The 142471-nt window shown below is 33.4% G+C and overlaps 18 protein-coding genes and 2 pseudogenes across 22 annotated transcripts; 15 read left to right on the plus strand and 5 right to left on the minus strand.

Moving 5' to 3' along the window:
• The first annotated feature begins 4772 nt into the window (after positions 1–4772).
• On the plus strand, positions 4773–5171 carry LOC106436278 (B3 domain-containing protein At4g05630). Its single transcript, XM_013877234.2, has one exon. It carries the CDS (start codon positions 4773–4775, stop codon positions 5169–5171), a length of 399 nt encoding a protein of 132 aa, XP_013732688.1.
• Positions 5172–7006: 1835 nt separating this feature from the next.
• On the plus strand, positions 7007–9421 carry LOC106436274 (protein WVD2-like 2). The gene is made up of 7 exons (XM_013877231.3): positions 7007–7446; positions 7767–8069; positions 8149–8240; positions 8318–8402; positions 8480–8551; positions 8648–8758; positions 8842–9421. The coding sequence occupies exons 2-7, from the start codon at positions 7791–7793 to the stop codon at positions 9130–9132; spliced, it is 930 nt and encodes a 309-aa protein (XP_013732685.1). The 5' UTR covers positions 7007–7446; positions 7767–7790; the 3' UTR covers positions 9133–9421.
• Positions 9422–10331: 910 nt separating this feature from the next.
• On the plus strand, positions 10332–11908 carry LOC106436282 (death-associated inhibitor of apoptosis 1). The gene has a single exon (XM_013877238.3). The coding sequence runs from the start codon at positions 11156–11158 to the stop codon at positions 11762–11764; it is 609 nt and encodes a 202-aa protein (XP_013732692.1). The 5' UTR covers positions 10332–11155; the 3' UTR covers positions 11765–11908.
• A 6511-nt stretch (positions 11909–18419) lies between these two features.
• On the minus strand, positions 18420–19934 carry LOC111205225 (putative F-box protein At4g11580). The gene is made up of 2 exons (XM_022700743.2): positions 19532–19934; positions 18420–19451 (listed from the first exon to the last, which is right to left on the minus strand). The coding sequence occupies exons 1-2, from the start codon at positions 19915–19917 to the stop codon at positions 18926–18928; spliced, it is 912 nt and encodes a 303-aa protein (XP_022556464.1). The 5' UTR covers positions 19918–19934; the 3' UTR covers positions 18420–18925.
• Positions 19935–32896: 12962 nt separating this feature from the next.
• LOC111205459 (plastid lipid-associated protein 1, chloroplastic) lies at positions 32897–34997 on the plus strand. The gene is made up of 3 exons (XM_022701302.2): positions 32897–33604; positions 34236–34431; positions 34523–34997. The coding sequence occupies exons 1-3, from the start codon at positions 33132–33134 to the stop codon at positions 34835–34837; spliced, it is 984 nt and encodes a 327-aa protein (XP_022557023.1). The 5' UTR covers positions 32897–33131; the 3' UTR covers positions 34838–34997.
• A 158-nt stretch (positions 34998–35155) lies between these two features.
• On the minus strand, positions 35156–37573 carry LOC111205790 (probable transcription repressor OFP9). Its single transcript, XM_048750999.1, has one exon. It carries the CDS (start codon positions 35822–35824, stop codon positions 35249–35251), a length of 576 nt encoding a protein of 191 aa, XP_048606956.1. The 5' UTR covers positions 35825–37573; the 3' UTR covers positions 35156–35248.
• A 9119-nt stretch (positions 37574–46692) lies between these two features.
• LOC111205791 lies at positions 46693–49176 on the minus strand. Its single transcript, XM_022702011.1, has 4 exons — positions 48892–49176; positions 48188–48813; positions 47855–48104; positions 46693–47310 (listed from the first exon to the last, which is right to left on the minus strand). Exons 1-4 carry the CDS (start codon positions 49174–49176, stop codon positions 46693–46695), a joined length of 1779 nt encoding a protein of 592 aa, XP_022557732.1.
• A 4889-nt stretch (positions 49177–54065) lies between these two features.
• Positions 54066–54971, plus strand: LOC106355751. The gene is made up of 2 exons (XM_048749448.1): positions 54066–54802; positions 54917–54971. The coding sequence occupies exons 1-2, from the start codon at positions 54066–54068 to the stop codon at positions 54969–54971; spliced, it is 792 nt and encodes a 263-aa protein (XP_048605405.1).
• A 2819-nt stretch (positions 54972–57790) lies between these two features.
• On the plus strand, positions 57791–58490 carry LOC125582964 (secreted RxLR effector protein 161-like). Its single transcript, XM_048749449.1, has 2 exons — positions 57791–58380; positions 58469–58490. The coding sequence occupies exons 1-2, from the start codon at positions 57791–57793 to the stop codon at positions 58488–58490; spliced, it is 612 nt and encodes a 203-aa protein (XP_048605406.1).
• Positions 58491–61013: 2523 nt separating this feature from the next.
• On the plus strand, positions 61014–62971 carry LOC106438767 (plant UBX domain-containing protein 4). The gene is made up of 4 exons (XM_013880039.3): positions 61014–61270; positions 61403–61682; positions 61757–61852; positions 62349–62971. Exons 1-4 carry the CDS (start codon positions 61119–61121, stop codon positions 62760–62762), a joined length of 942 nt encoding a protein of 313 aa, XP_013735493.3. The 5' UTR covers positions 61014–61118; the 3' UTR covers positions 62763–62971.
• A 1614-nt stretch (positions 62972–64585) lies between these two features.
• On the plus strand, positions 64586–67992 carry LOC111205792 (malonyl-CoA decarboxylase, mitochondrial-like). The gene is made up of 15 exons (XM_048751001.1): positions 64586–64792; positions 64884–64972; positions 65204–65286; positions 65384–65474; positions 65543–65859; positions 65925–66069; positions 66144–66234; positions 66331–66389; positions 66471–66548; positions 66834–66917; positions 67007–67188; positions 67259–67387; positions 67460–67532; positions 67627–67712; positions 67794–67992. The coding sequence occupies exons 2-15, from the start codon at positions 64886–64888 to the stop codon at positions 67876–67878; spliced, it is 1590 nt and encodes a 529-aa protein (XP_048606958.1). The 5' UTR covers positions 64586–64792; positions 64884–64885; the 3' UTR covers positions 67879–67992.
• A 9788-nt stretch (positions 67993–77780) lies between these two features.
• On the plus strand, positions 77781–82299 carry LOC125583667 (protein OSCA1). Of its 2 annotated transcripts, none has more exons than XM_048751002.1 (12): positions 77781–78068; positions 78540–78871; positions 79310–79468; positions 79550–79685; positions 79757–79858; positions 79947–80069; positions 80154–80234; positions 80309–80649; positions 80718–80963; positions 81170–81494; positions 81575–81808; positions 81881–82299. In XM_048751002.1, the coding sequence occupies exons 2-12, from the start codon at positions 78573–78575 to the stop codon at positions 82139–82141; spliced, it is 2307 nt and encodes a 768-aa protein (XP_048606959.1). In that variant the 5' UTR covers positions 77781–78068; positions 78540–78572; the 3' UTR covers positions 82142–82299. The 2 variants fall into 2 exon arrangements, with proteins under 2 accessions (XP_048606959.1, XP_048606960.1); XM_048751003.1 differs by lacking the exon at positions 77781–78068 and adding an exon at positions 78133–78216.
• A 183-nt stretch (positions 82300–82482) lies between these two features.
• LOC106442039 lies at positions 82483–83311 on the minus strand. Its single transcript, XM_048751004.1, has 2 exons — positions 82764–83311; positions 82483–82690 (listed from the first exon to the last, which is right to left on the minus strand). The coding sequence occupies exons 1-2, from the start codon at positions 83028–83030 to the stop codon at positions 82487–82489; spliced, it is 471 nt and encodes a 156-aa protein (XP_048606961.1). The 5' UTR covers positions 83031–83311; the 3' UTR covers positions 82483–82486.
• An 11595-nt stretch (positions 83312–94906) lies between these two features.
• LOC111204472 (leucine--tRNA ligase, chloroplastic/mitochondrial-like) lies at positions 94907–99771 on the plus strand. Its single transcript, XM_048751005.1, has 18 exons — positions 94907–95335; positions 95465–95609; positions 95698–95754; positions 96131–96250; positions 96339–96443; positions 96555–96778; positions 96859–96925; positions 96994–97148; positions 97230–97485; positions 97567–97761; positions 97830–97909; positions 98050–98112; positions 98187–98268; positions 98356–98535; positions 98626–98798; positions 98875–99130; positions 99207–99338; positions 99407–99771. Exons 1-18 carry the CDS (start codon positions 94995–94997, stop codon positions 99647–99649), a joined length of 2874 nt encoding a protein of 957 aa, XP_048606962.1. The 5' UTR covers positions 94907–94994; the 3' UTR covers positions 99650–99771.
• On the minus strand, positions 99735–102249 carry LOC106438762 (annotated as a pseudogene).
• Positions 102250–103692: 1443 nt separating this feature from the next.
• On the plus strand, positions 103693–106734 carry LOC111197714 (WRKY transcription factor 42-like). Of its 2 annotated transcripts, none has more exons than XM_022699318.2 (6): positions 103693–104265; positions 104401–104499; positions 104693–104854; positions 104965–105327; positions 105405–105518; positions 105901–106734. In XM_022699318.2, the coding sequence occupies exons 1-6, from the start codon at positions 104044–104046 to the stop codon at positions 106513–106515; spliced, it is 1575 nt and encodes a 524-aa protein (XP_022555039.1). In that variant the 5' UTR covers positions 103693–104043; the 3' UTR covers positions 106516–106734. The 2 variants fall into 2 exon arrangements, with proteins under 2 accessions (XP_022555039.1, XP_022555040.1); XM_022699319.2 differs by having other exon boundaries at positions 103703–104265; positions 104693–104839.
• Positions 106735–110948: 4214 nt separating this feature from the next.
• Positions 110949–114304, plus strand: LOC111204471 (aspartic proteinase A3-like). 2 transcript variants are annotated; one of them, XM_022699315.1, is made up of 13 exons: positions 110949–111095; positions 111661–112025; positions 112113–112173; positions 112294–112388; positions 112481–112593; positions 112689–112897; positions 112969–113033; positions 113105–113218; positions 113310–113362; positions 113452–113599; positions 113684–113803; positions 113897–113985; positions 114080–114304. In XM_022699315.1, the coding sequence occupies exons 2-13, from the start codon at positions 111666–111668 to the stop codon at positions 114162–114164; spliced, it is 1512 nt and encodes a 503-aa protein (XP_022555036.1). In that variant the 5' UTR covers positions 110949–111095; positions 111661–111665; the 3' UTR covers positions 114165–114304. The 2 variants fall into 2 exon arrangements, with proteins under 2 accessions (XP_022555036.1, XP_048606963.1); XM_048751006.1 differs by lacking the exon at positions 110949–111095 and adding an exon at positions 111210–111379.
• Positions 114305–114529: 225 nt separating this feature from the next.
• LOC106443814 (probable F-box protein At4g22030) lies at positions 114530–116976 on the plus strand. The gene has a single exon (XM_013885372.3). The coding sequence runs from the start codon at positions 115461–115463 to the stop codon at positions 116664–116666; it is 1206 nt and encodes a 401-aa protein (XP_013740826.2). The 5' UTR covers positions 114530–115460; the 3' UTR covers positions 116667–116976.
• Positions 116977–117857: 881 nt separating this feature from the next.
• LOC106438755 lies at positions 117858–120965 on the plus strand (annotated as a pseudogene).
• Positions 120966–126485: 5520 nt separating this feature from the next.
• On the plus strand, positions 126486–132710 carry LOC106438754 (cysteine-rich receptor-like protein kinase 40). 2 transcript variants are annotated; one of them, XM_048751010.1, is made up of 7 exons: positions 126486–127364; positions 127447–127569; positions 127648–127769; positions 127860–128067; positions 131748–131985; positions 132064–132202; positions 132278–132710. In XM_048751010.1, the coding sequence occupies exons 1-7, from the start codon at positions 126539–126541 to the stop codon at positions 132557–132559; spliced, it is 1938 nt and encodes a 645-aa protein (XP_048606967.1). In that variant the 5' UTR covers positions 126486–126538; the 3' UTR covers positions 132560–132710. The 2 variants fall into 2 exon arrangements, with proteins under 2 accessions (XP_048606967.1, XP_048606966.1); XM_048751009.1 differs by having other exon boundaries at positions 126487–127364; positions 127636–127769.
• Positions 132711–142471: the final 9761 nt, after the last annotated feature.

Here is a 142471-nt window from a genome sequence, read left to right on the forward strand (position 1 = left end):
TTTCATCACACAGCGAGAAGATATTGTCTCCTTATGATAGTCCTTGACGAGCTCTGAAGCTAACAGGACGTTTTCCATCAAAAGCCTTCCACTAATAAACGCAGACTGGTTTTCTGTGATCAACCGAGGAAGAAGAAGCTTGAGCCTATTAGCAAGAATTTTTGAAACCACCTTATATAGAACATTGCAACATGCAATAGGTCTATAATCCTTCATTTCTAAAGAGTCTGTTTTCTTTGGTACTAGAGCCAGGATAGTAGAATTAACCCCTTTAGGCAAAAACCCATATTTAAAAACAGATTGGACAGCAACCAGGAAGTCATGGGGTACCACAGTCCAAGCGAACTTGAAGAATTCACAGGGATACCCATCCGGACCAGGAGACTTGTTAGAAGGCATGTCAAATAAGACTTTACGAATCTCTTCCTTAGTAACTTTTGCTTCCAAGAGACGACAATCCTCCAATGAACAACGGAACTCCATTAGTTCCTTTAACTCTTCAGTAGTAGTACCAATATAAGAATCAGGTTTATGGTTAAGAAATTCAGAGAAGAATCTCACTGCTTCTTCTTTTACCTCCAACTGCTTAGTAACAATTCTTCCATCCTTGCATCTTATCTCACGAATGGCATTCTGAGCTTGTCTAGACCGAATAGCATTGTGGAAAGTTTTATTATTCTGATCCCCCTTATCTAGCCAATGCAGCTTCGCTCGCTGTTTTAGGAAATCCTCTTCTAAGCTAGCAACATGTATCCATCTTCCATAAGCCTCCACTTCCTCTCTTATAGTGACATCATTTGGATTAGACAATGTTTGCTGCTGCTTGTCACATAGAACTTCATGAGCCTCTTTCGTTTTCATTGTGAGGTTGCCAAGCTTTTCCTTACCAATATCTCTAATTAGCGGCTTCAGATTTTTGAGCTTCTTTGAAAATCGGAACATCGCTGAGGTAGAGTGGAATAAAACCGGAGTTGATTCCCAATAATCCTTGATCTTAGGTAAGAAACTTGGCAAGCTTCCTATCACATTCACGTACTTGAACGGTCTTCTAATTTTCTCATTGGGGGGAAGAAGTTGTACCTTACATCTCATATGATCAGAACACCCTCCAGACTCGAACACTGAGTAGGCATTAGGAAACTTCTGAAGAGCAGCGTCATTCACAAGAACTCTATCCAGTTTTTTACAGATCACCCCATCTTCTCTCTTATTACACCATGTGAACAACGGCCCTTGATACCCCAAATCTGACAAATTACAATGAAGAACCATCCTCTGGAAGTCTCTCATTCCACTAGGAAGTCTTCCCAAATCCGAAAATCCCGAACTCTCCTCAACCTCCAAAATCTCATTAAAATTCCCCATGATAATCCATGGTTTATTTCTAAATAAAACTGAGTCATTATGGTGACAAAGGTCTTCCCACAGCACCTTTCTCCCCTCAGTAAGATTATTTACATAAACACAAGTGCAAAAAAACTCCTCTTGATCTTTCAAACCAACTGAACAAGTGATCAATTGATCTGATTTATAGACCGGCATTATACGTACCTCATCCTTCCATACAAACCAGATCCTCCCTCCTTGACTATTCTCATAATTCATCATATAAGACCAACCCCTGAATACAGAATTTAAGATACCCTCCGCTTTCTTCTCCTTCACTCTTGTCTCCAAAATACTCTCAAACATCAATTCATTATTTCCAACCCACTCTCTCACTAGGGAATGCTTCAATGGTTTGTTAAATCCGCGCACATTCCAAAAGAAACTCGACATGATTAGTTGATTCGGCGAGAAGACCTTATACTCTTAACTGTGTTAACAGCCTGAGTCCTAGCCTTCTGACTCACAAAGCTTTATACAAAGAAGAGTATACACAAACGTATACATACCAATACATGACCATTCTTTTGTTGGCTTTTGTATTGAATCTGAACGAGAACATGTCTACAATTAAACACAGATAAATAAAAGCATCACCAATCTTAAGAGAATGAGTAATAGAGTACCTCTTTTGGGCCATAAACAGCTGCAATTACTTTTGAATTACCCATCTAGAAAACAGCAGAATTAGACAAGAACAACAATAAAAGTTTGAGTTTTTAATTCATGCAAGTGCCAAATTAGAACTGAGATGAAAGATAGGAATAAGATCTGTGTTTACCAAAATTGTTTGTGAGATTGAGACTGATCTCAATCAAAGCTTCTAGTAACAAAATGAATACTCTTCTCATCTTCTTCCATCGATGGTTATGGCGGAAGGGGAACAGTGGTAACAGCCTTCAATCGCTTCAACAACCAAAGTTTCTGGATTCGATGAGGATCATATCGCTTATGGAAGCTTCGGTTTTGATTGATAATCGCTTCTTCGAGCTGTTACGTTTAACTAGGTATTGAATCTCGTAAAAGAGTCGATATTTTAGAGGTTTTGAATTGGGATTCTCTGCAATTTCTATCGTCGCCGTTGCATGAGACAAAGAGACGGCGGATCTCGACGGTGACTCCGAGAGAAGATAGATCTCAAAAAGAGAGAGAGGCAAGAATCGATGATTGAGGAGAAGATAAAGTAAGAGTAGTATTGTCTTTTGCTCATTAAGTGATATTTGTGAAAATGTCCTATGATTGATTGTAAAATTAAATTGTTAAATCAAATAAAGTGTATAAGTAAAATTTCCCCTGAAATAAATATGATATATTTTGGTTGATTATTCACCATTAATAATGTTTTTAAATTCTGTCTCTTTTTATAAAAGATACATGTTCAATATATAGCATGCAAAGTGGAGGAAGGCTGGAGAAATTTTTACAATTTTAATGTTCAATAAATTTTTATTATATATTAATCTAGTATATCTAATAAAATCAATTTAATTTTAACACATGTCAGATTTAAGATAGTAAAATATTCACATATATGTTAAAAATCATGAAATATCAAAAAAAAATTAGTCTTATCATGCCTAAAATATAACAAGTCCACTTACTAGCGAATGAATCTAAGGATATCAATGCAAAATTAAAATCAAATCTTTTTAATAGTTATAAAGTACTCATTTACCAAAATAGGGTCTGAAATAATCTATATCATAACTGTGGACGTATCTTGTTACTTTATGCTAGATAATTCCCATAGATAGAGCTAACAAATCTTAAATTAATACATGTTTAAGTAAAGAACTAATAGATAAAACTAGCATAATCTTGCTATAACTTATTGAAATGCCAAAAGTAGCGTATTGCTTGCCTTTCGCATTGAGCAATGTGTGTATGAAGAAAAAAAGGTAAATAAAAATATATCTATTGATAATATAAAAGTTTAAAACAAAAAAACCAGTTCCAAATATAAGAATCCAAAATAATAGGCCACCAACTTAAAACAATTCAAAAAAAAAAACAAGAAGAAAAAACATGAGTAATCTTGTTCAAGAACATAAGTAATTTTTTAAAATTTGAATTTAGGGTTTGTAAAGGTATTACTTATATATAATATCAATATAGGGTTTCTAAAGGATTTCTATATTATCCCAAAGATTAGTCACAAGCTTAATTCATTGTAATAACCTAATTTTAATAAACCAGTTCGGTTTGATTTAATATCAATAAAACGTCACTTTAGTCGTCTCATGGCTTACAAAGAAAACACCCAAAAGGAGCATTTTGTCTATATTACATTTTCTTGCGGTGTTGACTTTTTAAAACCAAGCTTTCTCTAATTTTGTAAGAAAGGGAACTTCTCAGCGCAAGAAGAGTTGCAGAGGAATCGAAGCAACAATGTAATTTATGCAAAAACCAGTTAGAACATATTAAGTTAGTTTCAGGTGAATGAATTCTCTAAGAATGTGTGTTTGTCTTTTTAGCAACTTTTGTTTTCTAGAGAGAGAGCTCAAGTTTGTATATAATAAGTGCCATTGCCCATTAAGATTTTGTACAGTGGAAAATAAACTTCTCAAGGCAATTGACTTATGCTAATACACTCATCCATCTTTCCATTGTTATATAATCATTCCCTCATTTCGGACAATTGCTCTGATATATTATATTAAATAAACTTTCTACCTAAAAACAATTCGGTGATAACTTGATTGACAAATTTCTTTTAGATATTTAAAGAATATTATGTGGATTGCACTAGTTATTTGAATGCTGACCCCACAAATTGAATTATAAAATCTGAATCTGGATTTTGTTTTCTGTTACTAAATAATATTAATAAAATAAATATGAGATACTTTGGTAGATGATCTACCATTAATAATGTTTTTAAATTATGTGTCTTTTTTATAAAAGATACATGTTTAATATATAGAATGCATAGTGGAAGAAGGCTGGAGAAATTTAACAAATTTAATGATAGTATATGTAGATATATTAATAGTTTTGATATTCATTAGATAATTTCTACATTATTATTATATATTAATAATCTAGTATATGTAGTAAAATTAATTAACTTTTAACACTTTTCAGATTTAAGATAGTAAAATATTTACATATATGTTAAAAAAATTATGAAATATTAAACAAATTAGTCTTATCATGTCTAAAATATAACAAGTCCACTTACTAGCGCACAAATCTAAGGATATCAATGCAAAAATCAAAAATCATATATTTCTAAAAGTTATAAAATCTTCATTACAATCTCCTACACAACACAACTTATTGCTATTATATATATATCTTAAACTCAAGAACATATTATTATTATTTACAACACAACTCTTGTATATCATTTAGTCCAATATCCATATATCTTTGTGTGCTACCTCATGGGAAGAAAAAATGATGTGTCGTATAGTCAAGCCGAGGGATGGCACATCACGATAACGTTGACCGAATCAGACACATGTTCCAGCGATACAATAACGATACCAAAAGAACAGGTAGAAGCGAAGTTATTCCCTTGGTGGTCTGTCAAACGTTCCGAAGGATTGTTAGAACCTAACTCGTTTGAGATGGTGCATCTCTATGAGTATGAATCTCAAGTAACAACAGCTGTGGCCATGAAAAGAGACGAAAATGGAAACTTCAAACTACATGGGTGGTCGTGCGTTCAGGGGAAGAGAAAGTTCAGGACAGGAGATGTTGTTGTGTTTTGGTGGGATAAAAATTTTGGTAGACTTAATTTTGAACTACTCATGCTTGCTAATGAATCTCTTTTAACCTGATTGCTGTATTATGAATTAAATTATAAAGTGTATTCTGATTTTCTGATGAGTGAATAAGTTGTTATAGTATCATTTAAACGCCGTTTCTAGAGATCGCGCATGTTGTTCACTTAGATGAGAGATCTATTTGGCATTATTAAAAGAACCTGATTTGGCATTTAAATTTATAAAGTCTCAAGAGAAACACTAGTACAATATTTGTAAATATCTATGAATAGCCATTATATTTTATGGCTATACAGAGGTTTTTCCACTAACAGTGCCTCTGCAAGAAATTCGTTGTTAAAATTTCTCCTTAGTCACAGGATTTTTTGTATAGCTACAAACTTTTGTTGGCTATAGAGAAATTTTCTAACAGTGAATTGTGTAAAACCATTTCCATTATGTAAACAAACAATACTAGTGAAACAGAAGTAATCCGTTTACCAAAATAGGGCCTGAAATAATCCATATCAAAACTGTGGACGTATCTTGTTACTTTATGTCAGATAATTCCCATTTCAGAAATAGTTATTTGGCTTCTAATCATGCAAATTTAATTTAAAAAACAAAATTAATCTGGATTTTGTTTTCTATTACTAAATAATATTAATAAAATAAATATGAGATATTTTGGTAGATTATTTACCATTAATAATTTTGTAAAATTATGTGTCTTTTCAAAAAGACACATGTTTAATATATAGAATGCAAAGTGGAAGAAGGCCGGAGAAATTTGACAATTTTAATGACACAGTATATATATGTAGATATATAAAAAGTTTTGATATTCTTTGCCTTTCCCTTTGACCAATGTATGTATGAAAGAAAAAACGGTAAATAAAAATATAGCCATTAATAATATGAAAGTTTAAAACCAAAACACCAGTTCTAAATATTAGAATCCAAAATACTAGACCACCAACTTAGAACCATTCAATAAATAAAGAAGAAGAGAAAACATAAGTAATCTTGTTAACGAACATAATTAATCTTGTTGCTGAGGAATCAAAACAATAATGCAATTTATGCAAAAAGCCAGTAAGAACATATCAAGTTAGTTTTGGATGAATGAATTCTCTAATCATGTATGTTTTCCTTTTTAGCAACTTTTGTTGGAGAGAGGGAGAGAGAGAGAGAGAGAGAGAGAGAGAGAGAGAGAGAGAGAGAGAGAGAGAGAGAGAGAGAGAGAGAGAGAGAGAGAGAGAGAGAGAGAGAGAGAGAGAGAGAGAGAGCTCATGTTTGTATATAATAAGCGACATTGTTTGTTAAGATTTTGGACAGTGGAAAATAAACTTCTTAAGGCAATTGACTTATAGCTAATACACTGGGATGCAAAACTGGGACATTTGGCCTGGGTGGCCTTGCGGGTTCACTCGGAATCTATGGATCCTCCTATGCTTTAACTTCATAGCCTGAGTGAATTTTATATCTAATTCCTAATATCAATAGCGGTCTCGCGACTTGAATGCTTGTCCATGCATATGAAGGAGTATATGTAGAACTTTCTCGCAAAGGCGAATCATGTTTATAATATACTTACCACACAAAACATGAGATAACAGAGATTCAGAAAATTGTACTAATATATGTAATTGTTTTGTCAATAACGAAAGATTAAATTCATGGATGATAAGAAAATCAGTGCAGCTCCTCATCTTTTAGTAAGCATAGTTTTTTTTCACTAACCCAATGAATGTCCTTCTCTAGAGAATTTGAGTTCCACCAAATTTATGCAATGACATTTTTATTTTGGTTACATACCGTAAATTCCCAAATAAAAATATCTAGTATTTGCGAGAAAAAAAATAAATAAATAGATGCTTTAACATGGGAGCAGAAGGTAGAGCGACCTAGCCGGTGTGGTAGGGAATCCAACGGTCTTCCCACACATTAACTCCATATCCAGCGTAAACTTTTTGTTTAATTTTCAGCAACACTAGTTTCCATACCGCTGACATACTTGTCCACACATTGTTTACATCTTATTTGCAAAGGTTTATATAGTATTTTTCTTTCAAAAAACTTGAACCACTGATGAATCAGGGTATTAGATATTTTTATTTTGGTTATGTAGCGCAAATTCTCAAAAAAAAAAAAAAATATCAAGTATTTGAGAGAAAAGTAGAAAAGTAAATAAATGTATGTTTTGACCCCGAAAAAAAAAACAATTGAATTAATTAACTTTTGAAAGAAGAGAAATTCTCTAAGGAGGTAGACGAGAAAGGGGGGATTTTGCGAAGAGTAAGAGAGAATGCATTTGACAAAGCGTCTGCAGAAATCGGACCTATAAACCGTAAGATATTTCTTTTATATTATAATCTCTTACATCGAGAAAAATTGTAGTTCCGATCTGCCTGTGCTCGTTGTTGTTGTTCGCGCATAATCCTTCAGATGTTAATTGCAACATTGATTACGTTTCGCCTCAATTTTTTCTTCAAATTTAGCATTAAAAGGTGGAGACTTGATGTTTGTGGAACATTCAATTTATATGCATTTCGTTTTAGAGTTTTGATGTTTATGAATAATTTCTTGGGTAATTTATCTTTGAAGTTTATAGCTTTCTTTGTTAGTTTAAAGGCTGAGAACTTTATTTATATATATATATATATATAGTGGTAATGGGGAGAGGACAAACACATGGATAAGAACCCAAGCAGTAGTATCACTGTCACAGGAAGTTCAACTGGATCAGCAGAATGCACTACTGATCACAACTTGGTTGCCCATGACGGATCTTCTGACCATAAGAAAAAGCTAAACACACCTTCGCCTAAAACCCTTGGTATGAATTACACTGTTCCAAAGCCATTCTCTCTGTCACCTGCTTCCAGAAGAACACCTGTTGGATATAATAATAATAACCCCCCGGGAAATGCTGTTAGCCGCAACTCTTCTTCAAGATCTAGAGGTTCACAGGTAACATAATCTTTGTCATATCTTTTATGGTGATTGTAGAATTAGTGACTGAACTAGCTCTGTTGTTTTCGTTTCACAGACAAATTTGCCTCTAACAGCTAGGAAGACTGTGAGAGATCAGAAGAAGCACCATGATGAAGAAGAAGAAGATAGCTTTTCTGTTGCTTCCTCGTATCCTTTTTTATTGTATTTGTTGTTTTTAATATCTAACTCTTTTTTTGCGTGGTCCTTAGCCAATATATGTGTAGAACAGCTACATCTGTAAGAAGTAAGGTAACGATTGGAGTTGCTCCAACATTTAGGAGCACATCGCGGGTAGAGAGACGTAAAGAGGTATTTGGTAACAACTAAGCTATGTTCATTTCCTCTTCCGTGTTGATCTTCTAGTTATCAACATATTATGGTTTCAGTTTTACAAGAAACTAGAGGACAAGCAGGAAGCACTTGAGGAAGAGAAGAGAGAAAACGAGAAAAGGCTCAAGGTAACAACAACGTTTTAGATTGAATTACTTAGTAATGTTTTATCTTCTATTCTTGAGCATTCTGAAATGCATTTTCAATGTTTTATTGTTATTCAGGAAGAGCAAGAAGTAGTCACTAAGCAACTCCGGAAGAACATGGTTTACAAAGCTAATCCTGTACCAAATTTTTACTACGAAACTCCTCCACCGAAACTTCCATTGAAAAAGGTATGTAAACAAAACCATTTTTCACTTGGTCTTTGCTTCCTTTCTCTCTATGTTCAAAACATTATGTGGTTGTTTGATCACAGTTTCCTCTGACTCGGCCCAAGTCACCAAACCTTAACCGTAGAAAGAGCTGCAGCGAGACAGTTAACTCTTCACATCAGGAGGTGAAAGGGAAGCCTTTTGCTCGACGTAGACACAGTGTAGACGGTTGCAAGAAAGAATCCAAAGCGAGTAAAAATATCCCAAGCACTCCAAATGTGAAAAAGTTCACAAAGGAAACTCCAACAAAGTCTGAAGAAGTTTATGGAAGAAGCAAGAGTGGCCATGAGGGAGAGGTAGGTGAGAAATGCATTGATGTTGTGAGTGAAGCTTAGTTATAGTTTCTTTTGACTAACAAGAAAAAAGGGTAAGAAGCAATTATAAGGGGGAAGAACAAGTTTTTAGAGTGAAGAACAATCTCAAAGTTTCACCTTTCTTTTTGCTCAATGTTCTGCAGGTCAATTGCTCTATATTTGATTTCTTAAGCAGCTACTCTCACTTTCATTTGATCTTTTCTTTAATCTGTTTTGACAAATGATGTGAAATGTATAATTAAGGTTGTTGTATTAAAAGCTACTGGAAACAGAGACTTTAAAACAGAGTACAGAACTTTTCAAACTCTTATCATGTGGCTAGCCATACTTGAAGAGCAGCTCTGTAACTGCGAGTCCGCTTTGAACCCAATAAGAGACACTAATTTCGAATCCGTCTATCGATAGTTTTTATCATCACAGAGGCTAGAGTTGGTGAAGCTCCATGCCTCTCTCCAAACTGAGTAGAGGACTACTTGAAAGCTATATCGCAGGAGATAGAGCTGTATCATCGGTTGAATAGAATCCTTTGTGTGTTTTCTTCCACACAAAAAAATCTCAAACTGAGGAAGAGTTTTCTTCCATGTGTTTTAACTTGTTAATCTCAAAATGGTATGAAATGGATACTAAGACGAGAGATGATTCTCTCTGTTTTTTTTAGGAATCCTTTGTTAATATTCCAGATAAGGTTATCCGAGAAGCATTACAAGTACTTCTAGGTAACATCTTTTTGTCTCTCTAGAACATTATGTCATTGAGCCTTATGCGGCTTCGAAATCTAGAGTCTCAGACCAGAGATTCATGGAGATCTTTGACATCTACAATCTATGGCATTCGCCACTCTCCTCTCATGTGTTTAAGAGCTGTTGTTGAATGTCATGAAAAAAAGTTATTAGTCTCTTAACTAGATGAAAATGGGAGATTTTGATCACTAAAAAAAAATATATGAAAATGGGAGATTTTGATCACTAAAAAAAAACATTTATTCTATAGTAAATAAAAAGAAATAATTCATCAGTTTCATAATAAGTGTTATTTTATGTTTATTTTTTTTGTTTCAAAATAAATGTCATTCTACAGTTTTAATGTAACTTTGTATATTAAATTCATTTTTACCCTTTTGAATAGCTAAAAAGTTTTTATTTAAGCTATTTATATTTAATTAATCATACATAAATAAGGATATATTAGCCTATTAGACAATTTTCTCGTTTTTATTTGTGCAAAATCATGATGAAATAGGCTATTTTTCCTAACAAATGAAGTCCAAAATGAGACACTCTAATTTAATAAATTAGACAAGTCAGAAAAGTGTGTTGGGCTTTGAATAGAACAACTTCCGAATATGTTTTGAGTCTTTTGACATGTTATCACATGTTTTTATATTTTTGGTTGTATGTTATGGTCCATTTCTTGAACTTCTTATCGGATGTTGTATTCCAAATCTGAAACACTTCTTGACTATTAAAATAGTTTTGATAGTGTTATACAAAATATTTTCAATCGTTCATAGATATTGTCGTTTGATTCATATAGTTCATGTGACTTTTAATTAGTACATTATTTTTGTGAGAGATAATGATTATATAGTGGATATTTGTTTGTATACCTCACAGTTATTTTTTCAATTTAAAATATAAATATGAGAATGGTAGTATATTTATTACCAAACAAATAAAACAACAAAGAAATGCAAATATTTAATGTTTTCAATAAGCAAAAAAAGAAATCATCATTTAAAAAAAAGTATAACACATTACAAATCAAAAAATTGTAGAGTTTATATATCCTCTTATTTAATATCCAATTGATATAATATATGTATTTTGAGAAAATAATAAATAAATGTAATATTCTTTTGAACATAATAAATATAATATTATTTTCTGGGTGTAAAATAAATAAGTATAATACTATCCAATCGTAATACGGAAGAAACTGAATAGCCTTTTAAACCCTGAGATACACAAATTCTAAACAGTCTCTATCTCCCTCTCTTTCTCTCTCGCTACTGGATCTTTCATTCAAGCGGCTAACTGAGTCAATAATGAGTGAACTCGGTCTTGGAACCCATCATGCCACGCCTGCATCACCAGAGACGACGACATTTCTCGATTTGCTCCGACAGATAGACGGCCACGATCACACCAGGAGAAAGAAACGGACTCTTAAGGAACGGCTAGGATTTAAAAGAATTGGCTGCTGTGGGCCCGCTTGGGGACTCCGGTTAACTAATAACAGTCGCGCTAGAGAAAGAGACGAACCATTCGAAACCGGACTCGTTTCCGAGTTGGATCATGTAACGGGTCGAATGAATCTTGCAACGGCGTTAGCGGCGGAAAGGCATTACCAAAGAGAACCAACGGCAGCATCATCTGGGAGTTCGACGCCGTTACCAGTGTCGTTAATGAGATTGCTCGAGGAAACGGCGGAGAGAGTTGTCGTCGAAGGGACGGAAACGGAGAGAGTAACGGCGTCGTCGACGGTTAAAGGTAGTGATTCAGTGTGTTGCGTGTGCATGGGAAGGAAGAAAGGCGCGGCGTTTATTCCATGTGGACACACTTTTTGCAGAGTCTGCTCTCGAGAGGTGTGGCTGAATCGAGGATCGTGTCCCCTCTGTAACCGTCCGATCATCGAGATCCTCGACATTTATTGAAAAAATTTAATCGTGCACGTGACTTCAGTGATTGTGGTGCGTCTAGAGATTCACGAGGGTGTTAATTGCGTTTTCTATGTTTCCGTTATTGGAAATTGGAATAAATATTATTGAAGTTCAAAAGTAAAACATAAGTTGCAGCCATGTCCTGATCCTCTTGAAGTTCTTTTCTTTTGGTTAAATGTTGAGAACCTTTACGAAAATATATATCAAAACATTAGATGTTCTCCAGGTTTGTATGAGCAACACCAACTCAGTCATGTGAGGAAATTAATTGAATAAAAAACTGAATGTTGTTACCTCATCAAATAAGTATTCATGGGCATCTTATGCATCTTACAAGAAGTATGACGTAACAACACCAACTCAGTCATGTGAGGAAATTAATTGAATAAAAAACTGAATGTTGTTACCTCATCAAATAAGTAGGGAAGCATCTTACGAGAAGTGGATTTCTTAGAATGGAGTTGCTTAATTATATTCCCTTTTGTGTTGCTCATTTTCTTTTGAGCTGATTAAACTCATCAGTAACCTGTAGATCAATCAAGTTGGCCTCGCACTCGAGGAAACGTATACATTTGCTCATCATTTTATATCGAGTTATTATTTGTCCATTTACAACTTTCTCTCGATTTACGGTTTTCCGCGAACCCAAAGCTGGGATGTGACACGGAAAATAACACTATACTGAATATGTAAAACTGATTATCGGTGTTAAATGTATGTAAAAAAAACTAAAATTATGAAAACATTTTTTTTACAAAATGATTTGTGTGTGTAGTGACTTTCATAGTGAGGAATGTTTTCTGAAACTGAATGTATATATATGTTATGAAATTTACAAGAATTTAGTTGGAAGAAGTCTCAAGGAATATATATGTAAAAACAAAGTAGTGTAAATTACGATTACTATCTCTAAAAGCAAGCAATCAAGAACACTCTCCTATATATGTATTTATTAAAGGTCTGTATGTGCTTTCAATATTGTAAACTACAATTACTCTCTAAATATATTTGAATCCTCTAACAGATTCAACATTTCAATTCTTATAGCGATTATCTTCTGCTCTGGTGGAAGGATTTGCAATTGGATTTGATAGAAGTTGAAGAGTGCCTGAGAACGAAAGGAGGAAGAGAGTGGGGCTCAGAGGAAGAAAAACACTTATTGTGATAGAGTGATGATGAAAGGGGCAGAAGCTAATTAGGAAGTATAATAACAACCCGCAAGTTAACTTTCAACCTTAAAAAGTTTACATGATAATAAGATTTATAACCAAAATTTTCAATCTTATAACTGAAATACTAACAGCAATATTAAAAAAAAAAACTAGACTCTAAATTAGAGAATATTTATTGAAACCCCACATGTATATGCAGCGGTTCACCTAGTAATCATAAAGGTTGGAATACATACACTTATGTAACCTAAATTTTAAATAATAGAATCATCTAAAGATATATAAAAATCTAGAATTTTTTTTTCATTATACATATGATATCTTTGGATCTTTTCTACTCAATTAAAGAGTTTGAGCATCAAGTGGCTTTTTTTATCTCACAACCATCAAATTATAATAACCAGGAAGAAAAACTACAAAAATCACATTGAAGAAGGAGAAAACATTCTAGAGTGTCCATCTCTGAATTTTTATTCGACCATTTTACATCTCCATCTCAATGCAGCAACAACAACAAAAGAAAAGTTATAAAACAACAATAGATTTCTAAGGACAAAAAAATAAGAAAATTGCGGACAAATATGTTCTCATACGAAACTATTAGCATTTTGTCGAAAAGAGTTTTTCAAAACTGAAACTGATAAAATTTATAGTCATTTGAATATGTCACAAGAAAAATTAAATGATTTGACTATCTTACCTATTAAAATAAAATTTTAAGCAATCATAATTTTTAAAGTCTTGTCAATGAGTGTTTATAGGAAAAAAATTAAGAAAAAATGTTAAAAGTATTAGTTTTTGTTTCTAGGTTTTTTTGCTGTAACAATGATATTTCTGAGGTATTTTTTTTCTAAATAAGGGCATAAATTTTGTTTATCGCTTATGTATAAAAATTTTGCTCACACGGCTAAGAGCTACATATGTAAATGTAATATTTACTAAGAAATTAAAAAAAAAATGTTTACTAAGAAATCGCAAGATAATTTGATAAAGAACTTTGAAAAACATTTTTGGTACAAATGTTAGAATTTATACCATTTTGGAAGATATATGGTTGTTGTTGAACATCATATAGCATATATAGAAATAAGGCGAATAAAAAAAAAATTACACGTTAAGAGCAAGATTAACCCTAAACCCCATTGAAAGTATCTTAACTAATATTTAATAGTAATTGTGGGCTAACAGACTTAGTTAAGAGACGACCCAATAAAATGTTGTACAATGCTAGTCTCTTAATTTAGGGTTCTTAAAAATAAAAAATTAATATATATTAAAAAATTATTTCTTAAATAAAACATATTAAACATGAATATAACATTTTAAACATTGATTTGAAAATAAAAACATGAAACAAAGGTGAAACAAACATGAAATATGAAACGAGAATAATTTGAAAGAACCATCGTAGTTTAGTTGTTGTCTTCATCACGTCCAAATTTACGCCATATATGTTCGACCAAATCATTTTTCATCTGTTGATGCATTTGTCTATCACGAATTCTAGTGCGAACACCCATCATATTGGCGATGTTTGTAGGGATATCTGTATAATATGTGAAATCGACATGTGAACTTCCGTTGTCTTCTGCTTCTTGGAACTCTGAAAGGTCAAATTGAGTGTATCTATCTCGTTCGTCTTCTACTATCATATTATGGAGTATGATACAAGCTCTCATAATATTCTCAATTTTGACTTTATCCCAAAAAAATGTTGGATTTCTAACAATGGCAAAGCGAGCTTGCAGGACTCCAAAAGCACACTCATCTTTTCGGACAGGTTCTTGTTGTTGAGCAAATAAAACTGCTTTTGGACCTTGTGGTAATGTAATTGATTGGATAAAAGTTGCCCATTTCGGAGAGAAGAGTAAAGAGCAAAACCCTAATTTATAGCCGTCAGTCTATGTGTGTGTTCAAGTTTGGATCTCCTCCTTAGTTACTCTTGTCCTCCTTTTATAGATAAACATTTTCATATGTTCGCCCTAAGTTTGTTTGACCTAATGGGCTGAGCCGTGCTTTATGGGCCAAGCACCTAGGCCGAGCATTCGAACTGGTAAGCCGAGCTCGCAAGCCGAGCTGATGGTGCCGAGTAAAGTCAAGCCGACTATGTGAGGCGAATCCTTTATTTGATGGCTTTTGTGAAGGGATGTAATCTTTTAGAAAATTCTGTTTAAGTTGGATTTTATATATCCTTTTGATTTTGTTTCTTTATTTGCCAAATATTTAGATTATTTTATATCTTACTAGGATTTTTCTTCTTGGCAAATACAGAAATAACAGAAGTAACAGATTTTAACCTTTTTTTTTTTGGATTTTAGCTTTTTTGGTTAAAAGTTGAAATACACAAAAAATGATATATGAAAAGATATTTTTTATCTGGTTCTTGTTCATTTGTGACGGGTGGAAATTTATTTGGAAAATATTAATTTTTTTTATTTGTTTTATGGTGATTTTTTTTATCGAAAGCAGACACAATGAAATTAGAGAATATTTCATGCTAAATCTTATGAAATCAATGAATCAAATACAAAATAATATAGTATAGCCAAACTTAAGAAGTAAAAATATTGTTGTGCAATAATTTTGGTATAATTTTAAATAATAAATATAAATATATTAGTACATATATAAGAACTTGATAGAGGGTTTGAATCTTTCATATCTTACAAATTTGGAGTATTAGACTATTGCAAATGTTGCCTTTCCCCCTATTTTCTTACTTTTTTTTTGCTTTGCTCTCCATAAGTTCAAAACAAATTGATTTGATTTCGAGTTAATAATACTGAAAATCCATATTACATGTCTCTAAATTTTCCCCATTATTCTAAAAACAGCAGAACACATTAGTAGTTTGAAATATGATATTTAGGTTAAATAGCTGGACACAACTAATCTCAAAGCACTCAAGAACTTAGACACAAATTATTGCCAAACGTAAATTTCATATTAATATTAGACGAGTCTGTAAATTTTTAAAAAAATTAGAACTTAGTTAAGTCAGCCTTGAAAAAGAGAGGGCATTTCGGTTTAATTACGGGTTCTGTCTGGATTCGGTTTGGTTTGGGTTATTTGGGTATAAGAAAACTTGAACCAAAATCAACCCAAAATTAATTTGGTTTGGTATATTTTTGGTTTTGTTTGAATTTAATTCGGTTTGTGTTCAGTTTGGTTTTAGTTCAATTTTAGTTCGGTTTAATTTGGTTTAATTTGTATTTTTCAGTTCAATTTATCAAAAGGGTTAATACATTTCTTATCATTTTTTTTTTCCATTTTTGTTTTCTCTCTTCTTTTTCATCTTTTAGAAAAAATCAGTTTAAATTGGATTTCACATATTATTTTGATTTCATTTCTTTATTTTCCAAATATTTAGATTATTTTATACCTTACTTGAATTTTTCTTCTTGCCAAATATAGAAGTAACAGATTTTCACTCTTTTTGGTTTTTAGTTTTTTTTTGTTAAAAGTTGAAATACACATAATGATGGAAAATATATTTTTCCTCTCGTTCTTGTTCATTTGTGACAGGTGGAATTTTGATTGAAATATTGATTTTTTTCTTAATTGTTTTATGATGAATTTTTTTTATCAAAAGCAGGCACAATGAAATTAGACTATTCATGCTAAATATTATGGAATCAAGATATTAAATTCAAAAATAATAATATATCCAAACTTAAGAAGTAAAATTATTTTTGTACAATAATTTGGAATAATTTAAAATAATAAATATAAATATATTAATGAATATACTGTATAAGAACTTGCTAGAGGGTTTGAATCTTTCATATCTTACAAATTTGGACTATGGGACTATTGCAAATGTTGTCTTTTCCTTTCCTAGTTCTGTTTTTGCTGTCCGCAACTTCAAAACAAATTGATTTCGACTTAGTAAAACTGAAAATTGCATATTAAATGTCTCTAGGTTTTTCCCCATTATTCTAAAAACAGAAGAATACATTAGTGGTTTGAAATATGATATTTAGGTTAAGTAGCTCGAAACAACTTATCCGAAAGACACTCAAGAACTTAGACAGAACTTATTATTGGGCCCCTTATTATTTTGTTTTGCCAAATGTGAATTTCATATTATTATTAGACGAGTTTAAAATTTTTTTAAAATATTTTGAACTTAGTCAAGTCGCCCTTGACAAAGATAAATTAAAGAAGGCTGAGTTAACAAGTTTGGTCACTCATAACGAAGCCACAGCTGCATAATATTTAAATTCTATTTTGATGAAAAAAGGTGATGAATATCTTAAGTTTAATTACATCAAATGAATAGGCATGCATTCCAGTTGATACTGTTCTCTTCAGATTTACCAACCCAATGAACGTTTCAAAGAATGAAACTCTGCACATAGAGGTAAGAAGTGGTCAATGCTTCCAAGAAAGAAACAAAGCAATGCAGCCTTCTAATCAAATACATGAGTGAATTTCAGTCGAAAGACAGAGAACTAGAGGTGGTCCCAGCTGTATGTTTATAGTTATGAGTTTTTTTCAATAGTTTTAGTTGGAAGAAGTCTCAAGGAATATATATGGAAAAAAAAAAGTAGTGTAAATTACGATTACTATCTCTAAAAGCAAGCAATCAAGAACACTCTCCTATGTATTTATTAAAGGTCTGTATGTGCTTTCGATATTGTAAACTACAATTACTCTCTAAATATATTTGAATTCTCTAACAGATTCAACATTTCAATTCTTATAGCGATTATCTTCTGCGCTCTGGTGGAAAGATTTGCAATTGGATTTGATAGAAGTTGAAGAGTGTCTGAGAACGAAAGGAGGAAGACTCAGAGGAAGAAAAACACTTATTGTGTGATAGAGTGATGATGAAAGGGGCAGAAGCTAATTAGGAAGTATAATAACAAACCGCAAGTTAACTTTCAATCTTAAAAAGTTTACATGATAATAAGATTTATAACCAAAATTTCAATCTTATAACTGAAATATTAACAGCAATATTCAAAAAAAAACTAGACTCTAAATTAGAGAATATTTATTGAAACCCCGCATGTATATGCAGGGGTTCACCTAGTAATCATAAAGGTTGGAATACATATATACACTTATGTAGCCTAAATTTTAAATAATAGAATCATCTAAAGATATATTAAAGAGTTTGACCATCAAGTAGCTTTTTTATCTCACAACCATCAAATTATAATAACCAGGAAGAAAAACTACAAAAATCACATTGAAGAAGGAAAAACATTCTAGATTGTCCATCTCCGAATTTTTATTCGACCATCTTATATCTCCATCTCAATGCAGCAACAACAACAAAAGAAAAGTTATAAAACAACAATAGATTTTTAAGGACAAAAAATAAGAAAATTGCGGACAAATATGTTCTCATACGAAACTATTAGCATTTTGTCGAAAAGAGTTTTTTAAAACTGAAACTGATAAAAAATTTATAGTCATTTGAATATGTCACAAGAAAAAATAAATGATTTGGCTATCTTACCTATTAAAATAAAATTTTAAGCAATAATAATTTTTAAAGTCTTGTCAATGAGTGTTTATAGGAAAAAATGAAGAAAAAATGTTAAAAGTATTATTTTTTGTTTCTAGTGTTTTTTTGTAACAATGATATTTCTGAGATATTTTGTTTCTATATAAGGGCATAAATTTTGTTTATCGCTTATGTATAAAATTTTTGTTCGCACGGCTAAGAGCTACATATGTAAATGTAATGTTTACTAAGAAATTAAAAAAAAAATGTTTACTAAGAAATCACAAGATAATTTGATAAAGAACTTTGAAAAACATTTTTGGTACAAATGTTAGAATTTATACCATTTTGGAAGATATTTGGTTGTTGTTGAACATCATATAGCATATATAGAAATAAGGCAAATAAAAACAAAAACATTACACGTTAAGTGAAGAGAACCTAAATAGACTTCAAGAAACGGATAATGTCGGATAGAATAGAAGCCGAGGAGGAGTCCCATCGATTTATATATTTTTTTGAAGTTCAGAACTCAAGTTCCTTTATCTCATCATTTCGCCAACTCTCAGAACCATACGTCCCGAGCCCTTCCAACCATCGCTTGTTTCTGCAAGTACAATTGTTTGAACAAAGTATAAATTTGACACTCTTCTGAGTGGCGGCTTGTACAATATTGTCCATAGTTACCGTCTCGTCATCAAACTCTTTACAATGTGAAACATTAAGGATCGCAAGGTTTTGGAGGCCTGTAATTAGCAACAAAACTCCTGGTCTGCTGACATAAGCGCATTGCAAACTCAGCCTCTTGATGTTCTTGAAGTAACGCACGATTTCCTCAGCAGTCTCTTTTCCTAAACCACCCAAATATTTTAAGTTTGTGAGATTACTACAGTTCTCTCCCACTACTTGAAACTCTAAATTCTCTGTGAGAGGGTCATCATGAGCGATAATCAATGTCTTCAGATTCTTCCATTTACTGAACGCAAACCCAAATGAATTCTTGGATAGGTAGCACCAGCGCGGTAAAACAAGTTTCTCTATGTTTGGCATGCTATCATGAAACAAAAGAAAATGAGACACACTACAAACACAAATCAGTTTTTTCAATTCAGTTTTAAGGATGAAATTTACCTGGCAGCAGCGAACATGAGAATTTCGTCATCTAAAGAGGAACAACAGCCAAAGACCAAATTCACCGGGACACTGCGGCTAAACTTGGTGATATTCCTAAGACTTCTGCTTGTTTCACTAATGTCAGAATTCTTGAAGTTTTCCGTAAAAGCAATCCTATATCTTAGTTCATTAAGTCTTAGGTCTTTATCTGTTTGTCGGAACTTATCAAGGTCAACAGTGTTCCATAGACTTTTATTGTGGGCGGCAAGGAACCAGGAGATGCAGACGCCTGACGCTCCCATGGTAAGGTCCTCTACGTTTAGCTTGCGGAAGATAACGGAAAGTATGCCCCTGTCCAGAGTTTTCCATTTTGAAACTTGTCTTGAGCTGTCTGCCTTGTCCATCACGGCTCAACTACATGCATACAAATGAGAACACGGTTAAGACATTCTAGATAGACAGAATCTTGAATCCAAATTAAGATCTTGAACAAAAAAAAGGACGAAGAAAAACATGAGAACAATAATAGTTTTGCATTCGAATGAAAACTATGTTATTGGATCTATTTAACCATTTTTTCTAATAATCTTGACAACAAAAACACAATTTATTACATATTTATATCTCTCTGCAGTCTGCAGAGGAAAACTCGCCTTTTGTCGTCAGAGCTAGCCGAAAAAGTAAAAGTCGGAGAGAAGAGTAAAGAGCAAAACCCTAATTATAGCCGTCAGTCTATGTGTGTGTTCAAGTTTGGATCTCCTCCTTAGTTGCTCTTGTCCTCCTTTTATAGATAAACATTTTCATATGTTCGCCCTAAGTTTGTTTCACCTAATGGGCTGAGCGGTGCTTTATGGGCCAAGCACCTGGGCCGAGCATTTGGACTGTTAAGCCGAGCTCGCAAGCCGAGCTGATGGTGCCGAGTAAAGTCAAGCCGACTATGTGAGGCGAATCCTTTATTTGGTGGCTTTTCTGAATGGATGTAATCTTTTAGAAAATTCTGTTTAAGTTGGATTTCATATATCCTTTTGATTTCGTTTCTTTATTTGCCAAATATTTAGATTATTTTATACCTTACTAGGATTTTTCTTCTTGGCAAATACAGAAGTAACAGATTTTAACTTTTTTTTTTTGGATTTTAGTTTGTTTGGTTAAAAGTTGAAATACACAAAAATGATATATGATAAGATATTTTTTCTCTGGTTCTTGTTCATTTGTGACGGTGGAAATATATTTGGAATATATTAATTTTTTCTTATTTGTTTTATGGTGATTTTCTTTATTGAAAGAAGGCACAATCAAATTAGAGAATATTTCATGCTAAATTTTATGAAATCAATGAATCAAATACAAAATAATATAGTATAGCCAAACTTAACAAGTAAAAATTTTGTTGTACAATAATTTTGGTATAATTTAAACTAATAAATATAAATATATTTGTAAATATATAAGAACTTGATAGAGGGTTTGAATCTTTCATATCTTACAAATTTGGAGTATTAGACTATTGCAAATGTTGTCTTTCCCCCTATTTTCCTAGTTTTTTTTTGCTTTGCTCTCCATAAGTTCAAAACAAATTGATTTGATTTCGAGTTAATAATACTGAAAATCCATATTACATGTCTCTAAATTTTCCCCATTATTCTAAAAACAGCAGAATACATTAGTAGTTTGAAATATGATATTTAGGTTAAATAGCTGGACACAACTAATCTCAAAGCACTCAAGAACTTAGACACAAATTATTGCCAAATGTAAATTTCATATTAACATTAGACGAGTCTGCAAATTTTTAAAAAAATTTGAACTTAGTCAAGTCAGCCTTGAAAAAGAGAGGGCATTTCGGTTTAATTACGGGTTCTGTCTGGATTCGGTTTGGTTTGGGTTATTTATGTCTAAGAAAACTTGAACCAATGTCAACCCAAAATTAATTTGGTTTGGTTTATTTTTGGTTTTGTTTGAATTTAATTCGGTTTGGTTTGTGTTCAGTTCGGTTTAATTTGGTTTAATTTGTATTTTTCAGTTCAATTTATCAAAAGGGTTAATACATTTCTTATCATTTTTCTTTCCATTTTTGTTTTCTCTCTTCTTTTTCATCTTTTAGAAAATTCTGTTTAAATTGGATTTCACATATTCTATCGATTTCATTTCTTTATATTCTAAATATTTAGATTATTTTATACCTTACTTGAATTTTTCTTCTTGCCAAATACAAAAGTAACAGATTTTCACTCTTTTTGGTTTTTAGTTTTTTTGGTTAAAAGTTGAAATACACATAATGATGGAAAATATATTTTTCCCCTCGTTCTTGTTCATTTGTGACAGGTGGAAATTTCGATCAAAATATTGATTTTTTTTCTTATTTGTTTTATGATGAATTTTTTTTATCGAAAGCAGGCACAATGAAATTAGACTATTCATGCTAAATATTATGGAATCAAGATATTAAATTCAAAAATAATAATATATCCAAACTTAAGAAGTAAAATTATTGTTGTACAATAATTTGGAATAATTTAAACTAATAAATATAAATATATTAATTAATATACTGTATAAGAACTTGCTAGAGGGTTTGAATCTTTCATATCTTACAAATTTGGACTATTGGACTATTGCAAATGTTGTCTTTTCCTTTCCTAGTTCTTTTTTTACTGTCAGCAACTTCAAAACAAATTGATTTCGACTTAGTAAAACTGAAAATTCCATATTACATGTCTCTATTATTTTGTTTTGCCAAAAGTGAATTTCATATTATTATTAGACGAGTTTTAAAAAATTTTAAAATATTTTGAACTTTGTCAAGTCACCCTTGACAAAGATAAATTAAAGAAGGCTGAGTTAACATGTTGTAAAAAGTGAGTTTGGTCACTCATAACGAAGCCACAGCTGCATAATAGTTAAATTCTATTTTGATGGAAAAAGGTGATGAATATCTTAAGTTTAATTACATCAAATGAATAGGCATGCATTCCAGTTGATACTGTTCTCTTCAGATTTACCAACCCTATGAACGTTTCAAAGAATGAAACTCTGCACATAGAGGTAAGAAGTGGTGCAATGCTTCCAAGAAAAAAAACAAAGCAATGCAGCCTTCTAATCAAATACATGAGTGAATTTCAGTCGAAAGACAGAGAACTAGAGGTGGTCCCAGCTGTATGTTTATAGTTATGAGTTTTTTTCAATAGTTTTAGTTGGAAGAAGTCTCAAGGAATATATAAGTAAAAAAAAAGTAGTGTAAATTACGATTACTATCTCTAAAAGCAAGCAATCAAGAACACTCTCCTATGTATTTATTAAAGGTCTGTATGTGCTTTCAATATTGTAAACTACAATTACTCTCTAAATATATTTGAATCCTCTAACAGATTTAACATTTCAATTCTTATAGCGATTATCTGCTGCTCTGGTGGAAGGATTTGCAATTGGATTTGATAGAAGTTGAAGAGTGTCTGAGAAGGAAAGGAGGAAGAGAGTGGGGCTATAATAGAGCGGAAGTAACGTTAGTAACCGATAATGCGAAGGTAACGTTGAATTCTGAGAATGCCCGTTAACTAAGCCTTCTTAAAGTCTGTTGAATTCTCAAAGAATGCCCAGAAGCTAAAGATCAAGAGTTGTTTAAAACAAAGCTCTAAGTTTTTATAAATCAATAATCAAAAAGTGTATCTCTCACAAACCTAAGAGATCACATTATATAGTTATTAGAATTCCTAAAACGGACATAATAAAGGAAACCAAATCATTCTTGGAAAAAGAATGTAAAGTTTAACTAAAAAGGCAATAAGAAAATAAGAAAACCAAAACCTAAGGGGAATACGATGTACGCTACATCAGGTCCCCTCCCGTACGAGCGATTCGTCCATGAATCCAGAAAGGATGTGATCATCAGGTTCGTATTTGAAAAGGTGCTTAACGTTGAAGACGTCGGCGGTATGGACGTGGGGAGGTAAAGCTAGGCGATAGGCGTTCGCATTAATCCTTTCGACAACCTCCACTGGACCAATTTTCCGAGCTTTCAACTTGTTGTACTGACCAACAGGAAATCGTTCTTTAGTTAACACAGCCCACACTTGGTCACCCACTTGAAAATTCACTTCGCGGCGATGCTTATCTGCGGCTCTTTTATACTTAATAGTAGTGCCCTGAAGATTATCCTGGGCGCGAGCATGCACCACCGCAAGCTCGTCAATGAGCTCCACCGCCCGGCTGGTTGAGGCAATGTCGACAAAGCCAAAGGCCCGCGAGGGACGATCCCATAGACGACTTTAAAATGACTGAAGCCCAGTGACCTGTTGTGTGCATGGTTGTGGGCAAACTCCGCTTGACAAAGTAAATAATCCCAAGACCTGAGGTTATCACCCACCAGACACCACAACATGTTACCCAAAGAGCGATTGACAACTTCAGTTTGACCATCAGTCTGAGGATGGTACGTAGAGCTCATATCCAAACTTGTTTTAAAAAGCTTCCAAAGCGACCTCCAAAAATGACTAATGAACCGCGAATCGCGATCAGAAACTATGGACTGCGGCAGACCATGCAACCTATAGACTTCGCAAAAGAACAATAGAGCAACTTGAACCGCATCCGTCGTCTTTCGACACGGAATGAAGTGAACCATCTTGGAGAAACGATCAACGACGACAAAGATTGAATCGTTCCCACGTTGAGTCCGCGGCAAACCAAGAACAAAGTCCATGCTGATGTCGCTCTACGGCTGCATCGGTATTGGCAGAGGTAAGTACAAACCAGCGTTGGAGGCATGTCCCTTTCCGCGCTGACAAGTCGTACAACGTGACACAAATCTTTCCACGTCGCGTCTCAATGTCGGCCAAAAATAGGAATCGGTAACAAGCTTCAGAGTTCAATCTCGACCAACATGTCCCTCGTTATGCAATTCCTGGATAATTTGTAACCGTAAACTGCACGTCGGGACGCAGACGCGATTGTCTTTGAAGATGAACCCATCCACAAAAGAGAAATCTGATCGAACCCCATGAGTCAGATCCATCCAGACCAATGAGAAGTACGGGTCCGTTGGGTACAAATCCGCAAAGCACTCGAACCCTAAAACAGAAACGCGTAACGTGGAGACCAAGGCGTGACGTCGGCTTAAGGCATCAGCAACTTTATTAAGTTTACCAGATTGGTGCTTGATAACAAACGTAAATTGCTGCAAATAAGCAGTCCATGAAGCATGGCGAGAAGAAATTTTATCCTGCGACCCTAAATACTTTAAGGCCACATGATCCGTGAATAAGATAAACTCTTTATGCGCCAGATAGTGTCGCCAATGCTTGATGGCTTGAACAATTTCATAGAATTCGACGTCGTACGTGCTGTAGCGTCCGCGAGCTCCCGCCAGCTTTTCGCTATAAAACGCCACAGGTCGTCCATGCTGACTGAGTACTGCTCCGATGCCTAATTTTGACGCATCGCAGTGTAGTTCAAAAGGAGAATCAAAAACGGGCAGCACTAAAATAGGAGCTGTAGTAAGCTTAACTTTAATGGTGGAGAATGCCATCGACGCCTCCGCGGTCCAAGTAAATGACTCGCCCTTCATACAATCTGTGATTGGGGCCATTATAGCACTGAAATTGTGTATAAAACGCCGATAAAAAGACGCGAGGCCATGGAAGCTTCGGACTTCGGAAATCGTGGTCGGTGTAGGCCATGATGCGACGGCTTCTACCTTCTGCGGATCCACCCTTAAGTCCGTAGATGACACGACATAACCCAAAAACAAGACTTCAGATGCTCCAAACTCACACTTGTGTTTAGCAATGTATAACTGTTCTTTGCGCAAAGCCAGTAGTACATCACGCAAGTGACCCAGATGTGCGTCAAGTGTGGTGCTGAAGATAAGGATATCATCAAAATAGACGACAACAAATCGTCCAATAAAGGGGCGGAGGGCCTGATTCATGACACGCATAAACGTGCTGGGTGCGTTAGAAAGCCCAAATGGCATGACTAACCACTCAAACAGACCTTCTCGAGTTTTGAATGCTGTTTTCCACTCATCTCCCGGTCGAATTCGAATCTGATAGTAACCGCTTTTCAGGTCCAGTTTGGTGAAGATAGTCGCCTTGCTGATTTGATCTAAAAGATCATCTAGTCTCGGTATTGGGAACCTATACCGGGTTGTTATTTTGTTGATAGCCAGACTGTCAACACACATGCGCCAAGACCGATCCTTCTTTGGTATTAATAAAGCTGGGACTGCGCACAGACTCAGACTTTCCCGGACGTAACCTTTGAGAAGGAGTTCTTCCACTTGGCGCCGAAGTTCTTCGTGTTCCTCAGGACTCATACGATAATGTGCGCGGTTAGGTAGAACCGTGTTGGGCACAAGATCAATATGATGCTGGATGTCTCGTAACGGTGGTAAGCCAGCCGGTAGGTCTTCCGGAAACAAATCATCAAACTCCTTTAGAATAGGTGAGAAAGCAGGTGGCCACGGTTGTTGCTGAGTTGGTGACGGTGGGACTGCAACTAACTCAAATATCGAGCGGGAATCACGTAGTTCAAGTTCAAATTGTGATCGAGAGATGATCAACAATTTTTTCTGTGGTGGCGGCTGTTGGCTGTTGCTTGAGCTTGCAGGATCTGTGTCTGGTGTTGGTAGAAGCGTAATCTTGTGACCCTCAAACATAAAAGAGTTTGTATTTGTTTTGCCATTGTGTATTACCTCTCTGTTGTATTGCCATGGCCGCCCGAGTATGATATGTGAGACATCCATAGGGGCGATATCACAATATAAATTGTCCTTATAGAAGGAACCGATAGAGAGAGTTAGCAACGTTCGCTGAGAAACGTAGACTTCTGCACCTGTTTGCATCCAAAGCAATCGGTAAGGATGGGGGTGAGCTTCTGCTGTGAGCGTGAGCTTTCGAACAGCTTCTTCAGATACTACGTTTGTTGAACATCCCGAATCGATCACAAAGCGACAAACCTTTCCCTTGACCGTACATGTCGAGGAAAATAGGGATGTTTGTTGCCATGCTTCATTGGTTTTGGGGGCGAAACAGTTGCGGCGTAACATTAGAAAAGTTCCGGTATCGCCATGAACTTGTTCTTCATCGACCTCCTCGCACTGAAATTCGTCATCGTCATAAATTGGCTCGCCGACAAAATCCTGGTCGGTAGCTATCAGTCCAAGGCGACTCTTATTAGGACAGGCCGTCTGTATATGGCCCCGCTCACCACAGGTGAAGCAACGGAGTGCGTTAGGACGCGAAGGCCTAGCTTCGGCTGCTGCTGTGACAGTGTTTGTCGGGTGTGTGGTTTGGTTCTGGCCTGTTGAGTTTGTCGTAGCTGTGGTGGACTTGGAGTCATGCGTGAACGATTGTTCCCCGGCCACTGGTTAGCTCCTAAGCGTGTCTGTTGTTTGACTAGCAAAGCTCTTTGACGTGCCTCCGCGACGGAACTTGGATCAAACTGTTGTAGCATATTCTGAAGTTGAGAATGGAGACCTGCGATAAATCGAGCCACAAGCTGGTCCTCAGAGTCATGAATATCCACACGCGTCAGCATCTGGTAGAATTCATTAGCATAATCTTCAACGGAGCGCGATCCTTGTCGAATGTTGTGAAACTTCTGGAATAGGAGACGCTCAAAGTTGTATGGAATGAAAGTTTTTCGCATATGCTTTTTCAATTTGTCCCACGACTGAATCTTCTCTTTCCCACACCGATTACGTGTTAATTTAACCTGATTCCACCAAGAGGCGGCGTGGCTGCGGAATCGCGTTGTTACATAGGAAACTTGTTTGTTTGCTGGAGCCTCCTTGAACTCTAGGAATTCGTCAGCCGCAACGAACCAATCAAGTAATTCTTCCGGTTGTGAGCCACCATGATACTCGGGAATGTCTAGTTTGATACCCGTTAACCATCGTGGATTTTCGTCGTTGTGGTATTGATGTTGTCGATGCTGGGGTTGATGACGATGTTGGTTGTTGTCGCCGAAGGGATGGCTTGGTCGTCGTCGTCATCGCGTTCGTCAAAGATGGGGTTGTTATTATGGCATTGGCGTGGAGCTATGAGGGCGTTGTCCGCTGCGTTTGCAGCGAGGGCGGCCTGAACTCCAGCTTGAACTCCGGTCTGAATAGCTTCAGCCACTGTCCGTCTCATATTGTCTTGGAAATTCTCCTGAAAGTCTTCCAGGAACTGCTGCATTTGTGTCCATTCGTTTGGATGAGGAGCCATTGAAACCAAAGATCGATAATCACGAGTAGAATCGTAATTAAAAAGGTCTCTGATATCAACTAATAGAGCGGAAGTAACGTTAGTAACCGATAATACGAAGGTAACGTTGAATTCTGAGAATGCCCGTTAACTAAGCCTTCTTAAAGTCTGTTGAATTCTCAAAGAATGCCCAGAAGCTAAGGATCAAGAGTTGTTTAAAGCAAAGCTCTAAGTTTTTATAAATAAATAATCAAAAAGTGTATCTCTCACAAACCTAAGAGATCACATTATATAGTTATTAAAATTCCTAAAACCGACAGAATAAAGGAAACCAAATCATTCTTGGAAAAGGAATGTAAAGCTTAACTAAAAAGGCAATAAGGAAATAAGAAAACCAAAACCTAAGGGGAATACGATGTACGGTACATCAGGCTCAGAGGAAGAAAAACACTTATTGTGATAGAGTGATGATGAAAGGGGCAGAAGCTAATTAGGAAGTATAATAACAAACGCAAGTTAACTTTCAATCTTAAAAAGTTTACATGATAATAAGATTTATAACCAAAATTTTCAATCTTATAACTGAAATACTAACAGCAATATTCAAAAAAAAAAAACTAGACTCTAAATTAGAGAATATTTATTGAAACCCCGCATGTATATGCAGGGGTTCACCTAGTAATCATAAAGGTTGGAATACATACACTTATGTAGAGATGGCAAAGTGGAGGCTTGCCCGCAGGACTGGCCCGAAAAAGTCCATTGCGGGGCGGGATTGGGCACAAATTTTACGGCCCGTTTGTTAGCGGGGCCTCGCGGGCATGACCGCGACGGTATTGGGCCAAAGCGGGTTGGGCCAAAGCGGGACGCGGGATAATTGGGTGGCCCGCTTGACTTTTCTCGTTTCTTTTCTTTGGTGACACCAACAATGGCGGTTTCTCGTCTCTGCTTCTTCTTCTCCGATCGGTGACCAGAACTCATTCACTTCGGTCGTGTCTCTTCTGGTTCTCTTTCGATCAAGGAGTTGTCTCCTGTTCAATCTTTCACTCGTCTCTTCATCTCTTATATTCACAGAAACTTCTTCACCACTTCTCTTCTTCTTCAACATTGCGACCACAGCACAGGTATATACTCCGATCCTCTCTGTTGAACTTGCTGTAAGTTTTCACACTGTTGTACCTCTAATCATTCGATTACTGAATCATACCAATCATTAAAGATTGGTAACTACATTTTCTAGCAACTAATGCTTGTAACTTGAATGCTGATGAGACCAACTTGATAATGTACACAAACGTCTTATGCTATTAACTAATGCTTGTAACAAAGGAGAATAATGCTTGTAACAAATGTGACCAATGCTTGTAACATGATGGATTTGAAAGTTAGTGTCTTATTCAGCTGATAAATAATCTTTCTTTATAAATTAGTTTGCTCATCTCGGTAACCTTACTCTATTTTCACTTTTTGTTTTAGGGTTAAGGTTCTTGTGCGTTGTACTTCTTCCATTTTGTATCCAGCCAAAGTTCGTTGTTTCTTTTTGCTGTAAGAGCATCTTCAGCTCCTCTTTATTTTTCACTTAAAAATAGATTTAGAATAAAAAGAATTTTAATCCAGTTTTATTTTTCATTTTATAATAGAATTACTCATTTTTGTGTTCGTCATTCTAATTTTCACTTTAAATAGAGTAGTACTAGGTAATAATCCGCGTCTTGCACGGGATGTGATTATTAGTTTTGTTATTTTTAATAAAAACACATTAAATCTGTTTAATCTGGATATCGGTTCGGTTTTTAATCTCCTAAAATATAACTATTATTTTAAATTAATATATATTTTGGTTTTTTCGGTTAGAATGTTTGATTTTTTAGTTTTTCGGTAAAAACCAAAAATTAATATTATTTGCTTATTTTCATGTTATGAATTTAGATAGTCGCCATGTCGAACCAATGTTTCATATCATAGTTTGTAAACGGATAATAGTTCAAGAAAAAAAAAATTATTAAGATAAATCATTTCACTACAATTTGGTCGGTAGTGAAAGAAGCATTAAGAAAAAAAAATTCTAACTTCCAAAAACAAAAAAATACTTCAGTCGTGGTAAATAATTAGTTACAAGGTGCTCACATCAAGGTGCACATGTATGTGTATGTTAAAGTATATAAAAATAGTTAACAAATATATAAAGATATTGTTAATTAATATTAAATGACATTTTTGTTCAAAATAATACATGAAAGATAAAAGTTAAATTAATTAAAAATTAAAAAGACTTTGACATTAGTGAATTTATTTCTTATAAAGAAAATAAATTGTATCCGTAAATAGACGTGGGAACAGACCGAATATCCGGGTATTTGGAGGCATTCATGTCGATTCAATCTTTAGCCACCTGGATAGTCAGTGACTCTGATATATGAAATAATTTAGAATTTTAAAGAATATCCGATTTGATCAGTAAATAAAATAAAAGTTTTAAAAATAATTGAAAAATTTAATGAAAACATTTTATTACAAAAATAAAATATTATTTAACTTTTTAAATTTTAATACCTAATATAATAAATTTAATTCATAAAAATATTGTAAAACTTATATAAACTATAATATATATAACATATACATATATATATATATATATATGCATATAACTGATCGAATTAGATATATGTTCCTAAAATTGGTATTTGTGATTTGCTTTTTTTTATATTGTATTTTAGTATTTGATTTGCTTCGTAGAGTTACGGATATCTATATTTTTTTGTTTCAATCAAAACAGATAACGAATCAAATCAAAATTTATAAATATTTTGCCCAACTTTATCCGTAGACAATAAAAATAATATATATAAATATATATACATAGTTTAGCTATTGATTCGTTATTTGTTTTGATTTGAACCAAAAAATCCAAAGTATATAGTGTGAACACATCCCCTATATATTAATTGAGGAACATTTGAAAAGATGTAACCTCAATTTTGTAATAATTAAAAAATATTCATTGCTTATGTGTCAATCAATTAGGTAGTTAATTAATCATATGTGTCAGCCTCACATTGAAATTGAAAAACATGTTGATCCAATTCGATTTTTATATCTCACTAGAAACATTTAATACCAACTATATGATATCATATGATATTAAAAAAGCAAGGTGGCTATTTCTTATATATTATTTCCTTAAATAAAACCTACGGAATTACCTAATGAAATTATGATATATATATAGTAATTAATGATTTTAAATAATGAAGAATTGCTAATAATATGTATGCTTTCTATCATTTTTATTTAATTCCTTACTATTAAAATAAATTACACAATTACATTAATCATATATTAAAAATTTAGATTTTTTTGTATATGTTGTATTTTAAATTTTTCAAAACGAGTATAAATTACTAAAACTGTTAAAAGTCTCACATAAACTTCTGTGATCAATGTTTAAATTTTTTTCTATAATAAGATACAATGATAATAAAATCATATAAATAAATAATTTTATTTTAATAGGTGTTTATGTTAATATATATATATATATACTTCATATCGTTTAAATTTAATTATATATCATATACGATAGATAAGATTGATTGTTTTGATTTATTTATTCTAAAATGATTGAGAATAAACAAGAGCGATCATTTGATTTATATGTGCAAGCCAATTTATTACATAATAATAAATGATTTCTTAGTTATTTAATATATAATTATTGTTTTATTATTTCATAATATGCAGAAAAATCTAAAATAAGTATTTATTCTGCACAAGGCGCATATCTTAACCTAAGTACGTATCTCTTTAATAATTTTGAATCTTAAACATTTTTTAAATATCAGGCCAAAAGAACAAAAAGAAATGAGAATAAACTGAAAAATCAATATTTATATCGAGCAATAAAAAAATAACACAAAATGAGAAAAATATCGAAGATAGATAGGATTGGCACGTGAACGTAAACTCCTCATAACGATAATTAACTTTTAAATTGTTAAATCATGATATAAAACCGAGCTGACATAGTTTCATTGTAACCAAATAGTAGGCATGAGATTCTTCGACCTAAAAGTTAGGTTTTTATGCGATAAATAACTTTTTGACCTAAAATATTTTTAAAAATGAAATCAGTTCATTAGTAAACAAATTATGTAATTAACAAAAAAAGGTTTAAAAATTTTTTTAAGAGTCAAATATATTAATTCGATCAATAATATATTTTTTTTTCTATACGATATTTCTTAAATAATTTTCATATAAATTTACCCCGCACAAGAGGCAAGTCTTATCCTAGTTTATGATTATAGTGTGAACGCGTTAGCATACCTATTATCAATTTGTGAGGCTGTTACGTGTCTATTATAGTGTGAATGCATTTATTATAATGTTTCTCCTTTAATATATAAGGGATTGGAGTTGAACCAACTCTATTATAAAAAAAAATCATTGGAGATGATCTAGTACAAACCAAGCTGACATAGAGAACATAATTACCATGATATGTTCTCCTTTATTGGGCTTGATATAAAGCTTATGGCTAATCTGTTACTTAATAATTTTAAGTTCAAAAATGAAGTAAAACTGATCCCACACATAAGTAGAAAGAATTTAGAGCGAATTTCACTTGTGCAATATTTTTTTCAGGTTTTAAACTTTTGAGAAGTTTTGTGATGCCACTAAACTTCATGTTTTAGTACTTGCATGTAAAAAGTATGGGTTATGCCCTGATTTGTTTAGCAATGGTTATTATTCATAGTTTTACCAAAAAAAATCAAACTTTGTTGTTTTATTTGCTGGGTTTTTGTGTGTATGCATGTTTTTTTTTGTTAAAGAAAACTTAAGAATGACATGGTTATATATTGTATGTGGAATTTAAGCTTTATGAGTAAAATATAAAGAAAAATTTAATAATTTATAATTTTCGAAAAAATATAAAATAAATAACAACTAAATTTTAAAAATCCAACTTCAATAATAATAAAAAAAAAAACTAAAACAAAATATTCGTCCAACAAATACTGTCTGGAAGCTTCTAAATCCAACATGCTATTTGCATGGTGTTTCCCAAACCAAACAAATTATCTCCCACACAAATAATGAGACAAAAATCCAAAATACTCTAAAATTATTTCTTTTCTACAAAAAGTTATTTCCACAAATTTATAGATTTTCAGCAATCTCGGCAAAATATCAAAATCCGTAACAGAAAACAATCCTTGCCTCACACGAGAGACCATGTCGAGTCCCTGACGGTTACCTTAACCACACAATACATCCATCCTTGGTTGTTCAATTTTTATGAAAAGGGGTATATAAGTCATTTAACGTCTACGCTCGAACGCATTATAAGAAAACGGCTTAGAAAAAAATAAAAAAAATAAATTTCTGTGAGGTTTGAGTTTGTTTCTCAGAATAGTTTAGAAACAAAAATGGCGACGAGGGTACCTTTGTTCAGCCAATTCACCTGCAAAACCCTAGTCACCAGCTCAACGACTTCTACATTCCAATCAAAATCTCCGATTCTGTTACCCATCAATCCAATCAATCGGCGAATCGCTGTTCATCGGCACGATTTCAAGATCCGAGCCAGTGACGTCAATGACGAGTGGGGTCCGGACTCCATGGGCCGAGGCAGTGACGTTGACGACGAGTGGGGCCCCGAGATAGGATTGAACTCATCGGTGGCGGAGAAAGTGGCAGAAGAAGCCATCGAGTCCGCGGAGGAGACGGAGCGGCTTAAGAGAGTGCTAGCGGGTTCTCTGTACGGAACAGATCGAGGTCTAAGCGCATCGAGCGAGACGAGAGCGGAGATCAGTGAGCTGATAACGCAGCTCGAGTCCAAGAACCCTAACCCTGCTCCTAACGAGGCTCTGTTTCTCCTCAACGGCAAATGGATTCTCGTGTAAGTTTATATTCTATTATCTCACTTTTCCTTATACGAACCAGGGAGATGATTAAAAATTAGTTATATAGTTCGGGATAAAATTGTTAGGTGAAATTCTCATAAGATTATCACCCCACTAATGGCTATAATAAACTTATGATTGTCCAATCTCATAGGTGTTACAATGAATGAAATATCCATCTGTTCCACAGATATATACTTTTTATTATTTTCATACATACTAAAAAAACACATTAAACTACCATAATATAATATATCGTTTTCTCTGTAATTTTCAATTTTCAATAACTTTTAACCAATAGTCATTCAATAAAGTTAATTAATTTTCTTGAAGTTTACAATTTTTTCATAGAAAACATAAATAATACATATTTCTGAAACAAATTTTTTTTCTTAAAAGTTTATAGTTAAAGAACGGAGGGAGTAATATTCATCTTCGTCCACAGTCCGTGATTTATTTATTAAACTGGATTAGTGTGAGGGCCTGTACTGAGATTTATGCGGGTTTAAATAATTATGGATTAAAAATTGGATGAGTATTTTTTTTTTTGTTTATTTGTAGCTGTTAAAGTCGTAGCTGTGCGTTATCTCATCGTTATGAATGAAGAACTTAATCTTCTTATTGCAGCTATACATCGTTTGTTGGCCTGTTCCCATTGCTCTCACGCAGAATCTCACCGTTGGTTAAAGTGGATGAGATCTCACAAACCATTGATTCCGACAGCTTCACCGTACACAACTCTGTCCGGTTCGCTGGTCCACTTGCAACAACATCGCTTAGCACCAACGCTAAATTCGAAGTCCGAAGTCCTAAACGCGTCCAGGTTAATCATCATTCATCGATAACAACCTAAAACAACAGATGTCCAATTTTCGTTTTGCGTAACCTAACTGATGGCTTTTGTTTGCTTGTAGGTCAAGTTTGAGCAAGGCGTTATCGGAACTCCACAACTAACGGATTCGATTGAAATCCCGGAGTTCGTCGAGGTTCTCGGTCAGAAAATCGATCTCAACCCCATCAGAGGGCTACTCACATCGGTCCAAGACACGGCTTCTTCAGTGGCTAGAACCATTTCAAGCCAGCCACCGTTGAAATTCTCTTTGCCTGGAGACAGTGCACAGTCGTGGCTGCTCACCACTTATCTCGACAAAGACCTTCGGATCTCTAGAGGCGATGGTGGAAGCGTCTTTGTGCTCATCAGAGAAGGAAGCTCTCTCTTAAACCCTTAAGTCATCGTTACTACTCACATCACATCCGTATAGTAACTTATATAGAACCATAAGTCTGTGCTTAATAGTGTTGTAACTGTTATATACTTTACTCGTTGGAGAGTTGTAAATGGATGTAACTCATGGAATATATATATATACATATCGATACGTAATTAAACCGCCTGGTTAAGAGTTTTGCTATACCAACACTAAGCACTTATTCAAATGTGGTAAAGTTGTCAGATGTATATATATGCTCAGTTCAGAACTTCGGATCACGGTTCTCAACATTCTGGTTTGGTCCGGTTCGAGTTTACAAAGGTGTACCATTCAGTCTATTTATTACTTAGAAAACCGGTTCGTTACAAAACCGATGTATCTTCTTACACAAACAACTGAAAGAAACAAGTGATCTTTGTACTCTTTTAGTTACGAACACAAGAACAAATCAGCACAAACCTCGTAGAAGATCTCGAGAATGGCAGACCGATATTCGCGAGGATTCATTGATAGATAGTACTCCAAGAGGCTTCTAAGTTCATCTGCTTCTCTGATCTTGTTTGCAACAATCATTTCGACCATGGATTCTCTGAAATCCGCTCTTGGATCATAAGAACATTTCTCCATTGCCATCATCACTATGAACTTAGTGTTACTGATGCTACTCTTGCTTCTTCTTCTCCTCCTCCTCATCATTTGTTCTCTTAACTTCTCTTGGTGTGTGGCTTCTTGTGTCTCTCTGATCATCTGCTCTAGCTTCTCCTGAACCATGTAGTGTGTTAGGCTAGAGAGCGAACAGTGCTGATCTGAGAAATTAGAATGCCTGTCCAATTCCACCGAAGAAGAAGAAGAAGACGAAATGCTGAGTCTCGCTTTGTTGCTGCAACACAAAGCTCTGCAGATTCTTGATTCTCTTGTTTGGTTTTGTGTTTGTTTGTTCTGTCTTTTCTTATTTTTTTCTGTTTCTGTTTCTGTTTCTGTTTCCGCTCTGTTTGTGATTTTCATGTTGAATGTTAAGTCACATTATAGACATAATTTTGAATGAGATGTCTGTTAACGTTGATAAAAAAGAGTTCTAGTTTATGTGTAATTGGAATTGTGGGTCATGTTCATCATGATTATGTCTACATTCTAATTCTATTTAAAATACTCTAAAAAGAGATTATTTTAATTGTGAGTTAAAAATTAACCAATAGGCCAAATTTTAAGCAAAAAAAAAAACAATTAACCAATAGGCTGACAATACATATTCGAATATTTTGATGTGAACTGAAAAAAAATATGCAAGGCAAATTAGATGCGTTACAAAATTGTTGTCTTCAGTGAAATTTGATTCATATTTAAGATCAATAGAAAATTTATTAGTGAAATCATTTAACGGATATATATATACAAGATTTATCTAAAAGAAAAACATATTATATCTTTTTGAAAATACATATCTCAAATCAAATGTTGGGAATAATAAAGAAGATTAGGTATGATTAAAGATATTTGAAAAGAAAAAAAACTAAGAAAAAGATATCTAAATGCATGTATTTGTGTGTGGTTTGGAATATAGGGGTGATTAATTTGATTATGGTATGATGTAGATGACTACTTTATTTTTGTAGTTGTTGGAAGACGGGATATCTATACTTTATACTTTTGAAAGTGTTTTTTTTTTTGGTAATGTGGAAAAAAGTGATCTCTAATACTCATAGGATGTGTTGATAAACACTTAACTTCAGTTTCGGTTCACATGACTACTGGTGAACTCTTTACCTTCAGCTTTTGTTTCTCACATTTTCCCAAAGGGGTCGTATTAAGATTTTTAAATTTTAATAGTTCATAGATAATTGTTATGGGCCATACATGATTTCAGGCTGTATTGTGGTAAAAACTGGTTAAACTTGTTATATAAAAAATATACAGTAAGACATAAGAGAACGTATGGCTGTTGTTGCGTTGGAGACAAGACATGCTTTATCTTGCTGGCTTGTACATATATACCTCATATTTTTCTTCGAGGCTTTAGACCGTTTTATAATACCGCATCTTTATTGGTAGATAAACACTTGGTTTTTCAACATTTTATATAAATATTGTCAATAATTTATTTCGCAGAAAGAATAGCATTGTTGAACCAGAACTGGACATGATCCCTGGATAATCTGGTATATCTGGAAGGTGAATGGCAAACTCTTTAGAAAGAATGACAGGGATCCTTTGAAACTAGTCTGATATGTAGAAAATGAATGTCAAGCCTAGTTTAATGCAAATGAGATGGTCACTCCAGCTCCACAAGAACATAGTAGCGAAGAACTCCAAGTCATAAGCCTAGATAATATATGCATGGTGGGTGGTTCATGGACTTCCACAGCACAATTCAATGGTTGTGGTTGGGTTTGAAATGTTAGTTTTAGAAAGATTCAGCTCATGAGAACGAGAAACTTAAGGAGACGAGAGACTATTTTACATTCGGAAATAGAAGTACTACGATGGGTAATGAAGAGCATACTACATCATTTGTCATGTAAGAGTTTTGAGACAGATTGCAAGGATCTGATCGCGATGATAAAGGAGCCTCAAGCTTGGCCAAGTTTTGCAACAGAACTGGAAGCCATAAAAACGCTGCAGATATGCTTTCCAGATTTCAAAATATCTCATATTCCAAAGGCACAAAATGGAATTTCAGATTCTTTATCTAAGATTGCTAGATTTTTTCATAGGAAGTTTTGTTATATTGCTTGTTTTATTCTGGTCTGGTTACCTAGACCACCTCAAATTGGAGTAATAGAATAGCCGTTCATTGTAAAAAAAAAAAAAACCCAGGATCTAATGACCTGCTGACCATAGACCACTTAGGCAATGAAATATGATAAGAAGTTAACTTGAAAACAAGATATATGAGATTTGTTGTAAGAAAAATATTAATATTTAATATTTATTGTATATATCTAAGTTGCAACCAGATCCAAAATTCTCTGCTTAATATTTTACAGTTATAGCTTACATTTCAGGGCTAATCACTTCTTGAAACATATATATAAGTTGACTACCGTAAGATTTACCAATAAATATTATGATTTACCCATAGGTGTCAAAATGGATTTTTGAAACACACATATATATATATATATATTAATGTATTTAATTATTTACCATAGTTGTCAATATGGTTTTTTCTGTAGTACAAACAAATGGTTTAATTATTTTCTCAAAAAAAAAAAGGTTTATTCTACAGAGTTCATTCACCGTACTGGTTAACAAAAAACATTAACAGATAACAGCAAGAGAAACAGTTCTACAAAATCAATAGAATATGTAGAAATGAATCAACTTACAAGACTTCATTTTTGGCTGACATAGAAACAATTTATACTGGTTGCGCAAACAAAATATTATTTATCTCTTAACGGCTAGGACAAACTCGAATGTAGACTATGCTTCTAGTTTACGAGACTTTTTTTGTAACAAGGCTAGATTTATGGGACTTTTCTTTAATCATGATTTATTGTTATTCTTGATTTTTGATGACTTATTGTATACAAACAAATTGGATATGGTTTCCCCTATATATACATATATATATACATTTATGTAGTTATTAACTTTAAAATCTTTTAAGAACAAGTTACCCAACAAAAGAGTATGCAATAATTGGAGATTAACCCCAAAAGATGGTACACCGCTGGAGAGAATCACTTTGTGAGATTTACATTTCTTTGTAGGTTCTAAAATTGAGTCTTTTAAGGATTTTGTCATGTGACAATATCCATATGTGTTTTTATTTTGGTGGTGAATTCTTAATTAGCCTGATAGACTCAAAAGTGAACTTTAAGAACAAAAAAAAAAAAAACTTTAAGAACGAGAAAAAAATTTGACTAGTTGATCTAAATACAGTCAGTAAGTACTTTAACAACTTGTTAATGTGACAGTTAAACCACATGTTGCCATTATGGTCCATACTTTTTAGGGTTTATTATGTTACATCTTCCTTACCATATTTATGATTAGATCTATTCTTTTGATTAATTAAAAAAAACTTTACCCACGTTTCCGTCTCAAAGCTCTCAGAACGGAAGCAAACTGATCTGAAGCAAAACAAAACAAAGAGTCAGATTTAGATAATGTGGTTTCAAGGATGCGTGGTTAGACGGCTGACCAAATTGTAAACAATGCACAGTTCAGTTAAACCTATTTTCGTAGTTACAGAGAAAACATATTTACAATCAATGTTGGAGTTTGGAGTCCGGTTTCATCCAGCTCCAGACCCGATTTGAGATCCTGACCTGAAAGCGATGTAGCCCAGATTTGATCACCAAGGCCCATGAGGAAACAAAGACCCACAAAGGTCAAAACCCACCAGGGCTAAAGAACTAAAACATGCCGAACTTAGAAGGGTCAACTGAAAACGTAAAGAACTCGAGACTATTAAAAGCCATCATTAAAGCACACGGTCCACGCAGGAGATCACATCACCGATATGTCCACCTAGAAGACCTATAAAGGGAAAAGGAGGAGCCAAAGACAAGGGATCCGAACTCTCGATAGCTAAACAATACTCTAATCACATACAATCTCCATAGTTAGTAAGCATCCCTTGTATGCCATCCCTTGTATGCATCTTCAATATCATCAATAAAACATCCATTTTCTTTAGTTAATTGTAGCTTAATCTTTCTACTTCAAGCTTATTTATTGGTCAAGTTTCAATTTCTGTAAATCCTATCTCTGACCATTTGGCGCTACAAAAAGGGGAAGATTCATCAAAATTATTCATATTCATCATGCCGACTTCTTGCTAATATATTAGAAGCAAACAAAATGGTGATGAATTGCGATAGGTCCAAACCTTCAACCAGCTCCTTCTTACAATCCGCCACAGGGAATAGGCTTCACCTAAAATCATCCTAAGCGCTGCTAATGTGGCTATTAAGCTAAAAACCGATGTGAAACACAAATCACTATGGCTGCTACCAACAAAAACAACGACAAAAACAAAGACAACAAAAACAAAGACCAAATTATTTAATTTGGATATAGAAAAATATAATGTTGATTTTCATTATCCAAAATTATTATAGTGTGTAAAATTTGGATGTATTAAATGATGAGGCGAAAGAAAAAAAAATGTTGTGGAGTTTTAAAAGATGAAAAGTATGGTGTTGATTAGTCTAAAAGCATCTCTAATGTAAAATCTCATTATTTTCTTCAAAATGAAGTAACTCCATAATGGAGTTGAGTTTTACTCCAACCCAACTCTATGTTAGAATAATAAATAAACTAATGAACAGACAAAAAATGCATTACTCTATCTATGGGGTAAACCTACTTTGAAATTAAAATGGAGTGAAGTTGGAGTAAATTTCTATTTTAGAGGAAGAACTGAATAGAGTTGGAGATCCTCTAACAAAAACAAATATTTTCAATGTACCTTTGGTAATTATATATGTCATGTCAATAATGGATTTGAAGGTACACTTAAATATTAATTAATCAAAAATACAATTAAATACAGTTTTTATCTCGAGTAAAAAGAATAATTATCAAACTTTTGTCGTTAGTAGAAATTTCTGAAATGTTTAGTCATCAACTTTAGTTTTTGTTTTGTTTATTTTTTCACGAAACTGGCAGGACTGGGATGGGGTTTCACCAATCACACATGCACAGTCCATCTACAGGGAAACACTTCAGAGAGCTTTGTATGATTGTATCATCAGGACAGCGCTTACAAAAGCTCTGGACAAGAACTGGAATCAAATCCAGCTGAAATCAGACACTAATGTTCTTATCGGAGCAATCTCCAGAAGAAACATGATCAAGGAAGCCTTTGAATCATTTCAGGGTATCAATGGTATTGCTAACTGTTTCACCTCTATCACCTTTAATTATATCTCGCCGCCCAGTAATGTACAAGCAGACCTTTGGTTTAAGGGGGCTCTTAACGCCCCTCTCAGATTGTAGTTCCTTTCAACTAGTAATGAATGAATCGGTTGTCCCAAAAAATCTTATTCTTGTAATAGCATTTTCTTTTTAGGCCGTTTTTAAACATTTTTAAACACAAATTTCTTAGGCCGTTAATAATTATTGTTACTAACTCGATTCATCAATCGCATTGATTGTATCTCAATGGAAAAATATAAGAGTGACGAAGCTAAATTCTTCCATGTCAGTTGTTCAATATAACCAGTTCATATCATATATTTAGAATATTTTCTAGTGATTGTACGAATATAATAAAGATAGAGATCTAAGGATATAAGCTACATTATTTGTTACAGAATTGTACGAATATAATAAAGATAGAGATCTAAGGAATTAGTTTTTGAATACATGACTGATAAATTTAAATATTATTCTAAATCAATCTTTACCACCAAACTACCATTATTTGATTATGTTGTAACCTTAACTATCTTTTATTTCTATGCTAAATCATGGTAGAAAATACTTGTGTTGTTCTTATGTTATATGTTTATCAATAACTAGTTTTACATGGTTTTGAACAAATTATGGAATGACTTTAATAAATATAGTATTTCTCATCTAGCAGTGATAGAATTTTCTGAAACTATTTTTTTATCAAGTAACTCCATATAGTGATCAGTTTGGTCGGCAAAACATTTATTCTAAAGAAGCGTTATTATCATTAGACCAGACACAAGTGTGTTTGGATTGCCTTTGATATCAAATAGAGCAATGCTTATATTTGAATATAGAATTAGTCTTGATAGCAAATTTATATGCGTAGAATAATTTTGACTTTTGTTCGTTAATGCCAAAAGTTAAATGGTGATGTGAATTATTATCTTAGACAAAAATAATGTTTGGTGTTAAAAATAATAGATCAGATGATGATATGGTAATGAGAGAAGATTTGAAAGTGAGCAACATAAAATGCTTTTGAGATCAAGATAATTCTAAAATGATGACACATAATTTTATTATTCAGAATTCATATAATGTACCACACAAGAAAAACTGAAGTATTATGTGTATTAATAACATGTCTATGTATGGATTTCTTGAAACATCCCTTTAGTTGCCATCCTACAAATTCATTGACACCAAAAGAAACCATGTCAACATACACACATGCATATGCATTACAAATGCACATACAAATGAAACATGAATATTATACATACCGTGGAAGTACGTTTGATTTGTGGCATTTGATACCAATACAATCGTGAATGCATTTATCGACTTCTCTATAGAATATTTCGCACGAGCTTATGCATCTGCGTACACAAGCGTCATATGGTTCACCCACTGCCGTTAGTGGCTTCATCGTCAATGCCATCACAATCATCACAAAGAACATACTAATACACTTCTTCTCCATCTCTCTTATTACGTGGTTTGTATGTGGATGTTTAATTTTTTTTTAACTATTTTACTTATGAGTTATCCATCACTATTTATAGATTTTCACCATTAAAATTTTTGGAAACATATATTTCTTTCTTATGAAAGATCAACAGAAATCAATTTGATTATAATTTTTATCTCGGTCAATAGAGTATATGATGAAAATTAATTACTATTTATTGCTATTTATTAAATTATTTGACTACCATAAATCTACTACGACCATGTGTAATGGTTTACATAATTCAACACCCTACTTTTTTTTTCTTTTTTAATCATCCACATTATATTTTTTCTCTTCCATCTAATTACTCAACACAAACTTCATTTTAAACATCTACAATAGTTTTGTTTAATCAAATTCAACACCCTACCCCACCATTAGTAAGTCATATTTTTGTTTTTAGATTTTAATAACTACATATTAATAATATTTTATTTTAATTGACTAAAATAACATAATTTAATTATATTATTTTATATTTTATGTATTTTAAAATAAATTTTAAAAATTAATACTAAAATTAATACTACTAAATAAAAATTTAAAACACTAAAATAGTGGATTATAAACCAATAAAACAAACATAAAAATAAAATATTATGTATTCAAATAAAACAGACTAGTCTTTATTTATAAAATATAAAAATTATAAATTTTGATATTTTTTTATTTTTATAAAAATAGTATGCTATTACGTAATTTAGTTTTAATAATTAAGTGAAATTAATATCATAAAAATTGAGATAACAAATAAAAATTAAACACATGGCAATGTGGACCATTTTTCTTTTATTTCAACAAGTTGAACCAATTCAACTTGTAAGAATCCACCTCATCTTCTTTCCAAATTCAACAACCTCATTTCATCATATTTAACCCCCATTGTAGTATTGTACATGGTCTAATAGAATCTTTTAATTATTTTAACAAACAAAAAGGGAGATTACGTACGTTAACTATTTATTTTACATTCCTGTAAATCAACTAGGTGTATTCTTGTTTTTAGGTATATAATGTGATAGAAAAAAAAATCCGGTATTTTTTATTGTCAACGGAAACAATTTCCAATCAAAAGTCAATATTTTAACAAACTTCTTCAAACTAATATTGATTATAAGCTAAAGTATATATTATAGAATTGTAAGAATAGAATAAAGCTAAAGATCTAGAGTTGAAACTGGGTATTATGAACCTGTTTAAACAATGGATGAATTGTTAAGTTTGGTTTTATGATTGGAAAAGTCTGGCAGAAGCTCAATTAATCTTTCAAATGTATAATATTGACTTGGAATCCAATTCTATTATGATGGAACCTAAGACACGGTTTCATTTTTGTCTAACCAAATGAAAAGAATGATTTTTTGACAAAATTTCAATACATGACTGATAGATTTACATCTTATTCCAATCAATCAAACTACCACTATTTGATTAGGTTGTAACCTTAACTATCTTTTATTTTCTATTCTAAATCAGATTAGAAAATACTTGTGTTGTTCTTGTGTTAGTATGTATATCAGTCACTAATTTTACATAGTTTTGAATAAATTATGGAATGACTTTAATAAAGATAGCATTTCTCATCCAACAGCTATGGAATTTTTCGAAACTAATTTTTATCAAGCAACTCCATATATCGATCAGTTTGGTTGGCAGAACGTTGATTCCAAAGAAACATTATCATCATTAGACCAGACACAAGTGTGTTTGGATAGCCTAAGACCTCAGATGGAGCAATGCTTATATTTGAATAGACTCAGTCTTGACAGCAAATTTATATGCGTTAGAATTATTTTGACTTTTGTTTGTTAATGCCAAAAGATAAATGGTGGTGTGAATTATTATCTTAAACGAAAATAATTTTTGGTGTTAAGAATAATAGATAAGACGATGATATGTTAATGAGAGAAGATTTGAAAGTGAGCAACATAAAATGCTTTTGAGAACAAGAGAATTTTGAAATGACGACGTAGTTTTATTATTCATAAATTCATATAATGTACCACACACGAAAAACTGAAGTATTTTGTGTATTAATAACATGTCTATGTATGGATTTCTTGAAACATCCCTTTAGCCGCCATCCTGCAAATTCATTGCCACCAAAAGAAACCATGTCAACATACACACATGCATATACATTACAAACACAAATACAAATGAGACATGAATATTATACATACCGAGGGAGTACGTTTGATTTGTGGCATTTGATACCAATACAATCGTGAATGCATTTATCGACTTCCCTATAGAATATTTCGCATGAGCTTATGCATCTGCGTACACAAGCGTCATATGGTTCACCCACTGCCGTTAGTGGCATCATCGTCAATGTCATCAAAATCATCACCAAGAACATACTCATACACTTCTTCTCCATCTCTCTTATTATGTTGTTGGTATGTGTATGTTTAATTCTTTTTGAAGTATTTTACTTATGAGTTATCCATCACTATTTATAGATTTTTACCATTAATTGGAAACATATATTTCTTTCTTATGAAAGATCAACATAAATCAATTTGATTATAATTTTGATCTCAGTCAATAGAGTATATGGTGAATAATTAATTACTATTTATTGCTATATATTTAAATTATTTGACTCCCATAAATCTAAAACGACCATGTACAATGGTTTACATAATTCAACACCATACTTTTTTTCTTTTTTAATCTTCCGCATCATCTTTTCTCTTTACCATCAAATTATTCAACACAAACGTCATTTTAAACGTCTACAATAGTTTTGTTTAATAAAATTCAACATCCGATCCCACTATTAATAATTTATATTTTTGTTTTTTTAATTTAATAACTACATATTAAAAATATTTTATTCTAATTAACTAAACTAACGTAATTTAATTAATTAATTTTATATTTTATGTATTTAAAATTAAATTTTAAACATTAATATTATTAAATAAAAATTTAAACACTAAAATAGTTGATTATAAGGCAATAAACAAACGTAACAAAAAATGATTTTCTATATTCAAATGAAACTAGACTAGTCTTTATTTATAGATTATAAAAAATATATATAATTTTGCTATTTTTTTATTTTTTTTAAATAATTTGCTATTAAGTAATTAAGGTTGAATCATTATGTAAAAAAAATATCATAAATCAACAAACTACAATAGCGATTATGTACGTTGACTATTTATTTTACATTCATGTAAATCAACTTGGTGTATTCTGGTTTTTATGTATATAATGTGATAGAAAAAAATTTCCAATATTTTTTATTGTCAATGGAAACCATTTCTAATCAAAAATAAATATTTTAATAACCCCCTTCAAATTATTATTGATTATAAGCTACAATGTATATTACAGAATTGTGTGAAATGAATAAAGCTGAACATCTAGAATTGAAACGGGGCGTTGTGGACCTGTCTAATATGATAGATGGAAACACTTGACATCACTAGAAGATCCAATTAAAATTGAATCGTTAAGTTTGGTTATAGGAACATGAAATTTTGGCAGAAGCTCGATTAATCTTTCAAATGTATAATATTGAGGTGGAATCCAATTCTATTATGATGGAACCTAAGACATGATATAAAGAATGAGTTTTTAAAATTTCAATACATGACTGATTGATTTACATCTTATTCTAAATCAGTCTTTACTATCAAACTACAACTATTTGATTAGGTTGTAACCTTAGCTATCTTTTATGTCTATGCTAAATCAGGTTAGAAAATACTTGTGTTGTTCTTATGTTTTATGTTTACCAATCACTAGTTTTACATGGTTTTGAACAAATTATGGAATCACTTTAATAAATATAGCATTTCTCATCCAGCAGGTATGAAATTTTCTGAAAGTATTTTTTTCAAGTAACTCCATATATTGATCAGTTTGGTCGGAAAAACATTTCTTCTAAAAAAGCGTGATATCACTCAACCCTAATGAGTGATTTTACTCTCTCAAATAAGAGGTTAAGTTGTAGTACTTAGGGATTGAATCCACAGAGACTCTAAGATTACACTATAGATTTATTGTTTTCGAAGTAAAGCTAGACAATGATGGTGACACTACAGGAAATGTGGGTAGTAATAGCGGACGGAAAACACTATGAGTCATGTATAATAGCGTTTCCTTGTCCGCTCTGACAGCGCCCGTTATAATAGGTCCGACCCTTTTAATAGCGGTTTTTCTTTGTGCTATAATTAAGCGTACAACAATAGTGTGTTTATGTACGCAATTGTTAATATTTATAATAATGTTGTACAAATGTTATTAATACCTAATAATTTGCTTTTTCCAATAGCAAAGATAGCAAATGTTTCGTGTTATTAATTAGTTTTTAAATTATTCGAAAATTTATTAATAATAATTATGAATTGATTTTTTTTGTAATAATTAAATCAAAAATTTGTAATAAAAAGAATTTAAATTATTAAAAATCCAAAAAACTAAATAATTATTTAAAAACCCATAACACAACATTATCACATTCATACAAACCATCACACAAACATACAACCTATCAATCTACCACTAATAAACCTTCACAATCATCCCTAACATAAACACTATCACCATCCGAAGCTTCATCAACCATATCATCAACTTCTTGGACAGGCAAAGGTGCACCACCTAAATCCTCTTTTGTTTCCAACTCATGATAACCTCTAGGTGGTGCTCTCATAACAACATACCAATTTGAATTATCATCCTCCCTAGAGTAGAAAACCTGTTTCGCTTGAGAAGGTAGAATGAATGGATCTTTCAAATAGGCTGCTTGGTTCATATGAAGGTTAACAAGAGTGAAGCCATCTTCTTCCTTCGCACCATTCCCTGTGTTTGCCCAGTTGCATCTAAACAGTGGCACTTTGAACATGTGATAGTCGATGAGTAAAATCTCCTTTATCACTCCATAGTATGTAAGCATATCAGCGACTTGTTTCATATCTCGAGCACTTGATCTACACATGCTAAAGGCTTCATAAGTTACTCCACTGTTTTGTGTCTTCAGCTTGACCGCATCAGTATGAAATCGTTGCCCATTAATGATGAATCCTTTATGTGCTAAAGCAACATTTCTTGGTCCAAATGCCAACCACCTTATCTCCTTGGAATGACTATTTGTTGAGTCTGAATGAATCTGCCGCAGGAAATTAGAACATGATCATCAAGCCAGAGGTACTAAAATGATAATCAAAACATGATAATATGTACCACGAAACCAATCATCAATCTACAAGCTAACCAATCATCAAAATACTAAAATCCAGATAGGTTCATCAAGCTACAAGCTAATCAGTCATCAAGACACAAGCTAGCCAGTCATCGAAATACTAAAAACTGGACATGTTCTTCAAGCTACAAGCTAACCAGTCATCAAGATACAAGCTAACTAGTCGTCAAAATACAAGCTAACCAGTATTTACAATAATAATCAAAAAAAGAAGATGGAGTTGGAAACCTTATTTTTAAGTCATTCTGCAAAGTTCTCAGTATGGTTTTTCCATAACAAAGTTTCATTTCTAGCAAATCGAGCATCCTTAGCTTGTAACTCTTCCAAATGCATCCTGATTTTAAATTAAATGACAATATATGAAAATGAAATTATAAGTAAAACTAGTAGATGAAACATAGAGAATAACTTACTCAAGAAAAGGATCCAAAGATGCCATTTTCATTAGCACATAGCGATGTGCAATGTCTCTATCTTTATCTGAAAGGGTAACCTCTATACCCTTCTGCAGAGGTCGGCCTTCAACCACCATTCTGTCAGCCTCAACATCTTCATCACGATTAACTGCTTCTTGAACTGGTACTGAATCTTTAAAGAACTCTAAACAAAATGCAATGCATTCTCCAGCTAAATACGCCTCAGCCATACATGCTTTTGGCCTTGCATAATTCTTAACAAAAGCCTTTAGTGTTTTCATGTACCTATAACTCAGTCAGGAAATATGAATTAGTCAAACATCATTGCGGGAAATACATATATTGAAGCAAATGAGTTCATCAAAAACCTTTCGAAGGGATACATCCAGCGGAAGTGTACTGGTCCTCCCAAGCGTGCCTCTTTTGATAGATGTATTGGAAGGTGGAACATGATATCAAAAAGGGCTGGAGGGAAGAAGCGCTCCAGTTGACACATTGTTTCCACAAACTCTGTCTCCATGGATATAAGTTTCTCCGGGTCAATGATGCGCTGACACAAACTGTTGAAGTAACTGCATAATCTATTTATGGCTATTCTAGGACCCCTATGTAACAACCCTCTTAATGCAGCTGGTAACAAGTTATGTACTAGGACATGATGATCATGCGACTTTAAACTACCAATATTTGGAGGGTTAACTGAAATACTATTTGCAATATTACCACAATAACCATCAGGACCTCTAAACTTAGCTAACCTTTGGCAGAAAATGGTCTTATCTTTCTTCGATAACCAGTAGGCAGCTGGAGGTAAGTATGTTTTCTTTCCACTCACCTCTGTGTGCAAGTGATTTCTGATTCCAATATCTTCTAAGTCTTTTCTTGCTTTCAACCCATCTTTTGATTTTGCACTTTGCATCAAGAGAGACAATATAGAATCCGACATATTCTTTTCTACGTGCATAACATAAATATTATGACGAACAGGCAACTTCTAACACATTAAACAAGAAACTGTTAGGCATATTCATATACAACAATCACATAATATAGGTCAATTACTATACTTTACCTTCCAGTAAGGTAGTTCAAAGAATATTGATTTCTTCTTCCACCGCCATAGTTCATTTGATTCTTCACACTCTTCTTCTTGAACCCTCTCATCATCGTCCAACTCTGGTCTTTTTTTTTCCTTCTCTAGAGGTCTACCAAAATTATTCCTAAAAGCTTGTAGTGTCTCATATATCTCAGCGCCAGTTTGTATCCTATTCGCATTCCCTTCCTCCACAGTGTTGTCAAACCAAGCTTTTTTATATCTGTAACGATGGCCAGGTGGTAGTCTCTTTCTGTTTCCCATGTAGACAAACTTGCGGCTAAACTTAAGCCACCTTGCATGTGTATCCTTTCCACATACATTGCAGGCTTGTTTCCCCTTTACTTTACATCCAGACAGTGTTCCGGAGGCTGGATAGTCACTGATACTCCAAAGCAGCAAGGCTCTGAGTTTAAAATTCTCCTTCGCAAATGGTCTTTCCTTTGTTAGCCCCTCACATGCCTAAGCGTATGGATTTGTCAGGATCTAAAAACCTGGAAGAAATCCCAGTTCTCTCATTGGCCAATCTTGAGAAATTGTTGCTCACAGGTTGCTCGAGTTTGGTGGGAATAACTTCCTCTATTAGGAATCTCCATAAACTATTGGTGTTGGACATGAGTAAGTGCACAAACCTTGAGGCTCTTCCATCAGAAATCAACCTTAAATCTCTTGATAGACTCGATCTCGGTGGATGCTCACAGCTAAAAAAAGTTTCTTGATATCTCAAGTAACATTTCAAGACTTGATCTAAGCCAAACAATGATTGAAGAATTCCCTTATATCTTGCATCTAGAGAAGGTCAAAACTCTTAGGATGAAAGAAATCAAGATTCGGAAACTATGGGAAGGAGCATAGGTACTGGTTCTCCACTGGCTTCATAACAACATGTATATCTTTAAACCAACACGTTGGGCTTGTTTTGTTTGTTTTGCAGCCGCTTACATTCCTTACAACATTCCTTACAATGGTAGACTTGTCGGGATCTGAGAAGCTTCAAGAAGTCCCAGATCTTTAGCTGGCAGTTAATATGGAGTGGATGATATTAGGGACAAAGGTTCCACACTGGAAGTTGGAAGTGATCCTAAGCAATATATAATATAGATGAACCAATCCACTATCACCAATTGGAAACTTGGAGCCCATCTAGCTTAACATGGTATCAGAACCCGATCCACGCAGTCCACATTGATCCACATCGTTATAGCCCAAAGCTGGCCCATCAATCTTTGTCCGAACATTCCGAGATTGACGTTCAAAGAGTCATCATCTCGAAAGGGCTTATTAAGAACAAAGATCCCACATCGGAAGTTGGAAGAGATGAATCTTGGGGGTTGCTCAAGTTTGGTGGAGCTTCCTTCTTCCTCTATTCAGAATCTCAAGAAGTTGGCTTCTTTAAGCATGGAAGATTGTACAAACCTGGAGGCTCTTCCAGCCGACTTAAACCTTACATCTCTTGACTGCCTCAATTTCGACGAATGCTCAAGGCTGAAGATATTTCCTATGATCTCAAACACAATTTATCTTCTTATTCTAAACCGAACAGCTATCAAAGAAGTTCCTTGGTGGATCAATACCTTTTATAAGCTCAGATGCCTACGTATGAAGGAATGCAAGAATTTAAAATGCATACCCCTTTTTTATGGCATGCAACAACTTAAAAGATTGACTTTTCAGGTTGCCGGATATCCAGGACATCTGCATCAGAGAGTATGAAAAAAAGTTTTTCCTAAATAAAATATAAAAAGAATTAGAAAATGAAGAAAAAGAAAAAGAGATGTGGGATTTGTTGGATAAGCTTCGAAAGCATAAACTTGTAGCCCAAGATATCTCTAACTAATTAGTTAGGGTAAGATAGACGTAATGTAATCATATCCTAACAGTATTAAAAGTTATCTATTACTAATAGCAAAATGTGTTCACTATATATATACTATTGTTGAGTTGAGACAATGAGATATAGAATTCGAGAGTTTAGTTTTTGAATAATTTTTTAAACATTAATAAGAGATTCATATTAATCCTAAAGAACACGCGAAACATTTATCTTTTATTTGGTATTAAAGCTTAAGATAAACTAGATTTTGACCCGCACTTTGAAAGCGCGAGAGTATATTTGTTGACAAATGTATTGATATAGCTGTTTGTTAACTAATTTGTTTCGCCATAAACATTTTCGGTTTTCGTTTTGACTCTAATTTGTTTTTATTGGTTTTCGATTTCAGTTTGGTTGTGGTTTTTGGTTTAGAAATATATGAACAATTTTGGTTATATATGAAGTTGAGTTTTGGTTAAAGTGATTGAATATTTTGATATTTTGTGTGGTATGGATATATAAAATTTTCGAATTTTTTGCTTCTGGTTACATTTCTGTTTTAAATCATTTCAAATAATTGAGGTAAAATAAAAAATCCTCATATTGTGAATCACCAATATAATACAATGGGAGAAATATTTAGAAAATTATTTTATTTACAAATCTATTTATTTAAGGTATAAATAATATAGCAAAGAATAACAAATAAGTTGGGGGATCCTCTCTTTATTATCGAATATCTCTATCTTTTATGATTAGTATTCGGAAAATTCAGTTACCATGTCAAAGAGAATATATTTTCTGCGTGTTCATTAAGTTAATTTAGTTACATCGGAAAATCTTGTTTCTATTCATTATCTTTTGAATTTATTGTATGTAGCAATTACGAAAAACGGATGTTATAGAGAACATTCTTGGAATTTATTTGATTTGAATCCAAAACTTTATGAGTTTCTATTTATTATATTTTATATTTATATTTATATACCAAATTTTGTAAATATAAATATTTAAATATTATTGGTTGTTTAAAAGGTCATTAACATTGAAAATAATTATTTCGAAATATACTAACCCTATACTATGATAGTATAATTAATATTATTGAAATATAATATTTAATATATTTCGGCAATTTCATATAAGAAAAATTTAAATACGACATAGGCATTATAATGAACTCCAATATATTTGGTATAGGTTTTTGGACAACGGGTTTTTGATGGTGTTAATAGGGTTTGAATAAAGTTAGGGTTTGAATAGAGTTTTAAGTTATAGGTTAGAACACAAACGAATATGGATGGGTTAGTAAATATACGCGAAATAGGCTTAAAAAACGATGAATATATTGTTTAAATTATTGAGCTGTTTTGTTTAATTGGACAGAAACAAACTACTTTTCTAATTGTTGGGTTTTCAATTTCCGAAAACCATTTAAAACAATTGAAAAAAGTAATATAAATTTTTGTAATTAATCGAAAAAGTCATGCGATAATGATAAGAAGAATTCGGCTTTAATATAGATTGATCAACTCGACGACTCGTTCACGAAGCTGTGCAAACAAGTAAGATAACCAAGCCATGGGAAACCTTACACAAAACCACTTGTCCAAGGAATTAGACGAAGACGATATAAATTCAATGTCCGATTCTAACTTCTACAAACTATACAGTATGGGCCATGAGGTCTAAATGAGAAATATGTTCAGAAAATTATGCTTTGCCAAGCAATTAAGCACACAAATGTCTTAAGTGTTATGAACAATGTGGATTGCTAGAAGCCAAAGGCCAAGACCGAGGCCCATAGAGAGAGAGAGAGACCGCGGCCCAAGAGGAGAGAGAGTCGGCCGCCTCTTTACTTAGACGTTTCCATTTATCTTTCATGTTTATCTATTAGGAGGTTTTCCTTTTCACTCTAGGATTATGATTTGGATACTTTCCTTTTTACTTATCCCTTGTATCCCCTATATAAGGGAACACTTTGATTCAGAGATTAATAAGACAAGAGAACACGATTTACACTCTTGTTCACAACACGTTATCAGCACGATAGCCTCTGAACCCTGAGACCAAAATCGAAACCTAGAAACCTAAAAGTCTAAGCCGGCGATCCAAAACCAAAACCTTAAACCTAAACCTTGTCCCTTGTTCATCAAGAACCCAGTAGACCCATCTCAGCTTCTCAGATCACGTTCCAGACCGAGAAGGACCGCAACCCAGCTCGCGATCGAACCCGAACCCCGCGAGACGACCCGAGACGATCCGATCCCCGATCAGCTCACAGCCGAGACATCTCCAGCCGCGATTGACCCCATCCGCGACCCGATAGGAGGCAGCAGACGTCCGATCATCTCAGCTCGAAGTTCCATCCGTTCTCTGGTGGTCCGGTTCATAAACCCCTACTAAACTAAGGTATAAACACAATCTGAGAACTTAGAGAGTAAGAACCCTAATTCCATCATTATGGAAACCATGAAACCCTAAAAGAAACTTAAGACTAAAATCGACAATCTCTAAGAACTAGAAACATGAATCGATTCCTATTAGAACCTATCTTGTTTGTTGATTGATTAAATCTGAAATTGGCAAACCCTAAACTAAGGAATCGAAAACCCTAACCCCTAAAGGAAACACTAGCCGATTTTAAGATTGATCTTGATTGATTGATTTCTGATTTGAATTGAGGTTTAGGAATGTTTAGATTGATTGAATTAATCTGTCTGAAACTGAAAATACTTAAGGCCTTGAAACCTTAAACATAAGATTGATAGAAAATTAAAGATTGAAACCCTAAGGATCATAGGAATGTTTTAAAATTGTTTCTACATGAATCTGAACATGGTATTGCATTCACAACTGATCGGCCAGCATATAGAAACACATGATCTCGAATCTGATTGCATTAAAACTCATATGGCCGTGTGGCATTAATCATCCTGGCACATGTAGAATTGATTTTTAGGATTGATTGCACCATGGTAAATTTAGAATTGCATAACCGAACCCATTGATTGTTCATATAGCCGTGCGGCTTGCTTGATAGCACCATGGTCGAATTAGAATTGCTTGAACATCATAAATGCATAAGACGTGTTGTGGCCGAGCTTGCTTATATCATGCGGCCACGTGATCCCATTATGAATCTAATGTCTTGCATGATAATGTGGATCAGATGTCGAAAATAGCAAACAGAGACTATGCAGCCCTGAATCTCTCCGGAGACAATTACTTGCAGTGGGCGCTAGACACAAGGATTAGTCTAAAATCCAAGGGACTCGGTGATACTATCATCGAGGACAGTAATGAGAATGAAAAGAATAGATACAGGGCCATATGTTATATGCGCCATCATCTCATTGAAGGTCTTAAGGATCAGTACATGACGATTGAGAATCCATTGGATCTTTGGAATGCTTTAAGGCACAGATATGATCACCAAAAGATGGTGTTGCTTCCAAAGGCAAGGCACGATTGGATGCATCTCAGATTCATGGACTTCAAGTCCGTGGATGAATACAACTCGGCCTTGTTCAAAATCGTCTCAATACTAAGACTGTGTGGTGAAGAAGTGTCTGATGTGATGATGCTTGAAAAGACCTATACGACTTTCAATCAGTCGAATTCTGTATTGCAGCAGCAATATAGAACAAAAGGTTTTGCCACATACACTGATCTGATCTCCTGTCTACTCTTGGCTGAGGCAAATAATGAGCTTCTCATGAAGAACAGTGGAGCTAGACCGGCCGGGACAGCACCATTACCCGAAGCCCATGACATTGAAAAGAAAGATCCCAAAGAAACCTACTATGCCCAAGACAACAGGAAACCATACGGTCATGGCCGTGGTGGGTACAGGGGGCGTAGGCGTGACAATCATAACGGTCGAGATAACTACTCAACCGGCCGAAGAGGAAACCACAATAACCGTGGTCGTGGTTCCAATTACGGTCGGGGCCGAGGGAGTTATGGCCGTGGACGAGGTGGCATATCCAAACCATCTCACACGTCCAAGTCCTTATGTCACAGATGCGGGATGGACAATCATTGGGCCAAGAACTGCAGAACTCCAAAGCACTTGTGCGAACTCTATCAAGAGAGTATCAAGAACAAGAACCCGGAGGCAAACATGATCCAAGAAAACGGTCATGATGACAAAGGATATGAGTATGATGCTGATGATGAATCCGACAGGGACAACAAAGATGACCAAATGGATTTTGAAACTTCTGATTGTCTAAAGGACTAGTTTTTCGAATCACATTGTCTTATTGCTTTATGTCTTTGATTTGGTGTTTTTATTTTATGAAATGACATTTATAATAAAAGTTTTACAAAGTCTCTAAAGTCTAGTAAATTTTACTTATAGAAATGAATGATGAGATGAGTATACTTGTGGTGGATAGTGGCACAAGTCATACGATCCTTAGAGACAAAAGGTATTTCATGAATCTCACATTGCAAAGTGCAAAGGTACAAACCATTGCGGGTGAGGCCAGCCTGATTGAAGGTCACGGCCAGGCCTATGTGATGATGCCCAAAGGCACTCACCTAGAGATCAAAACCGCCTTGTATTCCCCAAGCTCTAGAAGAAGCTTATTGAGTTTTAAGGACATAAGGTTGAACGGTTTTCACCTTGAAACATGGGAAGAAGGAAACAAAGAATTCCTTAACATAACTTTGATCACCAAAGGCAATAAAAAGATCCTAGAGACCATGCCCGCAATGTCTACTGGTCTTTACTATGCACGGATCAGTATGGTCGAGGCAAATACCTCAGAGCTATTCACTTTATGGCATAACCGACTTGGCCATCCCGGAACAGGAATGATGCGAAAACTAATGATGAATTCATTAGGGCATACGTTTAAAGGAGTGATCCCACGAAATCTCACATGTGCTGCATGTGCACAAGGGAAACTCATAACTAGGCCATCACCAGCCAAGGTTAATAAAGAAACCTTAAACTTTCTGGAAAGAATCCAAGGGGACATATGTGGACCGATACACCCACCTTGTGGGACGTTTAGATACTTCATGGTCCTCATTGATGCATTGACCAGATGGTCGCATGTATGTCTGTTGTCCACTCAGAACTTAGCCTTTGCACGGCTGCTTGCTCAGATGATAAGGCTGAGAGCACATTTTCCAGACTTTCCACTCAAGACTATACGTCTAGATAATGCTGGTGAGTTCACGTCCCAGGCGTTTAATGAATACTGTATGTCCATGGGGGTAAAAGTAGAACACTCCGTGGCAAATGTCCATACACAGAACGGCTTGGCCGAATCTTTCATTAAACGTATCCAGCTGATAGCCCGTCCATTACTTATGAAGTCTAAACTTCCGGTATCAGCATGGGGACATGCGGTTTTACATGCTACGGAACTGATTCGCATCAGGCCATCTAGTGAGCATAGATATTCACCATCCCAATTACTTACGGGTCATGAGCCAGACGTGTCCCACATCAAAACATTTGGATGTGCCGTCTACGTTCCAATTACTCTACCACAGAGAACTAAGATGGGACCGCAGAGGAGGATGGGAATATACGTAGGATATGAATCCCCAAGTATTATAAAGTATCTTGAGCCAACAACCGGTGATTTGTTTAAGGCCAGATACGAAGACTCACAGTTTGATGAGTCCACATATCTGTCCTTAGGGGGAGATAACAGCCGGTTGATAACAAAAGAAATAGAATGGTTTAGACCATCGACATCTTGGCAAGATCCTCGGACTAAAGATTGTGATTTAGAAGTCCAGAAGATAATACATCTTCAAGAGCTAGCTAATAGACTGCCAGATACATTTGCTGACCCAAATAGAGTGACAATATCACATATCCCGGCGTGTAATGCACCTGTAAGATTAGACGTCCAAGATGGACAATGTCAAGTGGCTACAGAGTCTAAGCAACGTCTAAAACGTGGCAGACCAATTGGTTCCAAAGACAAACAGCCTCGGAAATCCAAGAAAGGTGCTGGATCCGAGAGCATTAAGAAAACCGTCCAGGACATAGATGGACCGGTCGAGCCGACCATAACGGTTGAGCCGAGTGAACCGTCCACACCCGATGATCCGGTCGTTCCTCCAAGTGAGGTCCGGGACGCTGGACTTCACGGGACACCAGAACCGGACAATCAAGAGATCTCTATAAACCATGTGATGTCTGGAAAACAATGGAACAGAAAAGATATCAACGTTGATGATTTATTTGCATACAAGGTAGCACTTGAGATCATGGATAAAGATGAGGATCTAGAACCCACGTCCATACAAAAATGCATGCTAAGATCGGATTGGATCAAATGGAAACAAGCTATAAACGTGGAGTTAGAATCATTGAGAAAGAGAGGCGTTTTTGGCCCTATAATCTTGACACCTAGAGATGTCAAACCAGTGGGATACAAATGGGTCTTTGTAAGGAAGAGAAATGAGAAAGGAGAAGTAGTGAGATACAAAGCACGGCTTGTAGCACAAGGATTCTCACAAAGACCAGGAATAGACTATGAGGAAACTTATTCCCCTGTGGTGGATGCGACTACACTAAGATATTTAATCAGTCTGGCCGTGAGAGAGAGCATTGATTTGCGCCTAATGGATGTAGTTACAGCATACCTGTACGGACCACTGGACAATGAAATACATATGAGAGTTCCAGAGGGTATTGAGCTCAAAGATAAGAAAGGTTCTCGAGAACAACATTGCATTAAGCTGAACAAAGCTTTATATGGTTTAAAACAGTCAGGTCGAATGTGGTATAACCGGCTATCCGAGTACCTAACCAAAGAGGGTTATAAGAACGATCCAATAAGTCCATGTATATTCATAAAGAAATTCGACAGCAAGGGTTATGTTATAATATCTGTCTACGTGGACGACCTGAACATAATAGGAACCTCTGGAGAGATTTCCCAAACCGTCGAATGTCTAAAGAAAGAATTCGAAATGAAAGACTTAGGGAAAACTAAGTTCTGTTTGGGATTACAGTTTGAGTATAAAGCAAATGGCATCCTTGTGCATCAAGAAACTTATACAGAAAAGATACTCAAGCAATTCAATATGGACCAGGCACACCCCTTACCGTGTCCTATGGTCGTAAGGTCCTTAGACCTTGAGAAGGATCCATTCGGACCTAAGAAACCGGACGAGGAAGCACTCGGACCGGACATGCCTTACTTAAGTGCCGTTGGGGCCTTAATGTATTTAGCTAGTCATACTAGACCGGACATAAGCTTTGCCGTGAGTTTACTATCCAGATTTGGATCATGTCCGACTTTAAGGCATTGGAATGGTGTGAAGCATCTGTTCAGATATCTGCAAGGAACAAAAGATCTTGGTTTGTTCTATACCAACCGGCCAGGAGAGAACATGGTCGGGTATGCAGATGTTGGGTACTTATCTGACCCACACCAGGCTAGATCTCAGACAGGATATGTGTTTACACATAGTGGAGCCGCAATATGCTGGCGTTCAACAAAGCAATCCTTAGTTGCTACATCGTCCAATCACGCCGAGATCATAGCCATGTATGAGGCAAGCCGTGAGCTTGTTTGGTTGAGGAACATGACCGGCCATGTCTTAAAAGAGAGTGGTCTGGCCGTGGGAAAAGAGAAAGAGGAGCCAATGATCATCTACGAGGATAATGCAGCGTGCATAGCTCAGCTCAAGGAAGGATACATCAAAGGAGACAGGACCAAGCACATCCTGCCCAAGTTCTTTTTCACCCACGACTTGCAGAAGGCAAAGGAGGTTCAAGTAGTCCAAGTCCGATCCAGCGACAACTCAGCCGACCTTTTCACCAAGTCTCTGCCAACCTCAACGTTCAGGAAGCTGGTTCATCAGATAGGGATGCGCCGCCTGAAGGATCTGCAGTGATGCCTTCATCAGGGGAAGTGTCATGCGTTGTACTCTTTTTCCTGTCTACGGTTTCCATTTTTTCCCACCTTGGGTTTTTGGTTTTCCTAGAGAGGTTTTAACGAGGCAACATCGTGCATGATACGAGCCCATATGGTTCTAGCATCCAAGGGGGAGTGTTATGAACAATGTGGATTGCTAGAAGCCAAAGGCCAAGACCGAGGCCCATAGAGAGAGAGAGAGACCGCGGCCCAAGAGGAGAGAGAGTCGGCCGCCTCTTTACTTAGACGTTTCCATTTATCTTTCATGTTTATCTATTAGGAGGTTTTCCTTTTCACTCTAGGATTATGATTTGGATACTTTCCTTTTTACTTATCCCTTGTATCCCCTATATAAGGGAACACTTTGATTCAGAGATTAATAAGACAAGAGAACACGATTTACACTCTTGTTCACAACATTAAGAAGAATAGTAATATAAAACGGGAGTGATTGGTTGGGCTTTATTTCCTTACTTTAGTTTTATTTACTTTTAAATCACTAAACTTTACCAATCATGTTGTAGCTTTATTTTTAATAGTTAAAACCTAAATCAAGTTTCTATAAACTTTTATCAATCATGCTTTAATTTTATTTTTAAAGCTACAACGAATAAACTAAAGCAAAATTTTTTTTAATGTATTTTAGTTGAAAAAATCTAAAGCTTTTTTTTATAGGCTGTAGAATCTGTGAAATAAAAAAACTATATATAATATCAAATAAATTAGATAATCATAATTAAAAACATCTATAAATATTTAATTCAATTTTGGGTGTTGTAAAAATTATTGAAATATTTTAAATAAAATAGATTATTTACATATCACATTTTAAATAACAATAAACTTTGAGAATTTATAAAAAATATTAATATAAATTATTTGATTGATAAAAAAAAATATTTCATATATACATCACATAATTTCACATATTTTATTTTAAAATATCTACAACCTATAATTTACAGCTACAACAAATTTAATTACAGCAAAAATCTCTGCAAAAAAGTCTACGCTAACAACTTTACAGCTACAACCAATTTATCTACAGCTAAATTTTTAGAGTCACAGTTGAACCAATCATCGCCAAGAGCTTCGAAAAAAATCTTTTGAGACGAAACATAAAATTAAAGTGGGAGGAAAATGGTGTTCAGCAATAAAAGGGGGAGGAAAACAAAATTAAGGTTGTTTTTCATCTCTGACTAGATCATAATTAACAGAATGGGATTAATTATTGTTTCTAAATTTTGCCAGATCATAAACAATAAAATAAGATGATTAATTCAAGTATTTATATTTGTAAATTTAGTATGTATAACTGGGGATCAGGGTAATTTTGGGTTAAGCCATATCTGTTGCATAGCCTAATTTCTTTTGTTTTGAGTGTATTAACGCTCACTAAAGATGGAGTTCTTGTCGGCGGTTTATTGTGGAAATATGTTGAAGCCCTAATCAAGGAGTACACAGGAGCAGGAGAACCAAAGAAGAAGAGGTGATGTGATCTTTTCTAAAGTCAAAACAATTTTTCAAGATGATAAATCGATGGTGACTTTACTTCTATTTGAGGCCACACAGAAATCGGCCTAACAAAAAAATTATTTTCTTATGAGTTCTAAACCAACTTTGGAATTATTCTGAGATTTTATTATTGAAGAAGCACATGTGATCTCCTATCTAGAGACGTCGGCAGGCTGAGCCGGCTCGATCCGGTTTTGACAGGGCGAAGTATATCCACATTGCCAGCTTGTAGCATAAGTTCATGTTTAACTGAGCCTCTCATGTTTTTAATACTGTCTGGATAATTCGGTTAAGATCGAATAAACCAGGAAACAGTTTCTTGTTTTTATATACTCTATCCGTTTCATTTTACTTGTCGTTCTAGACTTCGACACACAGATGAATAAAACATTTAAGTTTATCTATTTACTAGATAAAAACATCATTACCAATACACCTAACCAAATTTCAATCAAAAGAAAAATAGATTAGAATAAAAAGTCAATAAATTTTGCATTGAAATCATAAAATGACACTAATTTTGAAACGGAAATTTTGTTCTAAAACGACATTTAATTCGAAACAAAGGGTGTATAACTTAATTAACCCTAAATTATCTAATAAAACATGACAAAGAAAAGCAATAAAAGTCGCACCAATTCTTCAGAAGTGTAATTATAGTTGTTTTAAGAATAGTGCAATAGGTTAGAGAAAAAAATGAAGAACAAAACATACATCGAATTAGTTCGAACGTCATACAAAGGAACGAAGCTAGAAATGTCCAAACCAAAGTACCAACAGCAAAATCTAGAGTTTGGTACTCCCTGAAGTTAACTTGAGAAGTCACAGAATAAACCCACGCGCTAAAGTAGCGCGTGAAACAAGTGACTAGTGATCGTCTCTCTCTCTAGCGTTCGTTCACTCAATATCTTTATTTTTCTCAACTCTCTCGGCTCTTTCCTCTCTCTCTCTCTCTCTCTCTCTCTTAGAAAAAAAAAATGTCATCGAAGGACAACAAGAAACCGGCGAGGCCATCGAGTAGCCGAGCCGGTGGAATCCGCACTCTTTCCGATCTCAATCGAAGGTCCGGTCCTGACTCGGACAGTGATTCCGACAGTCCTCAGGAATACTACACCGGCGGTGAGAAAAGGTAACCTTCACTCTAATGCTAATTATGATACAAGTGTGAGGATTCGTGATTAGTCATGTTTGGATCTGGTGTTCTGTAATTAGATGATGACGATGTGCTGTAATGATTTTTTATATTCGAATCTTGTTACAGTGGTATGCTTGTTCAAGATCCTTCGAAGAAAGACGATGTTGATGAGATATTCAATCAAGCTAGACAACTAGGAGCTGTGGAAGGACCTCTCGAGACTCCTTCTTCGAGTTCCACGAGCTTCACCGGAACTGGGAGGTTGCTTTCAGGAGAAAGTGTTTCAACTGGTTCTCAACAGCCTGAGCCTGTGGTTCACACCATTGTTTTCTGGGCTAATGGGTTCACCATAGATGATGGTCCTTTGAGGAAGTTGGATGATCCAGAGAATGCTTCTTTTCTCGAGGTAAAACAATGTCTTGTGAAACTGTTTTTGCCTTCTGTTTGTGTTTTTTGATTTGTTTGTGATCTTTTTTATAGAGCATACGAAAGTCTGAGTGCCCCAAAGAGCTTGAGCCTGCAGATAGAAGAGCTCCTGTTCATGTCAATCTGATGCGGAGGGAAGAGAAATGTCCAGTGAGTCCTCTCTATACTCTATATCCCTATTGTACATATCTTGTTCTTGATTGGCTTTTATATGTTTTGCTTTTGCTTCATCAACAAAATGTTATCTTATGTATGCCTGGTTCGGATTGAGTTTTCCGGTTGAGCCTAGGCTCCTTTCTAGTTTTAGTTAATAATAATTCGGATTCAGGCAGATTTTATAATTGTGTATAAGATTCATTTTGGATTGAAAGTTTGAAATTCATTTGGATTTGGTTAATAATACTTTTTGTATGGTTTAAACCAAAATAAATATGAAATTGAGTGCTGAAAAAAAACATGAAATTGAGTATTTGAAGTAATTACATAGGTTTCAAATACTCAATTCGGATACTATATTGAATCTTGGAGTTGGGTTTTTAGGTTTTTAGGTTTTTAGGGGTTTTATCGGGTAACTGATACAAAAAAATAAACCTAACGCTTTTATCATTCTTAATCAAGTTAACTATCTTGTTTTTGCTCATTGTAGGAAAGAGAGAAGCGTAAGGTTTCATTCCAGGGTGTTGGGAGGACTCTAGGAGGTAGCAGCAACGACAGCAGCGGAAGTGGCTCATCGAAGGCTCCAGATGCCGCTGCCATTCCCATCCAAACCAACCAAACCGGTCTAGGAGCACCATCACCAACTCCAAGTCTTGTAATAGATGAAACCCTTCCGACTACATCGATCCAGATTAGACTAACGGATGGGACCAGGCTTGTGGGTAAATTCAATCTTTATCACACTGTCAACGACATTCGAGTTTTCATTGACTCTTCTCGACCTGGAGCTCCGGTTAACTACCAGCTTCAGACAATGGGGTTCCCACCTACGCCTTTGACTGATCTCACTCAGACCATTGAACAAGCTGGTCTCGCCAACTCTGTTGTTCTTCAGAAATTCTAGAAACGTCTAGAATGTTTTTTTCTTTCTTTATGTTTCTATATATGTATTATTATGATCAGAGATTTCATAACTGTTATTGTCACCAGAAAAATGGTTGGCCTGTCTGTAAGTTACTTAGACACGCAGCATGAATGGGGGTCTCTCACATGGGAAGAAAAGCCTTGTGGTATAGATTTTCTTAATTTATCGAAAACAAACTTTTTCATTAAGCGTTTTGGGGTTTATGAACAATTATAATCATTTGGTAAGATTACAATCAAAATGTCATGTTGGTCAAAATATGAGTAGTTCAAAACATTTTGTAGAACCACTAAGCTTTGATAATTTTGAAATGTAAGGGACTATATTGGTAAAAACTACAACACATAAGTTTATACAAAAATTTGAAATATATGTTTATGAAACAACAACGGCTTTAGCATTCTTTTCAAAATATGAAATGTTAAAATTTTATTCAAACAAAAAAAAATTGTTTTATAATTACGTCATTTTATGGATTAGTTCAGAGAAAGAGACTTGATCGAGAAGATTTTTGAGATGTTTGGCTTCTTTTGAACTTAAACTTTCCGAGACGATTGATTAAACTTATCAGTCTAGTCCAGTTCTACTGCCAAACCGATTGAACTTCTTTTGTAAATATTACCACCATACAATCATCATGTAATTTTTTTTTGTTCGCTATTGTAAACTAGTATTACTGCTCGCACGGGTCAATTTACCGTTTTAAAAATTATTTGAACATTATCATAATTTTACACAAAATAAATTGTTCTAAAAGTATTATATGAATAATGATGGCACAGTATTAGAAGCGTTGGCTCTTTCGCAACTCTTTGGCTCTCTCTTTGCTCTTTCGCAATTGTTATAGGAATAATGGTACTCGATGCTTGTCTCTGGAATCCCCTTTCACAAAAATAATTTTGATTATGCTCCATCCCACATCTCCAAACCGTAACCTACAGTACCTGTAAATCAATAGATAGAAGAAGTTTCTAAGTTAAATACAGCAGTTAATTAAAATTGAAATCTCTTCAAAAATACCATACCAGTATCAATTTCTTCCCATAATTCTATTGTATTTATCGATTGAGTATCAATTTAGGTGATGAATAAATAAAATTTGAATTGCCACAGAAAAAAAAGAAAGAAGACAGGAATAAACCTGTTTAATTCAAACAAATCGTGTAGTCAATCTCTCTTTTTAGCAAAAAAACTAGTACTCAATCTCTCCTTTTTTGCAAAGAAAGAAAAAAACGAACCAAAACATAAAATCTTTAAGAAAGAGAAAACATCTGTGAAGAGAAGATTGAAAAAGAAAAACAATGTGTAAATTAATAGATCAAAATTATATACGAGGGAAAAAAACAGTTTGAAAATTGTGTTCAACTGATTTTGAACGTGGCTGAAATATTATGAGAAAACATAGACAATATGTGCTGATAATTAGGGATGAGAGATTTTTTTTTTCAATTAGTTGTTTTTTTGTTATTTTTAACATTTTCAACATGTTAAATTCTTTTTTTTTCTCCAAACATCAGTGATCATTTCACTTCCATATCAAAACTCTTAATTTTGGAGTTCTTTTGGGCAGATGACAAATACTTTTTGTTACAGAAAATTGTTAAATCATTTCCTTTATTTTTAACCGATATTTTTACATATCAAAAATCGAAGATCACAGTTTTCTTTTATCTTAAGACTTTTTCAATGGAATCGATCATATGATTTCATCCACTTACGAAGGTTAAATTTAAAGAAAGGAATCATACGAAAGAGTTAATCAACTGGCTTCGGGGATGCGATGATTGAGCCATACAAATCTTCAACAAAACTGTCAGGTTTCGGAGCTCATGCTCGTCACACATGCTTAGACACCCGGGGGGGGTGCATTAGTTACTTCATCATTAAACCGGTTGGTGAAGTGAAAGCGACGCCGTTTTAATACTTTGGGCTTTTAACTTACTAAAGCCGTTGAACAGAGAAGAAAATCTGTTGCTAATTTCGCCATCCTTGGACGGCCAGATTTTAAGGTTCCTCCTGTCCTAATCTGATGCGAATCGTTTTTACTTTCTGTCTGATTTTGGTGATGAGATGTTAACGTTGATGATCAAAATGAAACAGAGATGAGCAAGAAAAAACTGGCGATTCTGTTGCGCGCTAGGATGAGATCGTCTAACCATTCCGCCAAATCGTCCCTTTCTCAGTTTACTGTAAGCCATTTCTTGTAACCCTTTTTCTCAATTTCCTGCAAAACATCCAACCAACCATATATGATCATGGGAAATGAGAAAGTTTTGTCTTTTTAATGTAAAAAAGAATAAAATTGGAGCCTTTTTTGATTATTGAGCACTGTATTATTATGGTTTCTTGAATGCTTTTTAAATAGAGTATGAATATAATAAGACCCAAGTTGTTTGTATTGATTGTTGACTGATTATCAGAAAGAGATCCCATCCAATCCTCAAGATAATCAATCTGGAGATCATATACTGAGAAACTCTAGTAATTTTGGGACCAACGGAAGGTAATTTAACTGATGCACTTGTAATCTGGAATAAGACGACTAAAAAGGATATCTCTGTTTTTTTATTTACAATTTGTTCTGTTAATATATTGTTTAGGGTATATGATGTAGTTCGTGAAACAATGCACACAGCTATCTCTGCTACTAAAACCGGTGGCTCAGACATTACTCTTAATGACTTTGAAGAGGTATTAATAAACTATCTTCACATCCTTCTTTCAACGCTCGCTCTTATTCTCATCAAAATGATTCCTAGGGATACTTTAGCCTCTCGCTTGAAGACCGTGGGAAACTACTTCTTGCTTTAGCCAAAGAATACGATGTTAACAGAGAGCAAGTCCGAGAACTCATCAAGCAATATCTTGGACTTGAAACCCCATCGAGTGATGACTATGCAGAGCTTCATTCTTCTCCAAAGAAGGAGGCTTCATCTTCTGTTTTCTATCGCGTTGAGTGGAGTCTGAGACATGCTCTCAAGCCAACGTATGAAACTTTCTTTGAGAGGTTGAATACACATCCTGGAGGGTTGCAGTTTCTCTCCATCCTCCGTGCTGATCTTCTTTTGATTCTCACGTAATGCTCCCCCCATCCTCCTGTTATAGTTTGGTAAATATTGAATCTGCCACTTATGGTTATAGGAAAGAAAACATGCCCTCTTTGCGAGCGTTAGATTCATATCTAAAGGAGAAACTAGGGATGTGGCTTAGTCCTGCTACTTTAGAGCTTCATCAAATCACTTGGGATGATCCTGCTTCCTTGCTTGAGAAAATCGTCGCTTATGAGGTAGACTTGCACTAGTAGTCTCCATTACAATAACTTTGTGTTGTTAATCTAACAACATGTGTGTGATTCATAAGGCGGTACATCCAATCAGCAACCTCTTGGATCTTAAAAGAAGATTGGGAATAGGACGTCGATGCTTTGGTTATTTTCATCCATCTATCCCTGGTTAGTTAGTTAGTTAGTTTCATACACATGTTTCTTTGATTCTAAGTTGATCACATTCTTTGACTAATATTGCGTTGTTATTTTTTTTTTTTAAAGGTGAACCACTTATTTTCATCGAAGTTGCTCTTATGGAAACTGTTGCTCAGACAATTCAGGTCAAACTACTCTCAAATCCTATGCATGTTTAGTTTAGCTTTTGCTGCATGTTGTCTAAACATTTCCTTGTACCCTGACAGGAAGTTTTGTGGGACAATCCACCAATACCAGAGAACCAAGCAACATGCGCTTTGTTTTACTCCATTTCTTCAACTCAGGTTTGTACATATTTCTAAAAAGCAGTCTAGGAGGAATCGATTTTTCTTGAGCATTTTTTAACAAAATCAGTCTAGGCATTCAAAAAGGCCTGTCTAGGCGCCCGCCTAATAAATAATCCCTTATAAATTGCCTAATTACCGGCTACCGATTTCTTGAACATTGTACATATCTATAGATTGCCAAACCATTATTATCAAACCATATAGGTTTCTTCAACTTCTTGCATATCTATAGATTGTGAAACCATTATTGAAGGCTTTTTTGCCTCTTATGTATTTTTGCAGCCTGGCTTGGCTGGGATAAACCTAGGTAAATTTCTGATCAAACGAGTGATTACATTGGTGAAGAAAGAAATGCCACATGTTTCTGTGAGTACTTTTGACTAATTTGTATGCAAAATGTGTTACTGGAGAAAGAGACTATCAATGTTTTTTTTTTTTTTTTTTTGCTGTTGCAGACATTTGCAACACTAAGCCCCATCCCTGGATACATGCAATGGCTCCTCTCGAAGCTATCATCTCAGTCAAGATTTGCTGAAGAAGAGCGCGGTGGTGGGACACAGAGCAATCCAACTTCATCTACTTTCAGCGAGAAAGTATTACTACCAGAAGAGGAACAAGCCCTCATGAGTCTATCAGAGTAAGCATACATTGATCAAACTCTTCCATGTATGTTCTTATCAAAGTTCCAATGATACTTGTTTTTGCAGTGATTCTTCTTCCGGTAGCAACGGCATGGAAGTTCTGTTGAACTTGCTATCAGCAAAGAACTGTGATTGGGCTACTTCACCTCGTATATTACCAGTTTTAGAACCTATTCTGATGCGGTTGTGTGCTAGGTATGTTCATTGTTGGAGATGTAATGGTCAAATATAAGCTCTCTAATGTTTTGTCTTCATGTTTTCATGTAGGTACCTCTTGCAGGAGAAGAAGAGAGGAAAAGCTTTAGACTCTGTTGCTAACTTCCACTTGCAAAATGGAGCGGTAAGTCCAGTGAATGTGAGAACTGAGAAGGGTTTAGACTAAACATAGAGTGGTTGAGATTGATAAGCCCCCTTTGTTTTGATATGTTGCATAGATGGTTGAAAGAATAAATTGGATGGCGGATAGATCAGAGAAAGGTATTCATCAAAGTGGAGGCATTATGGTAAACTATGTCTACAGGTAAAGTAAACTTTGTTTTAAAAAGTTGTTTCATTCTTTTTGTTTGGCCCTAAACTCTTTTTAATGGACTAATAATGACAGGTTAGAGAATATTGAAGACTTTGCTCAATCGTATTTTGGGTCGGGACAAATCCATGCCTCTCCTGGTATCCATTCCCGTCTCTAAGTAAACTCCACAAAAGATATAAAACCTTTTACAAATGTAAAAGTAAAATAAAATTTGAAGTGTATTTTTGGAAATGTATTAAAGAGAAGCTTAAGATACTGCTAAAGTATAAAGGGCTTTGCATTAGTTATGAGAAGGAAACGGAAATTGATTTGTGCATTATATCAAAGTCATAATAAATGTAAGAATATAAAGAAAGATATACGAAGCATATGGATAAATATAAAATGACTGTTTAGTTATCTGCAAAATGTAATTGTACGTTTTGTAACGCAGTTTTAAAGCAGTTTCCTTTACGAGAAAAGTCTAAATAAATACTCAGAACATGTTTATCCGGGGTCTTTAAGGAGGTTCTTATTACGTGGGCCTCAACAAAACCCTTAAGGATCGGTTACAAAAACTTCTAATTAAAAACTGATTTTAGTTAGTTTCTTACACTGTTCGCGGACCCCAGTGACTCGTGGAGGCCTGCGCGATTGGTTTGCTTTTTAATTTTTTTTTTTTAGACATAAAAAACCTAAGAAACCCATTTCTTAGGGATAAACATGCTCTAAGAGTTAAGAGATAGAATCTTATATTCCGATAAATACTTTGCTCTAAAAACCCCCATTAATCATGCTCTTAGGAGGTGTTATGGTTTATATATTTTGATTGGTTTAGAAATCTATGTAGTATTTATAAATCTAAGTAAAAAATACATATTTTAAAAAAAAATTGGATTAGTATTTACAAATCCGGAGGTTTTCCTCGGATTTGAGTCTTTGTATTTTTAACATAAAAATCCAAACAAATCCAGTCAAATCCATTATAAAATCAAATTTATTTGTAAATCCGTACGATTGAATAACACTTGATTTGATAAAGAATTTATGTCATTAAACCAATAACACATGATTTTAATATAGATTTAAAAATCATAGAACCAATAACACTAGATATACTTCGGATTTTCAAATCCATTAAAATACAACAACCAATAACTCCACTTTAACGGATTGTGGTGAAAAGTTTCTTTTGCACGAAACGAATATTTTTACTTTTTTGCATGAAAAGAATGTTTGATAAAAAGCAAAGAGATTCCGTGTAAACCACCAATATAAGTTTACAACATACTATTCATTCTGTATACAAAAAAAAGTAATGTTTAAAATTTTAATTAATATATCTTTTAAAAAAATTACATAAAATAAAATCTAAAAATATGAATATTATAAATTTATTGGGAAGTAAACAAAACTGAATATTAATAGATAAAAATGTACGTTAAATTGTTATTAATATGTGTGCAAATTTTAAGACATTAATATTTGACATAGAAATGAAGTATTTCTTTAGCAAACGCATTATATAACCAGTTTATTTACTAACATATTAAACTTGTGTTTGACATTATGAAAGGTGCTTTTAAGTAAGTGATGTAAGAGTAGTATGAAGAAGATGCCTAGATAGAAATATTATTAGATGAAGATGAGGAAAATTTGGAGTGGCATATACTGTGTCTGTGTTACTAGTTGGCCATATTATATATACGGGAATATCTATAGCATATGGCTGAATAAATATCTTCAATGTCTGCTATTTAGACGTAAAAGGCAAACAAATTTTATTTGGTTAATATTTATATAAAATCAAACTATGTTAAATATATGTTATAATATCAAAATTTTAACTGAATTTAATTAATTTGAAGGTTTCTTTCAGCTAAAAAAAAATTCTCTTATTATTCTGTTTTTGTATTTTGTGAATGTATATTATTAAATAAAAAGCCTATTTATTTAAAAAAATATTATACTAAAAATTTTAGTGTCTTCGAACTCTAATGTAAACTAGACTTTGATCTGCGCGCTCGCGCAAGTATATTTTTCAAAAAAATGTTTCTATTTGTTTTTCATGTCAATAATCCGGGATAGGCAAAATACCCGAATCTGAAGAACCGAACCGATCTCGATCCGAAAAAGTAGTACCAAACCCAAACCGAAATTGATTAAATATCTGAATTATTCAAAATTTTGGCTTTTGGAGAACCGAAACCGAATCCTATCCGAACCGAAATATTCCGGTTACCCGAATGTAACCGAAATAGATTTATATACTTATATATATATTAATTATTTTTGGATTTAATATATATATATAACATCTAGAATATATATGATACTTTTAAGCTGGTTTAAATACTTGTAAATATATACAAATAATCAATAGTAAATATATAAAATAGTAAAAGTATACTTAAAACACCAAAAATACTTAAAATAATTATTGATTCTCTAACCAAATATTTGAACTAAAGTAATTTATATGTTAAGTTTAGGTATTCTGACATATGTTGTTCAAATTTATATTTAATATATTATTTTGTTTATAGTTTTTGAGAAATTTAAAGTATATAAATATATAATGAATTTTAAAATTTTAAAAGTAATTTAAATGGGTTATCCGAACTCAAACCGAACCCGCAAAAATCCGAAGCAAACCTAGATTGAAATTTTGAAATATTAGATTGAGGCTGAAATCTTTGACCATGGAAACCCGAAACTCAAACAAAACTGAATCGAACCCGATTAGGTACCAGATAGATAGTTTCTCAATAATATAATGGACTTCCAAATTTTCTTAAAAATATAAGCTCATTACTTTTTTCCTCTTAATATACTGATATCCATGTTTCCAAACAAATTTTTTTTTTTTTTTTTTTTGTCAGCAAACAAAGCAGACTCATGTAGACTCTGCGAACCACCCCGGTAGCTCTGCATCCATATGGACGACAAACGACGGTTGCTTTCTTGCACTGCATGCGAGACTGTCCGCCTTTAAGTTCTGTGTCCGTGGTATATGAATGATCTCTGAGCTGTTAAAACTCCTCTTTAAAACTTTTATGTCTTCCAAATAGCTTGCAAAGGCTGGCTACTCTTCTGGTTCTGACACCATCTCCACCAATTGAGCACTATCCGTTGCAAAAGTAACCCATGCTTGTCTAAGATTCCTCATAGATTTCATTGCCCATATAAGGGCCTCTATCTCTGTGTGTAGTGGCGACTGACTCGCTCTCGTGTTCCTTACTCCCATTAGTCCATCATAGCCTTCCAGGGTACTATACCATCCTTGCCCTGAAAAGCTATCCTCATTTTTCCAAGATCCGTCTGTAAAACACCATCTACCTGGTATACTCGTTATTATCGAAGATACTTGAATTTGGGTGTGTTCCATATCTTGAGTCTGAGAATTTTGTGCTTCCACCCAAAGTAACGATTTCGTTTCTGCCAGTTTGAGAGTATCTCTCGGGTCCATATCCAAATTGCTAAAAACTTTGTTGTTTCTACCTTTTCATATATACCAGAGAATCCAAGCAAATGAATGATCCTCCATTTCAGGAGAAACTCTCCAAAATAAATGATCCATATTGGTAAACAAAGATTGAGTGGGAAAAATATCTGGATTCATCGGGATCCGTGAAAGTGCCCAAACCTGAACCGCCGGTGGACATTCAAAAAACACGTGATTAGCTTATTCCTCGGGAGCACCACATCGGTCACAAACAGTATCTCCTTGCATTCCTCTTGACCTCAAATTTTTCTTAACCGCTATACATCCCGTCAATAGTTGCCATAAAAAATGTTTCAACTTGGGTGGGCAGCGTAACTTCCAACAGAACGCCTTCAAAGGTGTTATCGAAGGGCCAAACTGGGGTGACATTATTTCTCTATCCGGATATACTCGTTCCACTTCATATCCAGATTTAACCGTGTATTTGCCATTGGTTGTAAAATGCCATCCATTCCGGTCTTCTAGATGAGATCTACTGATAGGAATACTTTGAATAATTTTCACATCTTGCGGATCCACCAGAGCCCGAATAACCTGTAGGTTCCATGATCGTGATGTTCCATCGATAAGAGCATCCACTGTTAGGTCCGGGTAAAGATTGTGTTGATTTTTATTTGCTGGTCTCGGGCGAGTGGATGGAAGCCAATGGTCATTCCATACTGATATAGATGATCCTGTTCCCACCCTTTTGATTAGTCCTTTGCTAACCAGAGATCTAGCAGAGACAATACTACGCCAACCATAACATATTTTTTAAAACTACAATCTATGTTTCTAAACAAACCTATTGTTTTAAACTGCAATCTATGTTTCCAAACAAATTTTTTAAAAAAATTGTTGTACATGTTTCCAAACAAACCTAATTTGTATTTAATTTTTAATAAGATAGATTTTGGAGAGGGTATCTAATATTTTACCAAACAAAATCAGAGCGGGTCTTGATTGTCTACATATTTTTTTGGTTAATTGTAAAAATATACTCACTAAAAGTTGGTGTGTTCGATAACAAACACTAACAAAATCAGTGTAACAACCCAAATTCTGGTCTCGAAATTTGTTAGCCTGCCAAGTCATATATACATATCCAAAGTCCCAATCTCTCTATATAAAAACCCATCCAGCCTTGGTTTTTCCACCTTCAAAGAAATAAAAATCAGAAGTTAGAAAATGAGAATGAGAGAGTTAAGAAAGAGAGAGTTATGAGATGAAGTAGAAAACATTTAAAGTGAACCACCAAGTATCGTCACCGGAAGTACCACATGCGGTGACCACGTTGAGCTCGTCGCCACCGTTCACCGCAGCTGAGAATCATCGGAACCCGCCATGCTTCGAGCTTTGTTTTCGTCCGTTCAGTAAATCAGCAATATCTTCCTAACTGTTGAGAATGCCATGCATGCAAGGCCACCATCGTGTTCCTCTCGTCAAGACGAAGCCATAGACACCGACCACGCCGTAATCGGAGCTCAGACGAAGCCGTACGCGCCTCCGCAAGTTTCGCCGTCCGAGCGCCTGCCGTCCACGCGCCACCGTCGGAAATTGTCGTCCGCCGTCCCCGCCGGTAAGCCTCCGCTGTCACTGTCGGGTGGCCGTCGACGATGACTCGGTGAGTCGACTTGGTTGACTCGGTAAACTGGTTGGTTGACTGGCTTGATCTGGTTTAAATTAATTTCAATTCAGTTAGGGTTGGTTAGGGTTAACCGGTCGGTTAAGTCAAATTGATTTCTGGTCAAGGGTTGACCGGTTTGTAGTTGATCTTTGACCAACAGTTTGACTTTTCCGTAGACTTTGACCATACCCATTTTAAACCGTTCGAAGGGTGTTCTAACTCAGAATTTCACCCTGATTTCAGATTTGGAGTCTATTTGAGCAGCTGGAATTCATGGATACCAATTTTCCATGTTGCTAAAGTGAGGGTCTATTCCCGAACTTCTCGTACACGTCTTAGAACCTCAAATAAGTATAATTTATTTCTAATATGTTCCGTCTGCGTGAAATCGAGTATGTCATTGCTTGTTTAGTTATTAGGTTCTTTGTTTAAACCGGAACTAGGGGGCTAGATGATTCAATATTGATTGCTTCACTTAAATGTAAAATCTTAGCTAGAATTGTTTGAGACGGATACAGAGACGGACTTCTGTATGCCGGATTGTATGGAGGTGCAGCCAGCTTTAGTCGACCGGTTGAGCTGTAGCCTGGGAGTGTCGATAAATCATCTACGGGTGGTGTCCGAGCACTATCTCGAGCTAAGTTTTGTTGTTGGCCCGTTAGTGGGTGGCGAGTGTGCACCTCGCTAGAACCATTGTTTGTTGTTTGGGTACTTTACCGTGTTTGACATGTATTAGATTTAATTTATATTTATTCTGAGTGTTATGTCCGGATCACGGACTTCGGGGTTGCATCTCATACCTCACTGAGCGACTCTTCTGTTGCTCACCCTTCTTGTTCATCTTTCTTTCTTCTCCATTTCAGGTGAAACAAATAATTAGATTTGGTGCTACTGTACTTTTCTTTCGGATTTTTATTTGAGATTCGATGAGTGAAATTGAGTTTATAGACTTTTTATATTACGGGATATCGTTGGTGGTCCGTCGTCTTTAGTGAGAGAGAAAAAGATACCACATTGTTGTATAATGACGTGTCGGGGATGACACGCTGTCCTCCGGACAGAGGTGACGGTGTTATAATCAGTGACCATGTTAAAAAAATCAACACATTACAAAACAAAAACAACACACGCAACAATCTGGAAAAGTACGTTTTTCTAACCTATCTTTACACAAGAAGATGTGGGTTATGGTAAAGTTTGGTGTATAATCTGATTTGACATATCAGGAAATAATCTTTTTCCTTCGGCTGCTATCTTTTATTCCGTTATTCTAATTTTGTAATTTAAGTGATTCTTGATGGAACACCTCACGGTCCCCACCTTACCCACTTTCACAACGTCGCCTCATGATCACATAAATAAAAAAATATTAATGTATCCAGACACACGTGTCGATATCTTAGCCTAGGCAATCACGCAAGTTGGTCAAAGTCAAGAAACATTAGATTCATCGATATTTCTTTGAAAATATTACAGGGCAGTTTTAAGTTATTTATAACATTCTAAGACAGTTTCTCTATTAGCACACTTTATCCTAACAGCTTCTTCTTTTCCTAAACTAACTCGCTAACATTTGACTATCCTAGTTACTAATTAAATGTAAAATTAGCAGGAAAACATCACAACCGCACATCTCACTCTATTCTCAGTGGCCCAGATTATTTCTGATTTTTATCACAAGACTTATATCTGTCTTATTTCACAACCCTTAGATCTCCTTTATGGTTTATAACATCAACGGTCCAGATCTATAATATTGGAAAAAGTCAATTTCATTTATATATTTATTGGTTAAAATACATGAAAAATAAAGTGTGTCCTTCTTCCGTTCCCCTTCGCCTTCTTTCTCCTAAATACTCAATTTCTTAGAAAACTGAAATATGTTTCTTAAATTTATTTTTTCAATTTTTTTTACGAAATCATTTTCTCTATTACACGATCTATCTTTAGAGATATGTGAAGGTGCATCTCCGATGGTGGTGTACAACATCTTTGGTGTACACGAACATGATGTACATAAAACATCTCAAGTGTACAACACGCTACACAACAAGAAAACAACCATCCAAAACCAAGTTTCTTTCTTTATAAATTCGTAAATGTCTAATTGAATGTTGCACCATAGTAAAATGTACATGTCAATATTGGTAAACAAACATGTAGATATGTTCATTATTGAGCTACTTTTAATATTTCAAGATGTAATGTATTTCAAAATGTTTTCTACATTTGTATTTTTTTTTTAAATATGTCCACCTTACATAATTTTGTGTACACTATCATCGAAGTGTACACTATCCATTAGACTGTACATGTATACACGAAATAATTTTCTCTATTACATGATCTATCTTTTAGATATGTGAAGGTGCATCTCCGATGGTGGTGTACATCATTTTTGGTGTACACGAACATGATGTACATACAACCATCCAAAACCAAGTTTCTTTCTTTATAAATTCGTAAATGTCTAATTGAATTTTGCACCATGGTAAAATGTACATGTCAATATTGGTAAACAAACATGTAGATATGTTCATTATTGAGAAACTTTAATATGAAGAATTCATGAGGGTGTATAATATGTTAGGAAGAAAGACTGAACGCCCTTTTGTACATGTGAATATGTAAACCAATGTACAACTAGTTTGCACACACCCTTTTGTATATGTGGATATGTAAAACGATGTACACATATATATCATTACAACATTATATACGTGGAAATTTTAAATGAGATTTATATTTTTACTAGTCTATAATCTTCTCATCTCTGCATCAACCAAATTAAATTGGATAAATTTGCATGTTTCAAAATGTGTACAACTATATTATGTTCACGTGGAGACACAAAATTTACTATCATGTACAATGATTCACATGTATAATAGTGTCCATGTGTACACCGATGCATAGACACCCACATGTAAGACCAATTTTTTTTTGTTTTTGAGCAAGAATAACAAACGACACGACATGTGTGTACACTTTGTGACATGTACACATGTAGAAACTTGAACAAATTAGAAGTTTAAGTCAAATTGGACATGTTATTTTGTGTACATTTTGTTCCACAACGCTTAGTACATTGTCACCTAATAAAATATTCAAAATACCAAACAAATATTTCCCAAAAATTTTAATTGTGCAATCTGGACCTAGTGAATGTTCTGATTTTGCAACATTGGTCCATGCTGTTTTGTTTTATTTTGAAATTAGGCAATCCGGACCTAAAGAATGTAGATTTTATAAAAAAAAAGAAACATAGAAATTGTATAATCATTTTGCTTCGGTGTCCACAAACCTAGGTTGTACACATGTACATTAAATTCGTATATTGTCCACAATTATGATTTTTTAATGAGTGGTAATTTTGTAATAATTTCATCTTCTTTCTACTAGGTTTTTTGGGTTTCCTGCAAATATATTTCAGAGCCGCCATTAATTTTTATCTTGCAATATTCATTATATTCTGTTTTTTACCTACAGCACTTACAAATATTGTATAGATTAACCGATTAACACCAAAACTAAGAAAAAACAAGTTTTAGTTTTTGATTTTTGGAAGATTATATCCAAATCGCCATAGCTCTTATCTGCCAAATATTTACCCGTTGGTTCCCCAATAGTCTATGCCATGATGTCACAGTGTCTTTCATCGGCTTTGTTGAAATTCCGACCGTTGCAAAGAGAAGTTTCATCACCGTCGAGGAAATATAAAATCATTATTTTCATTCTCTTTTGCCATTAAAACCATTATTTTCTAGATTTTTCTTGAGATTTTTCTACCATTAAATTTGTTTCTAGTTGCAGAGAGAGAAATTAATATTAAAACTGTGGGATCTATTTAGTTTCAAGAATAAACTTAGTTAGCTTCTAGTTGCAAAAAACTGTCTTAGGAGCAATAACTGCCTTATAATGTAATAAAAACTTATAAACTGCCCTATAGTGTAAATCACTCTATTTCTTTATAACACATCGCAGCGCGTGCGAAAGGTAAAACAGTTAAAAAGTTGTCTTACCACACGTGTGAAATACAGATCTTATCTTCCTTTCATCGATACTTTTGGTGCGTGTTATTTAATCTCTTATTCAAGCGTGCTACGTGATCAGAAGTTTCATGTTCAACTAGCCGTTAGGATCTTGACAGCGTGGCAACAGCTATTAATTACATTAACTCTTCAGATGAATTTTCTTTTCTCATACAGTTCGAGCTGACCGAAGATGCCAAAAAAAAAACTGAACAGACCGAATTATTGTAAAAGGTAAGATATATTTATAATTTTAAATAGTAAAATAAATAAAAACACATTTGAAATCCTTATCTGCAAAACAAAATAATACTACCATATCACATAACCTTCTATTGGCGGACATTCTCAAGTTTCAACTCTAGCTGTAGATATAATACAGCGTTAAATAGTTATATAATTAGTTCTTTAAATAATCAAAATGCATAAAACCACTTGTTGTTATATCCACGACAAATAAGAAAAAAATTTCCTTGTCAATCATTTTATTTAATCTAGGACTACGTTTAAAAAAAGTCACGTCGGTATGCGGTATGCGGGATGCAGGATGCAGTATGCAGGATGCAGTATGCAGCAGTGTCAAGATCTGAGGATTTTAGATGAAGAAACAGACAAATCTTCCGATAACATTTGTTTCTTTCTTCCCAGATCAGTTGTAAAAATGTTTATTTTTAAGCCCTTTATCAAAAAAAAAAGATCAGTTGTAATTATTATTTTTGGTCGGCCAGTTGTAATTTAACGTAACTTCTAAAACCCACACGGTCCTGAAATATTAACACTAGATAAACTGAAAAGTGAAAAATGAATAAAAATAGTCGTTACAGTTCTGACTGCCGACAAAAACTTTACTAGATAAAACTGAAAAGTGAAAAATGAATATTAACACTAGATAAACTGAAAACTGAAAAGTGAAAAATGAAGAAAAATCTTCTCGTCTTTTTGGTCGTTACAGTTCTGACTGCCGACAAAAACTTTACTACAATTCGTTCAATCTCTGTCGAATCCCTTTCCATTACAACTGACAATCAAGCAAAACAGTAATAAGAAAATATCTCAAAATCCAGAAAACAACAATGATTTAGATTCATATATTATAATCTGTTTCTTCTTCCTTCTCTCTCTCTCTCTCTTTTCCGCGTGGTGTGCGCGTTACTTCACCAGTGCTTTAACTTCGTATGAATCTCGAGTCAATCCATTCACTACCTCTCCTCACTCCCCATCTCTAGGTTACTCTCTCACTCTTTCTCTTTCCTTTTTTATAATTTAATATTTTCGCCAAATCTCTGTAGAGTAAGTTTGTGTAAAGGTTTTGATTTGTTTCAATTTGCTTTTGTAACTTCATTTATGGGTTTTCACTTGATTTACAGCCAAAGGGTATGTTGTTATGCTTGAGATTTCGTATAAAGTTCAATCCTTTCACAGTTATCAGAACTGGGTTCGTCTTCAAAACTGTTTTTTTTTTAATGTTTTGTAATAATCAGAAGTGAGTTTGTTCTCAATTTTCTTTTAAAAATTTATTTTTAATGTTTTTGTATAATACTTCCAATTTGGGGAATCTAAAGTTGCTTCTAGTTTGATACAGTCTCTAAAGGTTCAATCTTTGATGTGCTTCCCTTGTTTATAACCTGACTTGTACTGCAAAACTTCCATTTTTATGGAATTTTAATAGTAATCAACTCTTTATTTGTGTATTGCAGGTTAAGTTCTGAGATCAGCAGAAGTAACAAATCATGGCAACACTTAAAGATATTGGTGTAGCAGCAGGGATAAACATCGTCACTGCATTCATTTTCTTCATAATCTTTGCTGTTCTGAGGCTTCAGCCATTCAACGACAGAGTTTACTTCTCTAAATGGTACCTCAAGGGGTTAAGAAGCAGCCCTGCAAGTGGAGGGTTTTTGAATTTGGACTTGAGAGCATACCTCAAGTTCTTGCATTGGATGCCTGAAGCTCTCAAGATGCCTGAGCGTGAGCTCATTGATCATGCTGGTCTAGACTCTGTTGTATATCTCCGCATCTACTTGCTTGGGTAAAGAAAGATTCAGACTTTTTAAATTCTTTGCAAAGCCTTGTTGAGTCAAAACATCAATTGACTAATGAGCTTAACAGACTCGTTGTGTCTTTGTATACTAAACTTAGTATCTATAAGATTATATGGCATCTATTAGATTTGAGTCATTTAATAGTCAGCATCCGAGGAAACGAGTTGAATCTCACCTTCTCGTAGTTCTGTCGAAAGATAGAGAACGGGATTTTAAATCCATGCTAGCGGAACGCGTTGGTTTAGTTTAGTGGGTCGAATGAAGCTAGTTAGAAAATAGTTTGAATCGGGTGCTTTTGTGTAAATCGGCTTTGTAATCGGATCATTTATTCCGGGTTCGGGTTTGTTAGTAATATTTAATTAAAAAAAAGATTTGAGGCATTTGATAGTGAATATTGTTTTTTGTTGGTTACATTATTTTTGCAGGCTTAAGATTTTTGCACCAATAGCAATACTTGCATGGGCAGTGCTTGTACCTGTCCATTGGACTAACCACACGTTGGAGTTGGCTAAGCAGTTAGAGAATGTAACTGCAAGTGATATTGACAAACTGTCAGTATCAAATATCCCATTGTATTCAAAAAGGTTTGTTAGAGAACAACATCTCAAATTCCCCTTTTTTATGATTTAAAATGTTAGGACTTAAGTAAAAATATTATATTCCAGGTTTGCCACTCATATTGTAATGGCTTACGCCTTCACAATCTGGACTTGTTATATGCTTATGAAGGAGTATGAGATAATTGCTAACATGAGGCTTCAGTTTGTTGCCTCAGAAGCTCGTCGTCCTGACCAGTTCACTGTAAGATTCATCTCTTAAAATGTCAGAACATTGATTGTCTTGTGTGTTAAATGTCATGAAATTTTTGACAGGTTCTTGTTAGGAATGTTCCTCCGGACCCAGATGAAACTGTAAGTGAGCTTGTGGAGCATTTCTTCCTAGTCAATCACCCTGACCGCTACCTCACACATCAGGTACAAAGTTTCTCATAACATGACTTGACCTTTTTTCACTAAACCATTTCTATTGTGACTTTAATTATTTTCTGGAATCATTATAAAGGTGGTATGCAATGCAAACAAGCTCGCTGATTTGGTTGATAAGAGGAAGAAGCTGCAGAATTGGCTTGACTACTATCAACTCAAATACTCTAGAAACAACTCTCAGATCAGACCTATGGTGAAGGTACTTAAAAGTGTTGAACTTGATAACTAGGATGTTTTGTTATGTTACTTACGTAATAACTATCTTCTCTTTTAACAAACACAGCTTGGTTGCCTCGGCTTGTGCGGACAAAAAGTTGACGCAATTGAACACTACATGGCTGAAGTAGATAAAACATCCAGAGAGGTATAAGCTTTGGGATCTCTTCTGGTTTTACCATTTGTGTTCCATCCTATTATTCTTATCTTCATTGTTTATAGATTGCTGAAGAAAGAGAGAATGTGGTGAAAGATCAAAAGTCAATCATGCCAGCATCTTTTGTCTCTTTCAAGACCCGTTGGGCTGCTGCTGTCTGCGCTCAGACCACACAGACACGAAACCCAACAGAGTGGTTAACCGAATGGGCCCCAGAGCCGCGTGATGTGTTTTGGCCAAACCTTGCAGTGCCATATGTTTCTTTGACTATAAGAAGATTGGCAATGAGTGTAGCCTTCTTCTTCCTTACCTTCTTCTTCATCATCCCTATTGCATTTGTGCAATCTCTTGCTACCATTGAGGGCATTGAGAAAGTTGCTCCCTTCTTGAGTGTCATTATCGAACAGTGAGTTATCTCTCTTTTTCTCCAGACATTGTTCTCGTTCTTACATGACATTTGTTTTGTCTTTGCAGTGGCTTCATTAAATCGGTGATAACAGGTTTGCTATCTGGTCTTGTACTGAAGCTTTTCCTCATCTTTCTGCCATCCATACTGATGACCATGTCTAAGTTTGAAGGCTTTACAGCGATTTCACTGTTGGAAAGACGTTCAGCTTCTAGATATTACATATTCAACTTAGTGAACGTCTTTCTTGCCAATGTTATCGCTGGAGCTGCGTTTGAGCAGCTCGACTCTTTCCTCAACCAGTCTCCAAATCAGTACGCATCTCTCTCTCTCTCTCTTGATGAAGTTTCATTTTTTTTAGTACCAGGAGGTTCAGGGCTGAAACCCGTAATCCCTTAGGCCTGAAACTACATCATGTAATATTAGTTTCAGCTGAGGATCATCACTGTCACTTTTTTTTAATAGTTTTATTTTTTTGATGTTTCTTCTCTAAAGACACGTTCTTTCTCAATTTTTGCAGGATTCCTCAGACCATTGGCGTGGCGATACCGATGAAAGCAACCTTCTTTATCACATACATAATGGTTGATGGGTGGGCAGGAGTTGCAGGAGAGATTCTCATGTTGAAGCCTCTCATTATATACCATCTCAAAAACGCTTTCTTGGTGAAAACAGAGAAAGACAGAGAGGAAGCAATGGACCCGGGAAGCATCGGTTTCAACACAGGAGAGCCTCAGATACAGCTTTACTTCCTTCTCGGTCTTGTCTACGCTCCTGTGACACCAATGCTTCTTCCTTTCATCTTAGTCTTCTTTGCACTTGCTTACGTTGTGTACCGTCATCAGGTAAAACAACAACTAGCTCCTTCCTTCCTTCTTCTGTCGATTTTAAAGAAACTGTGTAACGTTTTATTCTGTTTTCTCAGATCATAAATGTGTATAATCAAGAGTATGAGAGCGCGGCTGCGTTTTGGCCAGATGTTCATGGACGGATTATAACGGCATTGATCATATCTCAGTTGCTTCTGATGGGTTTGTTGGTTACAAAGCGTGCTGCTTTAGCTGCACCCTTTATCATCGCTCTTCCCGTGATTACCATCGGTTTCCACCGCTTCTGTAAAGGCCGTTATGAGCCCGCCTTTGTCCGTTACCCCTTGCAGGTCAGGTTTCTTTGTAACATATCTACTACGGTTTGGTTTGGTCACTGTTTTTTGTAAAATCTCTTCTTACAGGAAGCTATGATGAAAGATACGTTGGAAAGAGCAAAAGAGCCGAACCTGAACCTGAAAGGCTACCTGCAAGATGCTTATATTCATCCTGTTTTCAAAGGTGGTGATAATGATGATGATGATGACAGTGTGCTTGGGAAGTTGGAGGGTGAAGTCATCATTGTGCCAACGAAGCGCCAGTCGCGGAGGAACACTCCTGCCCCAAGCAGGATCAGCGGCGAGTCTTCACCGTCTTTGGCCGTTATTAACGGTAAAGAAGTCTAGTCAAGGATTGTATAAAACAGCTTATGCATACTAAAAGTGTATCAAGATAATGTCACATGTGTAGTACATATAAGCTTACTTTTATATGTACATAGAGAACGTTTGGTGATTGGTGTTTTCATGTTATAATCAAAACGTCGAGTGCTTTTTTTTAAGAATATATTGTTGTTATTGTAGAATATATATATATGTAGTTTGGTGAATAAGAAATTCCATGTGGCAAATATAAATGAACCAAAAATAGCAGAAAGAAAGTCAACGCAAAAAAGTCATCCTTGTGAAAGAAAGCTAAAGGAAACTTGTGACCAAAGCAACTCCAGTTTTTGTCTTTGTACATAGACACAATCAATTCGTGGTCTGAGGTTTCTTAGACTTCTTTTTACGTCGTGCCTTTCCACTGCTTGTAGAAGGTGGTGATGGTGTAACGTCCTGAGAGCTTTCACTACAAGGAGATATATCGTCTTTCGAAACCTCATCGGAGACCTTGCAATCCTCCATGTCTGTCTTGGAAGTCACGTCTTTCTCCTCAGGCGCAATCTCCTTACGTGCCTATCAAGAAGGAAGATTAGGTTTATTATGGTACGATGTGTGGCTAAAACCCTTAGAGAAAATAAGTGAATACCTTTTGCTTTTTGTTTTTCTTAGCAGGGAGGCTGATGATCTCTTCTGAAACGGCGGCGGAAGGAGGAGGAAGGCGGAGCTTTTCGAGCTCTTGGATTAGGGCGGTGACGATTGGCTTAGAGAGGATGGTTTCTTTTTGCTCCTTGTTGAGTGTTTTACCCTGAGAAATAGACTCTTCCATCTCAGTGATTCGGTTGTATTTCTTGCGGTGAGTACGCAGACGTTTGCTGATGAGAGCCATAACTTGTTGTCCTTCTGTGGCGGCCATGGTGTCAATATGAGCTATGCGAAAAAAATTACCACGGCGGAGCACATGCGGACATAGTGTTCTTATAGATATTTATCTGTTTATAACTATTAAATCAAAACCAACATAATAAATTATTAATTATGTTTTAAAAAAGATAAATCAAACATTAAACTTTATATTTTATAATAAAAAATATTATTTCAGATAAAACACAACATAATTAAGAATTATCTTATGTTTTAAAAATATATTTTATTTTTGAGAATTTTATTATATTTACTTATAGTCAATTATCAAATATAACATATAAACAAAATATTATTAATATATATTCATTAGTTTTATCAAAATATATATATGCTTATTGTTGTGTTAAATTTTAAAAACATTCACATATATTTTAGAAAATATATTTATTTGTTTGATTAGCATTTAACTATAAATTGTTTTATATCTCACTATAAATTTTATAATAAAATATTATTTTCAGATAACATAATATATCTAAGAATTATCTTATGTTTTAAAACATGTTTTTTATTTTTGAAAATTTTATTATATTTATTTATAGTCAATTATCTAATATAATATATAAATATAATAGTATTAATAGAAAATCGTTTTTAATGATTTATATTATAGATAATTCTTATTATTATTAATTTTAATCACTTATTTAATCAGATATATTTTAAATTCATTTTTATTTTCGACTAATTTATATAATTTGTTCATTAAGGGTATAAATGATTTATTATTAATTTTAAATCACTTTCTAATAAGATAGATTTGAAGTTCGTTTTTATTTTTTATGACTAATTTATATAATTATTCTAAACAATATTAACCGCTCTAACTTTTAACGTGAGAGTTCCGTTGCAAAAATTTACTTCACAAATAATAGTTTAGATAGATAAGATACATCCTAACTGAAAACTACTAGGTACATATATATACGAGAGACCTTAGTGTATACTATTTTATTAACAAATATTTCGTGTATATCTATGGTATATTTCATTATTTTGTATCATTCTAGATCTTTCTATAGTTTTCCATATATCACAATTGCGTTTTCTGATTTCATAACTATAAATTGTTTTTATTAAGAGAAAGAGGAAAGTTAGCTATCCATATATTTGCCTTTCGTTGTATAATTTATAGAATCTAGGTGTCTTGCCCACATATGCAGGCTTAATCGTTTTACAAATATTTATTAGCTTATTTTTTATTAATTCAAAAACCAGCATAATAACTTATTATTTATGTTTTCAAAAAATTAAATCAAACACATATATATATATATATATATATGACAAATATCTAATTAAATATATATGTTTAATTAAAGTTTATTAAAGATAATATTGACTTTAACCACTGAATTTATTATAATTGTTTTATATTTTATTTTAGAATTTTATAATTGAAAAAGAGCATGATACAACCTTCTGCTTCTTACTCTTCCAAGTAACCATGTTTCCACCAATGAAAGTGCAATAGTCTGTTGTAGACCTTCTATATGCTCTATCTCCAGCCCAATCAGCATCACAATAACCCACAACTTCAGTGCTCTTATTGACTCCCATCCATATACCAAGCCCTTGAGTTCCATTCAGGTACATGAGAACTCTCTCCACCATGCGCCAGTGATGCTCTCGTGGAGCTTGCATATGCTGGCTTACTTTGTTAACAGCAAAGCATATGTCTGGCCTGGTGATAGTCAAGTATATCAGCTTCCCCACAAGCTTACTATACAGCTTTGGATCGTAGAACAGCTTGTTGTCTTCAATTTCCCCCTCACGTGGAACCTTGTACCCATCTTCCATGGGCATCTTGGATGTTCTTCCTCCATTCGCACCAGCATCCTTCAAAAGATCTAATGCATACTTCCTTTGAGAGATGAATAACCCTTCATTGGATCTGCACAGCTCAATCCCAAGAAAATACTTCATCTCTCCCAAATCCTTTATATCAAATACTGATTTCAGAAACTCCTTGGTGGCTCGGATTCCTTTCTTATCACTGCTTGTTATGATGATGCCATCCACATACACAAGCAAAACAATGATGCCTGAGGGAGTATTGAGGGTAAAGAGGGTGTGATCAAGCTCGGACTTCCTGAAGCCTCTACCATTCAGTGTTGTGCTTAGCTTATTGTACCATGCTCTAGATGATTGTTTCAATCCATAGAAGGCTTTCTTCAGTCTAAGAACATTTCCTACCTTCACCATTCCTTCAAGACCCGGAGGTGGTAGCATATAGACTTCATCATCTAGCTCTCCTTGGAGGAAAGCATTCTTCATATCCATTTGCCAAAGATCCCACCCAAGGTTGGTTGCAACTGATAGTACAATCCTAATGGTATGGAGCTTTGCAACTGGTGCAAAAGTATCAATATAATCCTCTCCATAGGTTTGTGTGAAACCTCTTGCTACCAGCCTTGTCTTGCGCCTATCAATCTTCCCATTAGGTAAATACTTGATGGTGAAGATCCACTTGCATGACACAGCTCTCTTCCCTTTAGGCAACTCACTCTCATACCATGTTTCATTTCTAATCATGGCATCAGCCTCATCATTGACTGAATCCCTCCACTCTTGAATCAACATTGCTTCTTCATAGCTACTTGGCACATAACTTTCATCTAAGCTTACCATAAAGGCGTAGTGCTCTTCCGGAAACTCAGCAAATGAGCACACAGCTTGGGAAGGATGCTCCACAGCCTGGCAATTGTAGTACACTCTCGTGTTTACCCAGTTTCTCGTGTTTGCCCACTCGGAAGCATCCCTCCTTACCCGTGTGCTTCTTCTCAAAGGAACTTCTACTTGTTCCTCAACAGCTTCTTCTTGTATCTGGATTTCTTCTCCAGCTTCCTGACCTTCATTCTGAACTTCTCTTACTGATTCATCTCCACTTTGGACAGGAGAATCTGAGCCTTGATCTTCTAGACCTCCAGCTTCTTCCGAGCCTTGATCTTTTAACCCTTCAGCTTCAGATTCACTTCCCCCCTCATGTTCAAAGTGGGATGGTTCTTCAGCGGCCACTTGAGTAGGCTCTTCACGCCTGCTCTGATCCTGGGACACGCCAATACCGAGTTCTTCTAGTATGTTTCTCAAACTAGCAACTCTATCTGATGGTTGAGAAAGCTCTTCAAGCTCCTCCCAATTCTTCTCTTCATAATTCCTTTTATCTTCCATGAACTTCACATCCCTAGACACCAAGACTCTTCTAGCAGTGGAATCAAAGCACTTGTATCCCTTTTGAGATGCGGAATATTCAATAAGCATAGCCTTGGTGCTCTTTGCTTTAAGTTTGTTTCTCATCTCTCCTGGCACCAGTACATAGCACACACACCCAAATGTCCTCAAGTGATCCAGAACTAGTCGACTCTTGTTGAGTACCTCAAATGGAGACTGCTCCTCTAGGATTCTGGTTGGTATCCTGTTGATTAGATAGCAAGCAGTCATCACAGCATCACTCCAAAATCTCTTAGGGACACTCTTGTGGAACATCATTGAACGGGCCACTTCCATGAGGTGTCTGTTCTTCCTTTCAGCAACTCCATTCTGTTGTGGAGTGTAAGGACAGCTAGTCTGATGTAGAATCCCATGTTGAGCTAGGTGATCTTTGAATGCGTGGCCTATGTATTCCCCACCATTATCTGACTTTAAAATCTTAATCTTGGCATGATATTGGTTAGTAACATAGCTTTGAAATTTTTTAAATGCATCAAGAACCCTATCTTTTGTTTTAATGAGTGTTATCTAGGTGTATTTGGATTTTTCATCAATGAATGTGACATAATACTTATAATCATCTCTAGATAAACAAGGTGTAGTCCAAACATCAGAGTGAATCAAATCAAAGCAATTCTCATAAATAGTGGATGATCTTTGAAACACAGTCCTACAATGTTTGCCCAAAATACATGCCTCACAATCATTATTTTTAAACATGACACCTGGTAACATAATGCTTAAAGCCCTAACATGTGGATGTCCAAGTCTAGCATGCCACAATGCATCTTTACTTAAGGAAGAAACAGAACTAAATGAGAAGCAAGAACTAGAGATGGGACTAAGATCTTCAAGCATATAAATGTCTCCTTTGGTTGCTTCTTGCCCAATCAACTTACTGCTCTTAATATCCTGAAACTTAACATCATCAGGACTAAAGATAACATTGCATTGAAGATCAGTGGTGCATCTTTTGACAGATAAAAGATTAGAAGTAAACTCAGACATGAAAAATGCTTTAGAGTCCTTATTAAACAGTTTCAGTTTACCAATTCCTCTAATAGGAATTCTATCTCCATTAGCAATCATAACATGTTCATGAGCTGGTTCTATGTCTTTAATCAGGTTATTATCACTAATCATATGATGAGATGCACCAGAATCAATGATCAAAGGTTTATGCATGTTTCTAGTAATCTCAGTCCTTGATGCTTTATTTTGTTTTATCAGGTATCCTAGTAATCCTAACATCTTACTAGTTATACTCGGCTCACTAGTAGCAGTGTAAGCGCTTTTAAACATGTCTAGTAACTTATCAGTATTACTAGGATTACTAGCAGCAGTGTAAGAACTTTTAAAAATGTCTAGTAACTTATCAGTAGTACTAGGCAATGTATGAGCAGCATATGAGTATCCAAGGGTGTTTCCGAGAGTGTTACCAGACTCCTTAAGAGCTTTGAAGAAGGCTTCAAGGTCAGATCTCTTGAATACCTCCTGATCCGTACCCTTTCCAATTAGTTGATGAGATGCCAAGGCTCTACCTTCACTTTCACCCACCTTAGCGCCTGAGCTAGCTCCGGATGAACCAGCACCATTTGCTTCAGCAGAAAGATGAGCCTTTGCTTCCCTATCTCTGTTGAACCCGCGTGGCCTGAGGTGAGGATGTAGGATCCAACACTCACTCTTCTTGTGACCGGTCCTCTTGCAATGCTCACAGCTTCCCTCATACTTTTCATACTTCCTTCCTGAGCTTCTGTATGCAGCTTTGTTTGCTTGCATTCCTTCAGCTTGATGAGCCATAGTGAGCTCACCCTTGCCTTCAAACAGGCCAAGAGATTCCTCTTCCTTCTGAAGTTGCGCGCATACTTCCTCCATGGATGGTAGGTTAGGCGATCTCAAGATGTGTTTGATGACATCCTTGTAGCAAGTATCCAATGTCATCAACAATCCAAACACTTGATCTTGTTCTCTTCTTTCCATAAGAGCTGCTTGATCAGTGGTGTTAGGTCTTAGACTTTCAAGTTCAGACCATAATGATCCAAACTTTCCCATGTGTTTAGTGAGCTCTCCTCCATCTTGCTTCATGGAGTTAATGGCTCTCTTCAGTTCAAACACACGGCTGATGTTGGAGACGTTTCCAAACGCCTTTAAGAGGGTCTCCCACAAGTGTTTGGGAGTCTCACAGTAGCTGTAAGCTTCAAGAAGAGGGACATCAAGAGATCCTTGCAGCACGAAGAGCACCATCAAGTCTTCTTGCACCCACTTCTTTGCTTCAGCTTTGGTGAGAGTCTTTTCCTCTTCACCTTCTTCAGATTTTTTGGCCACTGGCTTCGGACCATCATTAGTGATGTGGCTCCACAACCCTAGCCTTCCAACAGCAGTCTTCACCAATCGAGACCACAAGAGGTAGTTTGAACCACCTTTCAACGCAACTGGGACAGTAACTAGCTTGCTGAAGTTGTTTCCCTCCATCTTCTCTTGCTTGAACCAGAAATGACCAGAAAGCTTCAAACTTGCAACTCAGCTGAAGAACACACAGTACCAGACTTCAAGAACACACGAACTCAAAGCACATCACCACATGACTCAACTTTATCACACAGCTTCACGGAACACTCAAGGACACAAGAGCAAGAACACAAGAACACAAGAGCTAGAGAAAGAAAGAAATGAAACGAGGTTTCTCAATACCAAAGCCAACCTTGCTGTGATACCATATGATTTTAGAGAATAGAGTAGATATTGAGAGATTAAAGGTAGATTAGAGAAGATTAATGAGAGATTTGTAGAGAGATTAGGTAGTAATCATGTTTAAGAGTATTTAAGAATCATCATGAACAAGAGAAAGAGTCTAGAGAGATAATCTCAAACTTCTTAATTATTAATATGATCAGAGTTTACAATATATATGAGGAGGCAACACTAGGATAAGAGTTTCATAAAGATGCACTATTACAAGAGATAAGGTTTGCTTTAATTCAAATCATCCAATGAGCTTCTTCCTTGTGCATAAAGCTCCTTTTGCTTTATCCAGCTCTTCTCCAGCCTGTCACACACACCTCCTCTTCCCTTGCAACGGTCTGATGCCTTAGCAAAGGGAATATGACTTCTCTTCTTCATCCAAAGTTACCCGGGTAACTAGTATAACATATTATATTTACTTATAGTCAATTATCAAATATAACATATAAACAAAATATTATTAATATATATTCATTAGTTTTATCAAAATATATATATGCTTATTGTTGTGTTAAATTTTAAAAACATTCACATATATTTCAGAAAATATATTTATTTGTTTGATTATCATTTAACTATAAATTGTTTTATATCTAACTATATATTTTATAATAAAATATTATTTTCAGATAACAAAATATATCTAAGAATTATCTTATGTTTTAAAACATGTTTTTTTATTTTTGAAAATTTTATTATATTTATTTATAGTCAATTATCTAATATAATATATAAATATAATAGTATTAATAGAAAATCGTTTTTAATTATTATTAATTCTTATTATTAATTTTAATCACTTATTTAATCAGATATATTTTAAATTCGTTTTTATTTTCGACTAATTTATATAATTTGTTCATTAAGGGTATAAATGATTTATTATTAATTTTGAATCACTTTTTAATAAGATAGATTTGAAATTCGTTTTTATTTTTTTGACTAATTTATATAATTATTCATTAAGGGTATAAACGATATTAACCGTTCTAACTTTTAACGTGAGAGCTCCGTTGCAAAAATTTACTTCACAAATAATAGTATATATATATAGATAAGATACATCATAACTGAAAACTACTAGGTACGTACATATACGAGAGACCTTAGTGTATACTATTTTATTAACAAATATTTCATGTATATCTATGGTATATTTCATTATTTTGCATCATTCTAGATCTTTCTATAGTTTTCCATATATCACAATTGCGTTTTCTGATTTCATAACTGTAAATTGTTTTTATTAAGAGAAAGAGGAAAGTTAACTATCCATATATTTGCCTTTCGTTGTATAATTTATTGAAACTAGGTGTCTTGCCCGCATATGCGGACTTATTCGTTTTACAAATATTTAGTAGCTTATTTTTTATTAATTCAAAAACCAGCATAATAACTTATTATTTATGTTTTCAAAAAAATTAAATCAAACATATATATATATATATAGATACATCCTAACTGAAAACTACTAGGTACGTATATATACGAGAGACCTTAGTGTATACTATTTTATTAACAAATATTTCGTGTATATCTATGGTTTTTTTCATTATTTTGCATCATTCTAGATCTTTCTATAGTTTTCCATATATCACAATTGCGTTTTCTGATTTCATAAGTGTAAATTGTTTTTATTAAGAGAAAGAGGAAAGTTAGCTATCCATATATTTGCCTTTCGTTATATAATTTATTGAAACTAACTGTTTTGCCCGCATATGCGGGCTTAATCGTTTTACAAATATTTAGTAGCTTATTTTTTATTAATTCAAAAACCAGCATAATAACTTATTATTTATGTTTTCAAAAAAATTAAATCAAACATATATATATATATGACAAAGATCTAATTAAATATATATGTTTAATTAAAGTTTATTAAAGATAACATTGACTTTAACCACTGAATTTATTATAATTGTTTTATATTTTATTTTAGAATTTTATAATTGAAAATATGTTTTAAGCTAACAACACAATATATAAGAATTATCTTATTTTTTAAAAAGCTAAAATTATTAATAAAAATTCGTTTTGGATTATATAATTAATTATATATAAAATTTATTAAGGGTATTATAGATATTAACCGCTCTAACTTTCAACAGCTCCGTTGCTAAACCCGCCCCCCCCCCCCCCCCCCCCCCCCAACATACACACACACAAAAATACATACGGTTGCAGATTAACATTTTTCCCTTCTTTACTTGTGAAAAATTGAAAATAATAAACGATTAACCCTAGTAGTCTTTTTCTCGTCAACCTCTTCATATGTGTCTATTCAAAGATTTAAAATACACTGGAATGTTGCGAATTAGAGCTGGCATGCAGGCGGCGAATTCATTCATTTTGATCGGCAGAATTAAGGAGGTGACTATTTGTCAAATAGAGAAGAAATATAAATCTATAAGAGTGGCCACAAATAATCAGACTAAATATAAGAAGTCTGTATACACTGAGAAAAACAATTGTGAATTTGTGACAGAAGAGACGATCGAGGAAGCTGAGAACGATGTAAATGATTCTTGTTGTTCATTACAAATTGGTAACATGTTGCATACTTACATATATGCTCTGGTTTATGTCAAGATTTCCAATCTTATTTTCACGGTTAACTCTTAACCGGTTCTACTCTAAATTCGACTTCATAATAGGTTGTATTGTAACATTGTCGATTATTTGGATTACTTAGTCTTGATTTTATATGTAATGATAGTAATTTGGTCTGAATCTTTAGCATCTTGAATTTTTGTTGGTTTGGATTTAGGATTAGTGTGATAGTAGAATTGTTCACTCAGTGTCTGACTTTGAGTTGGTTTAGTGATATTTTCTTACTCTTTGATAACGAATCAAAGAAAACTCCATTCATTGCTTGACTCAGAAGCATCTATCAGAATCTAAAGAGTAGCCTCTGAGTTGTTCTATTACAGTAGTAAAAATATACAAAATAAGATAGTTTAGAGAATTAAGAGCAAAGGCCTCAATGCCTCGTACGATAGAAGTAATTGAGGGAGAAGGCGATAAGCAGAGATGGGCATTTGCTTGTTTTGTTTTGTTTTTTCATTATACCGAAATTAGGAAACATTTAACTTAAAGACATTGCAAAACAAGATACTGATCTTACTTAAATAATAGAGGCAATATGGATCTACCTCTTTGATATCTTAAAGAAAACAAACAACAACTCAGCAGAGAAGTAGAACTTATTTAATAATTGAGATAATATTGTTCTACATCGTTGAAGATTTGATAGACTAGAGGAAGATCATAATCAAGCCTACGACGGCGGAGACAACATTAGCAACAAGGCTAATGAACCTGAAAACATTCATCCACCACATTCTTTCTTCTTTTTCTTCTTGAACCTGTCGTTAATAAGTTTTTAGAATGATATAACAGAAAGGAAGTATCGAGGGGACTATTTATAGAGGCTAAACTCTGAGTTAACTAGCAATGGGACGGGCTGTTGAGATTCCCAGTTTCTCGTGAATCTGAAAATTCATTTAATGATATAGGTGTAAAACTATAAAGAGAGAGAGAGCGTCAATGAACCTAAACCACAATAATAAGTAAATTCTTACATCGTAACTTGTTTAGTTTCGAATATGGAACGTTTCGAACAAAAAAAAAAAAGAATATGGAAACGTTTCCAATGTAAAAGCACGACGAAGAGTTCATAATTTTTTTCTTTTTCCAGTATAGGCGTCATATGAGCGCAAATTATTTTTATCTTATATATTAAAACAGAAGTCACAGCCTTGATTACAACCTTGATTCATGTGTGATTTTTTTAAAAATGGATCTAATGGACATATTCATAGAAAGTCATGCTACATTTAATATCTAATATTATCATTTAAATTTTGGACATACCAGAAATTTTTATTGGGTTATCAATAATTAGATTTAAACAATAGATGATCCATTGGATTTATAGATAGTATAAATTAAATAGATATAATTTAATGTTGTAATACTATACCTCCATATGCTAAATATTTAAATATTTGTCGATGTTAACTTTTAAAATTATAATTTTTTTTTTAAATAACAAAAATCATATTATCTAACAATGATTAATCTTTAATACCTTAAACCAATGAAATAAATTTTAAACTATATAGTTTATTTTAAAAATTAAACAAAAACTAAATGTTTAATTATTTACTCGATAATATAAATCTATGAAGCGAAAAGTTTAATTTTTTAAGAACTTTCTAAATTTGTGAAATGTTACAATATTTTTGAATACGACAATAAACTAATATTTTACTAATCTTTATATATATACTTACGATTTTAATAATGAAATAATAATCCGAAAATATATATATAGAAAAAGATACAAATACATGTGAAACTTTGAAACAATCTATTCAATGAAAAAATAACCGTAAACTTATTATGTTTTAAAAATTGATAAACACATCTTATATATTAAATTAGAAGTCATGACTTCTTTCATGTGTGATTTTTTTTAATTTGGAGCATCACTTAGAAATCTTATTAAATGTATTTTATTAAGACTAATAATACATAGAATCTTTAAAATATTTTAATCATAATATCTTTTGATATCTTTTCATTTTAAATAGAAATATATTTATTTTAAAATTCTAACAAATCTGTTTTAAAAGATTTTTAATAGGTCTTCATTTTCGAAATTATATTTAAATATTTTCACTAATTTTGAAATTCGTTTGAAATATTATTATACATTAATAAATTCAGTAATCGTTTATAAAATAAAAAGTAAAAAAATTCTGTAATATTTTATATATTATATAATCGTAATCAATCACATTAAAAGAAAATTATTATATTGAGCTAAATATAATAAAATTGTATTAAATTTATAAATTTTATTTTCGTAAGTATAAAATATTTATGTTCAAAAATAAAATATAATACGTTGGTAAGATGGGTTAACATTAGCAAATTGTATAATACATGTATAAAAATTAACATGTATTTCTTTAAAGCTTATAATATAAAATCTTTGTAACTACTTTAATCATAATATATTTTCATTTTAAATATAATATATATTTATATATTATATTTTAAAAGTTCTAATAAATCTGTGTAAAAATATTTTAACAATAATTTAATGTATTTATAAAATAAAAAATAAATAAATTAAATTCTATTTTATCTACCTTATAGTCATGATCATGTTAAAATACAATTATTATACTTAAATAAATATGATAAAAGTATATTCAATTGATAAATTTATAAATTTTATTTTCATAAATATAAATTATTTATTTTAAAAATATAATATGATGATAGAAAGGTTTAAAATTAGCAAACCATATAATACATGTCTAAAAATTAACATATCTTAGACTTTTGTATATACAATAATATATTATATAAAATGAATAAGCATAAAAAATATTAGTAAAAAGAAATACAGCTTTGAAATACGAGTCAGAATTTAGCATAAATTAAATACAAAATAATTTTCAAATATATTTTCTCATGAATATATTAATTTATAATAAGAAGTGAAAATACATACGGTTTTAAACAATTGATTAATTATAACATGTAAATTATAAAATTATTGTATTTGAAATAGTTTAAGTATATGATTAACGTTAAAAATATATACCACCAATGTTTTAAACACAATAATTTATGTATAGAAAAGTGAAAACAAACATCCGCGCGGTTGCCGGATCAAAATCTAGTGTTAAATTAAAACCCAAACTAGAAAATAATCTACATGTTTAATATATCCGCAAAATTTATCAATGTGAGATATTATGCTTCATAGACCCAAAAAAAAATAGAGATAATCGTTAGAACAACAAACAACTAAAAGGAAAAAACGGAAAACGACGACGTAAGAACCCCGACACACAACTTCAAAATAAAGAAAACGGCGTCGTCCCAGTAACCATCGTCTCAAGTGGTGTTCAAAGAGAACACTTATCTAATTATCCATTCGTCTCCGGCGCAGGAAAAGCCACAGAGAGAGACGACATAGACAATGATGAGCTCTCATCAATTTCGTTCAGACCCATTTGTGGTGTCACCCTGTTGCCTTCATATTTGTCCCAAAGTCTCCCCAAATCATCCCTTTCCCAGTCTCCCATTCCAACGGCGTCGCTCTCATCACGCCAGAGTCAGGAGCTCGGCGAAGAAGAAGACTCAGTGTAACCTCAAAAACGAAACTCCGGCGACGGAAACGGCGAAAAGGGTCTATCCGTTTCACGAAATTGAGCCCAAGTGGCAACGTTACTGGGAAGACAACCGTACTTTCCGGACACCAGACGATGTCGACACTTCCAAACCCAAGTTCTACGTCCTCGACATGTTTCCTTATCCAAGGTATATTCTTTCTATCACTAGTGATCTATAAAGTTCACAACTTTTGACTGAGTGAGAGGCTAATTCAGCTTAAAGGTATGAGCTTTGTGGTTAAACATGAGGTTTTTGTTTGTGGGTTCTTGTTTTCAGTGGAGCAGGGTTACACGTGGGGCATCCACTGGGCTACACAGCAACTGATATTCTAGCGAGGCTTAGGCGTATGCAAGGTTACAATGTTTTGCATCCTATGGGTTGGGATGCTTTTGGTTTGCCTGCTGAACAATATGCTATTGAGGTCCCTTTTCTAGATTACTATCCTTCTCCATTTCATTGTGGATAAGCCTTTTTAAGTCCTTACCGAACATATGTAATTGATATTGCAGACAGGAACCCATCCGAAAACTACAACATTGAAGAACATTGACCGCTTTCGTTTGCAGGTGGGTGCATTGCTTTCAACTTAACACTAACCTAGAAAACTCAGTATTTTGATATTAGTTGGTTTGGTTGAATATTAAGCTTGTATGCTTACTTATATCCAAGAAGGTCTTTATTAGTGTTTAGATGGCTGTTTGCCCCGTTGAGATTTTAGGTGTTGTAGGCGATTTAGTAAAAAAATTTGATTTTTTAAAAAAAATTCTACAAATTTGGGGGCTTAAATTTATGTAATTTTCTTCAAAAAATTTAGGGGCTTGAAGCGAATGTTTCATTTTGCTTTATCCAGTACCGGCCCTGCTATTTGCGTAGGTTTATAATGATAGTAAGATCCGTAGACCACTTGTTTCCTAATTGTGTTTCCATTTGTTTTGGTTGCAGCTCAAATCGCTGGGATTTTCATATGACTGGGAACGTGAACTTTCTACAACAGAGCCAGACTATTATAAATGGACACAGTGGATCTTTCTTCAGCTTTATAAGAGAGGTTTGGCATATCAGGTCAAGAAAGTCATCCTCAAGTTCACAATTTTTTAAAATTGTGCAAATGTTTATAGAAAAGTTATTGAAAGAGCTGTAATAACTTCAGGCTGAAGTACCTGTAAATTGGTGCCCGGCTCTTGGAACTGTTTTGGCCAATGAGGAAGTGGTGGATGGGGTTAGTGAGCGTGGCGGCCACCCGGTTATAAGAAAGGTAATAAATACCCTTTACTGTTCTGGGAGTACTATTACAGTGACATTGTTCTTTTCCTCTGTTTTGAAACTTCTCATGGATTTTACAGTGACATTGTTTATTACCAAGCAGCCCATGAGGCAATGGATGCTGAAGATCACTGCCTACGCTGATCGTCTTCTGGAGGATCTGGACGAGCTTGAGTGGCCTGAAAGTATAAAGGAAATGCAGAGAAACTGGATAGGAAGATCGGAAGGAGCTGAGCTGGATTTTACAGTTCTTGATGGTGAAGGCCAAGAAACTGACAAAGGGATTACAGTTTACACCACCAGACCAGATACCCTTTTTGGAGCAACGTATGATTCAAACTTTATGATTCAAAATCCAAATTGTGATTCTTGCTTGGCTTTATATGTTCCCTTCTTCGTTTTTGCAGTTACATGGTTGTGGCACCGGAGCATCATTTATTGTCTTACTTTGTAACACCAGAACAGAAACAACAAGTAAGTTTTATTACTTCTTCTCTTTCCATTACATGAGTCCTACATTGAGTCCTTGCTTATGGTTGCAGGTTGAGGAATACAAAGATTTTGCATCAAGGAAAAGTGATCTTGAGAGAACAGAACTTCAGAAGGAAAAGACAGGCGTGTTCACTGGATGTTACTCGAAAAATCCAGCTAATGGGGAGGCTATTCCCATTTGGGTAGCTGATTATGTTCTAGCAAGGTAACTTCAGCTTTTAACATTTTACATTTGCTTTTGAATTGCATTTGTGTGTGAGACAGAGAACTTTGTTATATGTGGCAGCTATGGAACCGGAGCAATCATGGCTGTGCCAGCTCATGATACCCGTGATAACGAGTTTGCGTTGAAGTATAACATTCCCATCAAGTGGGTGGTGAGGAACGAGGCAAGTTCAAGTGATGAGGTTTATCCAGGAGTGGGGATAATTGAAAACTCATCAAGTGTGGAAACAGGACTTGACATTAATCAACTATCTAGCAAAGAAGCTGCTTTGAAAGTTATTGAATGGGCTGCGAGAACCGGCAATGGAAAGAAAAAGGTTTCATCCTCATGTCTTCTCTTACTATGTAAAACTTTAGCTCTTTTGTTTCTTACTTTTAAAGGTTTTTCTTATTGGCAGGTAAACTACAAGTTGAGGGATTGGCTATTTGCAAGGCAGCGTTACTGGGGAGAACCTATACCTATCTTAATTTTGGATGAGTCTGGTGAAACTATTGCGGTTTCTGAATCTGAACTGCCACTCACTTTACCTGAGTTGAATGATTTCACTCCCACTGGAACAGGGGAACCACCACTGTCAAAAGCAGTTTCATGGGTATGCTTTGCTTTTTGGATATTTAAAGATGGAGATGGACATTTTGTTTATGATTGATGATTTTGCAGGTGAACACTGTAGATCCTGCAACAGGGAAGCCTGCCAAAAGAGAAACAAGCACTATGCCACAATGGGCTGGCTCTTGCTGGTAAATATCTATTTATAAGCTATACTCTTTACAATGTTACTGGTGTGTTGAGGATGTTGAGTTATGTAGTGAGAAACTAAACAAAAGCTGTGTGATTTTCTGCTATATTGTATTCATGATAGTCTTTTTTTAATCTCCAGGTACTATCTGAGATTCATGGACCCAAAAAACCCTGAAGCATTAGTTGACAAGGAAAAAGAAAAGTGAGAACCATTTAAGTAAAGCTTTGTTACTTTTGGGAAGATTCTTCTTATGAGTGTTGTTATTCATGTGGCAGATACTGGAGCCCAGTAGATGTATACGTCGGTGGTGCTGAACATGCAGTTTTACACTTACTATACTCTAGGTTTTGGCACAAGGTATGTGTCTTTTGAAAAAAAAAAACTCTCTTTCTTCTAGCTTTCTATTGCTCAACACTGCAAATCCTGTTTACTGCATCATCGCAGGTACTTTATGACATTGGTGTTGTGTCGACGAAAGAGCCCTTCAAGTGTGTTATAAACCAAGGAATCATCCTTGGGGAGGTCCAGTATACAGCTTGGAAAGACCAAGAAGGAAGCTATGTATCTGCAGATACTGAAGAACGGTTAAATGAGTATCAACAAGTGACAATCCCTGACGATAAAGTATGAATCTTCTTCTTCTCTTCTCATTCAGTAACTAAAACTGGTTTTGACTCTCAGGAGTTGTATTATGATCTTTAATGGTATATATAGGTTATGAAGTCTGGAGATCATTTTGTTCTGAAAGAAGACCCTAGCATTCGTTTGATTCCACGTGCTTATAAAATGAGCAAAAGCAGAGGAAATGTAGTGAATCCTGATGATGTTGTGTCAGAGTATGGTGCAGATTCTCTACGTTTGTATGAAATGTTCATGGGACCTTTTAGGTAAAACTTCACATCCCACATGTTGTATTATAACGTTTTCTCTTGCGTTTACATTTGCTGCATTTGCTTCTACTAGGGATTCAAAGACTTGGAACACAAGTGGGATCGAAGGCGTGCACCGTTTCTTGGCAAGAACATGGAGACTAGTCATCGGTTCGCCTCAACCTGACGGGTCTTTCAAAGATGGCACTGTAGTGACTGATAATGAACCGACTCTTGAACAACTCCGTTCTCTCCATAAGTGCATAGCTAAGGTGACAGAGGAAATTGAGAGTACAAGATTCAACACTGGCATTTCAGGGATGATGGAGTTTGTTAATGCAGCTTATAAGGTTTGGTCTCAAGAACTCTTATACAAGTCAGTTTCAAGCACTGACCCTTACTCTTGTTTCTTCTCATGTTAAACAGTGGAATAATCAACCTAGAGGAATCATTGAGCCTTTTGTTCTTTTGCTCTCACCTTATGCGCCACACATGGCTGAAGAGCTTTGGTCACGGTTAGGCCATTCGAGTTCTCTGGCCTATGAAAGCTTCCCTAAGGTACACAACCAACATATAAACACAATAGTGGAAAGTGTTTAACAGTACTGAGCATGGTCTTTATGCAGGCAAATCCGGATTACTTGAAGGACACAACTATTGTTCTTCCGGTTCAGATAAACGGGAAGACTAGAGGCACCGTAGAGGTTGAAGAAGGGTGTTCTGAAGATGATGCTTTTGCTCTAGCTTCACAAGACAAGAAACTTGAGAAGTATCTAGATGGACAATCGATCAAGAAGAGAATCTATGTACCTGGGAAGATCCTCAACGTTATCCTAGACAAGACTAATGTCAAGGTCACTACAAAGTAGACAAACATTTCACCTTGTCTTAACTCAAAATCTATATTGAATAGTTTCAGATATGTTGGAAACAATAAAATATTTGACTGATTCTTTAGAGATTATCAGAGGAAACAACAACGTTGGTTACTTCTTTCCATCCATTTTGCCGAGCTCGAAGCTCCCACATGTAAGACAGTCTTCTCTGTTCGTCTAGAGTCGCCTCTGATTTCTCTCTTGCTAGCTCACACGTCTCCATCCCCATACTGCACTTATCAGCTTCTTTCTGATACTGAGACGCTGCTTTCTTAGCATCTAGCAGCAACCTGTCTGCACGCCATTCGTCTTCTTGAGCTTGTGCTTCTCTTAGCTTCAGCTCTTCAGCTACCATCTCTGTGAAACTACTCTCGCTCTCTTCACTCCCTTCCTCACGTCTCATACAATCTTGACAATGAAACAAGAACCAACATATGAAGTCTGCCAAGTTTTAGCGTTCTTACTTACTATAAAAGGTATTGCTATGAAATAATAACACTCACCCAAGAAGCTATGATTGCTCAATCCTGCAGAAGAAACAATGTGAATCACACACATCAATAATTGAATTTTATCACTTGCAAAAGAAGAAAGAACGATGATTACCGTCAGGGATGGAGAGGAGAGGCTGAGAAGAACAGTCACATACACAAGGAGGACAAGAGGAATGTAGAGAGTCTTCAATGGTCTCGTTGAGATGCCAATGCAAAGACGGTACTGCAATGTAAGCAAGGATGCAGAGTCCCATTACCCCTGACCACCTTGGCCGTCTTCTTCTGCCTTCTGATCATCTCTCTCTCTGCAAATAAAAGCTTTTTATGAATCTGAGGAGATTCTCCAGTAACTGATCTCCTTGAAATCTCACACAAGTATTTGATCCTTCCTAACTTCTTGTATTGTTGGTTCCTATTTTTAGCCATTATAAATGATGTATTTTACTAAAACGTATATATGTATCAAAGTGAATGATAAACCATGACAGTTTTAACTTGTGTATAGTTACATTATTTGATCTGCTTCATTTCCTTGCTAAGAAATTTCAACACATAATGTGAAGTATGATTTACGAAGAACGTTATGGTTCTCCCAGTTCAACCAGTACAAACAAGTTTTTGTAGAATAATCAGTTATCTTAAATATAGATAACAAACTGAATAGCATAGTTATTTCTGACAGCATTTTGGTAGAGTTATAGTCAAGGGATTAATAAATCACTAATATATGTAGCATAGGAACAACTGAACAAGCATAACAAGAGCAGACACTAGACGAAACCTTCTTGTTGTTAAATGATATCATGTTCAACTTTTTTTTATCTCTATACTATTAAAATCGTTTCTCTCGTGGCTTCTTGTGTTGAAGCGATTTTATGGTTGGTACTTGAACGTGTTTTGGTACTTGAACGTGTTTCACTGGTGAAACTATTTTAGGAGGTCATCTTCGAACTTAAATAATTAGGCTTGCATCACTTTCTCACTCATCTCTGTTTCCGGCTCCGTTCTGCTTCTCCATTCTTCAAGTGTATCGTTTATTTCTCTATGTTCCTAATCAACTTTGCCTGCCTCCTTTTGTCTAGTTGATGTTTTAGTGTATGTACTAAACCGAGACTCCAGATGGTGTATATCACTTTGCTGGCGCGTTTGGCTCCAGAAAGATTGCAAACCTTTGCTGGCTTTGTGTAATACTTTGTTCAAGTTGATATTAATCTACTAGATGACAAAAAAAAAAATTTCTAATGAAAGATATAGCCCACGAATGGATTTTCTCTTGAAATCTTAGAGCATAACCTCGTATCTTTGTGGTACGCACTTTTAGTATTGAGGTTTCTTCAAACAGGATCCCTCTCCCCCTGATTGTTAGTTGACAAGTTTTCTTTAATTGTGTAGATACACAAAACAAAACAAAAAGTGGGAGTAAAAGGAACTAGTACTATTAGAAAATTAGTGGATATTAGTTTGGAGCTCAATCTGAAATTTACTGGTTATAAGAAAAAAGAATGAGTGTAAAAGTGAAAACTAACGGTTTCTTTTCCTGTTTGGCAAAAGGATATTATGTTTTTTTCAAGAATTATGTAGAGATCGAATTTAAGCTGAAAAAGGGGAATTATGTAGGGACAAATTATTCGTCTCTTGAGGCTAAGAAGTCAAAGAGTGGCCGGGTCGCATGGTGTGATAGTCAACAGGTTTGCCGGTAATCATAGGTTTATTTATAGAAAAATTAGTGGGACCATAACCGGTCACCGGTCAGATCTGCACATGTGACACTGAGGTTTCCCATTCTGGTCTCAACCATTGTCTATTTTCAATTAAAGGGTATTAAATTTTACGTGTTGAAAATATTAAATCTACGGAGGAAAAAACAGGATATTGATGAAAGTCGTGAAATATTAATTAGCATAGTAATTATAGTTAGGCCTTATAGTTAGGGTATTGTAAGAAGAGTTTGTGAATTGTGATCACACTAATATAATTGAAATATTTTGGCTATATTTTTTTTATTAATTAGGGGATATGAATAAGTTAAATACAATGAATCGAGTCTTAACAAAATTCAACAAATTTTCGTACATGTTTAGGATTATGTGATTTATTTAATATGCTTTAAATAGAAATAAAGCTATTAATTATTTATTTATTTATTTTTAATTATTTCAATCACTTGGGAAGCGCCGATTGAATTGCAACCGGTGGGATTCATATCTATTTTCTGATCTATTAATTCCGTGAACGAGTCAAAAGTCTTTCTAAAGAAAAAGGAAAATAAATTTAAAGAATATTTACTAATCTAGTCAAAAAAAATAAATAGTGAAAGCTATATTTCATCTATAATAAGAGTTGGTTGAAAAACCTCCTTACCTAAAAATAGTTTTTTTCTTCTCTGAAGCCAAATATATTGACTTGATCAAAAAAGGATTCAATGTTTTACTAATTAGGACAAATGCTTTGAATAAATTTCGTAGACTCGAGTTCTTTTTTTAGAAAAAAAAATGTTACTTAGGTGAGATTTTTCAGTAGAGTAGACTGGTATTTATACCTTTTTAATATAGTTCACATATAACAAAATCCTTAAAAATTCCATGTAATAATTCTTTTCAGAAAAAATCCATATAATAATATGATGATTTACCATCTTTTAAAATACATAACATAAATCTCCAATAAATTTGAGATTTGTCTAGTTGTTAAGTCATTTCACTCTTTTTTTTTTTTTCATTTTCTATGTTTATTTACTGTGGTGTCTTATAGATTTTCAAAAAAACCAATTAACAAGATGTAAACTGATGAATATCCTTCATATCTTATTTTAATTTAGATAATGCACTATACATCGAAATAATGGCTCTTCTAGTCTACCTGTAGCTACAATTGAATCTTACTCTAATTGATAATACTATATCCTAATGGAACCAGATTGTTTAAACTCCAATTTTGGTATCATATTAGATTTCGAAAGTTTCTAACCAAGACAAATCAACAATGAGTGAACTAAAGCATATAATTTTTGTATATTACTTTATGTTCCATCTCATTTCAGATATAGAATTCTTAACAATTTTCCAATCCTAACTTATTATCCATTTAAGGGTTGGAAACAAACTTGTACATATTTCCTACTAAAACAACTCAATTTTAAGAACATAAAATAGCAACAATTGGCAACAAAGTATAAAAACCTCTAAAACTCTTTAATGTTATATTAATCTATATAGATAGATGTACAAATATACTCTTGTATATGATTTGTATACTTTAATAAACCATAGTCCCTCCTGCAAGCAACAACAAAGTTTTTTCTCTTTGCGAACTGTTTGATCCAATAAACAGCAATGTATTATTTGTCTGTAATATAAAACAAAATGGTTGGGGCGCATGATATGCTTGTTATTGATTTGGGTCAATGGCTAGATGGTAGACAAATGACGTCGACACTGACGAAAATGAACTAAAACAAATCTCCGAATATATCTTCTCAATCAGAATCAAAATTATAAGAAATATAGACAAACAACAATAGTCTTAAGCTGGTAATATTATTATTAAAAAAACGAAAACGTTAGAGATATTCGTAGAAAAAAATGACAATATCTGAGTCCACGTAAATACCCGTTTTGTAGCCGAAGCATCTGGTTCGGTAAGAAGGTCTCGTTCTCTTTATTCGTTTCTAACCACATACTCAAGTATCTCTTTTTCTCTCTCTGTTAAGATATCTTCTTCTTCCATTCTCTATATATGGAGGATTAGATATGGCACACACAGAGAGTGGAATAGATACGTACTTTTCTTGTCCTTCAAGTAACATATCTCTTTTGTTTACTAGGGAATCATCCGTACTTATACTCTAAACCAAAACACAATCTAAGTTTTAAGTTAGGGTATCAATAGAGAGAGATGTTTCGTTTTCCGGTGAGTCTTGGAGGTCCACATGATAATCCAAAGCAGCCACAGTCGTCGGATGAACAGCCTCATCGGGCCATGATGAATGAGGTTGACTTTTTCAGGTCGGAGAAGAGAGATGATGAGAATATCATCACCGACGAAACTAATAGGGTTCATGTCAAAAGGGAGAACTCACGTGTTGTTGATGATGATGACCGTTCAACGGGTATCAATGTAAGTAGTTAAATTTATATTAATCTTGATTATTTTTCTTACCGTCTCATCACATTTTTTGTCAATTTAGTAATTAAAATTTATAAACAAGAATTTCGTTATAGATCTGAAAATTCATATATTTATTGTAAATAGACTGGACTTAATCTTCTCACTGCGCATACGGGAAGCGACGAGTCAATGGTGGATGATGGGTTGTCTGTGGACATGGAGGAGAAACGTTCAAAGATTGAGGTACACTTATTAAATTAGTACCTCATTTTTGATTAAAAAAATAAAAGAGTATTATTTTATAGATTTGTCAATCTATTTTGTTTTTTAGTTATAGATATTTTAGACAAGTTTACTTAGTTCAATGTTTTACTATGTAGAGTTTCTTAATAGACATATTGAATTAGTCTGATAATTGTTGTTTAATAAAATGAAGAATGTCCAACTTCGAGAAGAGCTTAAGAAGGCAGCTGAAGAGATTCAAAGACTAAAGGAAATGCTAAGTCAAACAACCAACAACTTTAACTCCTTGCAGATGCAACTTGTTGCTGTCATGAGGCAACAAGAAGATCATCATCATCTGGTGACTAATTCTATAGTATATATCTTAATCTTTTTATTTAACCAACACTTTAAAAAAATATATACATATGATCAAGCTCGTCCCAAATTTATTTAGGTAAGGTTTTAAACTCTTGTTTTCATCAGGCAATGACCGGGAGCAAAGACATTGCCAATAAACGACATGAAGGGTCTGAAATGGTTCCAAGACAGTTCATGGAGTTAGGACTGCCGACTGCTGAAGTATCGTCCGAGGAAAGGACGACGGTTCGGTCACGATCTCCACCGTCACTCCTAGAGAACTCTAGCTCACGTCAGCGCGGAAAGAGATTACTTGAGAGAGAAGAAAGCCCCGAGACCCAATCAAACGGCTGGGGAAACCCTAACAAAGTATCCAAACACAATCCTTCCTCAAGCAATGACAATGTAAGTGCGATCGATCAGTCGACCGCTGAAGCCACCATGCGTAAAGCACGTGTCTCGGTCCGTGCTCGGTCGGAAGCTCCGACGGTAACAATAGCCTTAATCTCTAGTTTTTAAAGATTTAATGTTTTGAAGGTCCATCTATTAACCTAAATGTTTTACAGTTAAGCGATGGATGTCACTGGAGAAAGTACGGACAGAAAATGGCAAAAGGAAACCCGTGCCCTCGAGCTTATTTCCGCTGCACGATGGCCGTTGGATGCCCCGTTCGCAAGCAAGTACGTTTATTAGACCAATGCTTTCTAGATTAATACAATTTTTATAAAAACAAATACCATAGAAAAAACTGTAAAACTACCAATAAGCCATAATTAAGCCACTATGACTTTGATTGGTGACATGAGTTATACTTAATTAAATTTGAGTTATAAGTGTAACTCAAAAATGTTATTACTCATGAATTAGTTTTACTTTCTTGAGTTTTTGCATAAAATCTTACATGCTATATCAGAAATACCAGAGCTAAGGTTGTACATCTCATGATTCTCATCGCAACATTGATTATATATATAAAACATTTGAAACATCTTGTCTATTATAGCCTTCAGGGTTCAATCAAATGTATCAAATATGTTGATTAACAAATTAATGACCCAACAGGTGCAACGTTGCGCAGAAGAGAGATCCATTCTCATAACAACCTACGAAGGAAACCATAACCATCCATTACCACCGGCAGCTATGTACATGGCTTCAACCACAACCGCAGCCGCAAGCATGCTCCTATCAGGTTCCACAATGTCGAGCCAGGACGGTTTAATGAACCCAACAAATCTCTTCGCTCGAACCATGTTGCCTTGTTCCTCAAGCATGGCCACGATCTCAGCCTCTGCGCCATTCCCAACCATTACACTAGACCTCACAGAATCAGCATCCAACGTTAACAATCAAACTAATAACAATCCGTTGATGCAGTTCCCACAACGGTCTGGTTTCACGGAGTTGAACCAATCAGGGTTGCCTCAAATGATGGGTCAGGCTTTGTATTATAACCAACAACAGTCCAAGTTCTCTGGTTTACAGATACCGACTCAGTCGCTGAACGCGGGCGAAAGCGTCAGCGCTGCTACTGCTGCTATCGCAGCTAATCCGAACTTTGCAGCGGCTCTAGCCGCAGCCCTCACGTCTATTATCAACGGTCCGAATAATCACAAGAACGGGGACAGTAACAATGGTAATAATAATGTTAGGACAAGCAGTGTTGAGAGGCAATAACATTTTTATATGTTTTAAGGGTTTTTATTGGCCGGTTTTGAGTTATTTGGTCTTTTTTTTACGTTTTGGATTGTAGTTACCGGTTTTTAGGCCTTCCCCGAACAACAAGAGTCATGAGAGCAATTTTTTTTCGTTGCTCGTGTATGATTGGCAATTTTGTTCAGGAATATAAGTGCCTTTTCAATAAAAAATATAACTGCCTTTTCAATAAAAAAATAATCTATACTATTAAATTATAAATCAGTATTATTACATAATAATGTTTTCAAAGTAAATTTTGTTACAAAAATACAAAATTTATAAACTTTAGAGTAATATTATTACTAGGATAAGACATGCGCCTTGTGCTGAATAAATTTATATAAAAATTATTTTAAAAATATTATACGAAAAAATAAATTTATATTCTTGATTGAATTAATATTTTGGTCTTTAAAAATTTTGTTTTAACTTTTTGTTAATTACAGAATTTGTTTACTAGTGAGCTGATCCCATTTTTTTAAAAAAAAAATTAGGTCAAAAAATCACTTACCGCATAAGAATCTAACTTTTAGGTCGAAAAATCCCGGGTTTATTTGATTACAATGAAACTATGTCAGCTCGGTTTTATATCATGATTTAGTAATTTAAAAATTAATTATGGTTATGAGAAGTTTACGTTCACGTGCCAATCCTATCTATCTTCAATATTTTTTTTTTCATTTGGGTTATTGTTCGATATAAATATTGATTTTAAAGTTTATTCTCATTTCGTTTGTTTGTTTTGACCTGAGATTTAGAAAATGCTTATGATTTAAAATAATTAAAAAGATACATACTTAGGTTAAGATCTGCATCTTTTGCAGAATAAATACTTTATATTTATTATTTATTTTATGCTTTTCTGCATATTATAAAATAATAAAATAATAAGTATATATATTAAATAACTAAGAAATCAGTTACTATTATGTAATAAATTGGCGTGTGCATATAAATCAAACTATCACTCTTGTTTATTCACAATCATTTTAGGGTAAATAAATAAAAATAATCAATTTTATCAATTGTATATGATATATAATTAAATTTAAATGATATTAACATATACATATATATATAGTAAAATTTTAATATGGATTTTTATTAAATGAAGTTTCTACTCATATGGTTTTATGATTATTTGCATATTTGTGTAACAAAAGTTTACACCAACGATTTTTTTTAATGTGAGATAATTTCAATAATTTATAATCATTTAAAAACAATGAAAATTTCAAAATTAAAATATTAACTTTTCAATATATGTTCAATGCAAATATCAAAATATAAGTATACATTTTCATACGATTTATAGTTTAATTTAAACGATATGAAATATATATATATATATATATTAACATAAAACCCTATTAAAATAAAATTATTTCTTCATACGGTCTTATGATCATTGTATCTTAATATAGAAAAAAATGAAACCTTGATCATAAAAGTTTATGTGAGTCTTTTAGCAGTTTTAGTAATTTATACTCGTTTTGAAAAATTCAAAATACAACATATACAAAAGAAATCTAGATTTTTATTATATGATTAATGTAATTATGTAATTGATTTTAATAATAAAGAAATAAACAAAAATGATAAAAAGTATACAAATTGTTATCAAATCTTTGTTGTTTAAAATCATTAATTTCTATATATATTTTAATCACATTAGGTAATTTCATATGTTTTATTTAAGGAAAGCATGTGAAACAAAAAAATTGATATATTAAAATATTATTTTGCTAGATAGTATAATTTTTAGACTATAGTTTATATAAGGTGATCTAGAATTCTTTAAAATATGATTTAGAAGGCATACACAAGTGCCACATAGGATGAGTTTTTTTAAAATTTTTACAAAATTCAGGTTATAATTTTTTAAAAGATCATCAATTAATATATAGGAGATACGCCAAATAAATATTATTATTAAATTATATAGTATATAAAACCAAATTATATTAATGTATTGATATATTTTATTGCATAACCTAAAATATTTTAGTATTAAAGAAAATCCGTACGGTCGTGCGGGTTAAGATGTAGTTCTTATAAATTAAAGTGGATCAACCATGGAAGGGCTATGGTTCAGACTTGTAACTTGAGGGCATAGCGTAAACTTGTATTCTATTATACACACATGAACTTGGTCGTCCGTAGATGCTCAGTGGTAAATCCAAATATCTGTGAACCTTGATAGTTTATCTTTCGGTTTAAGATGAATCTGGTTATGTAGAGAAGACTCGGCGTCACATTTGATGATAAAGTTAGATATACTAAATATTTTGGATTAAATCAATTAGCTAGTAGTCACACATCTTATAAAGGGCGTGTATTTGCGCACGTACTTTTTATTAGGCTTGTTACTATCGCTTTTTGTTTCGCTAATAAGGCAATGGACTTCTTATAGTAGGCTCAAGAAGCGATGTACATTGTACAGGGGTGAATGAAACTAAGGGAACCTAAGGGGTTAAGTGGTAAAATATGGAAAGTTGAAGCTTTAACGAAACGATGTTTTCGTTTTTAGGTGCCACGCAGCGTCAACAACGTGAATGCGGGTTGCTTGTGCCAAAAATCAAAGCAACCTTAAAAAAAAAATCAAAGCAACCTTATATTTTCCATGCAAAAAATCTATCTATTTATTTTTTTCCAAAAAACTCTTTTTAACCTTTTCACATTGTTCTTTTGAAAATTCGATAGCTTAATACACACACACACATATATATACAATACTTTGAATAATTCATTCCTTGTTGTATGTATAGTGGCGTCCCTAGCCTACGCGAAGGTTTAATCTATATTATTAAAACGAAATTAGTTTTTTAAACTAACCCTTCCTTCATCCTAATAATTACATCTTGTATCTTGTATGATCACTGACTTGATAATTATTACTTAATTAACTATAAATCATTTATTTTGTTAGATTATTCTCTAACGGAACTTACCATTATTCTCTTATCGAAATATTTTCTAATCAATTTTTACAAATCATTTATTACTTAAATAACTATAAATCATTTTTATATTATTCTTTAACCAAACTTACCATTATTCTCTAACCGGAATATTTTCTAATAATTTTTTACAGACATGTTTATTTAAAATGTGACATAAAAACTTTAAATATTATATATTCATGTATATTATTATTCTATTTCAAATATAAACGGTAAATTATAATGTTTTATTAAAACATATAATTTTTTAATATTTTTAAATAATATTATGATTAATATTATTCACACATATATATTTGAATTATAAGAATACAATAATTAAATTTTTATTTAATATTTTCCTCAAAAAATAAACGGAGAAAAAATTGATTTAACTTATAAAAAACTTAGAGATAAATCTATATTTTATTAAAATATAAGTGAATTTTAGTGACATAATATATTTTATTTTAGAAAGATAGATTTATTAATATACATAAACATACTAATTGGTGTTTTATTTTATAAATAAGAACATCAAAAATGGTTAATTTAATTAAAACTTTGTAATTGATGAATATGTTATGTAACATATTATTTTGATTGGTTTATTATCCAATCCCAATATGAGCAACCAACAAATTACCGACAATTAAAAACCATCATCTATTATAAGTTTTATATAATACAAATCAAAAATAAAGACTGTTATGGACGCATGTCTATGCAACCATTACGTTCTTGTACTGTAAAAAATTCTATATGTTTATTTCAATTAAAATAAACACCATGCGGAATGTTTTCACTTGATTTATATTGTTAATATATTTTTAATACATTACTTTTGTCTAGATGTAATACTATGTAGTTGAATATTATCTTTGTATAGTTAACATGTCATTTCAAAATTTAACCTCTTATCTTAAAATTCTTAACATTTTTATATTACTATGTTTTTCACTTATTTCTAAAATTTATCTAAATTATATTATCATCCGATGTTATGAAAAATACATAAATTAAAAGTTTAATTGAGTAAAAGATAGATTAATGGATATATAATAAAGTATCTTCCTTGCACACTTAAAACATAACGACCTAGTAAAAGAGACTTAACAAACATATTACCTAGATGATAACAAATATTATTTTAATAATCAATTGTTTATACAATAGTGCTCTTAAAAAAGTTTATGCAACAATATTATGTTTTACATAATCGAAGAAAACATTTAGGGTCCAAATGAAAATACGATTTAGTACAAGGGTGCACATATTAAAGTAAAAATGCACTTTTTCATTGAAAGCAGATTCTGCTGATCTGTCTGGGCCCACCCAACGCAAACAAGGTTCCATAAACGTGACGCTTGCTTATGAATGTAAAACACAATTAAAGTGTAACTCATTCCTTCATAACCTTCGATTTGCAAGCAACAAGTAGATTTGGTTATCAATTAATTGAAAGTATTACATTCATGTTTCTCTAGTTTTCTTCAACGTTTCTCTTTTAAGTCATTTACGTATAAATATATATCCATGCACCATTCTTTTTTGTCACTAGATTTTTCTTCTTTCTGATCCTCTTAAGGTTTTAGAATCTGTACTGCCGTTTTCTCGGTGAGTGATTTTTCACTTCTTCAGGGACTAGCAAATTATTCAATTTGTTTTTTTTTTTGCCCTCAGATTCTTAATTTATACCAGTTGAAGGTTTAATTGATTGAATTTATAACCATTTGAAGGTTTGATTTGGGGATCATATGTTGACTTAATCTTAACCTTTTTAACCAATTACTTCACATACTTTTGATTTTAGATTTCTGTCGACTTGAAATTTGAGAGATACCTTGGTCAACAATAATACACTTGGCTTGTATTTAGTCTTCACTAGGACTTTGTGAAAGGCAAGTAATAATATAACACTAAAAATTCTAGTTGTCCTTGGTGTGTAGTAACATTTTTCTTCTTCTTTGAAATCTGTGCGTATAACAATATGGTGGAGACAAACCAGTAATTCACCAATCTTGAATCGGATTAGTAGATGGTTTAAATGTGTACAAGGGTTTTGAATAAGACTCATGGTGGTCTAATTTGTAGGAAGGAGGCTTTTCATGTTGCATATGTGTTTTCTTTCATCTTTAAAACAAGTTTTATGTGGCTGTTCTTTAACTTTAATTTATGATAGGTAAAATGGGAACCCGATTTCAATCCTTCTTGCTCCTGTTCTTGCTTTCTTGTTCAATATTTATATCGGCGACCTCGTCCGAGCAAAAAGGTGATGGAACCCTTAGAATTGGATTGAAGAAAAGGAAACTAAACCGGGCCAACAGGCTAGCTTCTCAGCTTTTTTTGAAAAACCGAGGGTCTTGGTCTTCCAAAGGTTTTTTTCACCTGAACGATGGCAATTCGGATACTGTTCCCCTGAAAAACTATTTGGATGCTCAATACTATGGTGACATTACCATTGGTACTCCACCTCAGAAGTTTACTGCCATCTTTGATACTGGAAGCTCCAATCTCTGGATGCCATCTTCTAAATGCTACCTATCGGTACACATTAGCGGCTAACTTGTTCTTAGGAATGTATACTAAATGTTATTTATCATATTGTCTTCTTCATCTCCATTTTTTTCCCAGGTTGCTTGTTATTTTCATTCGAAGTACACGGCTAGCGAGTCATCAACATACAAAAAGAACGGTTTGTTATCTGATTCTTGAGCTTATTTTACTATAATGTTCACTGGTAACATTTAGCCTCTTCTGATATATTTCAAGTATTCACATAGTTTTAGACACTAAAATCATTTGAAGTTTGCAGGAAAACCTGCATCAATCCGCTATGGGACAGGTGCTATATCTGGTTACTTCAGCAATGATGATGTTAAAATTGGTGATCTTGTTATCAAGGATCAGGTTATAAACCCTATTCATCCAATTTAATATATCAACTTCTTGAGAGTTCTACTTTTTTCCATATCTTATTACTAAATGTATATGAACCTCAGGAGTTCATCGAGGCTACTAATGAACCTGGTATTACATTCTTGGTAGCCAAGTTTGATGGAATCCTAGGGTTGGGATTCAAAGAGATAGCTGTTGGAAATTCAACACCGGTTTGGTATGAAAATATTTTCTTTATTAAACTCTTTCGATATTTCATCTGATATACATAACTTTGTTGTACCATATGTATTCTGATTGTGACATATATAGGTATAACATGGTAGAAAAAGGTCTGGTTAAGGAACAGATTTTTTCGTTTTGGCTTAACCGCAACCCGCAAGATCAAGAAGGTGGTGAGATTGTCTTTGGCGGAGTCGATCCTAAGCACTTCAAAGGAGAGCATACTTATGTTCCCGTGACACGTAAAGGTTACTGGCAATTTGACATGGGTGATCTCCAAATTGCTGGCAAACCAACAGGTAAGTAGTAAGCATACTTATGTTCCCGTGACACATACAATATGAAATATCTGCATGTCTATGTTATTCAGGATATTGTTCTAAAGGTTGTTCTGCCATTGCTGATTCTGGAACTTCTCTACTCACCGGTCCAACGGTGAGAAAGATGTAGATTGTTGCACTATTTAGCACTTGAAACATGCTGAATAGTTTCTATTTGTTGTCTAGAGTGTCATCACAATGATCAATCATGCGATTGGAGCAGTAGGAGTCGCAAGCAAAGAGTGCAAAACCGTCATAGGTCAATATGGAAAAACCATGTTGAACTCCCTTTTATCTCAGGTTGAAGTTACAACTCATACCAACACATTCACACTTATTTATAAACAACACAATCTTGAAATCAATACTCTGAATCTTTTTTGAGTTACAGGCGGATCCTAGGAAGGTATGCTCACAGATAGGACTCTGCGGTTTCGATCAGAGGTCAATACATTACATAATCCTTGTAAAAAAAAAGAACATCTCTGGTTCATTAGTTAGCAAACTTAAACTGATTCATGTTCCGCCTGCAGAATGGGGATTAAGTCAGTTCTAGACGATGGAACATCAGATCTTATAAACGAAGCGATGTGCAGCGTTTGTGAAATGGCAACCGTGTGGATGCAGAGTGAATTGAATCAGAATGAAACACAAGAACGTATACTCTCTTATGCTGCTGAGGTGAGTTTAATCTTGAGAGTCTTGAAGCCATTTTTTGGACATAAAACATGTTAAAAATGTAATATCCTTGAAACTTTTCTTTAGCTATGTGACCATATACCAAGTCCGAACCAACAATCAGCAGTGAACTGCGAGAAGGTTTCGTCCATGCCAATAGTCACATTCACCATTGGTGGCAAACCCTTTGATCTCTCACCTCAAGATGTAACTACTCTCATTACTCTCTTTAGATTTCAGCTTACTAATATCATGACAAGGAGTTAAAACTAAAGTCTTTTCCATTTTTTCACCGAGCAGTATATATTCAAGATTGGGGATGGAGTTCAGTCTCAATGCACCAGTGGTTTCACTGCCATGGACATCCCTCCACCTCGTGGACCTCTCTGGTAATCTTCATTGGCAAAATCTAATCTACTATAACAAAAAAAAAAAACTCAAATGGGTTTACTCTAAGGTTTTGTAATTACGCAAACAATGCAGGATCTTGGGTGATATATTCATGGGACCATACCATACTGTGTTCGATTATGGGAAAGCAAGAGTTGGATTCGCCAAATCTGCTTAAAGAAAGATCAAAAACCCTTTGTTAATATGATGTTTGTGAATGTGTTTAAATCTTAAATGGTTGTAATAACTTAAAAAGCATTGCTATCCTAGAATGGTGTATCATCTTAAATACATATTCTTAAGGTTTTACCTTTTATATTTACCGTCTAAACTTGTGATTAGAGCTAGTTCGAGGAGTAAACTCTGTATGTCCCTAATCACTTAGCTTTTTCCAAAGCCAGTGTCATTGACCTGGCTCGCAGGGCCAAAAAAGTTCTCCTGAAACAGAAAGGAAGAAGAAAAGGTTCGGATTGTGCAAGATGACCCGGAAGGCCTGTTTAATAATCCGTTTTTATTTCCTTGTTCGCCGGACTGGAAGTAAAAGTAATGGATATTGTTTGATGGGTGGAATTAAAACGCGTCTGAGAATCTTGGGTGTAAACATATGGCCTAACACCTCGTTTTCCGGATTGTCCGGATGAGCAGGTGTTACACTTGAAATTATTTTAAGAAATGGAAGATTGAATTCAAAATAGAGTTCTTTATGAGAGAGATTCAAGCTTTGCCACTTTGAGAAGAACCACCCTTTTTAGCTGAATCTTCTGTATTGTAGAGAGTTTCTGCTAAACAATATCACTAACACCGGACAATACTAAAGAAGTAATGGCGTGCAAATTACAGTTACAGACATATTAACACCAAACTCATAGCTACATAGAAAGAAAGTCAACGAGCTAAATACATAACAAGAACCCAAAAACCTAAATTCATAAAAAGAAAGAAAGTCAACGAGCTAATGAAATCACAAGGATTCTCATATATAATCGGATTGCCAAACTGGTTCTGGTTCAAAAATAACAAACTTTCAATCGAAAACAATATCATCGTCTCTCAGTCGATCAAACTAGACCCTAATGTCGAAGAAATGAAACTACTCGCCAAACTACATCTCAACCAATCCGGTTAACTTCGGTTTAAGAGTTTTAAAGACTCGTTCTACAAGGATGGCGGGTAAAATAGGGAGCCTTCCGGTTTAGACCAAACCCGCCACAGGAGAAACTATCAGCGCCTGAATAATTGGTCTTTGGTCAAAATTCAATTCTCATTCTCTCTTTGGTCAATTCAATTCCTTCTTATTTTTTAAATGCTTTTCTGCCTATCACCAAAACCCTATATATACAAACCTAGCATCATATCTCTACCACCATCATCTTCTTCATTACAAAACTAGAGAGAGATACTAAGAAACGTAACCAAACCATTCAAGAACCGGTTTCCAACTGAGTGAAAGAACAAAACATTCTTGTATACATCAATGGCTTCATTACAGGTTTCAAGATTAGTTCTTTCCTCGTCTTCTTCAAGCTCAATACCTAAAGCTGCAGTCTCCATCCCCAAGTTACCTAAATTCAACGTCATGGTTCCAAAAATACCGATAAAGAAGCAGACTTTATCGGTTAAAGAACAGAGCTTTGAGTTAGAAAGTCTTCCTCTTCCGTTGAAACAGAGGAGAGACTCTGATCCTATCCAAAGGGCACGCCTCGTCGCGGTTCTTGAAGAAGTCATGGACAGGATTGAGATGCACAAGAACATCGGAGAACAGCGCAACAACTGGAACTCTCTGTTGCTCAGTTCCGTCAACATGATCACTCTCTCCGCCGCTTTGATGGCAGGAATAGCTTCCGTTAACGTTCACGGCGGAGATTCTATAACAGCCGTGAAGATAGCTTCAACGGTGTTGTTAACTTCTGCCACAAGTATAGGTGCCTTGATGAGCAAGATTCAACCGTCTCAGCTCGCTGAAGAACAGAGGAACGCGACGAGGTTGTTCAAGAAGCTGAGAATCGAACTCGAAAGTTTTCTGAGAGAAAACGAGGAGGTCAACGAAGAAGATGTGAAGGAAGCGATACAGAGAGTGTTGGCTCTAGATAAAGCTTACCCTCTTCCTCTAATCGGAACAATGCTCGAGAAGTTTCCGGAAGAGTTTAAACCGGCGACTTGGTGGCCTGAAAACAAACAGAGAAACCCTAAAACCGGTTTAGCTAAAGCGTGGAGTCAAGAGCTTGAGATGGAGATGAGAGAAGTAGCTCGTGTGGTTAAGAGCAGAGACGCAGAAGAGTATGAGAAATTAGGTAACGTGATGCTGAAGGTAAACCGATTCTTGGCTATTTCTGGACCGGTTTTAACCGGAATTTCTGCAGTGAGCTCTGTTGTTATCGGTCAAGATTCCGGTTTAGCTGGAATTGTGGCGATGACTTGTGCTTCTTTGGCTGCGATTGTTAACACTTTAGAGCATGGTGGTCAAGTGGGGATGGTGTTTGAGATGTACAGAAACTCAGGCGGGTTCTTCTCTCTGTTAGAAGAAACGGTGAAGTCCACAGAGAACAGAGAGAATGGAGACGTGTTTGAGACAAAAGTTGCGTTGAAGCTAGGGAGAAGCTTGTCGGAACTGAGAGATCTTGCGAAGAGATCAAATCTCTCGCTGGTTAAGGCTAATGAATTTGCAAGCAAACTTTTCTAGTTTTTTTACAGAGATAACTAACATTGTTATGTATAGATGAATTCATTCATTCTTTGATTTATTTGTATCAACAAAATTTATTATACTTTTGCAAAGAGCTATGTTTTAATAGAAACTTCAACTAGAACTTGAGCTATAAGTTAAGGCTGTTTGGAGGCGGGTGACGAGATGAAATCATCAAATTGATTCCAAACCGAAGCAGCAGAACAGGAATCTAATATAAACAAAATTTTCTTAATATTGTCACCCAAAAAAAAAGAGAATTTAATCCAATTACAAATTCATAATTTTCAATTAAAATACACATGAAAAAATTAATTTAATAAATTAAGAATAACTTTTTACCTAAACCAAATCATACACAACTGACATAAATAGGTAATATACTGGACCCCAAAAAAAAATTGTGTTCAATATATTGTCATATGTCCAAATTATACATAAATTATATCATCATACTAATAATATATCTAACCTTTGAAGAAACAGAATATCATCCACCACATCAGCTATCATGCATATCAACTAACTAAAATTACTAAATGATACGTGTACAATAACATTCCACATGACATCAATATTATTTTCAATGTGTATTTCTCTTTTAATATAGAAGATATATGCAAAATCATTATTAAAATTACTTTTTGCAGAAAGTTAAAATACATGAACGTTTTCTTTATAGTGGACAGAGATAAAGATCGAGAAAGAGTACCACACAAAGATTAATTTGATTTGTATGTCAACTATTTGGAAACCTAACATAAAACATTTAAATAGCAGGCTACAAGTTTTTTTAAGAATGAAAATAAAAAGTTTTTAAGAATGTTCGCATAAGATTTTAATGACCAATCAGAATATTACACATCATCTTACTACTCTATTATTTACACATCATCTTACTACTCTATTATTTTTTATTTTAAAATAAATGAAAATCAATATTCTTTGTCAAAAAAAGAGATACCACACAAAATCCAGCAATTTGGCAATTGACATAAAAAGAGTTGACCAAAACGTTATGTAAATTTGAACATATCAGAATAGTATTTTCACATAAAAACATATTAGAATAATACGCATCTGTTTGGATACGTCGAACAGTGAATAAAATATATAACACAAATTTTTTAATTTTTAATTAAGCCTTCCGTCAATTTGCACATTTAGACAAAAAGCTTTATTTAAAACAGCAATATCAGTTAGTAAGTTCCGTTTTCTTTATATCCACGAAACATTTAAGAAGACAGCAATATCAGTTGGTAAGTTTCGTTTTTTTTATATCCACGAAACATTTTAGAAATTTTGGTGTCCACACAAGATATGTCCGTTCTGTACTCCTGTTTTAATAATCAACACACTCTTTCATCTTTGAAAATTAAACAGTACACGTTTTCTCAGCCTTACCATAGGATAAAGAAATATAACAATATTCTAAAATAAATTATTATTTACTTCTTGAGTTCTTGGCAATAGTTAACGAAGAACAACTACAAGAAAATATAACACATTTGCTAGCTTTAAAAAAAATGGGGAGTTTCCCTGCTTTGATGATCATCCTCGCTTCATCTCTTCTCTTTTTCCTTCAAACCCTCGAAGTTGTTAATAGCGCCAAGTGTTACGGAAGCTTGGCCAGCAACAGCAGCTACGCTCAGAATCGCCTTGGTCTCTTCTCTACTCTTGCTAGTAACGTCGTCACTAACGGCGGATTCTACAACGCTTCTCTCGGCCAATATCCCAACAAGGTTTACGTTCTAGGCCTCTGCGCAAGAGGCTACGAGCAAAAAGATTGTTCCAGTTGTGTTGAAAAATTGACTCTGGAAACACAAACGAACTGTGGAAGCTTCATGGATTCGTTCATTTGGGGCAGTGACGTTGGAGACCGTGTTTTTTGTCTTGTACGTTCCTCAAACCACTCTTTTGGGAACCTCGAGCTTAGTCCTCCTGTTATAGGGGCAAGTCTAAATCATTTTGCGCAATCTATAAACATGACCCTTTTCATGCAACAGTGGGAATACACGGTTAATAAGACCCTCGAGGCTGCCACAAAAGCTGATACTTCCTCGGTACATAAGTACTATAGCGCCGTACACGCCGAGTTCACAGAGTTTCAGAATGTTTACATGATGATGCAATGCACACCCGACATAACTTCCCAAGATTGCAAACAATGTTTAGGAGATAGTGTGAAATACTTTAGAGAGCAGTTTCGTGGGAAAACAGGGGGCATGGCTAGTTTCCCGAGCTGTTTATTCAGGTGGGATCTATATCCTTTCCAAGCTGCTTTTGGTGATGTTACACGAGTTCCTGCACTTCCTCGACCTCAGGCTCCGGAAAAGGGGAGATTTATACCAGAAAAGAAAGGTAAAGCACATGAGTTTGAGCATTGCCTGCCTAAATGAGAGTTAATTTTGGACTTCGCTCTAGGGAGATGTACGGACCTTCCGCCCACAACTTCCTATTCATTTAAAAAAAAAAAAAGAGTTTAAGCATTGCCTAAATTTTGTAAGTATGATAAAGAAGTTCTAAGACTGATAACAAGGGTTTAAAATTTTCAGGAAGAAGCATGCATAGGAGAACTATCACGCTAATTGTGGTTATTACTTTCATTAATCTTGTGGTATTTATTGGTTTCTGCAACGGACTAAATGGTAGGTGCACCTTGTTTCTTGCTTCAGTTAACCTTATATTGTAGAGAGTACGACTTATTTGTTTTCGTTTTAGGTTGTAGTGTAGAATACTCAAGTTCCGATGGTCATTTTATGTTACGGTTTGATCTTAGTATGATCTTAATGGCAACCGCTGACTTTTCGCCTGAAAATAAGCTCGGCCAAGGTGGATTTGGTACAGTCTATAAGGTATTTTTCCTACTAAAAATACTGATATCTTGGTCTTGGATGAGTAACAAATCTTGAAAACCGGTTTCAGGGAATATTACTAAACGGGAAAGAGATAGCTGTGAAGAGATTAACCAGAGGTTCAGAAGGAGGTATAGAATTTAGGAATGAGGTTTCACTCTTGACAAGACTCCAGCATAAGAATCTTGTTAAGCTTCTTGGTTACTGTAATGAAGGAGACGAACAGATTCTTATCTATGAGTTTGTCTCTAACTCAAGTCTTGACCGCTTTATTTTCGGTAAGTTTTTGAAAGACAGCTGCATTTTTGATAGTTTCTAGAAACTGTTAGCAATAATTTTTTTTTTTCTAATATATATGCAGATGAAGAGAAGCGACCGCTTCTTACTTGGGAAGTGAGGTTTAAAATTATAAAAGGCATTGCTCAAGGTCTTGTTTACCTCCACGAAGGTTCTCAGCTAAAGATTATTCACCGAGACGTGAAGGCAAGCAACATCCTTCTAGATGCAGAGATGAACCCAAAAGTTGCAGATTTTGGGACAGCGAGGCTGTTTGACACCGATGAGACTCGAGCTGAAACAAAACGAATAGCTGGAACCCGGTAAAATCATGTCAACCAATTTAGAAGACACATAAATATGCTCACCATCAATTAACTTTATTAGTTGCATATATGCAGTGGATATATATGGCTCCTGAATACCTGAATCATGGGCAAATCTCAGCTAAATCTGATGTATATAGCTTCGGTGTAGTGCTTCTAGAGATCATAAGTGGTCGAAGAAATAATAGCTTTGTGGGAGAAGGAATTGCAGCTTTTGTAAGTTTCTTCTCATATTAGTCTGCTTGGTACTTCCTCTAGTCTCCTAAAGTTAGAATATATATATATTTTTCCTTTTGATTCAGGCATGGAAGAGATGGGTTGAAGGAAGGCCTGAGAACATAATTGATCCTTTATTGGTAGAGAAGCCGAGTAACGAGATCATTAAATTGATCCTGACTGGTCTGTTGTGTGCTCAACATAATCCAACAAAGAGACCAACAATGAGCACTGTACTAGTATGGCTTGGCAGTGAGGCCATCACCATTCCTTTACCTAAGGCTCCTGCTTTCACAGTGAGTCATTCCCAATCTGAAGATGGTACAACGTCAATGAGCAATGTCTACACGGAGTTGAGTTGTCGTTGAGTTACAAATGATTAATCTATATGTTGCTTTTAAAGTAGTACCAAATGTTCAAATTGTACTGAATTGAGAAAGAACCGAAAAGTATGAATAGATACAATCCTACGTTCTAGAAACCTCTACAAAGAAAAGATTGCATCGGCAGAAGCTGAAAAGGGATGTTTTGTAACAAAGTCTGCTAACAATGCTTTGGTAGATCATGGTTGGCCTGCATTGTTTTACGTAACAACAAGTACTAAAATGTGGCTCTTTTTTTCTTTTTGTTATCTTTGAGTTCGATAAATGTTGAGTTTCTGCAACCGGAAATCTAACTTGATCAATTAATTTTAGTAATCTTCTTATTGTTTGAGTTAGTTAAAGGCACAAAAATTTGTTTATTCAGTTCTTTTTATCTGTATATCTAGTGAGAGAACAATATTTTCAAAGCTTGAGAACACAACAATAAGCTAAAAACTTAAGTTTACTGTAATTGTGAGTGTGTCTTTCTTTCAATCTCTTTTTTTTCTCTCTAGCCTCGTGTGGTTACGAACAGAAAGGTTCAGAATCACTCCCCTGAACTCCTTGAGGATGCAAGATGAATCGATCTTCTCCTCGATTTGATCTTGACTTCTTTGACACAGATCGATCAACGATCTTGGTAGCTCCCGATAGAGATCTGGATGATCTTCCTCCAATAGATCCTTCGAACTCTTAACCCGAACTCTTAACAACTTCGCGAACCAGTGCTCTTATACCACTTGTAACGGATACGGTCCAATTCTCACGTTCGTCTTTTGTTTGAAGTATCTCTCTCTTGTTTGTTCTCTCGTTTGTATGTATAACAAAAAAGAAGTTGAACACCCAAGAATTATATAGTTCTCCGAATCAACCTGGGTATTTCTCTCTTCAGGATCCTGCTCCTGGAATTCACTATCCATCGATTGTACAAATCTCTCAGCTCAAGAACAACTCTTTTCAACACGAGAGTGACCTTCAATCGATCTCTTTAGCTAGGCCCAGTCAATGTGACCGTTAAACCCGTTAGACTCCTTTGAGAATTAAACATAGAACCACAAGTCTTCACAATATTGCCTAATCTTGTCTACGTTCTTCAGTTTATATTGTATCTCGCTCTATTCACTAATTCATTTAAACTTAATTATTAAAATCATTTACAAAGTTAATCTAAAGCTAGAATTCAAATCAAGGAAGAAGCTAAAACATATTATTACAGAAGGCACATTTTAATAAAAATATAAAAATAGAAAGACAAAATCATAAATTCATGAAAACTGGGGGGGGGGGGGGGGGGGGGACTGGGAAAAACAATGGGTGCACATATGAATTTTGCCTCAGTTTTTGATATAATTTTATAAAAACTTGTATATTATAAAACTTCAAAAATAGAAGGTGCACTTGCACCCATAGAATTTCTAGTTTCGCCTTAATTCAAACCCAAGTCGAGTAGGTCAATTGAGGAGTTTTTTTTTTTTTTTTTTTTGAACACAAACTTATCATTCATTATCATTAAACAACGTTAGGTAGGGGCATTAAGGCAAGCTCAGCAGACAACCCCTGCTTTGCTAACCCATCTGCAACCATATTTCTCTCCCTGGAGATCCAAACGAAAGAGCTAATCTCAAAAGATAGAGCCAAGGTTTTGATGTCTTCTACAATACCATACAAGTCGGCAAAAGTAGCTTCAGAATTCACAGCTTTGATGAGCTGAGAGCTGTCAGATTCACAACGAATTCGAGGAAGGCCGATCTCCCTGCACTTCATCACGGCCTCACGCATAGCCAGCCCTTCCGCAACCAATGGGGAGTCTACAAATGGTCAATTGAGGAGTTATTGTCCCATTTTGACACCTCCGAACCCTGAACAATAAGCGGTTTTGTTTTCCTACCTTTACCCTTTAGAGTAATTACAACCTACAACTACAAATTAAAATAAGTACATGATCAGATTTACTTGTTTTCACAATTTTGCCTACCATAATTTTTTTCTAAGAATATTATTATCATTAATTAGTAATGAAAAAAAGATAACACGTGAAGAAACTTGCATCCAAAGTGCTTCAAGAAGCTAAATCAGTACGAGCCCCACAAAAGATAAAACATAGTAAACGTTACATATTACAAACGCGGCCGCTTATCCGCCAAGGCGCTTGACAGGGACGAATTGACAGGGACGAATATGACCAAATTAGTAAAGCAAAGCGTTGATCCACGTAAGACTGCGTAATTTTCGTGTTGACCGTCTAATTCTCGCGTAATTCCCGCATTGACTATGTAATTTTTTTTTGTTCGCATAAAATTTAAACGTGGTTGATTATTTTTTACTCATTATTGAAAGATTTTGTGTAATTATATATTATCAAATAATTACAATTAGCTATTAAGTCCAAAATCATTGTTCAAGCCCAAAACAAACACATACATACTGCATTTGAGGATTTTTTAATATCAAACAAACCCTAATCTAAATGTTCGACAAATCAAATGGAAAATGTTTAAAATTATCTATAAAAAATTATATAGTTATGTCTAAGAACTTGTGTCATTATGTTTTAAATTAGTTAAACATATTATAAATATATTAAATTATATTTAAAACTAGGCCCCCGTATTCTTCAAGTATTCTTCGAATTTTTGGTAATTCGCTACGCGCGATTCTGAACGGAACATAATACACGTAACTGAACCTATATAGTCCCTCCAAAATATAATATACATTCAAATATATCCTGCCTAAATATATACATTCAAAATCATTTGAGTAATTATTTTTAACAGAAAATTAATAACATGAACGTTTTGTTTACGGTGGATACAGAAAAAAGAACATGAACGTTTTGCCTACTGTGGATAGAGAGAAAAAAATATGAACGTTTTCTTTACGGTGGAAAGACTACCACACAAAATCCAGCAACTTGGCAACTGGCATAAAAGGAGTTGACCAAAACGTTTACTTCAATTTCAACATATCAGAATAGTACGCATATGTTTTAAGAGCACGATTAACCTGGAATTTTTAGAGTGGGGTTCTTAGCAGAAGTTAATAAACTGTTTCTTAATTTTTAACTAAAAAAACTAAGAACCGGCTCTTAAATTCCTTATTTAAGAACCGGTTCTTAGTTTTTTTAGTTAAAAGGTAAGAAACAGTTTCTTAACTTCCGCTAAAAACCTCATCATAAGAACCTCGAGTTAATTATGCTCTAAGTACGTCATCAAACAGTGAATAAAATACAGCATAAAATTTAATATTTATTAAGCCATTTTATCATGCACATTTAGACAAAAAAAAACTATTTCTAAAAACAAAATATCAGATAGTGTTTGGCATCACGTCCAAGTTTCAATTTTTGATATCCACGAAACACTTTTGAAGTTTTGGTGTCCAGATAAGATATATCCGTCTGTTTTAATAATCAACACATATTTTCAGCTATATTCTTGCGCGGAAGTCATCGGACGTTCGATTCCCGCTTTGGAACCGGAATCGGAATCAGAACCTTATGGATTTTTGCGGAATCTCGTTTCCAAAACATTTTTAAAATATTCTCTTTAAAAGCACGATGGAAGCTTATGATTCCGTTTTGGAATCACGCTTCTATTTTTTTAAGAACACAATATCATAAATCAACAAAAAATCATATAAATTCATAGTTTTAATTTATATTAAATCCAAATTTTAATTGTAATAAAATAGAGAGAATAAAAATATATAAATATTAAAACTAATACTATAAAGTATCTTTATGCATAGAGGTTTTTATTAAAGATATAAGATAGATTCAAATATATTGTGTCAACTATTTATGAAGTATTAAAAATAATTAATATAATAATGTCTTTTAAACTTAATTTATGTGTATTTTCACAGTTTTAATATGAAATCATTTCAAAATTATTATATATGAATAAATGCTTAATTTTAAGTTTAAATCATATAATTTTTAGTCCTCAATTTTATAATTTTATAATATTTTAATATATATATGTACAAATAGATATACGCCTCCAATACGTACATGCTTCTTTTTTTAAAAAAAATCTCGCTTTTGTACTTTCATATGCTTCTGCTTCCACGTACCTGCTTCCGTTTCCATGTAACGTAGCCATGGAATCAGTAAGGGAAATCCTACATGATATCACATTTTTCAAATTTATCATAAAAGTAGCATTTCATATATATGAACTTTCAAAATAAAACATTTATTAAATGAAAATGATTAAATAGTTCCAAATACTAAACCTTATTTTCATCCCTACTTGTAAATACAGTAAAACTCTATAAATTAATAATGTTGAGACTATGAAATTTTATTAATTTATAGAGTTATTAATTATAAAAGTTTTCTTTTTTAGATTTCTATATTTTTAGAATTGTTTTTACAATATTAAAAAAATGGTTAATTTTTCGTATATATATTATTTAAATTTTAGAAATTAGATTTTTATATCTTTTTTTGTTATATTATTTGGTGTATAGGAAATGTGTTTCATAGAATTCAAATGCAGCTAATTTCACTTAATATTATCAAAATATATCGAAGTATTAAGAAAAATTAGAGATGGAATTTATTGTGAATGTAAAACAGTTCGTACAATTTTTGTTTTTACTTATATAAACCTTATATATCCCCTATATATTAAAAGAGAATCATTACAACATTTGAGGTAGCCATGTGTCATCACCACAATTAGTCTTAGAATCCTTAGAAAAATATGTTGGTTCATCTAAATATATAATAATTTTTTTATTAAACTAACCATAAATTTGTTATTAATGTTTTTCATTATTTCCTTAAATAAAAATTACAGAATTGTCTAATATGGCTAAAGTATATATAAAAATTAATGATTTTGATTAATAAAGATTTGATAAAAAAATTAGTGTATTCTCTATCATATTTGTTTACTTTAAATTAATAAAATAAATTAAACAACTACATTAACCATATAAAAAATTTAAATTTTTCTATATATATTATATTTTGATTATTTAAACGACTATAAGTTACTAAAACTGTTAAAAGTCCCACATTCAAATTTTTGCGATCCATGGTTCAAAAGTTTTTATTATGATAAAATATAAATGATTACAAAATCATATAAGTAAGAAGTCTCATTTATTAAATACTAAGTGTAAAAGATATATATATATATATATATATATATCTATATATATCTTAAAATTAAACTATATACAATCTAAACTATATAAATATTTTAATTTCAAAATTTGCTTTTAACAAATATCTTGGTAAAAGTTATTGAACAAATATTGACAATTTAATATTTAAATTTTAAACTTAGCTTTGAATTTTTTTTTTAAATTACTAAAACTATTAATCACACAATGAAAATTTTGTTATCAGTTATTTAAAGTTTTTGTTATAAAAAATACAAATGATAAAGTAATCATATGATTAGAAAGTATCATTTAATATGTATCAAAACTAAATATACATACTATATATATGTTAACATAATTTAAATTTAATTATATACAATATAAAATAGAAAAATTAATTGTTTAGATTAATGAAATTTATTTATGTGTTCACATCATTTTAATTATATATGTAATAGTACTGACTTTTTAATTATTCAATATATATTTATTATTTTATAAATATGTAAAAGAACATATAAGACATAAAAATAATATATATAATGTTTGTTCCGGCAAGGAAGGTCTTAACCTAGTAAATTATTAATTTATGATTTTAGATCCCCTTTTTTTAGGCAACTTGATTTATGATTTTAGATCCCTATAAATATAACAATGTTCTAACACGAAGAAGTAGAAGAAAAGCAAACATTTACTATCTTACAAAAAACAATATGGGGGAATTCTCAGCTTTGATGATAATCCTCGCTTCTTCTCTTCTCTTTGTCCTCCATGTTGTTAATGGCGCCAAGTGTTACGGAAGCTTAGCTGGCAACAGCAGCTACGTTCAGAATCGCAAAAATCTCTTCTCTACTCTTTCAAATAAAGTCCTCGGCAATGGCGGATTCTTCAACGGTTCACTCGGCCAGTATCCCAACAGAGTTTACGCTCTTGGCCTCTGCGCAAGAGGCTATGATCCAAAAGCTTGTTCCAACTGTGTCGAAAGATTGACCCTGGAAACACAAAGGGATTGTCCAAACATCATGGATTCGTTCGTTTGGGGCAGTGACGAAGAAGAGCGTGTTTCTTGTCTTGTACGTTCCTCAAACCACTCTTTTGGGAGCCTCGAGCTTAGTCCTCCTGTAATAGGGATGAGTCCAGATCATGTTGGGCCGTTGATAAACATGACCCTTTTCATGCTACAATGGGAATCAACGGTTAATAAGACCCTCGAGGCGGCCACAAAAGCTAGTAATTCCTCGGCAAATAAGTACTATAGTGCCTCAGACGCCGAGTTCACGGCGTTTCCGAATGTTTACATGCTGATGCAATGCACACCCGACATAACTTCCCAAGGCTGCAAGCAATGTTTGGGAGCTTGTCTGAAATACTTTAGAGAACAGTTTCGGGGAAGAACAGGGGGCATGGTTAGTTTTCCGAGCTGTTTTCTCAGGTGGGATCTATATTCTTTCCAAGGTGCTTTTGTTAATGTTACAAGAGTTCCTGCACTTCCTCGACCTCCGCCTCAGGAAAAGGAGACCTCTATACCAGATAAGAAAGGTAAAAAATGAGTTTGAGCGTTCCAAATTTTTTTGAGTATAATAAAGAAGTTCTCCAACTAACAAACGTTTAACATTTTCAGGAATAAGCATGCTATGGGTAATTATCACGATAATTGTGGTTCTTACTTTTATTAATGTTTTGGTATTTATTGGTTTCTACAAAGTCAATGCTCGGAGGAAAAAGTTAATCAACGGAATAAATGGTTAGTAGTACACCTTGTTTCTTGCTTCAGTCAACCTTTCTGATGACTTATTTATTTTTATTTTAGTTGGTGGTGCAGAATACTCTGATTCAGATGGTCAATTTATGTTACGTTATGATCTTGGTATGATCTTATCGGCAACGGATGACTTTTCGCCTGAAAATAAGCTTGGGCAAGGTGGATTTGGTACGGTCTATAAGGTAGTAATAACATTTCTTCCCAAGTAATATTATTGAGATCTTGCTTGTTCTTGGATGAGTAACAAATCTTGAGAACGTACCGGGTTTCAGGGGAAACTACTTAACGGGAAAGATATAGCGGTGAAGAGATTAGCCAGAGGTTCAGAAGGAGGTATAGAGTTTAGGAATGAGGTTTCACTCTTGACAAGACTCCAGCATAAGAATCTAGTTAAGCTTCTTGGTTTCTGTAACGAAGGAGATGAAGAGATTCTTGTCTACGAGTTTGTCCCTCACTCAAGCCTTGACCGCTTTATCTTCGGTAAGATTTTGAAAGACCTGAGCCGGACCAGACCCATTTGTACGAAACATTCTAAAGAGATTTATCGTATACAACAGCCACAATTTTTAAAAGCCTTATATATTAATTTATAATTTATATACTTTAATATAAAACTAGATTTTGACCCGCAGCTTCGCAAGATCGTTTTCCTATTAAAATTTCATTTAAAAGTGATAAATATTTATAAAATCTTTTATAAATTTTATGCTTGTTCATAGCAAATTTATAATTATCCTATTTTTATTATTACTTTATAAAGACTATCTTATGTTTACAGAATATTAATTGATTTTGTGAAATGACATAAGAAGTGATATTTCTCTAATCGATAAATTTAATTATGTAAATTTTCTATTTGCTAAGGTTTATTTATTTACAATTTTTAATAAACTATTATATTACAAAATTTAATAAGGATTTACGTTTTTCATTATACATATTTTAATGTTATATGAAATTTTTAATTATATTCAAAAAACAAAAATCTAATTCATGGGTTTAATATGAGCTTATATATTTTCATAATAACAAAACACAAAATCTAATAATCATAGGTTTAAATATGGGCTTATAGTTAATACATGTTGTGTTAGCCCAAGTTCGTATATATAAAATGATAAGTATACATTAAGGAAGTTCAAATATATGTAGTTCCTTCTAATATATTCGGTCGATCTATAACTATGAAATTTTATTATTTTCCTTGACACTAAAATTGGTTTATAAACCAATCAACAAACCAATCAACACTAAAATAGAGGAATATACTATCGGAACTGAAATCTTCTTAATATTATTGATATTTGGATGTTTCCCATGTTATCCTGAAACATATTTAGTTATGATTATGGATGTTGGTACAAAATCTAAACCAACTCTTTTAAAAATTTAAAAGATAAAATGATAATGATATTTTTGAAAGAGTAAATAATAAATATAGTTAATTTTGTTCTTAATTTCCTAAATCATTAATTTTTAGGTTTGCGTTTAGGGGTTGAGATTCATCTTTTAGGGATTAGATATCAGTAAATTTTAATCAAGAAAACTTATCAATGAAAATTGTGAATAACGTCGAAAAACTATATTGTATATTCATTATGTTGCATAGTTTTCTTAATGATTAGTTAGAAGAGATTCAATAACACAAAAACATGTCTGTGTATCCCCTATATATTATTTGAGAAACATTACAACTTCTTTTTGTAGCCACGTGTCATCATTAGGATGATTCTTAGAATCATTAGAAAAATATGTTAGTGCATCTAATTATATAATAAACTTTTTATTATACTAACAATAAATTCATTATTAATGTACTTTATTATTTCCATAAATAGAATTTACGGAATTTCCTAATGTGGCTAAAGTATATATGACAATTAATGATTTTGAATAATAAAGATTTGATAAAAAATATTGTATCTTCTATCATATTTGTTTAATATTAAACTATTAAATAAATTAAAAAACCACAATAACCATATAATAAAAAAATTTAGATTTTTCTGTATATGTTATATTTTGAATTTTTAAAAACGACTATAAATTACTAAAACTGTAAAAAATCTCACATTCAAATGATTACAAAATTATATAAGTAAAAAGTATAATTTAATTAATTATTAAGATTAATATATACATATATATATCATTTTAAATTAAACTATAAACCATATAAAATACATAAATCTTTTAGTCTCAAAATTTATTTTGAACAATTTTTTGGTAAAAGTTTTGAACGAACATTGACAACTTATTTTTTTTTAAAATTATAAACTATTAAAACTATTAATCCCACAATAAAAAATTTGTTATCAGTAATTTAATTTTTTTCTATAAAAGATACAAATGATCAAAAAAAATTATATAAGTAGAAATCATCATTTAATAGACATTAATATTAAAAATATACTAAAATATACTATGTATGTTAGTATCATTTAAATTTAATTACATATCCTATAAAATATTAAAAAAAAAAAATTTTTAGATTAATAAAATTGATTTATATGTTCGCACTAATTTAATTATATATTTAATAGTTGCTGACTTTTAATACATTAAATAATTTTTATATATAATGTTTATTCCGCGCAAGGCGCGGATCTTAATCTAGTGTTTATTGTTTACTGTAACAAATATTAATGCCGTTGAAAACATACACTTTGATAGACATAGAAACGTGTATGTGTAATGTATCTTGGTAAAAAAGAAATGTATATATATATACTTGTTATGGTAACGTATGTGGCATTTAAATTTCTAAAAAGAAGCAATTAAAATTTAAAAGAGAGAATATTAGGAGTAAACATATATTAATAAATGCTGCTGCCAATTGATTAGACAATAAATCCTACATTCTGATTGGTTTAATATATTTATCAAAATTAATTAAAAAGTTCAGAAAAGGAAATGGCACTGCATTGTAAAAAATTCTAAAAGGTAATAGTAGATTCCAAGTAGAAATTTTGCTTTAAGGGTATAGACTATATTTTGATCCGCGCTTTCAAAACGTGAAATTATTTTTGTTAGTTAATAACAGAAATAAAAAAAATCTGTTTGTTCAATCCGTTGTCACTTGATACATATTTTGTATATTCGATGAAATAACCTGGAAAAACAGCAATTGTAAAAATGTCTAACCATAAATCGTAGGTTGGTTCTTAAAAAATCAACATTATTTTAAGTTTTTAATATTAATTTAAAATAATTAGAATTTGTTAATTAGGATTTATGTAAAATTATAGTTTTGTAAGCGCATATATTAAGAATATTTATGTAATAAATTTAGAAAGAATTACATTTAAATTTTAAAAAATATCAGATAAAACTTATTCTAGTATAATTTATTATTTTAAATTTCATATTATTATCTAAAGTTTTGAAAATTTTGAACCGTATTAACTTATTTTGTATATATTAAAAACGAATTTTGACCTGTATATATCGGAAATAAACATGTAAATAATGAAAAATCGTATATTATTTGGTGATATATATATTTTATAAATTTTTGTTAGAATTTAATTATATAGTTAATATTTGCAATGCACGTATCATTAACTTTAAAAAGAAACAGAAAATGTATAATATATTATTAATACACGTAATGTTATGTAACATAAATGGTCTGAATAAGTTTGATAACATTTTAGCATATTCCTTAAATAGATTTATTTGTTGGCTGATTTTAATTACTAATGATTTCCTAAAATTAATGAGTGGCATATATTATTAATACACGTAATGTTATGTAATATAAATGATCTGAATAAGTTTGATAACATTTTGGAATATTTCTTAAATATATTTATTTGCTGGCTGATTTTAATTAATAATGATTTCCTAAAATTAATAAATGGCATGGCTTTGTAAATAAATCAAAACATAAGGATAAAATCCTATGAGAGATTTTGTTTTAATAATATAGATACAACAAAACTATATATATTGGAGAATACCTAAGTAAATGAATTATAAAAAGACAAAATGATATATTATATACATTATTATAAAAAAAATTAAAATATATATATATATATATATATATATATATGTATATGTATTGGATTGTAGAAAGGTTTTTGGATAGGACAGCTTCACTTTATATGTTTTTTTAGAAACTATTAGCGATAAAAATGTTTCTTTCAAATCTGCAGATGAGGAGAAGCGTTCGCTTCTTACATGGGAAGTGAGGTTTAAAATTATAGAAGGCATTGCTCGAGGTCTTGTTTATCTCCATGAAGATTCTCAGCTGAAGATTATTCATCGAGACTTGAAGGCAAGCAACATCCTTCTAGATGCAGAGATGAACCCAAAAGTTGCAGATTTTGGGACAGCGAGGTTGTTTGACACCGATGAGACTCGAGCTGAAACAAAACGAATAGCTGGAACCCGGTAAAAATATATCAATCAACTTTGAAGACATATATATATGCTCACCATCAATTAACTTTATTAGTTGCATATATGCAGTGGATATATGGCTCCTGAATACCTGAATCATGGGCAAATATCAGCTAAATCTGATGTATATAGCTTCGGTGTTGTGCTTCTAGAGATGATAAGTGGTCGAAGAAATAATAGCTTTGTAGGAGAAGGAATTGCAGCTTTTGTAAGTTTCTTCTCATAGTTCACGTATCTTCAATCTAATATAGAAAGTAAGAATATAACTCTTCTTTTGGTTTAGGCATGGAAGAGGTGGTCCGAAGGAAAGCCTGAGGTTATAATTGATCCTTTATTGGTAGAAAATCCGAGTGTCCAGATCATTAAGTTGATCCAGACTGGTTTGTTGTGTGTTCAAGAGGATGCAACAAAGAGACCAACCATGAGCTCTGTAATGGTTTGGCTTGGCAGTGAGACCATCACCATTCCATCACCTAAGGCTCCTGCTTTCACAGAGAATTATTCTCAATCTGAAGGTGGTAAAATGTCCATGAGCATTGTTTTCTCGGAGTTGAGTTCTCGTTGAGTTATAAGTTGTTAATCTATATGTTGTTTTTAAGGTGTAAGTATGTAACAAATATTCTACTTGTACTGAATTGAGAGAGAGGGTATATATGTATATGTATTTTTTTTTTGAACTTTTCTACAGGGAATATATGATATATATTATTTATACATATATGATTTACAATTTTATTATTGTAATCTAATGGCCCTTCAATATCGGGAATTAAAGACGTGTGTTGGATCAATCTGCCTCTCAATGGCTTTTAGATTTTGCGCACCTTTTTCTTGTTAAAATGAGTTAATTTATCACTTTAGACCGGAGAAAACAGCAAAACGAAATCCTTAACTTACACAAAAAGTAAAAAAAAAAAACATTCAGTTTCCATTTAAGTCATTTTAATTTTCAATTTGTTTAAAAAATATTCCTTTTAAACCTCAACTTTTGTTGATCAAACCATTTTAGATATTTGAGAAGTTAATGTTAAATCGATATTTAACGGTTGAATTTTAATGTATCTAAAACGGCTTGGTTAACATAAGTGAAAGTTTATATTTAAAAATTAGAGACTAAAATGACTTAAACAAAAGTTCACAGTTTCTGTTAAGTTTTGAAAAGATCTAATTTTAACGGGGTTTCTCTTTCAAACAGAGTATAATTGTTTTATTTAGTTACTTCATCGAATAGTAAATTCCCTGCAAAGTCTTTGATTTCACGTTTTTGTTTCGTTTTAAAATGGCTTAAGCAAACATTCACAGTAAAGCTAAATATGATTTAAGGCCTGGTATAACCACAACGGTTGCGGGCATTTTTGCGGATGGAAATAGTTGCAGTCTTAAGCGTTATTAAGAAACTTGTACGACTGGTACACCATTTAAAATTTGATGCGTTTGCGGGATACTTATGACTGGCTAACTATCAAATGCATAAGTGGCTAGATAATACATTAACAATATTTATATTTTGTATAATTATAAAAAATATTTAAAATAATATTATTTTTTTAAATATAAAATTTATACTATTAAATATATTTTCAAATTATAGAAAATATTTTTGTTTTAAAATTATATATATAAATTAAAATATAATATGTATATTTTATTATTTATATTATTTTAATTTAAAATTTTTAATTGAATCTTTTTATTTTTATATAGTTTTTGTTTTGAAAAAAAATATTTTATCCAGTCGCAACAACCGCAAACGATAGCTGGAACCAATTTTTAAATTTAAAAGATTTAGAGTGGTTCGAAGCGATCTATAATGTTTGTGATTGTTGCAAAACGCCAACAACCGTTATCAACCGTAAAAATTGGCGAGTGATAGCGGGGAAACCAGTCATGCCCTTAGTTACATTTGTCAAATCAGCACTTGTTAATGTCTCAGAGTCGTAACGAATCCAGACATTTCAAAAAATTTGTTTTATTAATCCCCTATGTATTAATCCTGGAGCATTACAACATGTTTTTGTAGTCACGTGTCATCAGGATGATTATTAGAATCTTTAGAAAATAAGTTTGTCCTTATAAATATATATTATACTTTTTATTAAACTAACTATCAAATTAATTAATAGTATACAAAAGAATATACAAAATAATATTCTCAAATTTTTCCTTGAATAAAACTACGAAATTACCTAATATAATTAATATATAGGGGGATTTGCCAAAAAAGACTCAAAACTTGATTTTGAATACAAAAGTGTACCTCAAATTCAATCAAATGCAAAAGTAACTCAAAAGCCTAGTGAAATTACAACATTCCCAACAAACAAAAAACATGTATTTAATTTTACCATTATAACCCTTTCTAAGAGAAGACTTCTTTGTAAGTCTTCTCTATGATTACTTCTTTGTAAGTCTTCTCGTTCAGTAGATCTTAAAAATAATTTTATAATTTTATAATTTTATAAAAAAATATTTTGATGGGTAAAAAACTGAAATCATGTAATAATAAACACTTCTCAATGGTGTAAATTTAGTTCATCTGAAATTGAATTATTTTCAACATAGATGAGTGAATGTATATTGGCTCATGAGTCATTGGTTTAGGGTTTGGTAACATATGTTATAGTATTGTATGTATCTTTAGGGTTAGATTCTGAAATCTTACCTTCATTTTTTTCTTTTCCAAATTGACTCATATTGAGGTCAACGACAAAGTTGTAAATATTTGGTGAAGATGAAGATGGTAAGGTAAAAAGCCTTATTTTCGAAAAAAATAAAAAAAAAAGTAATGGCATTTTCGTGAATAACTAGAAATTCTAGGGTGAATAGGACAAAACAAATTTTCAAAAAAAAAAAAAAGGTTATTTTGTGTTTGACTTGAAATTTTGAGTCATTTTTGAAAGAACCCCTAATATATATATGACACTTAATGATTTTGAATAATAAATATTTGATAACAACTTGTGTATCCTTTTTTTTTAATTTCATATTATTAAGAGAAATTAAACAATCACATTAAGCATACAATAAAAAAATTAGATTTTTTCTTATATGTTATATTTTGAATTTTTTAAAATGAATAAAAATTACTAAAAAATGGTAAAAGTCACACATTGAAAATTTTATGATCAATGATTTAACTTTTTTTGTTCAAACAATATACAAACGATCATAAATCGTATGAATGTGAAGTCTCATTAATAAATATTCATATTATATATATACACATATCAATATCATTTAAATTAAATTATATACTATATAAAAATATAAAATATGTTAATTTCAAAATTTTCATTGATTGAGATCTTAATATTTTAATTTTAAATTTTTAAATTTGTATTAAAAAATCTCACATTATATTTTCTTTGATTAATGGTTTAAATTTTTGTTACAGCAAATATTCAAATGTTAATAAAATCATATGAGTGCGTAAGAAGTGTCAATAATAAATATTTATATATACCAAAAACATGATTGTAAATAAACAAAATGTATTGATTTTTATTTATGTGATTACTTTAAGATATATACTTTTATGTATACAAATTATATTTTAAATAGGTGGTTACTAATATGTTATTTGATCCTGATAATCTCAGAAGTATGCTTCTTCGAAGTGAAGTGATTTTAATATTGGAAGCACTATATATATATATATATATTTCACTCAAATTAAATAATTTAGTCTTAATTTTTATTTCTAAAAAGTCTTTAATAAAATATCATAAAAATTCCAATCACTTTCTTTTGAGTTTGTTTGAAGAATGCGAGATTTGATCATTCGTCTAATATTTGTTTCTCTCTAATACCCTATCTAACTATTATAATTTTAAGAATGAGAAATTTGAAGTATTTATAATAAGTTTTCTGGTTTATGTTTTAATAAATTAAACAATTCTTAGTTTATACATAGTTTACATATACTTGATTGGTAAAGTATTATATATATTTTTATTGGTATATTCTTAAGTAACTAAACATAAAAAGCATAAGTTAATAACATAAGTAATTTGTTTTGTTGTTTTAAAATTAGATGATTTTTAGACCGAACTAATGAATATATACTAGACAGACATTTATACTTGAGTCTGCACTTATATTCTATAATAGCTTAATATATTATATTTGAATACTAACCTGTGAATAGAGTCTGCCGGTGATTTCTTTCAAAAATTTCATCCTTAGATATGTATCTGGAGTGGAACTAATTTTTAGAAATGTCCATCTTTTTTAATTGACACTTATGTAAATCACCGAATCACAGAAGAAGTTTATAAAAGAAACAAAACTCATATCAGTAAAACAGAAACCGAGAACGAAAACACAATTTTATAAAGGTAGAAAATAAAATCACTTAAGGAGAATCAATAGTAAACAAATCGAGAGAAGAAAACCTAATCCCCTTTCGTCATTTTGATGTTGCCTATCTGGTTTTGGTGATTTGTGTCAGCCGCATAACTTATTTTTTTTGTGTATATAAAGTCTTAAAAATAATTAAAATGAGATGTAATATATTAACTTTAAATAACGACGATATATTAAAGAGATCAATATTTGTATTTGTCATTTTACAATCGATAAAGATTGTAGATTGCAAAATGCTAAAACCATTTAACGAACAAACATAAGTATAAAAAAATTCACTCCGCGCATGTGTGTGGGTTATCATATAAGTATTTATTATAATGATGGTTCCAATATCTGATCTTAAAGGAGTAAATAAAAAATCAGATTTTTTCGGTTTCAAAGAATGATAGTCGTTCCATCAAGAGATTTATTTTCTTGGTTGTTGTATTCCGGTCTGGTTACCCAGACCACCTCAAGTATGAGTAATAGAATGGTCGTTCGTTATAAAAAAAAGATAGTCGTTAAAACTAAGATTTTTAAAAACAAAATAAAAGTGAAATTTTATTTAAGCCATTTTAAGCTCTAACTTTTAAAAATTGTCCATTTTAAATTTGAACTTGTTAACTAAACTGTTTCAGATACACAAAAAGTTAGCCATTAAATTGAGGTTTAAAATGAAAACTTTTTAAAAGTTAAAGATTAAAATCGCTAATGTTGAAAATTGTTTTTGCTTTTTTTTTATAAGTTGAAAATTGAGATTTCGATAAAACTTGAAGTTAAAAATGGACAATTTTAAAAATTTAGAGATTAAATGGCTTAAATTAAATTTGAAAATTATATATATATATATATATTATTAATATAAATTGAGGATTTATTGGCTGTTTTCTCCTTTAAACCGCTTCATATTATTTAATCTAAAATAATCCATTCCTTAATTGTCTCTTATGAATCTAAAATATTTGCTTGTTTGAAAAAATAACTTGCTGTGGTAAAAACATAAATTATGACCCACCTACCAAATAATACAAACACATTTTTATAAATGCATAATTATTATTTGAACCGGGGGAAAGTTAATTTAACCATTTATATATATTTGATGGTAGTTACAGTAGTTTTCTCTAAAAAAGAAAATATACAGTTATCATTTTAAATAGTGATTTCCGTTCATATATAAATTGTCAAATGGTAAAAGCTTTAAGAAAAAAAATATTATCTACCGAATTGATATCAAGGCTCAAGTTAGGCAGTTCTAGGAAGCTAGTGTTGGCCCTATTAGATTTGTTTATTTTTAATTTTTTTTGTCAACAACTGGAATTTCCCATCTGAGATAATGAGAATTTTAATTTAATAGTTTAAAAATATACATGATTAGGTAAAGGTGTGTTAAAAATAAAATACCATTAATAAAATACCATTAAAGAAAGGTATACATGGCTTTATTTTCAGTAGTATTTTATGTAAATCACAGATGAATTAAATATCTGTTTATTGTGTATTCCTCTTTTAATAGACTACATGTTACAAAATAAATTTAAATTGAATAATCAATTTAAGAATTTAAAATGAAATTATAAGATTCATTTGATCGAAACTAAAAATGGCCAAACTAATATTACTTTAATTAATATAATTCAATATATACTAAAATAAATAAGTGAACAATTCAGATTGCATAATAAAATTGCATATATATCTTAGGTAACAACATATTATTATTTGGAACAATTAATTTTCATGCATAATTTATAAACTAAGATTAATTTTATAACTGAAAGAAAAATATTAACAAAATATTATGATTTAATTATTTTGTAAATCACTTTGTTTATAATTAAAGAAAGGAACATATTTGTTTATCTATATATAAATCAACGTCTGATCATCAAAACATTTATTTTTAATTAATAGATTTCGTTGTCCGTATTCCTGAAGTGGCGTGCAGTGTCATCCAAAGTTCAACACTTCCCATCAACGTGGTTAGTGGTTACCATTTCCAAATAATATAAGACAAGTAGATCTGGAGTGGACTTAACAAGTCAAGGCTTCAAGCCTCCAACTTGGAACGTTCCAATGGAGTTAACCAGTGGAGGATCTAGAATATTATTTTACCAGTCATTTATAATATACAAATATTTATAATTATATTAATTAATAATAAAAATATAATATAACATTAAAAAATTTATATATCATACTATAGTTTTAGGTAGATTTATTGTTAAAACTGTAAACAAACTTCTAAAATCTAACCATAACAGAATATATTACTAAATATGAATAGAATATAACGTTTTTAAATTAGATATTTTGATAAGCAAATTATATTATGTTTATTTCAATATTTATGAAGTCGTTTAACCATTTATTGTATAAGCATTTATCATATATGAATATTATAGCTGTTTATATCGTAAGATATTAAATGAAGTGTAGCTTTAAAAATGCACATGAAAAAAGGAGTACTTAAAAATGCACATGCGTTACGCACAAAAAATATATGGAACTTTCTGTGGTATTTAATGACATGAAAAGAGTATTAATTAGATAGAGCAAGAGAAAAAGGTACTAAATAAATCAAAAAGTAAATAAAGAATGTGTGAGAGACTTAAACAGAAATTAGAGGGTTCGTGCAGGTCAGGCATTCAGGTCTTTTGAATCGAGTTCCGAGTGAGTCTTTTTGAGTCCCACGGAACTTAAATATTAGGACCCAATAGAATAATTAGAACTTGTATGTTCGGGTCGGTTCGAGTCATGTCGGTCTGGATCAGTTCGTGTTAAGTTAGATGGACTTCCAACCTAAAACCAATCGATATAAGTGGATTGGCACATCTATTTTATATATTGCTTAGGATCTTTTCCAACTACCGATGTGAGATACTCTGTGTCTAATACACTCATTCGAGATGATGGCTCTTTGAGTGTCAATCTCGGAATGTTTGGACAAGGATCGATGACGATTTTAAGCTGGATCGATAATGGGTCAGATTAGATTGTTTGGATTGGGCTCTGATACCATATTAAGCTAGATGAGCTTCCAACCTTAAACTAATTGGTGAATAGTAGAGTGGTCCATCTATCTTATAATGATCCCTTCCAATATCCGATGTGGGATTTCTGTCCCTAATAGTTCGGATCCAGTTGTTTAGAAAACGCTAATACCTGAAAATCTAAACCAAAACTTAAAAATATCTGTAATGCCGAAAATATACTGAAACACTCATATATACTTAATATATATTAGAAGTTTCAGGTATTTCGGAATACTCCAACGGGTCTCGGATTCGATTCAGATCGGATCTAAGATCCGCATACAACAAGATCATTTGTAGTAAAATGTCATTACCTATATTGGGTTTTCGAGTCCGGATAAAATATCTAAGCCTAGGAATACAAGTGATTTTTGATTAGGTGCAGTCACTAAATTAATATACATAACCAGATTTTGTGATTCTTGTGAGGTCAAATGACCCCACTATGGTGTAAGTGGATCCCCTCTTTGAGTCAATTAGTCAAGTAGCTGACTTGGAAAATTCCGAATGGAGGCAAATTCCGAATGGAGGCAACTAGTCAAGCAGCTTACAATAAAATAAATAAAGTTATGTTTTCAAACCAAAATGTTAAATTTTCTTTCAAAATAATATAATTGTTATAAAATTAATGGAAAAATCTATCTTTATTAATAACATAGAGGTTCTTTATATAGGAGATTACACCGTCATAGATAAATGGAAAGATTACAAATCATAATCTCTTGGTTATGAGTCATCCACAATCTGGTTCATAACACTCTCCCTTGGATGTCATAACCATTTAGAGCTTGTAATGTGCTTTAATGTTGCTTCATTAAAACTTTATAAGGAAAACCCAATTGGGACAAAACCATGGTAAAGGAAAAAGAGTACAATACACATTACTCCCCCTGATTTGGACAATATTGAAGGTCCCCTGGACCTCTCCAATTTTCTGTAATCCGTGGGTGATGAAGATCTTGGGCAGAATATGCTTCGTCCTCGATTATGATAGTTGGTTCTTCTTTACCATCGGCCATGCCACAATCTGATCGAACATATTGAGTCATCGACCTCAAATACACGCACACAAAATCTTGGATGATGTTGCTGTGATATGCGTGTACCACCATGTGTAAAACATAACATGTCTGAAAACAAATCAACAAAACCAAATAACCTCTCTTCGGGCTGGTTAGTATAAAATAAATCAAAATCAAAGGCTTCTTCATCGTCCTTCTTATGGACCAATCAGATCAGGGTCTAAAACAAGACTTCTGCATCGTCCATCTCAGGACTAAATGGACTTCTTTATCGTCCACCTTTGGACTGAATGGATCAGTGTCCAAAACAAGTGATCTCACGGCCATGTACTAGATAATGAGTGAGACTGATCCATATTAAATCTCTTGAGTACCCTTTTCTGTATATACTATTTGATGCACAAGGATTTCATTGTTAATGTACTCAAGCTGTAATCCCAAACAAAACTTTGTTTTCCAAGATCTTTCATCTCAAACTCTTTCTTGAGATATTCAACTGTTTGGGAAATTGTATCCAGAGGTTCCTAGGATATTCAGATCATATACTTTGATGATTATTAATATTGTTCTCGAGAACTTGCTGTACTTTCAGCTCAATACCCTCTAGTACTTTCATTATCCAATGGACCATATAAATATGCAGTCACTACAACAACTTGCTGCAAGTCTAATTTTCTCTCTTATATAGCCAGACTTATGAGAAATCTAAAAGTACTTGCATCCACCACATGGGAGTATGTCTCCTCATAATCTATTACTGGTCTTTGTGAGAATCCTTGTGCAACATCAGCTTTATATCTCACGATTTCTATTCCTCACAAGACTCATTTATATCCACTGGTTTTAACATCATATGGCGTCTTAATCATATGGCCAAATACGTCTTTCTTCCTTAAAATATTTAACCCCACGTTTCCATTCAATCCAATCTGTTCTACGAGTGTGCACTCTTATATTGACGTGGGTTCATGATCCTCGCTTATATTCACAAATTCAAGTGCTACCTTGTATGCAAATAAATCATCTTATGTCGACATTCCTTATTGGTTCCATTATATTCTAGACATGATATAATCGATTGATATTTATTATTATCAGGACCTTTAATACTTTGCAGCTTGGCGTCCCAAGCTACATTGTTTGGTACCAGTACCTTAGAGCCGGCCGGCCTTATCTTCATGTCTGGGATGGTTTCCTTAGTAACCTCAGATTTGGATTTTGATTATCATTCTCTGCACCTTTCTTTTGTTTCCGAGGATTCTTATCTTTTGGAACCTATTTAGTCTACCACGTTTCATACGTTGTCTAGACTCTGTAGCAACTTGACTGTGTCTCTTCTTGGACATCAAATTCGTTGGTGCTTTACAAGCTGGTTTATATATGACTTAGTCATTCTTTTTCGGGTCAGCAAATGTGTTTTGCATTTGATTAACTAGCTTTGTAAATGTATAATATTTGGACGTCTATTTCACATTCTTTAGTCCGAGGATCTTGCCAAGACATTGATGGTTGATTCCATTCTATTTCTTTTACCATTCTTTTACCAACTTTATTTTTTTTTCTCCTCCTGGTCTTAAAATAATCCGTGTACCTGGCCTCAAATATAATCACCCATATTTGGCTCAAAGTACTTTATTATCGTGGGAGAATCATATCCAACATATATCTCCATCCTCCTTTTGAGGTCCCATCTTAGTTCTCTGTGGTGGAGCAATTAGTACATAGACAGCACATCCAAATGTCTTATGATGGGGTATGTCTGGCTCTTTACCCGTTAATAATTGTGATAGGGGATATCTATGCTCACTAAATGACCTGATGCGTATTAACTTAGGTGCATGTAAATTTCGTGTGGCCCAAGCTGTGAATGGGAGTTTTGACCTCATAAGTTATGATCTATCAATCAGCTATTTGCGTTTTAAAAGATTTTGGCCAAGCCGTTCTTGGTATAGACATGTATCACAGAGTTGTCCACACTTACCCCCATGGACATACCATAATCATTTAAACGCTTGAGACATGTATTCACCAGTATTATCTAGACATATAGTTTTTGTTTATGAAAAAGGGCTC

The sequence above is a fragment of the Brassica napus genome, chromosome C3 (genome assembly GCF_020379485.1).
Source record: "Brassica napus cultivar Da-Ae chromosome C3, Da-Ae, whole genome shotgun sequence".
In the NCBI taxonomy this organism is placed as follows: Eukaryota; Viridiplantae; Streptophyta; class Magnoliopsida; order Brassicales; family Brassicaceae; genus Brassica; species Brassica napus.

Bases quoted from the DNA above. Each gene is read 5' to 3' on its own strand.
- LOC106436278 (XM_013877234.2), top strand. From the start codon at position 4,773: ATGGGAAGAAAAAATGATGTGTCGTATAGTCAAGCCGAGGGATGGCAC.
- LOC106436274 (XM_013877231.3), top strand. From the start codon at position 7,791: ATGGATAAGAACCCAAGCAGTAGTATCACTGTCACAGGAAGTTCAACT. The intron at 8,070-8,148 runs GTAACATAATCT...TTCGTTTCACAG, and splicing joins CAAGATCTAGAGGTTCACAG to ACAAATTTGCCTCTAACAGC. The intron at 8,552-8,647 runs GTAACAACAACG...ATTGTTATTCAG, and splicing joins AAAACGAGAAAAGGCTCAAG to GAAGAGCAAGAAGTAGTCAC.
- LOC106436282 (XM_013877238.3), top strand. From the start codon at position 11,156: ATGAGTGAACTCGGTCTTGGAACCCATCATGCCACGCCTGCATCACCA.
- LOC111205225 (XM_022700743.2), bottom strand. From the start codon at position 19,917: ATGGACAAGGCAGACAGCTCAAGACAAGTTTCAAAATGGAAAACTCTG. The intron at 19,452-19,531 runs GTAAATTTCATC...GTTTCATGATAG, and splicing joins CTCATGTTCGCTGCTGCCAG to CATGCCAAACATAGAGAAAC.
- LOC111205459 (XM_022701302.2), top strand. From the start codon at position 33,132: ATGGCGACGAGGGTACCTTTGTTCAGCCAATTCACCTGCAAAACCCTA. The intron at 33,605-34,235 runs GTAAGTTTATAT...TTCTTATTGCAG, and splicing joins AACGGCAAATGGATTCTCGT to CTATACATCGTTTGTTGGCC. The intron at 34,432-34,522 runs GTTAATCATCAT...GTTTGCTTGTAG, and splicing joins GAAGTCCTAAACGCGTCCAG to GTCAAGTTTGAGCAAGGCGT.
- LOC111205790 (XM_048750999.1), bottom strand. From the start codon at position 35,824: ATGAAAATCACAAACAGAGCGGAAACAGAAACAGAAACAGAAACAGAA.
- LOC111205791 (XM_022702011.1), bottom strand. From the start codon at position 49,176: ATGGGAAACAGAAAGAGACTACCACCTGGCCATCGTTACAGATATAAA. The intron at 48,814-48,891 runs GTAAAGTATAGT...TTAATGTGTTAG, and splicing joins TTGAACTACCTTACTGGAAG to AAGTTGCCTGTTCGTCATAA. The intron at 48,105-48,187 runs GTTTTTGATGAA...ACTGAGTTATAG, and splicing joins TGGATGTATCCCTTCGAAAG to GTACATGAAAACACTAAAGG.
- LOC106355751 (XM_048749448.1), top strand. From the start codon at position 54,066: ATGCGCCATCATCTCATTGAAGGTCTTAAGGATCAGTACATGACGATT. The intron at 54,803-54,916 runs GTGCGAACTCTA...TGAATCCGACAG, and splicing joins TGCAGAACTCCAAAGCACTT to GGACAACAAAGATGACCAAA.
- LOC125582964 (XM_048749449.1), top strand. From the start codon at position 57,791: ATGGACCAGGCACACCCCTTACCGTGTCCTATGGTCGTAAGGTCCTTA. The intron at 58,381-58,468 runs GTGCATAGCTCA...CACGACTTGCAG, and splicing joins ATCTACGAGGATAATGCAGC to AAGGCAAAGGAGGTTCAAGT.
- LOC106438767 (XM_013880039.3), top strand. From the start codon at position 61,119: ATGTCATCGAAGGACAACAAGAAACCGGCGAGGCCATCGAGTAGCCGA. The intron at 61,683-61,756 runs GTAAAACAATGT...TCTTTTTTATAG, and splicing joins AGAATGCTTCTTTTCTCGAG to AGCATACGAAAGTCTGAGTG. The intron at 61,853-62,348 runs GTGAGTCCTCTC...TGCTCATTGTAG, and splicing joins GGAGGGAAGAGAAATGTCCA to GAAAGAGAGAAGCGTAAGGT.
- LOC111205792 (XM_048751001.1), top strand. From the start codon at position 64,886: ATGAGCAAGAAAAAACTGGCGATTCTGTTGCGCGCTAGGATGAGATCG. The intron at 65,860-65,924 runs GTAATGCTCCCC...TTATGGTTATAG, and splicing joins GATCTTCTTTTGATTCTCAC to GAAAGAAAACATGCCCTCTT. The intron at 67,713-67,793 runs GTAAAGTAAACT...TAATAATGACAG, and splicing joins ATGGTAAACTATGTCTACAG to GTTAGAGAATATTGAAGACT.
- LOC125583667 (XM_048751002.1), top strand. From the start codon at position 78,573: ATGGCAACACTTAAAGATATTGGTGTAGCAGCAGGGATAAACATCGTC. The intron at 80,650-80,717 runs GTGAGTTATCTC...TTGTCTTTGCAG, and splicing joins TTGAGTGTCATTATCGAACA to TGGCTTCATTAAATCGGTGA. The intron at 81,495-81,574 runs GTAAAACAACAA...CTGTTTTCTCAG, and splicing joins ACGTTGTGTACCGTCATCAG to ATCATAAATGTGTATAATCA.
- LOC106442039 (XM_048751004.1), bottom strand. From the start codon at position 83,030: ATGGCCGCCACAGAAGGACAACAAGTTATGGCTCTCATCAGCAAACGT. The intron at 82,691-82,763 runs GTATTCACTTAT...CCTTCTTGATAG, and splicing joins AGAAAAACAAAAAGCAAAAG to GCACGTAAGGAGATTGCGCC.
- LOC111204472 (XM_048751005.1), top strand. From the start codon at position 94,995: ATGATGAGCTCTCATCAATTTCGTTCAGACCCATTTGTGGTGTCACCC. The intron at 97,910-98,049 runs GTAAATATCTAT...TTTAATCTCCAG, and splicing joins CAATGGGCTGGCTCTTGCTG to GTACTATCTGAGATTCATGG. The intron at 98,536-98,625 runs GTATGAATCTTC...TGGTATATATAG, and splicing joins TGACAATCCCTGACGATAAA to GTTATGAAGTCTGGAGATCA.
- LOC111197714 (XM_022699318.2), top strand. From the start codon at position 104,044: ATGTTTCGTTTTCCGGTGAGTCTTGGAGGTCCACATGATAATCCAAAG. The intron at 104,855-104,964 runs GTATATATCTTA...TGTTTTCATCAG, and splicing joins ATCTGGTGACTAATTCTATA to GCAATGACCGGGAGCAAAGA. The intron at 105,328-105,404 runs GTAACAATAGCC...AATGTTTTACAG, and splicing joins CTCGGTCGGAAGCTCCGACG to TTAAGCGATGGATGTCACTG.
- LOC111204471 (XM_022699315.1), top strand. From the start codon at position 111,666: ATGGGAACCCGATTTCAATCCTTCTTGCTCCTGTTCTTGCTTTCTTGT. The intron at 112,389-112,480 runs GTTATAAACCCT...TATGAACCTCAG, and splicing joins ATCTTGTTATCAAGGATCAG to GAGTTCATCGAGGCTACTAA. The intron at 113,600-113,683 runs GTGAGTTTAATC...ACTTTTCTTTAG, and splicing joins TACTCTCTTATGCTGCTGAG to CTATGTGACCATATACCAAG.
- LOC106443814 (XM_013885372.3), top strand. From the start codon at position 115,461: ATGGCTTCATTACAGGTTTCAAGATTAGTTCTTTCCTCGTCTTCTTCA.
- LOC106438754 (XM_048751009.1), top strand. From the start codon at position 126,539: ATGGGGGAATTCTCAGCTTTGATGATAATCCTCGCTTCTTCTCTTCTC. The intron at 127,365-127,446 runs GTAAAAAATGAG...TAACATTTTCAG, and splicing joins CTCTATACCAGATAAGAAAG to GAATAAGCATGCTATGGGTA. The intron at 128,068-131,747 runs GTAAGATTTTGA...TCAAATCTGCAG, and splicing joins CCTTGACCGCTTTATCTTCG to ATGAGGAGAAGCGTTCGCTT.